This window comes from Fistularia commersonii, chromosome 21, assembly GCF_037954325.1.
Source record: "Fistularia commersonii isolate RoL2024-O1a breed Wild chromosome 21, RoL_Fcom_v1.0, whole genome shotgun sequence".
NCBI classification, from domain to species: domain Eukaryota; kingdom Metazoa; phylum Chordata; class Actinopteri; order Syngnathiformes; family Fistulariidae; genus Fistularia; species Fistularia commersonii.
In genome coordinates this window covers 6491987-6602316 of record NC_141304.1, presented here as the reverse complement: position 1 = coordinate 6602316, position 110330 = coordinate 6491987, and the positions used below count along the sequence as shown (strand labels likewise).

The window sequence follows — 110330 nt, the reverse complement described above, 5'->3', positions numbered from 1 at the left end:
GGTGCTATGACAGTGATCCTCGAATTATTTGATACGGGTTCGCAAAGAATATCTTTTTTGGTGCAAATGAGTTTTCATATGAAAAACGACTGTTTCCGCCTTCTCCTCCGCCTTATTGTAATTGCCCAATACAGTATTCAGATTAAATACTGTCATTATTGTTTGAGCCCCCTGCACCTCTACCCGGTCCTCAGAAACATTTTCATGCACAAAACTATCATGCATAAAACTAGTTCCTGGTACAAAAATAGGTTGAAGATGCTTCCGCTTTTCCAATAAGTTTCACCAAAATACTGTGTACTTTGCCCAATTGTAAGCAAGCAACAAACTACACACAATTTAAAGCACTCTGGATCAATAGTAGGACAAAGCCAATGCAGTCAAAGCAAAGAAATTAAACAGCAGTGCAAAATGACCTCCCGGACAAAGTTGGCTTAGGTAGCGAGTGTTTCTGTAAATACATGAAAGTATGGTGGTGTAAAAATTCTCCATTACCAGTTTTAAAAGTTAACAATTCATTCAGAGAGTGTTTTCAATACACCTTCTTATAATTGCAAAAGACAACTTTTCTTCTGGCAGCATGCTGCTGCTTTACATACCAGGCGTAGCTTGGCTTTGTGGGTTACCTTTTGATAGAGTAGTGCAGTGATAAAACAAGATTAATAAAAAGAATCAATAAATGAAAAGCAGCTACTGAGTTGTGTAGCAATGCATGAATTGCTGGTAACAATTTACAATTTTTTTTTTTCATGGTTTACTGAGCCCAATGTTCTGGAAGGGTGAGAGCATTAATGAAAAATAGATGAGGATGGACATCGCCAATGCAAATGGGTATTGTGAACACACTTCAAAACACAAAACAATCAACATTATCTTTCTTCTGCGAGAAGGGAAACTACGATGCTGATGCCAAATAAACAGGGTCGTCATCCATCACTGCGACAGCAAGCGGACTTTTCAAGTGAAATACCGAGTTGATTCACTGTTTCAATATACCAGGGAGAAATAACACAAAACTGGGATATTCCTCGGCACGATGAAGTGACACAGGGTGCGAGGGGGCATTAAATTAGAATTAGAGAAAGGACCAGATTCCAACTCCTTCACTCAATTAGTTGAGAACAAACTTTAAAAATTGTTAGCTTGTAAAGTGTCTCTGAGAACCATGAAAAGCGCTTTAAAAATCCTATGTATTATTATTATTATTATTATTATTATTAGATACTGAAAGTTCATGTGTGATTTCAAATAATATTAATAACAAAAAATAGTATATGAATAATAATAAATAAATAAAGTAATGGTGAATAATACATATAATAAAATAATAATAATAATACATTTTGTAGGTTCTTCCTTTAACTCTAATTAACTGTCACTATGGTCTAAAACAATACCAGCGCTGTTATTATCTGCAGTCAAGCCTGTGACCTTCTCATGCTTTATGTTTTTGAGGTATGTCTTCACACTTTAATTTAAAGGTCAGGACAGATAATGGGGCCACTCGAATCTTGTCGGCCGCTGCAGGGTTTTTCAAAGTTTGGTGTCAGGATTGCGGATGGGCGGACACAAGCTAAGATATCCAAAGATCAAATGAAATTTCTATTTGACTGAGTGGATACTGAGTGGGAGGTGAAAAAGAACGACAAATTTCTCCATTTAAAAAAAAAAAAAAGTCCAAAAGGATCCTCATTGGTGTTCTCCCTCTTTGTTTTCCATCAGTTGAATGTAAAATGGCCACAACTCTTAAAATGCCAAAGACACGTGAATGTCTCTAAGTACGCATTTGACCCTTGGATGGTCATGTTAGCTTCTAAGGCCCCCGTTGATTGTGTTTTGTTTATGGCCCGGCAGAGTCATAACTCTCGGCGGTTCATCCTCCCACAGCTCGTCCCACTCAGCACAACCATTCTCACAGTGGTGTTTCCTGGGTCGGATCACATGGAACTCCGCGGCTCCCCTTTGCGCTGATTTATTAGTTGACAGCTAATTACAGCTAATCCATTATACACATTCCAAATCATAGGCTTTGGGCCGGCGGTATGGCAATAGCGAGACAAGGAAGAAGATTAAGAGGGAGTCAGAGGGTGATCTATACCACCCAAGGATTTATTTTACCAATGTCTGGTCTCTCTGTGAAGGTTTGACAATGTTGGGCTCAAATTGTTTGCCGAGGGGACGGCGGGGAGTTGACCGCGTTTGTTGGGAGAAAGCGAAATGTTACACTGGACCTTTCACTTTTACCCGAGCAGCGTGTTTAACTAATGAATTGAATGCTTTTCACCTTCTATTTATGAGCGTCGTCCATTGTTTCAGGTATCATTATACGCATTACATTAATATGTTTAAAGAACAAACAGTAATTTCTCAAAATATATATTCACTTTCTTTTCAAAAGTTAAATACAAGTATTGACACCACTATCGACTAAGATAATTAGTCCTTTCAGCAATTTCTTGAATCCAATGTCAATCAACATGGTATATGATACCATGCAACTATTTGATATACATATATGAGGTAAACATATACGATATATATGTTTACATGGATTGTTGGATTTTTTTTTTCGTCTTCACAGAAAACCACTTCAGCTTTTTGTTTGTTCAGTCTTAAATAATCCCTTCTGGAATCAGACATAATGACATACTGATTTATCACTGTTTTTATATCTCATGGGTTCTACATTTACATCTAAACATTTAGAGATGAGATGAGATCATACAGTGTCTATCATAAGTATTCACCCCCTTGGATGTTTTACCCTTTTAGTGCTTTAATAAATCAATCATGGTCAATAAAATTTGGCTTTTTTAACACAAAAATTTATTGGAAAAAACTCTTTAATGTCGAAGTGAAAACAGATTTCTTCAAAGTAGAATTTTATAAATAAATGAAAAATTCAAAAAAAGTTTTTATTTTTCAATCAAGGCACCTTTACTGACTAACATCTACAAGGCGATTATCACCTAAACACATTCAACCCATTTCCCATTTGAACAGCGCTCCGTCGGCATTCCGTGCAAAAATGAAATGCAAACATGTTAACCATTAAATATGATTACATTTTCAATGGCTATGTTTTGATTATTGCTGATACCTTTATCCACTAGTAATTGGCAGGGATTCTAAATGTTATTTGACTCAAAAATACAGAAGGATAAATGCTAATTTTCAGCATATAAGTTATGGTAAAAATATCTGATCTAGAAGTTTAAATTAGGATAAATGGTATTGTAACTGTGTGTTGGTTTGTACGGTAGGGTTAAGAAAGTTGTAGTTTCACTATCTGCCCATTCTGATTTGCGGGAGATTGATGTATATCTGTATAAAGTCCCACATGGTGATGGAAATACAAATGCGTTAGTATGCATATTTGCTGGAGCTTTTATTGACCATTAGCATTTTAAATATCCCTTGAGAGTGTGAGGTAAAAGTGAATTTGACAGCCTCTGAAATACGACCTCCGCTCTGCCAGATCATTTGTAATGCACAGACGGTGGCAAATTAAAGGAAACATCTACATAAACCCACAAAAGTCTGCTAAGACAGATTCAATAAACCTTGAATTTTTTAGAAATCTCAAGAGCTCTGGAAAGAAAAATGTTGTTCTCTTTCTGATCGTCTTACATTGCTTTTAGGTAATTGTAATCTGGTGATAACCATGAAACCATAATATGTTATTGGTCATTCTTTACTCCTGTGCACATAACATTTATTGAAAAAAAAAAAACAATTTATTTAAAAGAAACAATTTATTTAAAAAACAATTTAAAAAATTGCTGCTTTTTTGAAAGACTCATTGAGTTGCTTTCCCATCCTGTCTGGTGATTCGGAGTTCTACATGGAGCTCCATATGTGGCGTTGCTATTTTTGCTATGAATTGACCGGTTTTTATGTATTTTTTTTTTATTTTTTATTTTTTTATCTGGTCTCCCACAGCAACACTTGCAAACAGCCCGTGGCATGTTCTCACAAGCCACATTTCAAGTTTATGTTGCTCCCACTGAAAGTTCAATCAATATGTTTTAAGTGGCCATCTTAAAGGATTAATTGACATTTGCTCGGTTTGGAGGGACTCTTAAAGGATAGACATTATTTGTGGGGAGCCGTCAATAAATTTTATGAGAAAAGTTCAGCCGAGCGATCTGTGATATACTTTTCTTCGACCACGTCCGATACGTTTGAACTCCAGGCGGGTTGTATCATTTGAACAGTCGGACAGAACTGATACTCCCGCGGGTCTCCGGTGTCGCCCAACAATCCATTATCATCATCAAGCATCCAAGCAACCCGGTTCCTCAGCTCCAGGATGCACATATACAATTGCACTCACCAGCAATATTACCACATACACTCTCAATTGGCGTAATTGCACCTTTATTAGTCTCACATTCACACTTTTTACAACCCAACGCAAAGAGCAGGGCACATCTCCGGTAATGGCCCCTAAAAGCATCAGCCTGGTATAAATAAGACCCTTCAGTGCCATTAGACTGAGTGGCTTGGGGGAGGTGGAGAGAGGGTGCAGCTGCAGCCACCATGCAGACATGTTGCGTTAAGTCAATTATTGTACTTTATTACAGAGTAGTAAAGTTACGGAAAGCCAAAATGAATACTGTTAATGTGTATAATGCCCTACTTTTAAATGAATATTATGTTTTGCATTTTTGATTTGGAAAAAAAATTTTGTCTTCATTTTTTTTGTATGCAGAAATAGACAGGATAGGCATCGCCGTGCGTTTCTCCAGCTTTTATTTTGAAAATAGTTTTTTCTTTCTAACATCAGTCCATAACTTCCTCATAATGAGGCAAGCCGGTCGTTCTTTAGCTGCCCTCGGAAATGAAGAGCATAAAGTTTCTCGAATCTCAGAAACAGCAGCTGAAAATTTTGACTGATCACATTTAAACTCCTACAGGTTTTAGGTTTTACATAATTCAAAGATATATCAGATCAACAGGTGTCTTCACGCTCCAGGAGCTAAATCCTGCTGCGAGCTGTCGAATTTTACTGACTCCTTCACCGCAGATTGAAATGACTAAAGACTTTTCAATTACATTTGTTTTTCCTACTTGATGAGCTGCAGGAAAGAGAAATAAAAATATATACATGTTGTTTGCTGAGTTGCTTTTCCCTATATTTTCTCTCATAAGCAGCTGAGAGTTAAAGTGCACGTATTCTTTAGCTGTGTCAGTAATTATAAAACAAAGATACAGGATAAAGTATAAAATACATTTTACATTTGGATTCATTTACTTGCTTTCAGACATGTTTCAACATACACAATCAAATTCTGGCAAGTTTTATAGAAAACTTACCAAAACAAGCATGCGGTTAATAGAGTAACTTATGAATATAATACAAAAGCAGTACACTATTCCAAATTAAAAAACAGTAAACACGAAAACATAATAATGATTAATTAAACATAGTAAGTGGTTCAAACAAATGAATCAGTTCTGAGAAGAAATCTCAATTGGTTTATTGGTTTATATCTCAAAATGGTTTATACAGTTTCTTTAAACAGTATGCCCGATGGTTTACACAGTGAGTTTAATTTCATATGAAATTATGACTAACTTTGTTTGATCTATGGCTGAATGCTAACACCAGCGGTTACACCAGACTCAAAACTCCCGTCACAGTTTAAATATATATATATTTAAACTATGACAGGAGTTTAAATAATTTAAATATATATATGTATATTTTTTTTTAAAGGTCTCTTTGGAAAATAAAGTTGTCATGGATGCACATGTGCTTATTGAATGAATGATTAAATAAACTAGTACATTTTAGATGTCAGCATAAGCCATTATTTTCCCTCTTAGTCTGCAGGCCAACATTTTATTATCCGCCACTTGACGTAACAGGTAACACGTCACATCTTAGAATTCCCCACTCTGGCATGTATGAGCTCGGCTGGAAGAGACACTGACACAAATAGACGTGGCGGCTCAAAGAGACTCCCGCTTCCACTCTCTCTCTCGCTCTCTCTTAAAATATCTCTTTCTCTCTTTATGATGCCATTCTGTCTGAGATGTGGAAATTCCAACAGTCGCCACCTGAGGCCAGAGCCCGCTGAGCGAGCCAACCCACACTGAGCTGTGTAAAATCCTCGGTGGATCCCGGACAGGGGGAAAATGAAATATCTACAGTGTTTTCTTCACTGGCCAAATTACACAGTATTTCTCACTGTTGCTGCTAAACTGGAGCGGCTGCTTAAGGAAGTGTGTCCTCAGTCCGCTTTAACAGTTTGTGAAATCAAGGGGAGGATAAATTTTTTTTTTTCTACTGTGCCTTTTATTTTGTTTTTTGAACCACTAACACTGAAGGGCGTCCCGGTTGCTGATGTTTTTTCTATTTTGTCAGGATGGCTCAGAATGTTTAACAACGCTGTTTGCCAAACATGACATTGACACCGACTCCCTACTTCATGCCGGAGCCGCTTGTGTTTTTTCCAACAAAGGTGCCAATGAACACAAGTGGGGTTTCCATCTGTGTGTTTTTATGTGAGTTTTCAATTAGCAGCCATACAAAAAAATGTGTGAATAAAAACAAAAAAAGGTTTAATGTTTAGAGCTACAAGAGGTCAATGTAGATAATTACAAAAAACAGTACCACTAATATCATATAGAACATCTGGGCTGCATGTGACTGGCAACTGATTCCAGATTTAATGCAAGACCGATTGCAACAGCGAGTAAATGCATTTTTCCTTTCGGCGATTTTCTAAGAAATTCGGTTAAAATCTGCAACACATTCGCGCAGAAACCGAGTCGTACATTTGTATTCATATTTTGTGTTCGGAACATGAAAAGAAGCCGGTTCTTGAAAGCGCCGCGCTTTTTTTTTTTTTTTTTCTTTCGGATAAAAGCTCCTTATCCTTGTGAGGAATGGGACAAGTGGGAGTTGATCTGATGTCTGCCGTTTCTGAGAAGGCGTGCTGAATGAGCTTCACGCTCTTCCAAGTACTTGCAGAAACCAACCTCCGACCGGCCATTGGACAAAAATGAGAAATATATGTAAGTCACCTCCTCTGCGCTCACAAGCAGGATGCTTTTAAGTCCTTTGCCGTAGACACAAAATTAGATAGACGAGGGTTCATCCAGCGGACAGCGTTGGTTGGAGCTGGAAGAGGTCGCGATGTCTGTCGGTGCTTTTTCAGGCCATTCAGAGGCGGGTGCATGTGTGTGTGTGTGTGTGCAGAAGCATGCTGAATCCTGCCAGGAGCGGGAGGACGCACTCTACATTCTGATGTCAGGGCAGACGAACGCGTTTGATCCGACTCAGAAACTAAACAGTACCCTCTATTGGATGACACAGATATTGCCCGAGTGAACACGCGGCGTGAACTTTCCATCTCCCAGTGCTCTCTGACTCCTCTTATAATGACTTTCCACCAGCCTGATACGTTTCACCGTTAATCCTGTCACCAAGTGTGTCTGGCACTCGAGTTCTTCTCTCCCTACTTCTCCCTCAAGACAATTAGACTGATAGGTTACAGACCTCTTTTTAAAGTTCTTCTCAAGAGTGAGGGTGAGCACGAATCCCAAAAGGGCAACAAGACGGGCCGCAAAAGGGGTCACCAGAATCAAATGAGAGCTTAATTTCATACTTATTTGACTAACTTGTTTGATGAGGCTCAAGTCTCCACACAGTTGCTATTTCCCCAGATTGGACATGGCTACCAACAGCAAGTCATGTTGTGGTGTTTTAAGGACATTCCATGGGTAAAAGGAAGAAAGTTAAAAAGATAGTTCATCCTAATGTGTATCACAGAATATTTTTGTGATCCAGACCGACTGGTTAAAAGAAGATTTCTCTGTGTGAAATGGCTCAGAAACTAAAATGGTTTATACAGTTTCTTTAAACAGTATGCCTGATGGTTTACACAGTGAGTTTAATTTCATATGAAATTATGACTAACTCTGTTTGATCTATGGCTGAATGCTAACACCAGCGGTTACACCAGACTCAAAACTCCTGTCATAGTTTAAATATATATATATTTAAACTATGACAGGAGTTTAAAAAATTTAAATATATATATGTATATTTTTTTAAACTATGACAGGATACATATATATATACATATATATATATATATATATATATATACACACACAGGAGTCATATACATATATGACTCCTGTCATAGTTTAAACACACATATATATATATATATATATATATATATATATATTTTTTTTTTTTTTTCCAAACTTGTGGTTTGTGTTAACATGAATTATATCTACCTCCTACTCTGGAGTGCTACCCAGCTGTTTAGAAATGAAAATAAATACATGTTTTTGTTTTTTTTTCAGTCTCCTGAAATGCTCAGGATAGATGACTCAAAGCGTTTTCCACTGGACTCGGTTGTGTGGTTCAACTTAAAGTTATTCCTCTTGAAATTGTCAACAGTGTCTCAGGACAACCTGCCTCTGTGAAACAGACCATGATTTCTGGAGCCAATGACAGTGTTCCACTGTAAGGAAATCGAGGAAAACAGTTTAAGGCTTAATTTCACAAGACTGGCAAACTCATACAAAAAATAAGTTGACGCAAAGTTCCTTGACTAATTGCTATTTATTTCCCCTTTCTTTTAACTGTGTTGAAAGTTGTGTGCTTTTAAGGCATATCCCCTCTCTTAGGGACCACAATCATAACCAGTATTTACTTTTGTAATATTTTTTATAACTCTCTGCCCCCGAGATTAATAAGCTAGTATTACACAGTACACTGACACCTTTGAGAAACCATTCAGTTCTCAGCACATCTCCTACCGCTCATCGAACCGGGGTTAGATTTAAAATCATTTGGTGTTAAGCTGCTTTAATATCCCTCCTACCCTTGCATTCAGTTCTCAGGGGACAAAACCCACCAGCAACCCAGACCCGCACGGATTAACTTCTACATTTTATTTCCTCAGGGAGCTTGAGCAAATTTCAGCAATTTTAAGGAGAGCTGAGGGAAGACCTTATGGGTGTTTCGGGCCAAGGAGAAATTAAACAAATCTTCATGCCTGACATAAAGGACACTGCGCATAGCTTCAAAACACCTCAGTTAAGAAACCCTTCAATAAATACAAAGTAGCAGGAGCCACAAGAGTTAAACATTTGATCCTAAAAGCAAGTTTTTTTAAAACAAATGTCAGCTTTAATTCTTGTATAATTTTTCTACTGGATCCAGCTGCCTAACACAATTCCCATTCTCAGGTAGCAATGACAGTAATATCTAGTTAAATAATTCTTTTATAATTGTATACATATCATGGGATTGTGAATTTTGCTCATTCTAGTGGGCTAAAAACAAAATTTAACCTGTTCACACAAAATATCACTTTATCAGTGGTGCTGGTCTGTGGGTTTTTGAGACATTGTTAAAAAAATGCTTAAAAATGGCCGCATACAGTTAGTTCACACTTGAGGGAATACAGAACAATGTCATTTAAATCACATGATTGTAAAAACATTACCGATGGATATTTTTGCTTTGCATGTCAATTGTGAAAGGGATTTTGTCCCATTTTTTTAATGAAAAACATGTTTTAACAGTTCCAGATCAGTTCCAAATGGCAGTGAGCAAACCTTAATGGTCAAAGGGTGAATATCAAAACCCCCATAATTACCCTGAAAACTTGATTATGGTGTGTAGGTAAGCAAGACTTCCACACATAAAAATGTTAACATTTATTGCTGCTTCTGAATACTGCACTGAGAGCAAAAGCATTCAGAGTATACACAGAAATTATACAATTATATGGTTTCACAAAGGCAGTGAACACATACTGTATTACAATCTACAAAAATCTACTTTACAGAAATTTAAAATTCTAAATATCAAAAAGTACAGCTGCAGAAACAGGTGTGAGCCGGGAACCAGATACTGCTCTTATGTCGGTCAGTGAAACATGGTGACATCACATTTCAAAGAAAGCAGTAGTCATCTTTGTACTTACAGCTGGTTTGGGAAACTACAACTGGTGGACAAAACAAACTTCGAAATAACTAATTGAAATGATCATATAAATTATGTTGGTTTTATGCATCCAATATAGTTTTACTGTGGATGTAAAACTTTTTTTTTATATATAGTTTTACAGTGGATGCCTCAACAAGGTAGCATGAGAAAATATCTTTCTATGGGATTGGTAGTGTATCAAGCAAAAATACAGTTAGAATAATATAAGGACACAATGGAAAATCAAGTCTCCCATCTCACACGGATGGAGAAGTAAATTTTAAAACAAAGCATGAACTCTTGAGCCTCATAGACCTAATGAGAGTGGTGATGATGTGGACGTTAGGCTCAGGTCACTGCTTGACCAGCAGGAGACAAACAAGGGTCTTGGTGCATATCAAATTTCACAAATAAAAAGAGTGGCTGGTTCAGTCACCGGAGCCTCCAAATGTGGCGCTTGTGACCACTGGGAATCAAGGGTACACAGTATGTACCTATTCTGTCTAAAAGGAATGAGTAGTATAAAGGAAAAAGACCACCGCCAAACCACCTCAACCAACACAGAAAAGGCAAACAATCCAGCCGTGAAACTTGGTGGTCAAAACTAACCCCCTCTTCCATTAACTTAAAAACAGGGGATAAGATCAATAAAATATTCCAGTTAAAAAAAAAAAAAAAACGAAAAAAGGGGGGAAAAAAATGGACGAGGTGTTCGTCTTGTATGAGGTGAAGGTATCCTCATTCCCTGTGACAGTCAAGCTGGAGTCAAGGACAAGCTGGTTTATGGTCTCACATAGCTGCATGAAGGCCTTCAGCCTAGTCCTGCTCCATGGGCTCCTCAGTGGTCCCAGTGTTCAAGATGGCACTTTCCATGGCGCCCTCTGTAGGGGGTTCAGTTGTACTGCTGGAGGGAGCTAGAGCTACATCTTCTCTGGCTACGTCTGCATTCTCCTCTATGCTACAGCTGCTACTGCTGCTGCTGACTGGGTCGCTGTTGCTATCGTCACCCTCTCTGCTCGTCTCGGGACTCTCTCCGATGCATGCGGGGGCCTGTTGCTCTGTCTGATCCATGTCACTGCCCTCCAACTGGGAGCCACATGGCACTTCCCTCTCCGCCGGCTCAGTTTCCTGCCCAGAGCCAGTACACGCTTCCGCCTGTGTGCTGCTTGTTGGCTCTATAGTAAACACATGAGAGATGATTGTTGTCAAATCTTATCTTGGACACATTTGAAGCTCATGCAACAATTTTTAGCAACTAAAACTACAAATGCCCCGATACTGTTACGTTGCTCTAACAAAGGAGTTCCCCCTATGGGGATCAATAAAGTTAATCTTATCTAATCTTAAAAAGAGAACAGTCTCGTTTGGCTTCGCACATGTAGTACTAACCTCCTGATTATTCAAAACATATACATACTAAAACAAAACATTTACTCACACAATTTACATAAAAGCTGGTAGGCAGCTGAAAAGAGAGGTTTTAAGCAAATATGCAGCAGGATATTCAAGTATTCTCCTTCTGTCTGAATTGCTTCCATACTTTGTAAGTTGAGGATATAATGGGGATGACTGATCAATTTGGATGTCTAAAAAAAGCAAACAGATCAGTATATATTCTTTAATTACTGTTCTTAAAATCAAACACTAATTTTGATGATTTTCATAGTACTTTGCCCCTGGACGATTCTGTATATATAAACTTGTCAAATAAAATGCAGACAAACAGTTCCAAATGATTACACTGGAATATCTTAAGTGGCATTTGGGGAGGGTGGGGGGTAAATAACACGCTATGTTAAAGAAAAAGTAACAGGGAAACAAATAGTGTTTTGCCAGTTTTGAAAAGTCAATGGGCCAGGAGAGAATATAAAAATCCTGCTATTGATTTTAGCAGTTGTAAATTGAAATCCTCTTACAAAGAATGTTTGATTCAGAATCAAAATCTGCTTGATTGATTTTTAACTCAATCTGAGCATGTTGCTCGATTAAAAAAAAAAAGGTAATCGAGTGACCGGATGGCTTGATGATTTTGAATCAAGATTTTGCTTGATGCAGTTTGTATGTAGAGGAAAAACAAGGCAGGCTACTTCTCTTGCAACAGTTTTTTTGAGTATCAATTGTAACCAAAACATAAATGTATTGCTGAGCGTAAGTCTACACAGACCAAACTGGCAATGAAATTTCAATCATGGAGAAATACACCATTGGACAAGCTAATCTCATCTTTGAAAATCTCATCACTCTAAGTACAATTGCATGAGCCACTGGTAATAATTGCAAATCATTAATTTTGCCCAGCTCTGTCAACATATTTGCAGATTTTCTTCAGTAGGGGCCAGTCATAGTTGATTCTGATTTTGACTGAAGTCATACCATCTTTACAATATGTTCAAACTTTTCAAGAAACTAAAATTTTACTTTCTGTATTTTTGTTATTTTATATAAATGTATTTTTTAACAAATGACAATGTAATATTGCCTTTTAGTTTTTTGATCCAAGGAGTCCTAGGAAATGTTTTTATGGTCACATATAATCACGATGTTAATACATCAAACAACACAATCTGAACGGTCTTAAATTTTGAAAACTGATGATTGAGTTTTTATGAAGTAACACTTTTTCAGATTCAAGTGCAAGTCAGTTCATTTTCCTGTGTGCCACAAAGTACTATAATGCAACTATCTATAAAGGAATGCAATCAGCGCAGACTTTGTGATCATAAAAATTAGCTTAACGTCCAAGTCATTTTACACAATGATCTCGAGTGAGATTTAAGAAAATGGTCATAAAAATAAACGGTCAATTTATGTCCCAACATCTAAGGTCACTTCATTTTAGTCAGACTGAGCTTAAAAGTCAGATGACATTTCAACTACAAACAAGGTGGGAACAATATGCTTTCAGACAAACTTAACTTGTCAGGGCTTTAATGAAAAACTTAACATTGCAAGACCATTTTTTTGTTATTCTGAAACTTGTCTTAATTAAACTTTGCAGACTTGCAACTGTTTACAACTTTAAAGGTTGACGTTGCCGTATGCTTTTCCTTTAAAAATCCAGAAATATTTTCTGAATATTTTCTACAGGTACTGACTTAATTTTCTTGGCTGAAAATTGAGTGAGAACACTAAATTTTGTCACTTACTATGTGGAATCATCTTTTAATGTCCAATCTGAGCAACATATATCACAATTTAAAAGCAAAACACACACAAACCTTGGTCTTCAACAGCAGTAGCGCTGCTGGTAGCTTCATCCTCTTTGCTGTAACTGACATTTCCCTCTTCTTCTTGCACCATGGCTTCTGCCTCTTTTGAGAGGCAGGTGGCATTTAAAGGCCTCAGTGTGTCCAGATCCTGCTCGTCCTCTTCATCCTCTTCGTCGTCCTCATCATCCTCATCGTCCTCATCCTTGCCAAACTTGAGTCTCTTTACTTCCTGCTGCTCAGCGTCCATGTCCTCTTCTGCGTCTGTGTGTTTGTTCTTGACTGAGTTCCCGAGGGAGCCTTCTGATGCAGAAACTTCGCTAATGAACACAAAAGATTACAGGTGACAGATGTAATTACTAAATGTATATTTTTGAGTGTGGAGTATACTTTTTTCTTATGGTTCGTAATCTGGCATACCTGGAATCTTTATCACTCTCCTGCTCTGTGCTGAGCTCTTTGTTTTCTGTGCTGTCTGGTAGGCCATTAGCAGGAAGCAAGTTAGCGAGAGACAATTTTGGCCTGTTAAGTGGCCGAGGAGTTCCAGGACCATTGACTTTTCTGCAAACAAGATGGGACTTTGTTATTGTTATTAAAGTTATAATGTTGCATGGAATAATTAAAAAGAAATTATCAATACCTCTCTGTAAAAGCAGATGTGTTCCCAGTAAGCATCACCCCATTCATTCTATTTATGGCACTGCATCCATTTTTCCTTGAACAGAAAAGAAAAGTTCTTGAGTCAAATCGAACACATATCAATGTTATTAATTCATTTTTGGGTCATTTTTCTGGTCTTACTCTGAGGTTGGATGAACACAGCTGACAACCATGACATTCTAGTTGGAAAAGAGAAATTTCACTTAAGGGACAGACTGATTGAAGAAAAACAAAACAAAAAACAAAACAAAACTACTAAGCACTTACCTTCTCCACCCCTCGAAGAAATTTATCTGTTCCTGTGTAGTTCCTCTTGGGTTCTGTGAGCAACTCACACAATCGCTGGATAGTAAATGGGATTCTAAAAGAAGCACCAGGGCAGGTAAAAATGAAGGAATGGCCATATTTTCACCAGTCCCATGGTTTTCATATGCCATTGGGTACCCTAACCCTTACTTATTGCAAGACATCTCCTGCTCTGAAAATTAACATTTTCCACTTTCCATGTTTTGTCCAAGATTTTAACAATTATATAAATACTGTTTGCTACATCACCTTTCCATCATGAGATGAGTGTTTAATGCAAAAAACAAGATGACAGTTAATTTAAAATTCTAATTATATAAACTATCTTGCTATTGTGTATCAAGTTGCTGTTCCCTTATTTATGAAGCATTGCTAACCTCTGTGCATACAAAATAACAGAGTACAGAAAGCTGTGAAGAAACACTTCACTGTTTCAGGTAGTCTAAGGCAGAAATAATTTCCATTTAAATCTTTGATCAATCATCTAAATACTGTTTCTGTGACCATGAAATTCAAATTATCAACATACATACAACTGCAGTGAAGATTTTTTGCCGTAAACTTTCAGTTAATCCCTCTTCCCAGCAAACACCCACAAATGTGCACCAACTGTATGCAACTTAAGGTTACTGTTTGTATTCATCTGTGTATGAGAGGGAGCACACAAATAAAACTCCAAAACTCCAAAGCTGAAAATTGACACAAGGTCAGCTTCTTCATAAATAAATCTTAGCATGGGAAACCCCAAGTCATTAAATGTAAATTAGACCATAAAGAGAACCTACTAAGAGTTACACGAGGTGATTGATATTGTCACATACAAAATTTATGATTATAACCATTTAACTGTAAATATAGCATAGGGATGGCAGCATTAACTATGTTAGGGCTTTTAAGCTGCCAAATAATGAGTGGTCACAACAATAAACTCACTGTGTGAGTCGCCATACAACAATCCGTTTCAGCAAGACCAAGTCTAAGGGTCTCCAACTGTGATTCCCCTTGATTTTCTTTGGTAGAAAATTAGCTAATTCTGTCATCCTTTCCATTGTCAAACTGTACTTCTTCTCTTCAGAGTATGTATGCCACAGGAGCCAGACATACCAGGTCTGCCCATCCATTCAACCAGCATTACATTACAATTTACAAATGTGCACCTTCAGCAGCTTGTACCTACCCATTATATCCCTTCACAATCTTGAGGATTCTCTCTTTCATATCTTCAAACGGAATTGACTCAACATTGGGATTAGCTGGGCCACGTTGCTCAGGTGCTGAGGCTCTGAAGTCATCCATCACCTTCTCCAATTTGAACAGAAAGTAGTTCCGAAATTGAGACCAATGAACTCTAAGGAATAGACAAAAAACATGGATAGCATCCAATATTACAAGAAGATCAAAATTGGACACTCATATGCGGTGTCTAGTATCTACATATCCCATTATACAACTTTGAAACATAAATTCCTTCACATGTAGGAAAGGCAATTATTATAGCTCCGACGTTCTCTTACATGGTCTCTCCGGTCTTGGCGACATGACACAGAAACTGCTCCAGTAATGGACATGATTCTTTCTTTGTTTTCTTATCGAAATCTGGTGGGGTAAAGCGAAAAATTGGGTTAATCGGTGGAACTTTAAAATACGAGCCATAGTAATGGGATATGAGAATATCTATGTGTAACCTGCCTACTATGAATTGATAACTCATCACTAACTTCTAGCATGAGTGCGATGAATGAAAAGCATACATCGCTTGCCACATTTTACCCGTTTAAGGGCAAATCTTTGGCAAGTATACGACAACAACAGTTTGGCTTTCGCGGGTTGGAAAACGTAAAAGATTAGAGTAAGCTAACAACCCCCTCTTGGTCGCAACGGTTAGCTTTAGATCAGCGCTTTTGCTAGCAGGCTCATTTAGCCGCAACAGTGTAGCCGGCAAACATTGCTGTGCGGCTAGTGACAGATATAAAACGTTGTCTTGCCCATACTTAATAGCGAACAACTTGACAATTACATATGGGATACACCTACAATGTTGAATGATAAAATTGGAGAGTATCGTGCTTAGCCATCCTGTTTGGCTAGCGTGATTAGCTGATAGCTAACAATTTCCGTGAAATAGCTTGAAACGGTAGCATAAGCTAATAATGAGTGCCAGCTAGCTAACGACACTAGCTTCTTCGTTAAAACGAGTTTATTTTTTTTACCGGGACGAAGACAAGATCACATATAGGGAGCAAAAACTAAACAAAAACAAACACCATCGAAATGAACTGAATTGACCTCGGAGTGCCTCTTGAAGCGAGTCAATTTCCATTACGCCGTTGCCCTCTTGTCAGTCCAGTGGATGTGAAAGGCAGGCTGGTTGTTAGCTGCTGCAGCGAGGCTAAGCTCTCTGAGGTAAGAAGAGGAAGCATTTGAATATGGCGTCGCGAGGTCACTGCCTGTTTGGCGGAACAGTCGTTGAGAATTTTATCGAAATTGATTTTTTTTTTTTTTAAATAACACAATTTGCCTTTGGTTTTGTAAAAGCACGTAATGCAATCGACTACAAGCACAATGGAACCAAATATTTTTTCTCTTTTTTTGATGCCCAAGTTAGACTTTAACCCCCAGACGTGGGTTCTAAGAGAAAACTAAGTTTATCTCTGTGTCTCTGGTACTGACCAAGACATCGTGCGTTATTTCCACTTCTAAAGCCGTGGCAATATTTTAATCCAATAAAGAAATAACTGATCTAAATTATTGATGCTTAAGAATCAGAGCTGAGCTTGGAAAAAAGTGCATTTCTTCAATAGACTATTTTTAAATTAGATTTTTGATCTAACAATTTGCATTAATGTAATGAATATTAGGTAAGGGAAAATAATAAAGATATATGTCATGATATGAAACATGTACATTTTATAAAAACGCTCGTCCCTTTACTGCTTTTAACCCTCTCGGGCTCAAATTAAGTTGTAGTTGCAGGAAAAATCTGATATTTGGCTGTCGCAAATCTGCAACATCTGCCTGGAGAAGGTTAACATCGGGTTACACATCTGTATTACGGGGCATTTTCTCTTGAATTTTACTTTTTTGTCATTTCTGTTGTTTATGGTGAATTCTGTTCATATTTCCATGACAACAGATTAAAAATTAGCCATCCCAAAGGTTAGTCTACTCCCTTTTCTTCAAATAAATCAAATACTATTACACATACTACAGTGATGCAGGTCAATTTAAGTCTTTATATGTATATGTGTGGGTGTTTGTTATCACGTGTCACAGCATCAGACCCGTTACCTAAAAGGTGTTTGACACCTATTCTAAAATATATGAATATATATTTGTTTCATACAGTATTTTCCATACTGTTAAAATGCATACAAATATGGAATAACATGCACAGATTTGAATGTTTTATTTAGAAACACATATTAACTGAACACTTCAGTTTCCAGTTTGAATGATCTCTTATGTCGAGATTGTGACACCACATTGTCCATCACGTCTTGGCAACATACAAAACATCACAAACCGACATATTCGTCTGAACTACATGATTCATTTTCCTAAAATAGTAAACATGGCAGACATTTATATTCATATGGCACATACTCAGCTGTGGTACTTTTTGAATGCTAGCACTTTTGGTTTTGATTCACTTGGACAGTGTAGCATCTAATATGGGTATGCTGTGTTCAAACAATTACCCCAGTCCTCTGCTGAAATAGAATTCTGAAAGTGCATTATAATATTTTATTTGTAACATAAAAATCAATATTTCTTCTTGTGCTGTATTTAATACTATCAGTGGCAACATGAGCAAACACTTGAAATTTTGTCGCTCCCAAAGCTTCAAATTTCAAGTTACATACTGGCAAAACATTCACATTGATTTTTAGTGGAGTGGTCTATGGATCTACTGGTACAAGCTGTAAAACTTTCCAAGGTCCAGAATTCACCTTGTTGAAGCTCCATAAAGTTGGCAATGTCAATTCAATTGGGTGTTTTGAAAACAAACAAACAAATAAAAAACACTCTTTTTACGTCCTTGAAAAAAAAAAATGCCAGAAAATAATGCCTTTGCAACTGAAATGTAGAGTTCGTACTTTTGGCATTTTTGACAAAACTGTCACCATAGACTCATGTAATTTACAATTCATACACTTGTGTTATTGGCAGTGTCATGTAAAGTAGCATTAAGGCAAATCGTATTCTACAGCATCACTGACCAGCACTGTATGCTTTTCTATATACATAACCTCATTCTCATAGCCATCAACACAAACAGGTCATAATTTCTTTATAAACATTTCTGGGAGGGTCTTGTGTTACCGCCAAACCTATCTTGGAATCTGATGCGGTCCTTGTCAGATATAACAGCCAGTCAATTTCTCAGTTTTTGTGCGGCTTGGCATGGCGAACCACCTTCTCCTCAAACATCTTCCTCATGGTCTTTTCGATCTGCTTGAGGAAGACTTGAGGAATCCGACCACACAGAGTGTTGACTGTGTCCAGGAACTTGGTCTGGATGGGGTAGAACAGCGACTGGAACATGTTGTCCTCAAAGGGAAACTGCAGAGTCAGAGACATGTTTGACTTGACAGTTTTGATCGTACGGCTATTTTGGTTTAATTAAACAGAAAAAAAAAGAAAGAAACATCACAGCTTAAACAGTATTTACAAATTTCATCAACAGGGATGAGGGCTCTGTATTAATCATAAATTATGACCCTGCCAGTCATTAAGAGGCTTATCTCAGCAATGCAGGGAGAGCTAACTCTCCCGCAGTACAGAACAATTTCTAAATTTAAAGAGTGACCCAGATTGTCTAACGTGAGAGTTGAGAATTTGCCACAGAGTAAATACTTCCAGTTGCTCTTTTGCTGCACTGATATCCTGAGTGAACAAAAAGAAAAAGTTCTTTGATTCTTAGAGGTATGTTTCTCTCTTTTGACAGGAATGGCTTTTTGGTTTCCCTGGATTGCAGCCATCGTGGCTAAAATAAACATGTGTGAATGTATTTCATACTCATATGGAGCTTCATAGCTGACTCTAGGAAAAATAAAGAGTAAACAAGTATAACCACAGGAATGTTCTGATGACACAGTTAATCTGTCCTTTTATACCAGAGGTGATCAAACTAAACATGGATCCCAATGGGATCAATGCACTTTAAACACAACATAGTGTGATTCACTAAGTGGCAATATTCTTTATTAGACTAAAAAGGACATCTACATCAGGTCTTTTAGGAAAAATCTCTTTTTGGGCTGCATTTTAAATGGAAAAACTATGACTAGCTTATGTGAATTGGATGAAAGTTCTCTTTTTAAATTTAGACTGGAAATGAAGAAGTCACCGGAGATGTTCTTAAAGAAGTGTATGAAAATTGATTAATAATAACTATAAATTTAAAATTTATGCATGTTTCTTTTTAGTTAAGCTTTGGTAGTTTGCTTTACACAAGAAACTAAATGGTTAGTCTTGTATTATGCATTTTCATTTTCTTAATAGAATAAGTGACAAGACATTTCTTGGATCAAATTCTAAATTTATGAAGACTTGTTCTTCAACAGATATTTCCAAGAATGATGGTATTGACACTAAAAGGTGCTTATATTATTGCACCTTTATTTTAAATCTGTACTCTGTACTTGGATCACGGAGGTCTTGCTTATATAGTTCTAGATTTGTCTCCTTTTTTTAAAAGTGCAGGATGGATTTTTTTATATTCTTATGAATTTGTCAAGACATTACACAGACTTCTGTGAAAAAACAACAACTTATTTTGCAATGAAGTTGGCTATTCCCTTTGACAAAGTACCCATCTAAGTGTTATGTCTGTGATACCTCAAAGTATAACAGCTGCGGTTATGAATCAAGCCAGCAAAATTCTCTGACACATACTTTCCAGTCCATTCCTTGCCAATTTGTATTGTTTGATGTCATTTTGGAACAATGAGAAACTTGGAAAAGTAGCACAACTGGGGTGTCAATACTGACTCACACCCTTTTTTTTAAAATCACATATTCTTTCTCAACGCTTAGTACACTGAGTCACCATAATCAGCATTGTATTTGCAGCAAGAATGAATGAAAAAAAAAATCTGTAATGTAGTTTAATGTGATTGGATAAAACAGAGCAGCTCCCAGTTGGAAGAGAGGATCACTGAATCGTTGAATTGCAGTGATGATGCAAGGACAGGTTGTGATCACAGGGTAAATAATCCTGGATCATTGATATTTAGGAGAGGCAGTCCTTCAGAGGGATTTTGCTTTTAATCAACATGTATATGCAATGTATGAATTACTGGAAAATAAAATGATTACTGTTATGTTTTATCATATTGTTTGTCTCTATTCCAGATTGACCAGACAAGACAAACAGTAGTGCACACTGACATGCTACTTTAATACAGACCAGCCATTTGTACCATGTCTATTTACTCGTACGTGCCCCTTTATTGAGCAAAAAGGGAAAAAGCTGCCGTCCAGTTGCCGGGCACTCAGACCCACCATCCTTTCTTTTCTTTTTTATGGGTTTTATTTTTATTTTTATTTTTCATGATTCAACATAGAGGCAATATACAACTGTAAATTGAGCATTTTTTTCATGAAGCATCTCATTGATGGCCACTCACAACAAACAATTTGCCCTGATCACATCCCTGCATCTCTGCAAGTTAAGTAACATCTGTGACAGGTTTGGTCCCAACAGAAAGAGTGGTTTACCAGAAGTTGTAGCAGCTGTTACCCTCCTGGTGCAGTCAATTACAAGACAGTGTGTAGCCAAGGAGATTTCGTGCTCCTCAAACATGGAAAACCTGTGATTTACTGTATAATCTGTTTTTTTATGATTTACTTCATTGATGTCACGGTGAAATACTTTGCTCCTTTCTCACCAAGTTATAAAATGAATGGATTTGGGAATGGGTCAAGTTTGAAGCCCAAAATTCCCCTTTTCGCTCCTCTGTCTTCAGTGTAATTTAGGATTGTAACAGATATTGTAACATCAAACATTTTGACTGTTTTTGTCAAATTGTAAATTGTAATTGTAAAGACATTCATTTTTTAGTATTCTCATTGGAATTAGCAAATAAAACAAATTATTTTGAAATTTTCTATGGGAAGGCAATCCAAGGCTTAAACCACTTGCCATGCAATGTCAACTTATTATGATCTTTCTTGGTTGCCCACGTCAGCTGAGTTCAGATAACATAGACAACTGCATTGAATTACCAACTCCTATTGAGCACCATTTCTTATATAATGCAGACGATTGTGGGGAAATAAAACAAACATTACTTTTTATTTGAAGATCATTCTCTCATCGACACGATGCAGCTCACAATGCCTCCAATTTTATAGCTCATTATGAAAGATGAAAGGGAAAAGAGAGTCAATAAGCAGAAGAAAACAAGGCTTTGGGGAACATTTTTTTCCCGGGTCAGGAGCACATGAGCTAGTGATAGGTGAAGAGAGGGCTTAATTGACTTAAAACTAATTCTAAAATACTCAAGGAGCCACTGTCTTCCAATTAATCATATTAATATGCACTTTCTTGATTGTGTTTTAAGTTCCAAATAAGATAAATGGCATTATAAACTTAACTTCACATAAAATAAAAGGCATGACTGGCCTTTGCATAAATACAGGGATACTTTTGAAACACTTAAGAGGCACAGCAAAGCTATTTTGTTTATTTTTCTTATGTGGTACTTGAAAAGTAACATCTGTAGCCTGTGAGAAATGGATTTGTTTTTTTCATTTTGCTTTGAGGACAAAAAGTATTTCTGTCTAATCCGGATCCAACTTGAAAAAAAAAAGACTGCCTGTCTAGAAGTCTTGAAATCAATCCATAAAGTTTGTAGGGTATCTGCACGAAGACAATGTGTAATCATCAATTCAGTATCTTTGGTTCAATGTTCATTACAAACCAGAAAAACTAGGCTATTGATGTAATTACCTGTTAAAAACAGATAAATGCAGGGCCCTATTTGAGCATTTGTGAAATGCTTCATGTACAACACTGTTTTGGCTTGAGTACAAAAATGATTCAAAAAGCATGTTAAGTCAAACAGGCTGTATAAGTTAAGAGTGAATTCCAGGGCAAACGAAAAAGAAAAAAAATCAGCAAAGAAAATAGAAATATCTGTTTCTTAAATAGTACTATATAAGTATCTACATATGAGACATTTGTAGGCAGCCTCAGTTCTGCTTCACCTGAGCTCCTCTCTGCCATATTAGCTGCAAGTCCCTCAAGATATGATATTTAATTTGTTCCAGAGGTGGTTTCGTATGTTGATTTTTTTGTATCTTGAATGAATTTTCACTATTGAAAATAACACAAAACAAATTGATTTGTTCAAATCCCCCCCAACTCACAAAATGAGGATATTAATATAGAAAAACCCTGTAAAGAAGGATATTAGTAATATAAGGGGCATCAAATATAAAGTTTACAGTTATTATAAATTCAAAGTGTTCTAATATGAATCCTTCCCTCAGACACAAATGACTGCAGATGGCGGCAAGTGGTTACAAGGGTGTGAGAGAGGCTATAAACATAAGACGCTGAGCGCAAAAGGTACACTTACAATGAACTTTACATTACAATAAACTTACGATGATTAATAAACTAAAGTTAATTTAAATTTTACTTGAGAATTTTAGTTTTCTTCGCTAGTTTTTTTTTATTTTTGACTAATTTTCCTCTGAATCACTGTCGCTAGATATCACTCTTTTCTTAAAAGAATTGATATGATGAAGTTTGCCTTTGCCTATTTTTTAAAATGTTACCGACTTTCCGAGGGACAAAATCTCATCCGTGACAGGTGGTTTGATTCCTTCGAAGTCTCGTTCAGACACACATTCAGCCCACAATTTCTGCACCGTTCTGAATTAAGAGTCCTTTGCATCACTCCCTGCCAAGCCTGGTCAATAATTTTCATAGGGCTCGCGATGTCGACTGAACATATGCTTCGTATACGTTTTTTTTGAAATTGGAAATTGACTGCTTGTCCACAGGTTGGAGCATGGGGGTTGTGTTGGGAGGAAGGTAGAGAACCTTGAATTTAAATTCATCTTCCAACGCCTCCTCTTAAGTTGGTGGGTTAGCGGGAGCATTGTCAAGGACAAGAACAAATTTCACTGGCAGCTTATTATTCTACAAAAAAGTCTTGACTGCATTCCCAAATGCGCAATTTACCCAGTCGGCGAAAAACTGCCATGTAACCCATGCCTTTGGGTTAGCCTTCCACATCACTTGCAATTTTTCTTTGGATACATGTTGTGCCTTAAAAGCATGAAGTATCCCTGTACGATACACCAGCAGAGGCTTGATTTTACAATCCCAAATAGCATTGCCACAAAAAACTAAGGTTAGGCGATCTTTCATTGGCTTCTGTCCGGGTTTCTTTTTTTCCCCCTCGGTCGTGATGGGCATTTTCTTCCAGAAGAGGCACGTACTCTTCGGCTTCAGTTACTTCGGCAAACTTCACGTCACGAATCGGCAGCACTCGTATCTGAACTCGCTGCCTCCCCACGCCTCACTACTGAATTTATTCCAGTACGTCTTTTAAAGTTTTCAAACCAACCATGGTTGGCTTTGAATTCGGCCACAGTTGGTTCGGCGGAACTTTCTCCCCTTTCTGCCGACTCACGTTTTTAAATCAAAATACACAGAGCACGCTTTCACTTTTGATTGTCTGCGTTGTGGTATCTCTTTGTCCTTCACTCAGATCAGACGCTATTTTTTCCTTTTTTGGTCTTGATTATATGTCTAATAGTCGTGCCCTTGGAAGGCTTCATAGCCTTTATAGATTCCCTATGATTTAGGATGGTACATATCGTGGATGCATTGCAATTATATTTGTGTATATTGGTCACACGTACACTACATTTGTGCCGCACTATTATTTCATGCTTAATTTCCATAGAAAGCATCTCCTTTCTGGGTTCACCACTTGCTTTCTTAGGGCCCATGATGATTATTAAAAAAAAAAAAAAAACATTAAATAAGCATGAAGATATTAAATTATGCCACACAAGAGATAGGAACATGACACCAGATATGTGTATTGTACGAAGTACCTGGATGAAGTGGCTGAGTGATACTGGAAGCTGTGAGGTGCTCTTTAAAGTGAGAGAAGAGATCATTTTGAATTTTGATTTTCTCACTCTCCTATTTGTATCCTGAAATTTTTTCTCGAATCACGTTTTGCATCTTAAAAAATTTGTATGTAAAGTGATTTGTATCTTGAGGGGCCACTGTAACCTATAACTGAAATACCATTGGTCCAGTTGCATTTTTGGTAAAGTGCCAGAGGGAAATCAATGTGTGGATAAAGACAGGCACGGAAGTATACGGAATAAAAACGCGAATTTAAAATACAATCAGACAGAGCAAACTATGAGCATTGTGGCATACTCACATCACGTATTGCATCGTAAACTACTTTGAAGGCGGGCTGCTTATCGTCGTGATACACTCCCCGATTGCCATGGAGGATGGAAACGCCTTCCTCTTCAGCTCCTTTGCAGTTGCTTCCATACATACAGTGATCAGGTCTGTAGTTCCACTCGCAAGGAAAGATGAAAAGACATTCTGAAAGAACAAACAAACAAGATTGCACTATTGGTAATATACTGTGAGGTTAATTGATAGATCCTTGAAAATTTCATGCCAAATGCAGTGAAACCTGTTGGCTGATAGATATGATAGCGAGGGATGAATGCGATTTCCTTGGACATCTAAAACCAGCTCACACCATAAACATAAGTATCTCTCGTCTCATTTCAAAGTATTTCTGTGTAGTTTAGGGCTCAGGATGCAACCATGTCCCCAAATTTAATACTATTTTGCATTTCTTTAAGTTAATTTGCTTACATCACTAATAATCACAAATATGAACAGGTTTTAGTCTAATACATAGATAACAGCATATCACACACACACAAACACACACACATATGCATATAAACATGGTCACAGATCCAAGCGGCTGAAATGAGCTTTCTCCCAAGATTGTCTGGGCTCTCCCTTCGAGATAGGGTGGGGAGCTTGGCTGTTCGAGAGGGGCTCGGAGTAGAGTTGCTACTCCTCCACGGGTTAGATGAGGTGGCTTGGGCATCTGGTTCGGATGCCTCCTGGACGCCTCCCAGGTGAGGTGATCCAAGTATGTTCAACTGGTCTCTAGGCTGGCCTGAGAAGACCTTAGATCCCCCTGGAGGATCTGGACTTATTGATCGGGAATAGGGAGGTCTGCGCCTCTCTGCTGCTGCTAGATATTATTATCTTTATTATTTTAGCAGCAACAATAATAATAATCATTTTGCTCACTGTCAATTTCTTGATTTAAGTATTCAGCCCTGGTTTAGTATGCATTTTTCCTACAGCCACTGGGAGTTTTTGCATGGCTCAGAATCACTGCCCTATTTATTTACTGATGCAGGCCTGGCAAATATGGGAGGACTGGATGAGAATAGCTGAAAATTACAGATTAAAGATTTCTTTTCCTACATTTTATCTGGGAGCCCGTCACGTGTCCTTGCATGTGACTGTACCTGGGTTGAAGTGGAAGATAATGTTGAGGAGGTCCTGATCCCCCCAGGTGATGTGGTTCTTATACTTCTGGTATAGTGGATGTAACAGGTCCTCCCACGACAAGCCACTAGGAATCATACTGTTCTGAAATAACAACAGCCTTGACTGGCACACAGTTCAAGAGCAGCTTAAAAACACATAATCAAAACACATTCCAGCTTTGAGGTGCAATTTTAAGAGCTATGGAGCTAAATTGAGTTCCGATGGCAAAAGTCTATGATGCTAGAATGGCGGGTAGAGAGCTTCAATCAGACTTAGTCACAAACAGCACTCAGCTTGTGACTGGAGCTCACTAGAAGAAAAAAAAAAACCCTTCAATCATCAAATGCTCATTTATGTCTTCTAATGACCATTGAGAAGAAAAAGTGCATGCTTGTTCTTACTTTGAACATTCTGCTCCGTATTCTTGTGAGATTCATCAGCATGACCCCAGAGTTGACCCCTGTGACCCCGTAGAAAGGGTGACGTGCAAAGCGGCTGTACCAGCCAATTTTGGGGATCTCGTGCTCTGGTGCCATTGCTGCCAACTGGGTGCTGTTAAAGGACTTCAGGAGACTCCAGATGTCATCCATAGGACGAAGGAATAGCACATCAGTGTCCACATACAGCAATGAGTCGATGTCCTTCAGAATCACCTGAGAAGATTGATCTCGATCACAACTCTTTCACCTCAACAACTCAAGTGGACCAAACAACCATTATTAATTCATCTGACAACGATTGAAATCAGTCCTCTTAAAGAAAAATGATAAACCAGTAAGTCAACACTGCAAACCGAAGAGCTACAGTGCTGCGCAGACTTGTAATCTTGTAATAAAACAATGTAATTAAAACTCTGAGTAAATCCTGGGGGGGAGATAAAATATGTTCATGTAGAGACGGGAAAGAGATTATTATCATAAAGATGGGATCAAACTATTAGGCAATAGAAGGAAATTGAAATAGCAGGAAATATTGAAGTCAGGAGCAACTGCAGTGAATAAGCTGGTACAAAGAATAGTATGTGGATTTAAAGAGCAGATAAGCACTTCCTGCATCCATTGAGGCATTATGCTGTCAAGGATTGTGGAAATATTGTCCCAGAAAAGATTTAGATTTTACTTCTCACTACATGAATTGTTTTTCAAACTGTTAAACTTAGAGAAGGCTTAAAGGAAAGTATTCACATATATATCTAGTCTTATAGAATTAAAAAATAAGATTTTTTTTTTTTTTTTGTCATTAACATTCTGCTTTGCAGCAATCCATTTCTTGGAAGAGTTGGGCCACTTAAAGAGAGAAAAAGCTATAATCATGTAAGCAATGATTTTACGAGATAAAATAATGAGAGATGAGAAAATAAAGTACTGTTGAAAGGACAAACCATAACATTATATGAATTATGTTATGAGACAAATATGGTAATTTGTTTGACACTACCTTGGGCTAATGTAGCAGATCATCTATGTAAAAATGCAAAAGATGGAGCCGCTTGTTATCAGTAACACAAAAAGGAAAATACTTTGTTTGCAGTGAATTTCATTGTTCATTGGCTGTCTGAAAAAGTTGTTTTTTTGACCCACGGCTGTACCAATAAATAATTTGCATCAAGCCAACGACAAGAAATTTTCACTTCCAACAATATGTCAAATGAGTACATGAACCAGAGCAGCTGTGCCTACAGAATAATGGGAGCTTTCTGATGTCTGGGGTATGTCTGTTTGTTAAGAAGAGAAAACCGTACTGTGGTCAGAATTCAGCATGGTTTAAAGGTGTTGAAAACAGTAACCGCCGACCCTACAATATAAACGCAGAGTAACTCCTAACCACTGAATACAGTGTAATAGGGGAACTGCATGTCTGCACAAATTTGTAGTGCCCATTGCCAAATATATGCCAATCTGAGGCAGTGTCTTTGACCAAACTTTGTTTTTGTTGAATACATTCGCTGGCAGCTATGTGTGTGTGTATCCACAGCCAAGAGCCACATGGGTCTGGAGTAAAAGGAAAAGAAAATTTTTTTTTTTTTTTTTTTCCCTGTCAGTATAAACTGTGGCAATACTTACCACAAAATAAACTGTGTTACCTTCTTCCTCTTAAGCAGCCATAATGACCTCGAATTACTAAAATACCGAGTTGTCTCTGTGAAACCCCAAAAATGAATAAGGTATAACAAAGCTCTGCATGGTGATCGCTGCCCCCTTTTGTGTGGGAGAGCAGGAATGCATAATAATAATGTTCAATAATGCAACATCAGGTTAGATATGAAAGTGAGTACAACCTTGATGTAGAAATGTGAGCAGCTGATGACAACATTGGACAAAATGAAGTGCATTAAATTGCAAAGATCTGTAACTATAACCGTCTCATAATGTTGAAAAACATACAGACGAGCATTTGACGAAAGCTAAACTAGTTGCAAGCAGAGGTGGATCAGTAATATCTCCCTGTAGCACCTCAGACGGTGTTTTTGAGCGGCAGGATCATCAGCTAAGTCGCTCTTCACACTGATGTTTTGCTACTTTAATCCTATAACATCTGGGAGTGGTGGAGCAGCACAGTTGAGGTTAGCAAACGTCTCAGTGACAGGAGGGACTACTTTGGATGGCTGTCCTGCTTTCTTCTTGACTGATGACTAGGATCCTCAGCGATGACACTTTCTCTGGTATTTCTGCTTATGCAAGACTTGTTTGTGCTAACATCAGTAACAGCTCTGTGTAAATGATGTGTTGCTCCTTGAAAGGACATCTTGCAAGCTTAGGTTTTTTTTTTTTTTTCTAGGAAGGACAAAGCTCACAGTTATCCCCCTGATCCAGATACCGCAGGGGACTGGGAAATGTGGGACTGGGAAATGTAGCACATAGTCATGAAATGATGAGAACACCTTGCACCGTTTGAGGTATCTTCCGATTGTCAGCCACGTGCGACAGTACCGATCACAACGGCCTTGAGGTTGTCGGATGTGAACAATTAACAGTTTAAACATCCTTCCGACTTTTTGATCACAGAATCATCCGATCCAATGGCTCCGAGGCTCAGATTGGGTGATCCAGTATCAAAGATTACTGCCTTGTAATCAGATTTTTTGCATTCTTTACACCCACAAGCATTTAAATACTGTAAGAGGTGAAACAACCCATTTTCCTAAAACTGAGCAATCACTGAAATGGATATTTGTTGTCAGAAAAGCAGAATGAAAACAACACTGTGATCAAACTGGCCGTGTAATACTACTTTCTGTTCCCTAAACGATTCGAAATCACTTCCTACTCCTAACAGTTCCTGATAAAGTAGGTGGTGAAATGTATATTGACTTCTTTGTTGCAACAGGAAAACACTGAAGAATCTGTCCAATGATAGGTTCATTACAAGATATGAGAGACGGCTGTCGATGAACTCGGGCATAAAAGGAAAATCAATAGACCGCTCAGCCTTTCCACGTGAGGAAATTACTTGATTGAATCTCTAGGGACTTTTATTTGTAAAGTAAATGTTGCAGAGACGGCGTGAAATCACCAATAAGCGCACGAGCAATTGATTAAAACCATGCACCCAGTGGAATAATATAAACGGTATGAAAACGCTTCCTAAATGGAAATGAAAGGGATTAATACGGCGTTAATGGTATTATACACTGTGAGGATATGAAACGAGATAAGCAGTGCGGCCTTACAGGGAGGAAGAGTCTCTGAGCAGCGCAGGGCTTGAAGAGCTTTTTCCATTCTTCTGCGTTGCCCACAGAGAAGGTGATGGGATAGATTCGGAACTGGAACTTGGCTGAGACAGACGGAGGCCACCGGTTCAGCTGGAAGCGAGACAACATGTTATTAGTTGCCGGTTAACCTTCTGTCAGAACAGTGTCTTAAAAGCTTTGACTTTTAATAAGGCAAGATCATGTGGAAGGTTATGAATTCATAGTCACTTATTTTTTTTATTTTATTTTTTTATTCGCCTTGCTATTACTGAGATGTTTTGGAAAATGCAATTGACGTTATTAAATAATTACCATATATAACCAGCAAACTTTGAATTGGATGAAAAGATGAAAATAACAGTGGTTACATTTTTGAATTTGTATAGGTCAACACATATGACTGTGCGACATTTGTAAGCTTTGAGAGTTGTGTGGAAAAGAGGTTCTCTGGCATCTTTTTTGGGGGGGATTTGAGCCTGAAAAGTTTTGAGAAAACTTGATATAACAGACAAAGCCACCCTTTAAAGTGGCTGTCAGGCATGGAATCCTTCTATAATCACCAGTTTAGCGGTTCGGCCCCGAGGGGAGAAAGAGAGCGGCGCAAGCTGTTGGCAGAGTTTGCGCTGATGAGCACATGATATCAGAATAAATTATGTCCAGCATTTCAACAATTTATCAACACATGAGCACACGTCACACCACTTGCAGTATATCTCCTGCCATATATTCTACATTATCTTCAGCTACGTTACTGCCGCTCCCTGTGTAAAAAAAATCAAATCAAATCAAAACAGAGGGTATGAGGATGAAGTTTGAAGTGGTTTTAGAAGCTTGATAATTGAGGCGCCATCGAGTCATGTGATGTTAATCGAATTTTAGTTACAGTATCGGTGGAATTAATCGGAATCACACCGGGCGTCTCTATAAAAGTGACACTGAAGGTATGCACAGCAGCAGAGCAAAGCAGGAAGTCTTTGTGATATGTTAAACCCCCGATTATGTGATAAAATGTTTACGTGCAGGAAGTGGATCGACTCTTCACCGCTGATCTCAGTGTCACAAAGGGTGATGTTTAACATATGCTTTCAACACAGAAGATTGGGGTACAGTCTAAACTGTGTGTGAAAAGCAGCCCAGATAAACATTTGAGAATCAGCCACGTGAAGGCATCTTACTTTTTCTTTGAATTGTGGGGCCAAAGGGTCCTCGGCAAAAATGTGAAACTTGATCTTCTTGAGGCTGAACAGGAGAGCCGATTTGACTAGTGTGAGGGTTTCTTCCAGACGATTCCCACAAGCCACCACAGCCAAGTGCATGACTTCTTCTGCCCGTAGGTGTTTGGTCACAGGTCGTCGCACATTACTCTGTTGTTTACTAAAAAACACACAGAGAGGAGGGCTGAGCTTTAACCCAGATACAAGCACGTTGCTGAAACATCTTTTCAATGCCAGAGATTAAAAAGGTTCTTTGACTAAGACACTGACCAACAGTGTTTTTTTTCCCCATCGGCCAAGGTCATGTGTGGAGTAAGTGAGGGGGGTTTTGATTTGCTGAGACTAATTTCCCAAACCTTACTTCCCTCACTCTACACTCATAAATGTGTTGTAAATAAAGTGCCCGTAAAAGGCAACTCTTTTTCTCTAACAAAGCAACTACAAAACTACAAGAGCCAAGACTGAGAACCTTTGAATTAAAAATAGATCAATTGAATGAAACCAATTCCCTTTATCCCTTTAAGTGCACTACCATCACATTTATTCAGAACAATTTTTACTCCTGAGGTCCAGTTTTAATTTTTTCAGGTTTGGACTGATCTGAAATCAGTGCTTCAAATAGTTCAATCAGTTCTAAAAACCCAAGGTTTTCATTTTATATTTCACTGTTTAACACCATAAAAGGCTCAGCAGACAGTTGCAGTTTCGAATTTGTACCCTTAAGAAATCATTGTATAATGTCCTTTAGACAAGGACTGTAAATATTTAACAAACTAAAACTGCCTTTAATTTATGCATTGAGAAAACCGCTTGTAATTAAACATTGATACATGTGGTTGTTGACCCTCCCGACTGTCAACCATGACCCTCCATCCTGGGATTGTTGGTGGCTTTAACCTGCTTGGAGAGCTCTTGGCTTGGACCTGGCTCAGATTTATTTTGGTATCTTGGCTGTGACCTGTTTTATTTTATATTCAATAGAGATGCCAAAAAAAAAAGTCATGTGGAATGAAAGACAGTGAAAAATAATCCTCACAATGCATCTAAGAACAATCATCTGACATTCCTTCTGAAGAATGACAACCAAAAGATCATGGTCCGGTTTGATCTTCTTGAACAACCAAACAGCACCCAACCTGACATTTGGTTGTACAGTCGAGATGAGCTATCCAGTTTAACACAGGATTACAACTTCATTAGACGATAACTTAATCCTATATATGTGCATTGACAATTACTGAAGGCGAATAAATGATGCCTGGTTGAAGAAGAGAACACTCAGGCATCAGAGAGAAAAGTGGACGGCAAATGTTTTTACTTCCAAAGACACTTCTTCCTCAGTTCTAAGAAGAAGCCTCTCATCATAAAAAATAGATTTTGACAAGAATTGTACAAATAAATCCAATAACGTCAGCTCATGAGAAGAATCAAATGGTCCCGAAGTGCAGTAGCTCTCGTCCTCATTGGTCGTCACGTCGCTTCTGGGACACATCGGCTGCACGAAAAATTCATTTTCTACCACGTATGAATCCAGACAGAGGAAAGAAGTGAAGCATTCAATGGAACAGCAGCCTGACACATCCATCTTCCTGTCACAGGGACGAGGAGCGGTCGGAGCCAAGGATTTCTGCTCAAGACATCTGCGCCTATGTGTATTGTTCAACACTCAAACACAACAACACACACATGCACAATCATGATACACGTACACGTCGACAGCCTGCATCCAGGCGCCCTGAGCAGGAAGCCTTTAAGGGGCCCAGCCATGAAGTGGAGACAAACAGCAACCATTAACTATATAGCAAAATATAAGCTTAAAACATCATATAAGCACCTCTTTTTTTGCCATAATTTTTCTCTCATGGCTAAAGGCAGAAATAAAAACCAAAACATTGGTTTGAAACAAAAATACAGAAAAATATCATCTCAAATCGCTCACCACAGACATATGATGGACACACACAGAACACACAACTCTTTAACTTTTGCGCAAACATGATGCCCTGAAGATTTTCAACAGAAATCTAGAAAAAAAAAAACATAATACTGCATAACTGGGAGAGAAGCCTGAAATGCAGCTCAGAGCTATATGTAGCCATGCAGACTGAGCTCAATAAAGTCGACCATCTCTGCCTCTGGATATTTTTCTACCCACTCATTCATCTGTTGTTTCCACATTAACTGCTTTTGTCTATTTTTAAAGGTATTTTTGCACATTTAATTATGCACACCAACACAGTAACTTTCAGGTTCCTAAGCCCGCTAACTCCTTGGCAGCTTATTTGCTGCCAGACAGAGCCACTGGCATCGCAGAAATGTATTTACTCGCACCATCTGTGACGGATTGAGAGCTGATGATAAAAGATCAAGAGTGAGCGCCTCACTTCTGGTGTTTGAGAAGTAACATTTAAAACTCGTGACACAAAAATATATACACCATTTAGTACAGGGCAAAGAAAACCTGACATGAGAAGTCGATTGTAGATTCACTTGATGACTCGAAAAATTATAATAAATATCTATATTAAAAAATCATGCAGTTGAGCCATGGAATTTCAACTTCATTTTGTTCTCACAATTGCTTAAAATATATAAAATATAAATATATCCTTTATATCATCTAAAATTTTGTCGTGTCTGCTGAGCAAGTCCTGTTGTTGCATTTATGTACTCTGCAGCATAACCTACCTCTCACTGTACAATAAGAATAAGAATAAGAATAAGAATAAGAATAAGAATAAGAATAAGAATAAGAATAAGAATAAGAATAAGAACAACTTTATTTATCCCAAATGAAATTGTTGTGCCAGAGTTTCAAGTAAAACATAACAATAATAAATATTTGTATGAAATTGTATAAACAGTATAAAAAAGGGGGGGGGGATAAGAAATACAAATAAAACTATAAAGTGTCTAAGTAACAAGCCAATGGAGGAGTGTGAAAGCCAGCATAATCTTCTTCTCCCTGTTTAAACACATTGCATGTGGCTGGATGCAATAACACATTCAACCATAATGTCGTCATAGCTTTAGGGAGAGAGAGGACTTGCAACGAAAGAAACAGGGAATTCTTTGTTTCTTGTGTTTTCAGAGAGAAAGGTGGAAGAAAAATGCTTTCACCTCTGAAAACAGCACGCTTCCAAAAGGCAAAGATTTCCTCTGAGTCCACAAAAGGGAAAGAGCCTGCTATAAAATGCATGATAAGAGAGCTTGGTGAAATTTGACATGTGGGCTGCAGGGCAGTCTCCAGGCGTGACGCTTTGTTTTCTGCACACCATGGGGACAATGATGAACCGAAGATTAGGATGTATACGAAGGTACTGCTCAGGAATCTGTCTGCCGTGCTTCAAAAGGTTGACGCTTAGTCACACTTGGAAAATACACATTCACATTTTCCTTGCTGAGAATGCAATCCATTTCTCCTAAACAAGTGTAATTATGCAAAAAGTCATGCACAAAAAAGAATTCGCAATTCAAGATTGGATGCCAAAACCAAATAAAATTTAAAATTCTTTCTTTGTTTCTTAAAGCACAGGCAATGATGTTATGTGTCATGGCTCTCTTCCTAACATCTGGAAGCAGTCAAAAGACCCAGAAGAGGCAGAAAAGTATTGAATTCATTACTGGCTGCAGAGCGAGCATAAAGGGATTGTTTTGCCAACAAAGCACTGCAGTCAATGCTATAAAACTTTGCGGGTTGACGGAAAAAAAAGGGAGCATTCAAAGATAGCATCAAAGTAAGAGAAAATGTAAATGTATAGAAACATAATTAATTTATCCATTTCAAATGTTTGCATTTGGAGTGGTTTGTGTCAAAGCAGCTACCACCATGCCTTTCTTTCCACTTTGTTAATTGAGGTTAATGGGGTTGATTTTCAGTCAGCCAAATTATGCCAGACCGTTTCACAATGAAGACTTCTAACTTTTTTGAAATCGAACAATTTCCTCACTCTTCTATTATACGCCCCGCTCACCCAGTATTTGTAAGCCCAAAGCGTGACACTAAACTACGCACTTTATTTCGATATCATTGGGATATGTGCGAAAACATTGTTGGCTCAGCGAGCAATAGTACTGAAATCAGACGAGAATTGACACGTTAGTTGAGAGCAACAGTGCTTTCGTATCTCAAACTTGTCAAAAGCCCATAATGTTGATTTCAATGAGGCCTTGGACTGGCGTTTAAACATCTCCGCTCTTCACAGGCGCATCAGTCAACTGATGTTATTACAGTCGATCAATTATTTACACCTTTTTATGACAGGTGGCGGACTGAGTCTATCTTGTGTTTTGATCACCTAACTAAAACTGTCCTCTGGTTCTGTTGTATAAAAGCCTTAAAAAAAATGAATTATTTGTTGTTCTTTTTTTAAATCGACGTACGTCAGTCAATGCACATTTATTATTAATTCTAGCACAAGACTTCACCATATACCCGCAATTTGTGTTGTTTTTTTACATTACATTACATTACATTGCATCTGGCAGACGCTTTTATCCAAAGCGACTCACAATAGAGGACATAGGGACTGCAAATAACACTTGCAAATACACGATGCACAGGAAATATACAGAACAGTTTTTTGTATTTCTAATTTTCTCTCTCTCTCACTCCCTAAAATCTCTCCTGGCATCAGTACCCGCTGTCTATTGTCACAGAGCACGCTGTGTTTTTTTTCCCATAAGAGCAGACAAGAGCATTGGTTTTCTTTATAAGCTCTTCGGTCTTTTATACAGATTTCAATTTAATGCAGTGACTACCTCTGAATGAGTTCTGCTGTTACTGCTCCATCAACATGTGTAGAGAAAGCTGCACAAGTACCTGACGCAGTGTAAAAGAGGTGTGTGTGTGTGTTTTTACTGATGTCACGTAAACCACTGATCATCATTCAGTTCAAGCAAATAAATACAATATTTATATGAACAAAATATGCGGGTTTATTGTTGTGGTAAAAATACTGACTAATGGACTGAGGTGTATGCAAGCACTTGGTAACAAGTTCAAAATAATCATTCATTAATTCTTGTACCGCTTATCCTGCCTCCAGGGTAGCAGGGAGAGGAGTCTATCCCAGCTGACCTTGGATGGGAGGAGGTTTACAACCGGAACTGGTTGCCAGTTGATGCAGGGCCGAATGGAGAGAAACGCCTGTACAACCATACATTCTCACATTCATAAGTCATATAGAGAGATAACACCATTCACTCTCTCATCCACACGTCAGGGTGATGTAGGGTCTCCAATAACCCTATAAACTCAAATAGGAGGGAACTAGAGAACCCAGAGGAAACCAATGATGACATGAGAACTCAATACATAAAGGCCCCCTGTCAGAATCAACCTGAGAACCACTGTGCCACCGCGCCATCTTTGAAGTAATCAGCTTAAAAGATTAAATAAAATACATTGAAAACAAACATTTTCATATGTATTTACACATCCGTCAGCCTCCCTTGAATGCACGGTAGAAAAAAGAAAATCCAGCCTTCATCAAATGTTCAGGTGTCAAGATTTGTCCTGCAGAATTCAATGGATGGGGAGGGGGGTACTTCTTTGTTATTCGGAGGATAAGATAATTGTGAAGCTATGTAATCTCCATTTCATGGTCTATAAGGGGAATGGGTTAAAAAAAAAAGATGGAGTATCGAGGAGGAAAAGCAAGGGATAAACACGTCCTGTTCATAGCATGCCTGCATGTGCAACAGGACATGCTGATATACATGATGCAATAGGCAAATCTGAAAAACAACCAAGGATTTTAAAAAGATTACCTTTTTTATGTCATTACAGATGATGCAAAAACAGATCTTGATTAATTGATTAGATTTGATTACATTAGGTTTATCTTTCTAAGTGGAATTCAAGCTGATGATCAAGTAAAACTCATGAATAGGACACCCTCATACAAAGTCCTGCATACAGTTGATGTGGAGATTTTCCTGTTAAATCCAGAAAACATATGACCTTTAAATAAATCAGACTAACACCAGCATGATTCAAGCTGTGCAGTAAAATAAAACTCAAAACGTAAAATAAAACTTTTACATTCAAAATAACTCGATAAATTCAAAATATACTTTAATGCTCATTATCTGCAGGCATTAGAAGTTAAATAACGCAATCATGTAGCCATTTTAAGCTACAAACATAACATGTAATTGGAGAAAAGTTAAGACTCTCGTTAAATTAACAAAATCAGATCTAGAACATTCAGCTTTTGCCTTTCACACTCCCCTCATCATTCACACATTTTCCGAACATTAAACAGATGCATCTGGAAGCAATGAGGCTGACACGCCTCATCTCCACCCATGTCAAGCAGGGAGGTTTTTAGACACTCCGATCATGGAAGATGACAGCTGTATAACCACGCATCATGCTGCTGATTGGATTTGTATGCATCAACGGATAACTAATCTTATTTCACCTCTATGATAGGATATTACGGTACTTGATATGAAATATGAAGGTATAAGTCTGTATTCACAATGCTTAAATCCTGTATATTGACAAAGCGGAAATTCTAAAATCCCTATGTTAATCACCTTTGGTTACAACAAATCCAGTCTCCAAAAGGAACCTGTCAATATCTATTTGTTTTGATCACTAAAATTCTGTGAAAGGACGACAATGCATTCTTCTCATAGTGAAAGGGCTAGAAAATAAATCACCTTGAACAATAAATAATAAGTTGATTATACATCTTATTAACACGACTGAGCTAAATGCCTGGTGCATAGAATGCCATGTAAGAAAACTAAATTTTATGTAACACAAATGTCTCCATGTGTTTGACAAACAGTGTTAAATCATTAAATATTCCAGCACACACAGTGATGCAGCAAAGCTCACGTCAGAGCAGCAGGAATGGCCAGATGTCTCCTTTTATGCTTGAAAAATAATGATAAATTGACTATTAACGTCGTCGTCGGCTTTTCTGCCGCTTCACCAGCTGAGTAACAGTTTAACTAATGACTGAAGATGATCGTAATCTATGAGGCTCACGTGTGGTGTATGTACAGAGCCGAAGGTCCCTTGCTATTTTCGTCCACGGGAAGCAGTGTGAATTGTCAAGAGGAAATAATACAACATGAAAAAACAGGGATGTTTTTCTGACACAGGAAAGAGGATGCTTGGATTAACGGATATATGACAAAATCCAACAAACTGAAGGTCATTATTTCACCATTCAGTTATATTTATTGAATATCAGTGCAAACTGTATGATCCTCATTCAGGAATTACATAGGCTGGAAGTTTTCCTATTAAAACAAGTAAACAAATCCACAAACTTTATATTCAACCTGACAAGAATGGGCAGTCTATCAGTGTTCATGGAAAATAGTGACGTTGTGTTAGTGGACTTTTGTGACATAATAGTTGTGATAATGAGTTTACCGCGTACTTCCAGATGCAGATCTGGTCTGGTTCTCGAAACATTTAAGTCTTTTAGTTTGCATGAGTGTGTAGTATATTGATTAGAGAACCATGGTTATAAATCTGGGTTATAGGCATATTGAATATCAAAGGAAAGGAAAATTAAAAACCAACCCAAACATTAACTTACATACACAGAAATGTACCTGATAACAGGTACAAAAAATGACAAGCAATTCAAAAATGTACAAAAAACATTCCTTGAGATATAATCTTTAAATTGGGAAAAAAAAATCAGTAAGGACTTTTTGAAAGAAAAAAAGGAAGGAGTAATAGAATATTTGGGGAAAACATAAATGTATTATCATTGTAATTATACACTGTAAAGGTGCAATCGGGGACACAATTATACAATGATTTGATGCTGAATAGGAGTTTTAACAAGAGCTGATTAGAAATTAAAATTAAATATGGAAAAAATGGAAATGAAAGTATATATTTGGTTTATATGCGTTGCGTATTCAACCCAATCAGACTTGCAAGCTTCTGATTATCGCCTAAACCGATCAACCATTAAATTAACTTTCAAGTCCATAGAGCAAACTTTGGTTTTGAGCTTGGGGTCACTTTGTCTTGAATAGCTGCCATTAACATTACATGTTTTTTTCAAAACCGCATCTTTACAGTCACCCTTGACACCTCCTCCTCACCACCGTCCTTATCAGTGCTGAACACACAGCGAGGCCTGCGGTTTCAAGGAGGACGCTAAGGTCTTTTCCCCAGTTACGCTTCGATAGCTTTTATCTTGCAAACCATGTCCCGCACTTCCAGCCTGCTTGGGGACTAGAATACATGAAACGTCTTCAAGCAAAGCAGTTGTTTCTAAGCAAAAGCTTCCCTGAAAGTAGACCAATGGACACAACAAATGGTCCCCAACTTGAGCTAAAATCCTATCTCTGGGGTTTCAAATTCCAGAAGATGCATTGAAACTATAAATTTTCTTTTCTTTTCTCTTCAAGCAATCATGCATGACGAGCTTCTCACACCCACATGTTGTGTTTTGGCAAGTGAACAGTCAACAGGGTGGGTTCTGCACTTTCCACTCCGCAGCCATCCACTCAAACTATCAAGCATTTTTGCATGCATTTGTTTTCTATTATCTATTTTTCAAGGTGACCTTTACCCTCGGAATAACGGCAGAGGTTTGAAATACAGACCTTAAACGCCAAGGGTCAACTGATGAAGGTTTAGAGGTCAGGTGATTTATGAGTCTGGAGAGTTCCTGCAAAGACGTGGCAGCCAGACAGACGCGCTCTGCAACGGTTTTATGTATAACATGCGGGATGAAATAAATGCAAATAAAAAAAAAATACACATTAAGCACGTTTGACAGAAGCTTCCTATTATGAAGGAAGCTTTTCGAGACACAATGCAGGCTTGCAGGATGGAGGGAAGCCCCATGAAACGCTGCGCTCTTTAACTTCAAAACGCCTGGATGGAAACGGAAGGAGCCACGTATTTTAACGATGCTTCAGCGTGTGTGTGTGTGTGTGTGTGTGTGTGTGTGTGTGTGCGTGTGTGTGTGTGTGTGTGTGTGTGCACAAACACAAGCAGACGCAGAAAGGAAAAGGGGGCCCATCACTGCTGCTAATCGACAGTGAGGAAGGGGCGAAAACTCCCACTCACCTCTTGGCGTTCACGTTGGCCACTTTACCGATCGCTTTCCCGTCTCTTCGCCCTCTGATCGGTTTTTCCGCCGGCGGTTTCCGCGCAAACTTCGCTGCAACATCGCCGCCGAGCCCCGAGGACGACGGCGAAGAGTTTCTGTCCTCCTCCTCCGCCGCCACAACTTCTTTCAGCGGCGGATCGTCCGCGGCGTTGCCCCCCAAAAAGTACAAAAGTAAGAAAACTCCTAAACATACGGCGATCGCAACTACTTTGCAGTGGATCCGCATGGTGAGAGCGACTTGTTGCGGGTGGATGGGGCCGGCGGGACTCGGCTCATGTCTGCGAGTGAGGGAGGGCGACCCGAGTTGACATTTTGTTACCGCTCCCCGATTGCATTTTGCTGCAGATGATGATGGAGAGCAACTCCCCACCGTCCATAGAGGATTACACGGAGGAGGCGTGGCTTCGGCAGCCAAGCCGTAATTACACTAGTATCGCCGCTCTATGATATTGCAATTAGGTCCGGAGTAACACACACACGCACACACGCACACATTTTTCCATGGAAAAAAAAATCAACTCTTGGAAATTAAATTTTAATAATATTTTATCTCAATTGTACTTGTAGTCTATTTTTTTTCCAGAAATAAAGACAGAAATATTTAGTTAAGTTATAATTATCCATGTGTTGCAGGCATGCCTACAAATCATTACAGTCATTACAAATCAAATCTTTGTACTTACAGTTAACAGTTAAGAAAAATTATATTTCATTATATTTCATTGTATTTCTTATTCTTCCTCCTTTCTATTATTATCCATTACTGTTATGTTTTTACTTGAAACTCTGGCACAACAATTTCCTTTGGGATAAATAAAGTTGTTCTCATCATCTCATGCAAAAAGGCCAAAATGCTGTGCATGTTTCTTTTCAAAACATTATTCCTTTTATTTGTATGGTACATAGAACAGTTTGGGCTAATTGATAACAAAATTAAATATGGATGGATGGATTAAATATTTAAAAATCTAAATGCAGAAATGTAGTTATGAATCCGTATTGTTTTGTTATTGATCCCTGGCTGTTATTGCAATTATTTGAACCGTTTCTAATAAATTTGGAAAGCAAATTGGACACATATTGAAAGGTTCTCAATGCTATTTTATTCCCTCATTTACCTTATCTGAAGATACTAGAACGTGGCCCTTTGTGTAAGTGGTTGGCTCTATGTATAGTATTTAACTGCAATAAAGGAAAGTGAATTAAGGCAAAAACAAATACAGAACCCACACCAATCTTTAAAAAAAAACATTTGTAGTGCTGTTTTCCACTTATCTGTAGGCAAAAAGGCCAAAATGCTGTGCATCTGCATCAAAACATTATTCCTTTTATTTGTATTGTACATAGAACAGTTTGGGCTCAGTGCATTGTGGTGTACAACTGCAGTCACAAATGAAAACACTGAAATTGAAATAATAACTATCCCCTGCCAGCTAATGCAGTATTTGTCAACTCAGGCAGAAGCCGCACTTGTAATACTTTGCTACTAATACTTTGCTGCTTTTTATAAATTAACGCAGCATGGACAAGGTATGGTACAAATTGCAGCGATTTACCGTATGATAATTCCTTAAAATTGGGAGGGATGAATGCTTGCTTTCAGCGCATCTTAATGGCTTTTTTCTTTTTTTTTCAACAAAAATGTTTGGCTGTTCCTTTGTATTTTCACAATACATGTTGAGGTTTTCATGCTTATATAAACTCTATGTTAAATGAACGTCTTTTTGGATGGGTGTTTGAGCAATTTGAACAATATATACAGAAACCTGTATGTTGTCTTATGCTTTTTTTTAATTATTTTTCAGTAAGTTGATTCAAAATGCCTGCTAAACAGAGATAGAAGCACTTTGGTCATATATAGATATGACCAGGTCCTAGGTTATGTTTTCCTTATATGATCAACAAAACAGCCTAAACACATAAATCATAAAAAAGGATTGCTCAAAATTTGTACAAATAGCAGGATAGGCATTAAGAGCCTTTTTAAGGAGGTTTGAGGCTACAAAACTTTTCTTGCATAGCATAAATAGAGATTTAGGCTACATATATATATATGTGTGTGTGTGTGCGTGTGTGTGTGTGTGTGTGCGTGTGTGAACTTGATTTTTTCCTTTAAAAAGTGATACAGTATTGCTTTCACAAAAGGGCTCTTCTCCAGATCCCGCTTATAAAAATGTTCTTCCCTCACTTGCTGAATATGTTGTGTCGAAGAAAAACCTGCAGTTGAGAAAACCTGAGTTTGTAGCTCTTTCATTAATTTCTTCCAGACCACTGATTCACTCAATTATGCATAAGTTTTGCATGTCATATGTAACTGAGTTGAATTTTCGAACACTAGCCCTGCAACTAAAATGAAAGGGTTGGCAAAGTATCCCTTCTGCCAACCTGTTGTCAAAAGGAAAATTTGAATTTTTTCCCTCTCTTCCCAGAGATAAAGTTGTTTGATTGCTATTCGTGCTATTGTTCCTCATTGTGCTACTTATGGAAACACAATAAATAAAGCTGTAAACATATATTCAGCTTTTTGTCTAACTATCTAATGGGCACAAACTGAAATACAGTGCCTTTCAGTGCCCGAAATAAATTTAAGCCATTGTAGTCAGTGAACATCATGTTATCTACAGATTCACTAATAGCAATCAGCAGGGTTTTACAAAATGTACTTTTATTCTTGATACTTTTCTTGGTACTCTATATTTTCTAGACAATACATTGTCTGGATGCATAGAGTTGTGTAATTTTGTACCGGCAATGATAGAAATCCTTAATCAACGTTGCTTAAGATAAACAAAGCAAAATAATAAGACAGGCTGTTGTAACTGCTTTTATACACGTTGACGGTCTGGTTATTCGTCCGCAACCGTACACGTCATGCAGGCGAAATTTGATTTTCACACACTTACTGCCCATTTACCCTTGACATTACGGTATAACATGGTCGCTACCACCAAGTGCTACTGGTAATGCTGGATGTTGGTACGTTTCTAATCAAACTTATGGTATTTTAAGTTTACTTTGGTCCACTGACAGTCTCCGAAATTGCGGAAAGAGTTACCTGCCACTTTGTAAAGTGAACTCACTACGGTGCCGGTTAGCAGCTTCTTAGCATGTAAGCTAGCTTTGCTATGTTGCTATTTTCAACCATGTGTCAGCCTGGGGTTGAGATGAGTAGCTAGCTAAGAAGCGTGACAAACATCTCTGGAAAAAAAATCGCGTTTGGTATTGTGCACGTCTTATTAGGGAAGTACTTTTATCTGGCGGATCTTTCGATGTGTTTTGATTTTGGACCTCTTGTGATAAATTTTGCGTGTACACACACTCATAAACAAACCAATGTCATTAGCAGTCCATCAGTAGAATCTTAAAACCACCAGTTGTTTACAGCAGTAAAAACGGCGACCAAGTTCGGCGACGATTTTATTTATTTACACGGCACGCTGACCTTTATGATGTAGAAACAAGTCGTGTCAGTGTAAACGCCAGACGATCCGAACGGAATTTCGCTGTTCGCCGTGAACGCGCAGTTATTTTTGCCAAGTCCCACTGAGTTTTCCCACCCCAGCGTCGTGGGGGAACTCGACATGTGATTGTGTAGTGGAGTCAACCACAAGGTGGCATGCTGCGGTCACGTCCGCACATGTTAGAGCGACGTTTAAGAATTCCACCTGTCATTGCACCCTGCAGATCTGCTTTTCTATCAGCATTCGCGATGCTAACCCCAGCGTTTGACCTGAGCCAAGATCCTGAGTTCCTCTTCCTCAGCATCCATGTCCCGTACACCAGAACCTCCGAGTTTGACCTTTACATAGACGGGACTGACTTCAAGTTCTATGCCAAGCCCTACTTTCTAAGGTGGGTCGATCCATCAGTGCTGTCATCATGCTCTCATTACAAACATGCGTAACAGCTGCAAATGTCCAAGTTTATTGTTTATTTTTAATGTGCATTTTATCCCTAGAACACTAACGTCGGGTGATTTTTCACCCACACAACACTTGTCATGTGATTTTCATTGTGTTGCTATTGTCTGAGTTTTATGGGTCCTTGGGTAGCTTCAGGCTGCGCACCGATGTTTTAAATTGTATGTTTGTTTCCCTCCTCCCATCGGCTCGTCTATAAATCGATGAAAACTGTAATTTATCCAGGATATTGTATTGTGTAAAATATACCCAACGTTAGTGATCGTGTTTCTTATTTTAACGTTACTGTTCTAGGGTTAAGGGGTTAAAACGTTTAGTCGGTAGAAGCATAGCACTTCTTACTGCACTTGCCCCTGTATTGCACAAATTCAACTTTCATATAAATAACTGTTGCATGGCTGTTTTTTTTTTTCAAAGTATATCAAATCTATTTTTCTATATTCACATTTTAGTCTTTTGTAATTGTGATACATTTCTCAACATCTTCATTCAGACAGGTGTCTCTCTTGTAAAAAAAATCACATTGTTTTTTTAATACTAACTTAATAATTTATTTTCTTTAGTCAATTTTATTAATTGTGTTCAACTACCATTACAATATGTAGCATGTAGAAAGATCTTTTTTTTTAATAAGTCAGGAAATGAATAAACAATCTGTAAGAAATTACCTAAAATATCACGACGTCTTGACATTTTGAAATGATCATTTTTAATATACATTAAAAAAAATCATTTAATAAAATAAATAATCCATTGGTTAAAAAAGTGGGATCAATTCTGTGTTTGAAAATTTAAAGCACACTTTATAATGCAGACACTTTCAGTTACTCATATATGTTGTCATCCTGCATATGCAAATTATTTTGCGAAAAATTGACTGGTCTCAATTTTTTTTTTTTAGATTAACCCTTCCAGGAAGGATATTGGAAAATGGAAGAGAGAAGGCCACGTTTAACATTGATAAAGGTAGGTGATAGCTCTTATAATGACAGTAATTCTCTATTGCTCGTCAGACTAGATAATGCATGACAATGTGCTTGCTGAGGTATTCCAGTAAATCATTGGTGCTTATTAAAGGGGGAACACTGTGGTTTCTGTGTTGCAATCTATTTTTAGTATTTACATTAACACCCTCTGCATTTTAATCAATCTTATCTTTGTGCCTTCTAAACCTTTTCCTCTGGTATTTTTCTCACCTTGGTATGGGTTGTGATGCATTGAGAGTCAGGATTTGTTTTGGTGGATTACATATTGCCCATCACCGTGTTTTCCTCTGTTTTGGTCAAAATAGTGACATTGAAACATGAGCGTTTATTCTCTGTTCCAAAAGAATCTTGTTTTTGTTTGTTACAAGTTTTTGAGGATCTGTTGACCTTTATTTCACAAGCAGAAAGAGACAGATGGCCTGGGCTTGTGTTTAATATTTCACAGTTCGCATCCTGTCTTTGCACAGCAGGTTTTCCTGAAAATACCAATATTAAATACAAATATCCTCCATCAACTTCTGTTGAGTTTTGGTTAATTAAAATAAGCAAGTGATTGTTGCTCTAAAAGGAAATACAGGTGGTCAAAGGTCCCTAATTGTACCTGAGAGAAAGTTGTGTGGTCTTCATTCTGACCACTTAACCTAAAGGGTCCCAATTTGCCAAAATATCACTGAATTTTCATAAAAACAGCAAATTTCCCATGCCTCTTCAAATGCTAATGAATATTAGACCTTGATAGTATAAAATTGACGTTTTTGACGGCTCTGGTGCCACAAGCATAATCTTAGCAGAATATAGTAAAAGCTAAAAAGAAACACTCTTAGAGACCTGTATTTGTTATGTTAATGTAATTTCATAATATGTACCCAAAAGACCAATCCTGGGCATTCCATGTCTATAATCACTTTATGGTTATTTGAGTGTAGTTTGAGCCTGGTAGAAAGTTGTCAAGCCACACTGTTCTAATAATACCCCATTAGGGCACAGGTGACTTTGTCTATTTGAAATCATTTTTTCATGTGAAATCACATCATTTTTTTTGTGAGAAGTTAAGGGAAGTAAAAAAGCAATTTACAGAGACAGAAAGAGACCACTGTGTTGTGACTGTTTATGGACATGTCAGGTGGGGTGCCACCAAGAATTGCTTAATCTTTTTGGGCATTTTCAATGTTGAAACTGGATCAATGATTTTAAAAGGCATTGAAATAAAAGTCTGAAGCAGACGCTTCAATGGAGGAATAAGAGTGGTGCTATTTTATCCTATTTTTACTCAAAACAGAAAAATACAATCATAAAGACACTGGGTTAACAAAGTTGATCCCAATTTGCTGCATCATACGATCAGCATCCCTTTCCTCATTATATTGAATCCAGACCAAAATCAAAACTTTTCCTACCATTATTTTGTGGTCACAAACAGTAAATCCCCTCTGATTAGATTCTCATGAGTTATTCTCCTGTACATTTACACAAAACTAACTGCCAGAATTTAATTGTTTTTTTTTCTAGAATATTCCTAAATACCTTAGTGTGGTTTTTAATGCTGATCAGTGAATAACGTACAAAAATGTGTTCGAAGGTCACATTGGGGAAATTCAAATAAAATGGGCTCTGTGGTTGAGTAATGTGTGTCTGAGTATTTTGGCACCTTGTGTTTTTAAAATATTATTCATACATGCAAACAGGACATTGCTCTTTAGACCAGCTCTGACCTGGTCTGAAATGCAAGCAGTTTATCCTAAAATGAGATCCTCCTAGAACTTGCTCAAAAGAAAAAGTAGCCCGCTTTCACCAACAAGCCACGTGACACATTTGAAAGTACATTGGTTGTCTGCTCTTATGCAGAAGTAGCAAACTGTGGAAAAAATGACACTAGTTCAAAGTCAGCAATGCCAACTGCACCTAAGTAGAATTTTACTCACAGAATTCAGCCGTCCATAGTGGTCCATGGACCAGTTCTTTAAAAAATGAAGGGGGCTGTCTGGAGTGGCTTCAGATTTGGACCACTGTCCAAACTTGACCCATTCACCGCTCACTAGTCTTGCAGACAGCCGCTGTCATCACCGCTGTCATTTTATCAAATCGGCCCCAAAATGTTATGGGTTCTTTATTTATGCATTCTCCACTCCATTACGAGTCTTGCACACTCATGGTAACTGTCAGACAGATGAACAAATGAAGAAATCAATGAAAGACCCCCTTGGTTAGCTTAAAAACAGAGAGTATATGATGAGATACTAAAAGTTTGTTTGTGTGACCATTGTTTTTGGGCTTTTTTAAAAAGAAAAACTCAGCATTTACAGCTATATTTATATGGGTTTTGAAGGGGAAAAAAATGGCCAAGACAGACAATTCATATTCAATTTAATCATCATTTATTCATATGTGTCAAATCAGTGAGAATATCTCATTCTAGCCACATGTGAGTTTTGGAATAGCTCAAGTTTTTTGGACAAGATTAGCAGAAGAAAAGGAAATACATCTCTGGTTGAGATTATTACTGATCCCTTGGGTGTCTCCAGTCACCGCTTTGCTCAATCAGGCGCAGTAAATTAACCCACTGATCATGCTATTTCATGCCATTTAAAGGGCCATTGGAACCATCTGTAACGTCATAACGAGTACAGCCTGAGGGCTGCCTGTCTTTCATGGTGACAGTGGCAGGCAGCTCATACGGGATTCCCTTAAGTAAATTAATGAGCAAATGAAACAAGATAATGATTATTGGTGCCATGTTCTCCATGTCTATACAATGCTGTCTGTCACTCTGATCTCTTTGACTCACATAATCACTTCTAATGAAGTTGTATATGTGTACGGCGTGTGCCTTATGGACTCTGACACCTCATTGCCCGTCTGTCAGTGTGGCCCCGGTTAACCCTCTGTGGCTAAATAAGCATGTAACATCTGCTTATAAAGACCCACTAATGAGTGTCCTTGTTTAGACTTATAATGAGCAATCATTAAGATTCGTCTTTCAGACCCTACAAGACTTGAACCTCATGCAATTAGCTTCTGTTGTAAAGCTCGTGATCCACTTGGGTGCACTGAAATTTTATGTGTACTTACTCACATATCAGGTTATCTTAATTTATTTGCACTTTTATTGCCTATTAGCTTTTATAGTAATTTGTAAACAACTTTCTGAATTTGTGTAACTCCTTCATTTGCTGCTGATCATTGAGCTTCAAGTCAATGATCACTAAATAACACTGATTGTGTAAGTGAATTTACTATTTTATATCACATTCTAAGCCTCTTGTGCAGCATTATTGTGAGATGATCTTCTGTAATCAGTGGTTTGCAATTATTACTATATGAAGTGACCAATATACTGCAGCAGTGTTCCCTTTTTAATGAGTTCAGCTTATGACTCTATCTGCTATAAAATGGCAAAACTAAATTTAAATTTGTGTTTGTAAATTACCAGAGGCTAAAACTGTCAAATTATTTTACCTGGCACAAAAATAATGTTTGTTTATACAATTTAGAACAGCCTCACCATGATCAACAAATGGATACGTTTTTATTGAAGCGGCAGTCAGATGCAAAAAAAGGCCCTGAAAGAAAAAAGAAATTGTGTCCACAAAATTTAATTTCATTCATACTATTCTAAAAAGCCAAGCAGTGATAACTTTTATCATTAATGTTCCCCCGCAATAATAACAGGGTTTCCACAGGTCAATTAAAAGCATTAAAAGTCATTAAATCAATTTTGCAAAAATTAAGCCTTAAGTAGCATTAAAAAGCGTCAAATTCAATGTCAATAGATATTAACAATTTAAAGAAACTTGATGGAGATTAAAAAAAATTGTCATTTGTAATTCAATTTGATGAAGCTATACAAACATTTGATAATTTTGATCTAAATAATGTGATGATCGGTGATGATTGGCATTCATTGGCTATCATTTACGGCCGCTCTTCTGATGTTACATAAATTTACATTGTGTTAGTAAAATGGGAAAGTGAAATTTTCAACAAAAGAGGATGGATGAAGGGCTGATCCAAGGCTGGTTAAAGCCCGTTGGCGGAATACCGGGTGAGGCCTTTTATAATGTGTACAAAGAACGTTTAAACATTGCACAATGAATGTCAGCGCAGTTAAATCACATCTGCAATCAGTTGGTCCTAAGTCGGTGAAAGGCAGGCCGCAGTTGACGGTGGTGGATCTTTTTGCCGGGACTAGCAAGGTTACTGTTCCCATCACCAACACATCAGCTGCTGCTGCTCAGACCACTGCTATACAGGCGGGAGGAACAGCCACCTGCTTTGAGATGCTATGGTATGTGTGCTGTGCAGCAGCTCGCCATCCATCAAATGATAGTGTTTCTGAGCTTTTTCAGGCAATATGCTGATATGCTAAATCCTTTACATTTGGAAAGACAAAACCAGCTATGTCATAACATTTGGACTTGCACCAATCTAGAAAGTCGCTGATAGTCACAGGGAACTGGGGACGCGCATCATAAGTGAACAAACTGTCGAGACCCAGACTAGTCCTTGACCAGGAGCTTGTGGAGGTATTCTCAAAGTGTTCCTCACAAAAGAACTGCTGGCTTCTCCAGTCTCATCCAGGACAAAACACAGGATTGTACTTTGATGAAGAGAGGGGGAAAAGAGAAGTTGCAATGCATGGATGAAAACCTCAAGGACCCTGCTAAGGGCATAGAGCTGGTCAACTGTTCCACGGCCAGGACGAAAACCGCACTGCTCCTCCTGAATCCAAGGTTCAACGAACCTTTTTTAAAAAGGGGGATCATCACCCTGGTCTGCCAGTCCAGCGGCACTGTCCCCAACATCCATTAGTGCTGCAGAGGCGTGTTAGGAAGGACAGCCATGCAACATCCAGAGCCTTGAGGAACCCAGGGTGGACCTCATCTACCCCCGGGCCCCCTGCCACTGAAGAGCTTTTTGACAACCTCAGCAACTTCAGCTTCGGAAATAGGTATGTCCGCTCCATAGTCCCCTGGCTCTACTCCGTCATTGGAAGGCATTCAACAGGATTGAGGAGGTCTCGGAAGTATTCCTTCCACCGATCTACAATGTCAGCGCCCCACTCCCACTGTACACAGTGTTGATGGAGCACTGCTTCAACCTCCTGAGCCGCCAGATGGTACCTGTCAGCTGCCTCCGGAGGCTCACAGGCCAGAAAGGCCTGATAGGATTCTTCCTTCAGTTTGACGGCATCCTTCACCGCTGGAGTTGCTGTCCCGACGGCACCAACCACAGCTCTGTCTGCCACTTTGACAATAGAAGCACAGAAGATGGCCCATTTGTCCCCCGCCTCCCTCGGGACTTGGTTGTAGCTCTGCCGGAAGTGGGAATTGAAACTCCTTCTGTCAGTGGCCTCTCCCAGACGTTCCCAGCAGACCCTCACGTTACATTTTGGTCTGCCAGGTCTGACCGGCATCCACCCCCACCATCGGAGCCAGCTCACCACCAGGTGGTGATTGGTTGACAGCTCCGCCTCTCTCTTCACCTGAGTGTCCAGGACATGCGGCCACAAGTCCGATGACCACATGTTCGATCAAAGAACTGCAGCATAAGGTGTGTTTGTGCCAAGTGCACATATGAACACCTTTATGCCTGAACATGGTGTTTGCAATGGAAAATTTGTTATGAGCAAAGAAGTCCAGTCACAAAACACCGCTCGGGTTCAGATCAGGGGGTCGTTCCTCCCAATCACGCCCTTAAAGTTGCACTGTCATTGCAAACGTGAGTGTTGAAGTATCCCAGTAAAACAGTGGAGTCCCCAGTAGGAGTGCTCTCTAGCAGCCCTTCTATGGACCCCAAGAAGGGCGGGTAAAATGAACTGCTGTTGGGGGCATAGCCACAAGCAACAGTCAGAACCTGTCCCCCCACCTGAAGGCAGAGGGAGGCTAACCTCTTGTCTGTTGGGTTGAACCCCAATGTGCAGGCGCTGAGTCAGTATGCCAATCAGTATGCCTACACCCGCCTGGCGCCTCTTACTGGGGGCAACTCTAGAGGCCTGGCTCCAGATCCCATGCTGTGTGTCGAGGTGAGTCGAACTATATCGGAGTCGTTCAGCCTCACACATGAGCTTGGGCTCCTTCCCCGCCAGACATGTGATATTCCATGTCCTTAGAGCCACCCTCTGCAGCTGAGGGTCGGAGTGCCAAAGCCCTGCACTCCGGCCACTGCCCAGCTAACACGGCACCCCATCCCCTTGGCCCCTCCCATGGACGGTGAGCCCAGGGGTAGAGGGACTCATGTCATCTCTTCGGGCTACACCCAGCAGGCCCCATTGGTGCAGGCCCAGCCACCGGGCATTCGCCATCAAACCTACCTCTGGGCCTTGCTCCAGGGTGACCCATGTCTTAGCAGGGGAAACCTGGGCCCAATTATGCTGTTCTTCTTGAGGGTCTTTTGAGCCGCGCTTTGTCAGGTCCCTCACCCAGGACCTGTTTGCCTTGGGTGACCCTACCGACAACATAGCTCCGAGGATCACCGGGACGCACAAACCCCTCCACCACAATGAGGTGGCAGCTCAAGGAGGAGTAAGCTATAAACCAGTGTTTCACAACCTTTTTTGAGCCATGGCACATATTTTACATTAGAAAAATCACACGGCACACCACCAAATAAATATGTCAAAAACATGTTTTAACGAGTTAGAATGAAACCGTAGTCTCAATTTACTTAGTGTGAAATCTAATATATCTAATATCTGTAGATTCGTCAAGTTGCATTGCAAATTTCTCACTGATGTACAACTTTCCCAGAACACTTTTTTGCAATGTCCGAAGACATGTCATCAATATGTCTGAAAATGGTATTATTTGAGAGAACTCGGGCTATTTCTTTATCAACGCCAGAGCTGAGCATTTCTTCTACAATGATTTTGCCGGCAGGTAGTATTAATGTTTTGCTACGGTGTGTGGCAGTTTGGATTGAGAGATGAGTTCAGCAACTTTGTAGCAAGCTTTCACTGCTTTCTCACTTGTCTTGGTAGTTTTCAACAATGCTGCCTGTTTGTTTACGCAGATACAAGTACCGTAATTTCCGGACGATAAGCCGCGACTTTTTTCAGGTAAACAACGATGCGGCTAATATATGAACTTTGGGTGGGGGACGCTAACGAGCATCACGCCGCTGAAACGTTTATCCTCGTCAAGTTGGACCGATGAAATGACCGGGAAATTCTGAGTCTGTTCAACTCTGACACCGAAGAAGACAACTTTGACGGTTTTAGTGGGCAGGAGGAAGCCCGAGATAGCAATCGGCTAGCCGATGCGGCTTATATTGAGGTGCGCTTAATAGTCCGGAAATTACGGTACTTTGTATTTTAAAAATGTATCACGCAAAGCGTCTCGAATCACTTTGATACACAGATGCGCAGGCTAATTCACTACCCATTGCCATCGAATGGGCACACTGCCCACATAGACATAGGAAGACACATTATTTGCATTGGATAAATAATTTTCGGACCAATCGGGTGAAAGCGGGCATTTTTCCACGGCACACTTGATGATCTCTCACGGCACACTAATGTGCCAACAAAGTGGCCATAAATGAATATTCCCTCTACTGTCCTCACCAAAAATGAATTGTGTTTATAGGAGAGGCCATCAGTAAATGTCCTATACTGCTTTAGGTCTCTTCACGGTGCAGGTCCCTAAGGAGACCGCTGGAGAACACTTTGAAGGACTCCAAATGCTGACACGTCTCCTTGCTCCGAAAGGCTCTCGCTCAGCGAAACCATTGGTTGAGGACATTAGCACAGGTACATCAGATCTGATTTTAACTTGCGTGCTGCAGCTCAGTCACTTTTCTTCAAATAGCGGATAAAATTACTTTGAAATGTCATCTTGGAGATAACCATATGGTGCTTTTACCATCCAAAGGCTGCAGTGAAAGCGTGGGAGAGGATGAAGCTGAGGATGAAGAAGACTTTGATTGGCAGGTGGAGCAGGAGGTATACACTCAGAGTTCTGTGGAAGAAATGAAAGCCTTGCAGAAGTATGGCTTTGGCAATCAGCGGACTGGTGTGTTTGCCAGATTACAGGTAAGACTTATGAAGAAAGGTTCTTCCAACATCTAACAGTTCTGTGTCTGAACTTCTTAAAACCTACAGGTTATGATCAGGTTACATTACATGGTTATACATGCTGTGAATATCTTAACAGGAAGAGCTCAGTGATGTGATTGATCTAAGGAACCCAGAAGGAACAACAGTAGCAGAGAGGAGGCGGGCACGGCTGGACGCTGAGGCAGCTGCCTTCTCTGGTGATCATTACCTGTGAGTTCAACACATTGAAGATGTAAAAGTCTATTTGAAGTGGTTTTCTTCTTTTCAGTGCTATTTATGTCATTTCAGGGCAGATTTATTTGAAGATGATGAGATAAAGAGGCTCCTGAAGTTTAGACCATGGTGGGGAAACCTGCACCCCTCAATCGTGCCAGAACCAGAAACTGGTGAGTTTTATTCATACTATATTTACTTTTGAGAGTTCTTCAGTTACACAGTATCATTTTGATGTTGCAAGTCTGGATTCCAACCTTTTTCTAAAATACAATTTACATGATTAATACACCAGAGATCCACTTTTTAAATCGATATCCTGCACAGTTAGCTGATGGTCATTAACAGATTATTAACAGACAAGCTTAAAATGCACTTTTTAACATTTGAAAATAATAATAATCTTGAGGCACAGAAATAAAAAACAATAATCAAATTGGAATCAAACTGTTAATTGTCAGGATGTCTCCTGTCAAAGTTCGTCTTGCAACTTAGTGAAACAAATAGCAAGTACTCTCCTGGTTGTGTAATGAATATTAACACCTTAACTAAAGCACACCTCTGCTTAACCGATAATAATGAAAAATATGCTGATGGGACTGAAAGTTGTCATCTGACCCCCCGCCCCCTCCCCCACCGACCTCCCTCAGTTTTCAGCAAAGTTGACAGTTTTCTGCTTCTTACATGCACTGGTGCAAGATGTTGACTTCAAGAGCCGCAGAAGGGAATACCTGCTCAGGTTATCATGTCCCAGGAATGAGGAGAAAAGGCAGCTTAGGGAAACAATAGAGTAGTGATTAATTTGCATATCAGTATTGTTTTAATTAGATATTGTTCATTTAATTTACTATTATTGATTTAACAAATATGTAGATAATGGCAATGTAAAATGAAAAAAAGAAAAATTAGGAAGATGCCACAGACAATTATTTTGTGATGTGCAAATCATTGCCATAGAAATGGGATTTGAAATTTCACGATCTCAATTAGATGCGTTGTCTCTTCAAATGACCAATGAAAAGAACTGTAATCTGACCACCCTTTTACAATGATGTGTGAAACATGATTTAAAATGTGAATCAATTCTGTTTCTGCGCTTTCAAGATGACAAAGTAGTGACTAAAGGCTACCAGAAGGTGGCATGAAGTTGCAAATAATTTAGTCATGAAGTTTGTGTTCATTTCCTTTTGACCACATTAACATCCTAACAAACAATTTTGCCATTCCCCGGCGGTACAGCTCATAATTTTACACATGTATTTTTGCAAGTTGAAATACTTTAAATACAGAGTTCCTATCAGGAGTCTGTTGGCTGGAATTCAATTCAGCCAAGGCTTGAGATTGTTCTTCTGACATCATATTCTTTCCCAAGGGACATATTAGTCTCTGCACTGCCCTCCTCCAGTGGAAGGTCAGAGCTCAGCTCGTCAGCTTCAGTGCGACACTCCTTTGCTTCATTCTTTATATGCCTCAGGGCACTTACAAAGGCACAACATATGCGTTTATGAGTGATTGAACTTGGACCTGACTTAATCACTGAATCACTCTGCTGCCTGTTGGTGATGTTCAAGAAGCCTAATCTGAAGGTCTAGACCTAAGCTAAAATGTGGAAAATGTGAAAAGGACCCGCATTCGTACCTGCTCTACCCTTCTTAATACCGCATATCAAGTTGACTTTTGCTGTTACCGCTGATGCTTTTACAATCAGAGGTTCATTAACCAAGACATGCTGTGCAGCATGTTGGCTGGAGTATGCTTAATTTCTCTTTTCAGTCTCTTGTGTTGGAATGATTGCTTGGAAAGGTCAGTGTGGCAAAAGTGCTATCAAGCTCCTTTAGTGGCCTGCTAATTCTTGCCCTTCCACGCTTTTAGCAGGCACGTGGCTTACAGCCACAGCTTATGTGTAGGGCAGGGTTGTTGTATGCTTGAAAGAGGATTTAGATTAAACCGATAGCATTATCACAGGAGGGAGCACTGCTCGCCGTGTCAGAAGGGCCTTGATCACTGATGAGCAGTTATCAGTCAGCAATACAGAGGCCATTAGCTGCAGTCTGAGTTTAGCCTCCAAAGAGCATTACAGCCCCCTGTAGTTTCCTCGCCTCATTCTACATTCTACGATTGACTGGCTCATTCACGAGACCAGGCATAGATAAACTGGCTAAATTAAACTTAATAGCTTGATTGACAGCTGGGCTCGCATTAACCACAGCTGAGGGTGCACACGGCATTGGTCCGAAGACCTAAACAGCTTGCCGTCAGTTCTTAGAAGTAGACTCTTGATTTTAAGTGTTTGTCGTCTGTATTTAAACCAGTCTGCAATTCCCCTCATGTTATTTCTTTAAACACCCCCTCTTTGTTTCTGCTAAGTCTGATTTATATGTCACCTGACAGATGGATACAGCCTCAAGTGCTAATGAAGTAGAAACCAGCCCTTTTGTGCTTTTGAGTGTCAGGGCCAGCACATTGGCGGGCCACAGCTGTCCACCGGTGGCCTGCATTCACACACAGCTCTGCACTAAAAGGACTTGACAGCTCAGACTCCTACTACCTGCTGCAGAATGTACTGTATAAATTTTGATGCCACATTCCACATTTTGGAATACTGTCAAAGAAACGTTCATTTGGTTTTATCATTTACACAATCACAGTGGGCGCCTACTGATTTTCATCCATATCTGGCATGCAAGGTCAAGATCTTTTTTACTCTGAGTCTCGAATTCAGCAATATTTTGACAAGGCAAATTTTCTCCCTGTCATTGGGTCATCTGAACCTGTAAAAGTAATAAAGAGCTGCACTACCTGTATAACTGAATAAGGTCAGAAATGAATTTCCTGTCAGCAGAAGCCCCCATTTGCTGTGTGCTGATACCCACTAGGATTAACTTACTAGGAAGAGAAGATCAGGAGGAATCTCCCAAGTTCCCTCAATGAGAGATGCATCATAAAAATTGCCAGTGTCATGAGGCCTAGTGTGTCCCAAAATGGTTAAAGTGTTATGTCATCACTGGACTTCATATTCATTTAATCTCTCCATACAAGTTATTAAGGTATCCTCTTGTGTTGTTAAAATCAATCGTCTTTTGTTAGAGCATGGTCACAGAAACCTGTGCTATGATTTCAGAATAATGTTGCTTGAAACATTTACAGAACATTGTACAGTGTCAGCCTTTGTCAATCACGTACATATTTCCATTCCTAAGTCTCCTGTGTCCATAATCCTTCAAATGACGGTGTGGACATTAGTTTACTTATCATTACCGTTACCCCATATTTACCTTTTCACGCATTCACTTTGTGTGGTTGATATGACATGTGCATGAAAACAAGTGCAAGGATGTGGAGGCACGAGCGCGTGGGTCTTTGTGTCTGTGTGTGTTCTGCTCATCTGTGCTCTCCTGCTGCAGCTGCACTTACAAGGGAGTAGCGTAGCATCTGCAGGGAGCTGAAACCTGACGTAATGCAGCAAGAATCTCCTTCCCAGCAGAGCCAAGTTCCCACTTCAGCCAGAGAGATGATTTTGAAGCACTGCGTCCGTGCGTGTGTGTGTGTGTGTGTGTGTGTCTTTTTCAGTGCAAAGTGTGTATTGACTACAGCCAATACACATCATTGCTCCATGCGCATCAGGGGCTCGTTGCAGGGACTCTGTTCTCCTCATGCAGAGATCAGAATTGCTTTCAGCTGTTTTTAAGCTGTAAAGAGAGAGGGGGGGTTTCAGCATGTTCCTTAAGACATTCAGCATACTTTTCAATAATAATGATGCAGGCAGTTTAAATGGGACTGAGGTCGTTTTGTGTTGCCCCTCTAGACTTGCAGCAGATCTCTATTAGGCAGATGAAGCTTTCAAAAGGGAACAGTTGGTGAATTTGCAGAGGTGGATTTGAGAGCAGGGAAATCAGAGCTGTGCCAAAACAATGGCGGATTATTTCCTCGTATAGCTGTTAAACTGTAAAACATATCAGAATGCGCTCAGTTCAGCTGAATCAATTTAGTTACATGGACCTGTTTGGTTGCATTGTATAGCTTTGCTTTAGCGGTTGTCATAATGAACTAAAATAAGGCATTACTTCACTATGGCAGGTCGCTTGCCAATAATAAAGTTGCTTTTTTGCTGAGCAACAATAGGAAATCAATCTTTAAAACTTTGTCAAACTGAGGGGGAGAGACCATAAAAAACAACCTTGATTTTATATACACACTGTAGTAGATATGTTAAAAAAATAAAACAAAGGACATTCTTAAAACACAGTTCCAGTCAAAATTTTCATATAGAGCTTTGTCCAATTGGATAAGATGTGCTTTATTGATCCCATGGCAGGGAAATTCAATTGTCACAATGGATAGAATGAATAAAGACTATGTGCAACCTAGACATTAGAATACAAAATGAAAAAATAGAAGAAATACAAGACATGAGAAATGAAAAAAATGCCTTGTGCAGGATTATTGAATGTTTTTAGATTAGCGGGTGAACAGTGAACATGATGTAGTTTGTAAAAACAAAAAAAAAGGTAATGGGTAAAGTGTCCTGGAGATCATATAAATAACCAAATAAATCTTCTACTTTTCCATTGGTCTGGAAACCAAACTACTTTAAAAACATATCAGATAATGAATTGTACATATAAAGCTTTGTTTTTAGGCTCAGCTAATTAAACACATTTGTTTGGCTCTACACTGACAGTGTACTCCCCCTATTATAGGGAGAATTTTTTGGAGGTGGGGGGGACTCAAGATATTTCTCATCCAACTCAAGCATTGTTTTTATCCAAGCAAACAACTAAATCAGTTGATTCCTAATAATATACACGCACTCATAAATTTTGTCTGTTTAAATTCTACGTCTTAAAGCATTTAGAAAGTTTAGACAACATATTTCTTTGGCAATTAGGTTACAAGCTCACAGTTGACACAAGAACATTTAGGATAGGATATGGTGTCTTTTTGTAGATGGTTAGTACAATGTGAACAGTTTGAATGACATGGACCTTAAATACACCTAATTAAGCTATTAATCCATGCAGTGCTATCACTAAATTACTATGCCTGCCTTATCACTTTGGCACTCACCTGTCCTTATTTGGAACATTAAGTTTAAATTGGTGATAAATTTACTTTTAACCCTCATTCCCGAGACTTTGCTGTCTTAGTTATATGGGTAAAATCACATAGTAGGCTGGGTGCTCGCCAGTAAAGTCCACAGACTTTTACTGATTAATTAAAAGTGTTTTAAATGATCCAAACCTTATCTCCAAAGCAAAAGATCCCCAGCTGCAATGCATAGATATTTGTACAAATAGTTCCTGGGATTTTCCCGCCCCGCCATAGTGCACCTCATCGTAAACTGCCTAATTTATCTCCAACTCCCATCTATTTGTTGTGTATTCTTAAGCAGATACATGATATCACCAACTCTCTCCTGCATTGTCTCAGATTGGTGGCTTGTGAGCTACATGATGGTTCATGTGTCTATTTGATGAAAAAAGTGGCTGCTGTATTTTACATTACGTAAAATTACTACATTACTTCTATATAATGAGGCTTTGTATGTCAAGTCACCCCCTAATTGTCCAGCAGAAATAACATTATTTGCCTTAACCTCAGTGTTTAAATAGGGAAACAGCACAATTTATTGCTTGTTGTCAGTGGTTTGAACATGATGTATCACAAGTGCATCTAATAACTTGAATAATTTTGTTTGCCTGGAACATACCAACAAAAAGGCCAGTCCGTATGCTTTGGTTATTCTTCTTTTTCTCTATTTTATACCAACAAACTAAACATTTCTGCCTCCACCAAACTAAAACCAATGTAATTGGTGTTTGCACCATACAGATTCATGTTTATTTACAGGAAAAGTGGAAGAGGTGTGATGAGATAAGAAGAATTCGCTCTGTATTCCCTCTAATGTTTGATATGAATTGATGAAAGATTATCAAAGGCTTTTTATAAAAAGTTCAGCAAAAGTTCTGATTTGAAATGTTCTCATGCAGGTATATCATTCACGGAAGATGAGAAGGAGCAGCTGCGAAAATTCACCAACCGATCCTACTTGCTGGACAAGACGTCCCGTCATCAAGTGTGGCTCAGCCTGGTGGACATCCTACTGGCGTATACCTATGAAACGCGCTCAACGGAGGGAGAACACAGTGTGAGTTTTTATGTTTTATGTGTGAAGAGGCAAGTCCTCCCGAGTAGCACTTAGCCTTGGATGAAAAGCTCTCTATCCTCAAATCCTTTAGACCTCCTTCCATTTCATTCAGGGCCTTAAGAGATTACCAGCAGATCCAGTTGCTCAGTCCAGGCCTCTTTGTGTCATTCCTTTAAGGTGAATGCAGACAGGCAAGGTGAGCAAGGCTGATTTCATTGGACAAGACACTTATCGGGGTGTGAGAATAAATCCCAATAAGTACTCAAAAGTCTGCAGCAGAATGTTGAATTAAATTCCAGCTTTGAGAACACAAGCTATTCCTCTTGTATTTTCCAATTTCTTTCTGAAACTCCATTATATTGATAGATTCCAGGTCAAGACCAGTAATTGGTTTCACAATAAAATCTGAACTTAATCATAAATAGCACTCTGAATAGTTCCTCTCACTTTGTATAGAGGGGGTAGTAATATCCATTTTTTGCCTCTTACCTGCAGGTGGAGTCTCCATGGACTATTAGAAAACTCAGCGGGACATTGTGCTGGCTGGAGGTGAGACCCCTTTTTGCCCTAAAGGAAACAAGCATTCAGTGACAATCATATTATTGTCGAGACAATTCACAAATGCTGTCTGTAGCCAAAAAGACATTACCTAGGAACATCCTTGAGTTGCAATGATTTGCTGTCTCCCCTTAAACTGACAAAAGAAGCAGTGCCAGACAGAAAGCAAATGCAGCTTTGTTGTAGTGGGTATTCCTTACCATTTAAACTTCAACCCCGTACAAGTCTTTGTTTGCATCTTAAACATTACCGTTCTTTTATTGTGATGGTGATCCATTTGTAATGTAAAATAAATGTTTTACTGTTTATCTAACAGGCATAATTAGCTGCTATGATAGGGAAAAACTAACCAACTTTTAAGTCAATTTTTCACTTGCTATGAAATGCTGCCTTTAAACCCACTGAAACCCTGTTCCTGGGAAAATGATAGAGAACAAATTCAGAAATTAATCCAAAATCTGTTTTTAGACGTACAATTCACCTTGCTGAGATTTCACTTGTAAACTGCAACTACTGGATCACACCTGTTTTTTGTCCCCCATTTGTTATCGTAATGGTTTTAAATACAATCCACTGAGACTTAATAACTGCACAGAACTTTTTTTTCCCTGATCTGTCATTCAAAACCTTCCCATGATGACATTTCTGTATCAGTATTGTGCCGCAATTTTTATATTTGCTGTCAAGACATTTCCCACTTTCACAGAATAAAAATACTATTTATATTTTTTTCATCCTGAGGTAAAAATGTGTATCCTGTGAATATTACTATTTTCATTTGTCTTATTTTTTCCGTCAGTGGTTTGTTTAGTGGTATTTCATCATATAATTGCTTGTGAAGTTGGCAAAGTGTGCATGCCAGAAATAGATGGTAATTAACATTATGATCTTTGTGATATGGGCATTTTACAATAGCTTTGAAATGACAAATTACCCATCAACATCTTTCGCTCTTTAGCTACAGTATTTTATTGGCTCTGTATATCACACCCGAAGCTGCAGTATAACAGCAGGATTGTACCAACATTATTTTAAAATCGTTAAAATTGCTTTTTTTTCCCCTCGGTTTGCTGTATCAATATAACTGTTATAGTACCACACTTTGCGCATCTTGGCTTTACTGACAGCTTACTGATGTATGAAGTGGCTGCTGTTCATCCAAATTCAGTAGTTGCCAGTGATCTTGATTTTGATGTGGATTGAGCTGATTTTGAAGTGAGGAAACCCTCCCCCGAAGTGAATACCAGTCTGTGAATATACTTTCACACTTTGCTCTGCTCTTTGTAAATATGTTGGCAGTTGCATCAGTGTATTGAAGGCACATTAGAGATTTTATCTCCATCACTGAAAATGCATTGGAATTAATTGTCCAGGCTGAGTCTGCGACCCTGATGAGGGTCTCTAATTTGAACTGACACCATTTGGCAGTCTGTGTACTTGGCACCCAACCAGGGTGCTGTTCAACAGCACCAACAGGTGTTTCTAATTCAAACAGTGAATATGCAGCGTGTGTGTGGTCTGTCTGCTCACACACTGCCACCAGAACAATTTCTATATGGTTGTGAAATGCATTAGCATTTTGTCTCTGTCCAGGAGTGGTGTTTACTCTGTTTTGGTACACCAGAGGAAGGCCTAGAGTCTATAAGAATACTTTCCACCTTGAAATGCAAAACAACAGGAAATGGATTAATCACTCCTAGGGCTGATGATGGTCAAGTGGTTGAAAGGCTTCACTATTTTGACAGACAAATGGCAGTTGCTTTGTTTAGCCTTAGCTAATTTCACCTCTCTTTGGTAATTTCCCATTGTCAATTATCACCTAACCTTCGTGTTTGTTTGTGGTCAAGCATTCATCTGATGTGTTGTTGGTGTTTTTCATCCTTGCTTCTGACAACTTCATAAGTAATTGTTGATATGATAAAAGATCAGAAACACAACATTTTAACAATGTCCAATGGTAGTAGAATGATTTGCCTTATGTATTGGGTCACTTCTGGGTTAATATGCTGACAGCCAGCAGTGTCATTTCTTGCCATCTCCTGGGTTTTCCATTATTATAAAGGCTTTGAAATATAAACAAGTCATTGAAAAAGATTGCTAAGTCTTTTCATTTCCATGGGCGTCTTTAAGGCTTCTCTGAGACTAGATTCTCAAAGTACCAGGATTTTTTATTGGGACAGCCACTAAAAAAACCTGAACTGAAAATTGACTCTTTACTGTCAGACCTTTCGGATTTGAAGAGCAACCAAAATCAGTTCTAAGAACAGACGGATGATCACTTTTATGCCATCTGCTTTAAATTGGCATTAAAGGGAGATGTGATCATAGAGATTGGGTGATTGAAACAGCATCAAACACATCTTTTGATAGTTTACATTTAAGACATATGTTGCAGTTTTTGAATGTGATGTAGTTTTCCAGTCAGCTGTAGAGGTCAAAATCCAACTGAGGACACAAGGCCTTTTAAAGTTGTCTACAGAGACAGTGATTATGACATCCAAGCCAAAAATGTGAATAAATATATATACTTTCAGCTTGAAGCCTGATAATCATGGCTGATGCTTAAGAAGATTGGGCCTAAAAGGAATTTTGAACACTGACATTCACAGCTCCTCCATGCAGATTGACCATTTTTGCAGGAAAAATCGAAGCCATGATTCTTGAATCACCTCGTCCTCTAATCTTTCTAGTCCGCAACCAAGTGCGACAGTATAAATGTGCCAGTGATGAACAGGAAAATGTCTTTCACGCTTTTAATGAAGACCAAGTCTCCAGTCTCCCTACAAGAGAAGCTGCTCCAATCAACTTTAATGATATGTATTACTTCTCATCAACCATAGGAGAACCATATTAGACCTATAGATCATAATTTTCATTTGAAATTTCAACAACATTTGTACGTGAGACAATGTCAATAGTGAAAACATCCAATTTGTGTGTCGATTGTTTCGTATATCTATGTCCGTGTTGTAGCCTTTCATTTGTGTCAGTTTTCCTCAGCAAGTCCACCGTGTATACTTAAAACAGGGTTTTAAAACCCATCATTTCTCTCAATTTCAGATTTGGTAAAATATATCACTTTAATGTGATTCATGTAACTTTTCTTTAATTTTGGTTTTATGACCTTGCTTTAAAATTATAGCTGGTATACCATCAGAACGGTTTAAACTGCCTTGAAAATAGCTTGGCTAAAGCTTTGAAATGAATGGTGATTTTATTGAAGCTTTATCCTATCATCAGATGTGCTACAAAAAATGGTTCTTATGCAATACAGTAGCCTAATTGACAAATAAAATAATACTAAACATTTCATGCTGTGTCTGATGTTGAAAAACCAAATTAAACATGAATTTGAATTATTCAAACACACTATCACTTAAATATTTTCGCTTACTGCAGTACTCTCATTGGCATATAACCACAGCTCCCTTAGTTGTAAGCCTCTCAATACATAATGTATGCCTTACAAATTGATCAGCTTGATCAGCCACTTTGACTCAGTGAAAACATTTTTGTGAACAAATTTGAGGATTTGATGGTGCCTCTGCAAATGCTTTAAAATTAAGTATATATAGTATGTCAAACGCATTGGGATTTATTCATTTCCTTTGCCACATTATGCCTATGAAAATGGTATGTCTTGCTACACATATAAATGTTCCCACATGTGATTGCATCAGCATTGAGTGTGAACTGGCCACACTGCCTCATCAAGTCTCCCACAATGCACCTCAGTTTAAATTCTGTCGCACCTCGGAAGAGTCTGGTGTCTTTGACTTTGACCACAGTTTGAGAAGTAGTAGCTTTCCTGCTGTGGTGACAGGAGAGTAAAGAACGCTCTCCACTTGCCTGGATGATCTTTCACTGCTCGTCAGTCACTCAGCAGACCTGTCAGCTCTTATTGACAGGCCACCTTATTCAGTCCCTTGCTGTCTGTTTCGCTCCTCCTCTTCCATCCTGCATGCTGGAATACATTCCTATCTGTCGTTGACTGCCTGTCACGGTCTGTGTCAAAGCTGATACCAGCTTTGCTTCCTCACTCCACTCTCCTGCTGTGCAATCTCTTCATATGCACCCTCTGACTCTCCCTCGCCTTACTTACCACTTCCATTCTTCCTCCCCTGCCACCTCGTCGACCCCCATCCCCCTTCTCCCTCCATCTGCTGCATGTTTACATGTGTTGTCAACTGTGCTGGTGTGACTAAGTTCCCCCCACAGCAGCAGCAGACCTTATTTAAACTCCTACTAAACAAGCCTAGGGGAGTGTATGATCCCAGATGACACACACGTGCAGGCTTGCAACGAATCCTTAACAAGAAAAGCGTCAAGGCAAAAAAAAAAAAAAAAAAAAAAGGAATAAACTCTCCAGGCTCTATGTCCGCTAGTGCAGAGAAAATCTGGTAAGGGAGGCAGTGATTAAAGACAAGCAGCAATTAACAGGCCAGCACTGCAGAGGTGTTTAAGAGTTTCAAGCACCCATTTTGGCAGCTCTATAAATGAGTTGTTAGGAGTAATTAGTGCACCAGTGACTGCCGCGCACACCAATGGGAGCCAGTCAAGTTGAGGAAAATAAATGCTTTAGAGTTTTGTGGCCAAAATATCTGGCTGGCTTTTTCTGCTCTGTCAGACAGATCTTGACATTCCCCTCCATTGCTTTCTGAGTTTCGTGTCTCTGTCCTGCAGATGTACAACTCTTTGCAAGAGGTCCTGGTGTCATTTGGAAGGAGAGTTTTGTGCTACCCGCTCTACAGACACTTCTCCATGGTCTCTGCCGCTATTTGTGACACTGTCGTCATTCTACAATCAGGTGAGACAAGCCGTAAACACACCCACTCGTACGTTACCATATTGACCTTTCGCCTCACCAGAGGACACAGAGCATTTGCCAAGTTGACAGGACAGTGGTCTCTCTTGTACGTTTGTGTACGTGTGACAACTTTCTTGTCTTTTAAAGTAACCGAAGTATCGATTAACATCTTTTTTTCTGAGCCAATAATGATTGACAACTCGTATTAATCAATGAGCAATGTTTGAACTACCTCTTGTTGATCAGATTTCAAGAAAGTGCGATCCAATTCCCTCACTGTCTGCCTGTACGCATTGGAATACAGCTCAATACTGAGTGGATGCTGTTGAAAAGAACCACAAAGCCACAGTTGGAAGAACGAGGTTCACGAGTATACCACTGCGTGTTTGAAAGTCATATTCTGCCAGCAAGGCAGGAGAGCGGCTCAACTTGCACACCTCGGGGTAGGGGGAAGTGAAAGAAAGAAAATGTGGATTAGTTAACCAAAGTCTGTTGACTTTGAAATCTCAAAGCTTGATGTAATCTTAAAATCAAAAGCTCCTGTGGTCAGAGGAAACTCTGCTGTGTAAACACACTCAGGATGTGTGGGGGTTTAAGATTATTTAGTTTGTTACGATTTTAATGCTCGTAAGTGACGAGGTGTTAAAGGCTTTTTAAGCTCAAGATTACAATTTCCACACCTCATTTGGTTGAAGAAGCAATTTGCGCTTGAGAGGTAGCGAAACAGCAGTATGAAACACTGCAGCCTTCCCCCTTTCAATGCATTACTTACCCTGGCAAAGTTCCTTATTATCCCCGAAGTCTGGTAATTGCTGCACCATCTGACATCTTATTCATTATACCTTGGCTCAACTTTAGCCAAAGACAAAAGACCAATAATGAAATGTTGATGAGCGCCAGTGGTTGCCCCCCCTCTTTAATGGTTAAAATTATGCTATTATTTATACAGTATTGACTCAGACCTCATAGCCATTGTTAGTTTGAAGTGTCAAAGAAATAGTCATAATTGGGCCATTTTTTTAATGAACTGTAAAGCTACAGTGAATTGCCTTGGTGTGTTTCCGCTCAGCTTTACATTACACTCTAATTAATTTGTCAGGGAAAGATAAATGAAAATGCTTGCTCCATTTTTGAAGTACATCCTTTAAGTAGCTGCAAAAGCAAACAGTCGTCGGTATTAGGAAAACAGACCGATTAATGGCAGCCCACAGGTTTAGGACCTCAGAGGAATCCATGAGTAAATATTTGAACAACTCTGGCAATATGGTGAGTTTGCTCCAGGAGCGCCTACTCTTGCTTTGCAAGTGGGTTTAATTTAAGTTACTGAGCAGGTATATCCAAGCAGACTTGTCTGATTAACCTACAGGAAGGTGTTAAAAAAAAAAAAAAATCAATGTGATTATCTTATAAAATACATCATCTTTATATGTTTTCATTTGAAAAAACTATTGGTACAAATAGAAAAAAAGATAGTTTCAAATGCTACTACAAGAGTGAACTCATTTTCCGTATCACATTTGACACACTTGACTAATTAGCAATGTTTGAATTGATGTCTCTGAGTTTTTGGAACTTCAGGTGTTAAGATATACATTTTACAATGGACAGTTAGTCAATACTGAGGTCCGGCTTTGCACTCAGTGTCACCATATTCAACCACAACTATACCCTCTGAAATTGTATTGCCTCTGCTGTTGTTCTTGCCTTCCATTTTTTATACCCAAGGTAAATAAGTCAATGTTATTGGTCCATGGCTTTTGTACCTCCTGTGTAAACTATTATATTTATTAGCTTTTAAAGGAACTGCAATTTTATACTTTATAGATATAATCCATGTAGTCTCAGCTGACCTGGTTTCAGAGATTTCACTATATAAGAAACTGAATTCCACTATTTTCAATGGCAACTTTGTTGTTAAATCAACTGAATATGTTTTTTTTTATCCACTCCCGATTACGATTGTCGGTCTGCCTCAAGCAGGCCAAATCTTTGCTTTCACAAGACACATCACTAAGCACTAAACACTAAACATAAAAAGACACATGTAAAATAGATACATTTTAAGCATTAAAATTATCTTTAAATAAACACCAAATTTACTCCTCACAGTTCTTAAAGCCCTCTTTTACATTCATCATGCTCAAACAATATACAAGTAGTACTCAAGTATCATATCTTGTTCACCTTTCTGTTATACTTTTCTACATGGACAATTAAAGTAAGTTATGATTAAGAATGTAATGCACTTGGCAGAAAGAGTAATTGTGTCTTCTTTCCATTTAATCTAAGTGAAACAACTAATGTTCAAAAGTTGAATGTGTCATAATTTAAAAGCTACAGACCTTTGTTTTCATAGTTTCAGAATCAAATCAGAAAAAAAACAACTTGTTTTTAATTAGAGGGCACTACGAGTAGTAAAAATTGCATAAAAGTAAAATAAAATAAAAATAAGATTTAGAAAAATGGAAAAAGAATTGAATTGACTCTGACATTTGTAAATAAACTGTGCGTCTGTGTAAATGGCTGTACATTTGCACAAGTGCCTCTACATCTATAAATAACTGTACATCTGTGCAAAAGGCAGAAAAAAAAGGAACATTTTTGCAATGCTCTCTTCATTTATACAAAAAACATAACTCAAGCGGAACTACACTCAGGGGAAGGTAGGGGCGGCAAGCAGAGTTGAGAAGTTGTACAGCTTTGGGGATAAAAGGTTGCCCTCCTCCTGTGGGTTTTGGAACCTGGGCAGTGAGTCTGCGACCTTAGGGGAGACACTCAAATTAGGGTATAGGATGTGGGATGGATTCTGGAGGATTCTATTGGCTGGCCTTATGGTTTGTTGGTTGTGGAGGCAAACGAGAAATCTGAGTTAGCCGATGATTTTCGAGCAGTTGGCTATGTTTTTTTTTTTGTCTTTCATTTAAAAACAGTGGCTAGACCTACCATCACTACTTTGCCTCCTATCAAGTGTCCCCCTTCCATCACGGACTTCTGTACTATAGGAAAATGTTTCATAATTTTTGTTTCAGAAGTATATTAGCAGAGAGTAACCTTTCCTCCAAATATCTATAAACGACTGATGCCCTTTTCCTGTGAAAAGAAGTGGAACTTGGAAGCAAGTGTATTTCTGCCTTACATGATCCAAGTTCTGAAGCTGAAGGCACAGTTCCCTGCATGCAATCTCATGCTTAAATAAGAACCAAATGTTTGTTTTAAGGTTTTCTTCAGTGCGAGTTCAGAGTTTATTTTGATTGGCTTGGAATGTCTTGGACAATGCCAACCCACTTCTCTGAGGTGGAAAGGAGCATTCTCTCTTGCCCTCAGCAGATTGTTGGCAACATTATAAGGCTATTTATATGCATGATTGGAAGATGAAGTGCTGTGGGTTTGTCTTGTGTACATCAGGGAACAGAAAGTTGTCAGAATCACAAATGTAACTTCTGTGTGTGATGTATTTGTTGTGATGACATTTGTGGGTTGTCAAAGGGCAGGTGTCAGCCATCCACCATGTCATACAGTGACCTTTGTTGCAATGAACCTTCCCCATTGTGGATAGATATATAATGTATGTTAGTACAGGTCTTTATTTTATATATATATGAAATGAAAAAATACTGATGCTCTTACAATACCGAGAAACAATCAGTTCAACACAAACAGTGTGCGATGGTCACAGCTGCGATCCAAACACAAAGTGACTTAAATTCTGCACAAAAATGTGACACATGCTTTTGCATTGGCTTGCCAATTGGGTTTAAATTTTTAACCATGCACCAAGCCTCTGTTTAAAAGTGAGTATGTTTGCGTGCGTGCGTGTGCGCGTGGTTTAGAAAGGTTGTGGTTTTTTTTGGTCTCATGGGTTTAAAGTGCGAAGTGTGCATAGTACCTTTGTGTACTCCCAAAGAGATGGGATTCAAACATATTAGTTCTTTGTGTTAGTGCTTTATGTGTGCTGAGTTGGCCAGGCTTAAAAGAGGACCTCCTTAATCTTGGGGCCTCTTGAGTGAAAGGTGAAGAGTGCTGATTCGACTTGGTTCAGTCACATTTGCCTTGCAGAAGTCAACTTTGTTATGCTACACACCACACTTCAGGGCCACTTGTGCTGCAGGCCCTAACATCTGTCTTGGAATGATAGAGTGTAAAGGGCCTTTCTGAGCTCATTTTTCTAGGAAACAGAACAAATCACATTTGATACCAGGCTAAAGTCAAAGTGGACCTCAGTCTGCAAACCCTTAAAAAAATGTAAACTAAATAATGTAAAATGTCTGGATTGAAACATCAGCCAGGCTTTGTGCCACCCTCTATAGTCCTCTAGTGTCAGATAGAATAAAATTTCTATAAAACAATGTGTTTTTCACCTATTAATACACCAGTCTTTGTTTTGACATTCTGCTCAAACGCGTGTCCTGGGTTAGACATTGTGATCTGTAGTGACAGCAGGGAAAAGGTGTAGGAAAATATAGAGAGTGGGAGGAATACCTTGGAAAGGAGAGGAATGGGGATTAGCTGCAGTAGGCCAGAATATGTATGTGTGAATGAGAGAGGACCCAAGTGAAATGGTGAAGCTACAGGGAGAAGAGATAAAGAAAGTCGATTTAAGGTACCTGGGCCAAACAGTCCAGTGCAATGAAGTGTATGGAAAAGAAGTGAAGAAGTGTGTACAAGCAGTTTGGAACGGTCCGTGAAACATGTCAGATGTGACGTGTGATTTAAAAAAAAAAAGGATCAGCCAGAAAGAAAGGAAAGGCGTACAAAATGGTAGTAATGATGTTGTATGGTTTAGAGACCGTGGCATTGAGGTAAAGAAAATGTGAAAATGTTGGGTTTCTCTTTGGGAAAGACAGGATGGATATGATTGGGAATAAGTCCATTAGTGGGACAGCACAGGTTAGATGTTTTGGAGATAAATTCACACTTAGATAATTTGGACATATACAAAGTAGTGAATATCTGGGTAGAAGAATGCTAAGTTTGGACCTGAAGGGTGCAACCAAAAGGAGCGGCAGACAGTTCCTGGGTTTAGACACATTCAGTCTACATGTAATTCAGCATTTGTTTAACCCTAAATCTATTCAAGAAGCTAAGTAAACAGTTATTTTCAAATTCTTTGTTCTTTGTGATGCATTTACATGTCAGATTTTCAGGAATCGATCTAAAATAACTATTCGATTGCTCTGTGTCTTAGATAAAAGAACCCCAACAGAAATTCTGGTTCCTTATGACAGAATGACAAATCCATACTAGTGAACTGCTATTGGTGAGACTGCAGCTGAGTTAACTGAGTTGCTGTTATTTGCCAGTTACCCCGACATTTTTCTTGACGGAGGTAAAGGAAACGCAGAAGTAGTTAGACCTGATGCTTCTGACTGTGGCAGTCACACAGTGTTCAAGTGAGAGCTCAGCAAGAGTTGTGAGAAAGTGTACATTAAAACCAGACAATTTTGAAATGGATTTTAAAGTGCTAAGCAAAAGAGACAGCTGTGATCTGTGACCTCTGTTGGCTTTCACGTATGAAGGCCAGCACTGCTGGAAAGTCAATGTGGTTCATGAATATGCTGTAATCAATTATTGTGTGCAAAAATTTTAGAACCAGGCCTTGAGTTTGTCAAAAAGCCAGTAAAATGCCTTTACATGAGGTTTATTGTGATTCTCCATGACAACTGAATAGGTGGACTTGAATAGATGTCAAATGGAAAATCCTCAAAAACATTCTCTGCTATTTTTGATTGAGCAAGCTGAACACATGCAAGAAAGTCTCTGTGGAGCCGCCATCAAAGTGACAGATTGAATGCCAAAAATGGAATTGTCTTTTTTGGCCTCTATTTCTTTCATATGAACCAATTCTTAACCAGGAACTATTTTTCAACTGAATGGATTAAATTACTCTGCAGCTCACTGGGAATTTCTTCTGATCCTGTACCTTGGCTTTTATGTATGGAACAATAACTGCAAGCCTTTAAATGCATAATGTGTCTGCCAGCAGCTGGAGTGCATTGTCATCCTTAATACTGACTACGAATAACACTGTGTTTTCGTTTTCCTACCTCTGTGTGTTCCTGTGCCCAGGGAAAGCCTGTGTCCTCAAATGCCTGCTTGATATTCACAAAGTCTTCAGACAGAACGACCCAGCCTACATATTGAATGATCTGTACATCACAGACTACTGCATCTGGGTCCAAAGGGTCAAGTAAGTTCGCAGACTCACCAACTATCTAAAAACATCCACACAAACCTCTTAACTGAAAGAATTTCCTTCAGAGGTAAGGGGAGTGCCAGTTATGCCACGCATACATCTAAAGATTTTGAAAATGTTTCAGTCTTAGTTGAAAGATTTGTTTGAAAGACTCGTGGAAACCTGCAACTAGATTCTTTCAGCATTTTTTTCCCCACCATGCAATGTTTTCACTGGGTATTTACAGAGCCTCTGCTATTTCAGCACATCACTTTTCCTACTCCTCTCGGTCGTGTTACATTTGAGAGTTGACAGTGTACAAGCAGTGTACACACCGCAAAGAAATGCCATCTATGTCCCCAATACCGCTGGGGCGATTGTTTATGTACCAGGTTCCCTTTTTCCGGTTTTGTTGGAGCCCAACTATTCGTTGTCAATAAATACTGAAAGACTTGCGATAATATCAAACATGTTTGATATTGTCGTAAGCCCCAAGACTAGAAGAAGACTCATCTACGAGTGCTCTAAGACTGTAAGATAACCTCCAGCAAGACTCTAAAGATTTGCCTCTGACTTTCAGTTTTAAGTCTGTGACATAGAAATCGTAAGGTCCGAGCCCAGCATCAGCTGCTGTGAGTGGCCAGTTTTAGACAAGTTACTTGTTATAGCAGAGCCAGTTGAAGTCCAGCAGAAAGATGCAATTTCTGATGTCCCCGTTCTGTGTCCAAAGTACCCTCAGTGACTCTTAATGAGAGCTAACTGCACTCAGATGATATTCAGTTTGAAACTTGACATGCGTGCATTTCCTGAGGGCTCTAATGTCTTTGGATGGTGTAACCTTCCGCCAGCAATGCAAACCAAAAAATGCTAGATTGGGATTTGATATAGATCTTTTTTTCGTCTTCTAATACATATTTCACAATTGCGTACATATTTCAAATGTGAGCCTGCGAGCACATTACTCAGTAATGAGCTCTGTTTTACTCTTGGCCATGGTTCAGCCAAGTGGTGTGCTCGTCTGGAAAAAGCCCAGTTGAAAAATATGTGCATGATGTTGTAGGCTCAGAGCCCAGATGCAGACACGATAAAAAGTCTGCAGGGATTCCGAGCTTTTTTTTCCCCCCTGTTCCTCCATCCTTCCTCAATTTCTACATTTTCTAAGCGCAATTGTTGAATTCTGCTTTTTAAAACATATGGATCTTAATGAATGGTAGAAGTAAAGCTCAGTTCAAGTTCTTGGGATGTCTTCTTGTCAAGAAGGGAAGGCCAGGGATCTGACATTACAGAACTTTTAAAGGGAGCAGTGTCTTAATCTGTCTGTTCTGAGCTGAGAGGTACTGGAGCTGTACTTCACCTCCTCTGCTCCTCCTGTGCTCTGCACCTCCACTGGAAGGTGGTACAAAAAATCACCTTGCCTGATCTTACTACACACAGCACTGATCATTGACTAGATTAGATTAGTGCACGCTCTCTCAGCTCTGACCCATGATTCAATTATCATTTTATGCCTTCCGCCCATCCCAGCCCCCACCTAGTATGTACAGCATGTATAGAGATAAGACTTTTGTTTTTATTTAATTAAATTTTATTTTCTAAATGTCTGTCAATTTGTAGAAATAACCGAAGGATATTATTTTCATATATATTAGGATTGAATTGAATATCAAAATTTGCTCATTTACCTACAGTAGCCTTTAAATCACTGCTGGGGAGTAGGGATACTGTGTATGCGAGTGAAACAGGGCGCTGGCTCTTTGACTTTAAATACAGTGCTTGCTTTATGAAATGACAATCTGTGCAAAAGCAATCTGTAATGGACTCAGATCAACCCTTACACATGTGTGCCATCACCTTTGAACCCTTTTTTTATACACATCATTAAAACAGCCTCCTGTGACAAAGCTAAGAGAATCAGGCCAGTTCTTTTAGCGTCTGAGCTGCTTGCACAGGCAAACCTCCATTATGTATGCAGTTTGTTGTTGCAGTGCTTTTGTGCTGTCTGACAGGTTTGATGATCGATTGTATAGGCATTGTTTTCATCAGCATGTGAGATATTCCCCTGTGCGGGATTTGTCATCCTCCACTAAGTAAGTAGTCTGTGCAAGCCAAGTGGTAAAATGAGACATAATCTATACCGCGGGTGCGATCCCTGTGTTGTGTCGGTCCTTGGAGCTGATGAGGGTGACATGATCAGTTGATGATGATGGACAGAGCCGTTAATAGATATTTGCTCACTCGGGGTTGATTTATTTAATTGCTCCTTTATCCCATGTGCATTTCTACCGCTAAAGTTCCTCTGACTGCTGAGACATTGGTCTCAAATTTACAGCCTTGTAAAGACTTCACAATGATTTAAGCCAAAGGGCAGCCGCTCCCCTTTACACTCACACACTTATAGGTTCTGAGCAAACCGTCAACCATCTGCTATGAAGTCATGAAGTCCACCGCATCCACCTACAATTGCAGAATTTAGCAAAACCTTCCCGAGTGGAAACTTAGCCCTTATACACCCTTCTAATTCTTGCCATCTACAAATTGTCAGCACTGGGTGCTCTTCCAAATGGAGCAGCAGGGCCTCCAATCTATTAATTTCAGTGTACGCTTTTGTAGGTCCTCAGTTGCCAAAGCCCCTGCAGAGCTTCTGGACGGCAAAGAACCAAGTTGTTTTTCGTGTTTTTTTTCTCCCTTTGTCTTTTCCTCCCCTTAATCAAAATTTTTGGAAGGAGGCCAATATAGATTTACAACAGTCAGCACAGACATAGCCTATAAGCCTACTTTGTGTTACAGTCCCTAAGTTAAATCAGAAGGTCTGCGACTTCCTTTACAATATTTATTCAGTCACATCCACCCCCCCCCCATCCCCCACCCCCCCAAACTTATGAATTCGGTTATTAGTTTAGAGCACAAAAAAATGCATGCTGGTGCACAAGTGACATACACCAGGGTTCATCTGAGATGCTGGAAATGAGATTGATGTTTCCAGATCAAGTCATTTTTCGATACAGTCTGTCTTTCTCATTGTTTTGTGGAGTAAATATCTGACTCTTTAGCAAGATGTCAAGGGAAAAATGTCTTGCTGTTAAGGGTTAAATTTTTGCAAAGAATGGCGTAAACTGGAGAACTGATGATGCCTTACAACATGCCTCCTGAATGATGAGCCTGAAATAATTGTGAATTGCATGCATGATAGAAACATCCGAACAGAACAACGTATGTTTTGTTTTCATTTAAATGAGAAACTGCAGAAAAAAATTAATGTGTATGGCTCTGGAGCAGCGTCTGGAGCCGATAGCTGTACAAAAGGAATCTGCCCAAAACTAAAATTCAAATCTTTTTTTATTTTTTGCTCACTTTATTTTTCCTCACTCCTATTCTTATTCACAATTTTTGCATTACAATTACCAGTGGAGAGAATAGTCAGGAGCTAATGCAGCAGCTCCCATGCAGGGAAAAGCATCTGGAGCTCTAACTAACGTTGTTTGGCAGCAGGGTCAAACAGTCGGTCAGCATGTCATTTTCAATGTATTTGTGTATTGTTTCAGGATCAGCCTATAATCATTCATCATCATCATCATCATGATCATGAACTATACTTGATGTAGGTCAAATATGTACTCGAGACTGGGAAGGGAACTGACTGAAAGACATTCATGACTGTGAGTAGGAGAGGATTGGTACGGGACTAATATCCTGATGGTGATACATATTGAGATAAGAGCATTTCAATTAATCTTGAACCAAATGGTCATCTTCAAATTTATGTTTTTTACTGTTTGAATTTTATGTCAAATAATTCAAGTTGCTTCTTTAATCACCATAATTTGTAATTTTTCACTTGTTTTTATAACCATCGACTCCTGGACGTGGAGGCTGGTCATAACACTGCATTACTGTCTAGGTATCTAGCTGAAGTTAATGGTTGTTGCACTGTGGACTTGGCGCGGTGACACAAACTGGGTGAAGGATAATTTATCCTATATGGACATCAAGACGGAGTGCAGATGTTTAATGCAGTTTTATGTCTTACCCATGTTTTTATGTTTTCTCCTTCTCCCCTCTGTTCTTCTAACCTAAGCTGCTCATTGTGCCTGGATTTTGGGGTTTGTTAGAAGCACTCCTGTACACCGATTGTCAAAGTCATGGCTCCCTTCTCTGACATTTTCCTGCTTAGCTGGTTGAAAAGGGGTTGTGGGGATTTAGAGAACTCTTTTTTTTTTCCAAAATTGGTTTTCCCATGACACACCTGCAAAATTTGAAAATATTGATATTCCATCCAAGTTCTGCTCATGCTGATTTGTGACCTTCTGCCAAATGTATTAATCATTTTACAGCTGATGCTGTTTGTTCAACATGATTAACCCATGTATTTCACATATACATTTTTATGTTCAACATGAACTTTAAGCATGTGGTGAAACGTGCTGAACTCTACTGCAGTTTTTTTTTTCCACAAGCAATGTCTCATGTTGCCTGGATATCTTTGGTTGAGATTTTCACGGATAGATCCAGATATTAAGCCTGATGAAGATCTGGAATGCATCAGAGAAGCATCATCTTTCAATAGTTCCCACATTTGTTTCTTTAGCTACATTCTGCTTTTTGGTGTAACCTTGTTACTTGTAACACACATTACGAGACTGAATCTAAATGTTTGCCAAACCAAACCCGGAAGGTGGTTCCGCAGGTGAGGAACCTAATGAAGAAAGCTCTAAAACAGGGACATATGACATTGAATCTATATTATCTCAAGCATTTGCTCCTACATTTGCATTTTGTTTTTGTTTAATGGAATAATTTCTGAATTTATCTAACACTTTTTCCTTGGAAAAAAAATGACTTGGTGTTTGACATCTTTTCTTCCACCAAGCTGCTTTGATTTGAGAAAGTAGACAAAGATAAGTTGTACAGGAGGGAAGGATAAGATTGAATGCTGTTAATTGACATGAGCAAGATTTCGCCTGTTAGAGGCACCAGATGTTGGTTTCTATTCATTTTAATAAACTGCTCAGTGCTGAGCTTTTCCCTGATGTCTACTTTCGGTGACTCTGGGGATCACCAGTAAGTCAAAACCCTGGGAGCACAGCATGGGGTATTAGGGTCGTATGAGCGTCTTCTGATGTAGTACTTCTTCAACATCGAGATGTAGAGTAATGGTCAAGACACTTCTAATCAACATTGTCCAATGGGCAGCCCTGTTTCCTTTTTATCATTTCTCAGGTGCTTTTACTAGAAAGTTGACCGCATTCTTATATGTTTTTCTGCTAGATTGACACTTCCAGTCTAATAGAACATTAGGGATTCTGTCACAGTCAAGCCTGTCACCTTCTTCCTGCCCCTCCTCAGACACCCAGCTGACATGACACCCATATGTCTATTTGGAAGGATGAATTTGAAAGGGCCTAGAAGCGCTAGGGAGCTTCAAATAAACTGTCAAATGCCTGTCCAAAGCGCTTTGATACATGTAATGGGGTTACTTTATCTCGTGTTTACCGCAGCACTATAGGAGATTCTCGCAGCCCAGCTGGGAAGAACAAAGATACAGGGTCTCCCCGCTTACAAGGATAAGTAGTACAGATTTCCTCTCTGCATGAGACCACTCCAGCTTTTGTCTTGTGTACACAGGCTCATCTTGAACACAGACTTACCGTAATTTCCGAACGATAAGCCGCAACTTTTTTCACTCAAACAACGATGCGGCTAATATATGGATTTTTTTTTTTTTTTGGGGGGGGGTAATGAGCTTCACACCACTAAAACATTTATCCTCGTCACATCGGACCGATGAAATGACCGGGAAATTCCGAGTCCGTTCAACTCCAACACAGAAGCAGACGACTTTGACGGTTTTAGTGCGCAGGAGGAAGCCCAAGATAGCGATCATCTCGCCAGTGCGGCTTATATTGAGGTGCGCTAAATGGTCGGGAAATAACGGTACATGGTTGCATACTTTCCCTGTTCCCCTTACAGTCAATATATTCATCAAACTGTCCGATTATGCAGTATATGTTTTCAATAGAGGTGAATGGAGGCTTACGAAATTTCAACTTTAAAAAATGTATTTTTTTAAGAGATTACTTATGGTATTATTGATCGGATGCAATATTGAATGGTTGCCATGTTAGGGAAACTTATCCCATACAATGGTCGTGACGTGCTCATGAATAATTTTTGGGCCTGTAGTTCACCCTGTATATGCATATAGGACTAATAGACTTGTCTCAAATGATCTCACCCACATCATAAAAATAGCCCTCTCCTTTAACCATAAGAGTTTATATCAACTAATAGCAGAAGTTATCGATATGAAGTCGCTTTTTTTTTGTTTGTTTGTGTTTTCATTCATTGTGCACCGCTTATCCTGCACGTAGGGTCGCAGGGATGGTTGAGCTGCCATTCAGTTAGACGCCAGTCTATCGTAGGGACACATTTCAAGGAAAAACAGCCAATCACTCTCTCCTACACAGCTCTGGGCAATTCTTCCAATTCACGTTGTGCATGATTTTGGACTGTGGGAGGAAACCTGCGCGGACACTGGGAGAACATGCAAACTCCACGGCCTCCAAAAAGGGGGGCCTTTTCTAGAAGAGCCCCCCTGTGGGAATCGAATCGGGTTTCTTCTTGCTGTGAGGCGGGAGTGCCAACTACTGTGCCACATAACTCCGAAATACTGGCCAAATTTATTAATCACTTAGGGCTTGATTGACACTCCCCAAAACCCACAAAAGCAGATACAAACATGTTTTCTATCTCTGGTTCAGCACCAGTTCGGACTTATTGATACTAGTTTAGTTAAAGTTTTGTTAAAACCTCAATATTCCCCCATTGATAAATTTATTTTGGTGATCTCTAAATGTTTCATCTCGTTGCAATAGCAAGTTTATGCTTTCACTTCACATTGAAATATGTCAATCTGTAGCAGAAGGGCTGGAAATAAATGTTTGTAACTCTCATGGTGCTTGAATGAGAATAATTCCACCTCTGTGCAAATCCGTGGGGCATCTGAAAAAATAACGTTTTGTCATTTTACATCACATTTTTGTCATTAAGACAATCAGTGGTTACAGACTCCTTAAATGACTACCAGCCTTGCATTTCAGTACAATCAGGGGATTGTAGAATATTTTGAACTTACAAAAAGCCAGATGGCCAAGGATAGACAAATCGGCATATAAATCCGTATTAAATAATCTTTTGATAAGACGTCCACAGAAAGGTCTATACGCACACACTCTGTGTCAAATGTTTTAAAACTTAATATGTACCCACAGCTTTCTAGAAAATGTGCCGCAAGATCAGGTGAGTCTTTCGTCAATGGCTACATTGTTAAAAATTATATACATATTTGTCCTGACCACATCCTCAACCCTTTTTAGAGTGCTTGGAGTGCAAGCCGTTCTCTCAGCAGCTAGATTTTCCAGCATGTTTTCTACATAATTGCTGTTAGTTCGTTCGGTTTGACCTACATTCCGTTATACTCAGTAAAGGTGTGGTGTCATGCAAATGCAGTTCATTTGTTGTAATCCAAATGGGACGTTGTGTTTTCGTAGTGAAATTTGTGTTTGTAAGATTGATTTTGCTTTGCTTTAGAGTTTAATTATTCATTCTGTGGAAGAAGGGGTCCCAGTCTTGGAATGTTTTGAAGGATCCACAGTATTGGAACAGTCCTTCATTGCGGCTGGATGATGAAGCTTCTTTGAATTGCTGTTGACTGACAACCCTGCATTGGCAACTAGAAACTATGGGGGTTCCCTCAGCAGTGATTAGCAAAACAATGTGGGCAATGTGTGCAATATTCCAAATGTAGAGCTCTGTGTACGTGTGACTAGGTGATATATTTTGTGTACCCCTTTTTGCACGTGTTAGCTCTTTTCTTACATGGCTCTGTTAGATCATGAAACCGGGCTTGCTGAATAAATACATCTGTTTTTCTCATTTCTGCGATTGAAGTGGCATCCAGTGCTCTAGACTGTTCCAGCGTTCAGTCACACTGACAGATCACATCTCCCAGCGTTGCCCCCCCCCTCCCCCCCAGCAAGTAAATGATGCATTTGTGAGTTATACAGAGGAAATCTGGTGTTCATATTACAAAGATTTATACATTTAAAGACTAGCTTTAGCGGAGATGTTTTGAAGAGGACAGGCGTACTGAAGAGGTTCCTCTTTCAATGAACACAAGCCTGATGAAAGAAAAATGTAAAATTGTAACTTAACTCAGCCCCTTCACAGACACAGACGCCACACTTACACCCACACACTCTCTCTCTTCCCATTTTCATTTAAGGACTTTGGCAGATGGAGGCATCTTTGTCTTGGCAAAACTTTTCCAACATAGGGAAAAAAAAAACACCCCTACACAGTTTAATGAAGGCAAGCCACAACAGCATTGTAGTAATGACTGGATTCTGTACAATGTGATTCCTCCCCCTCCTGGACAGAGCCTTTGTATTCACCACTGGGCGAGCTTCTTCCACCATGGCGCAAGGGAGGGGAGAGAAAACAAGCACGCCTCCCCAATGCTAACTTAATAATGACTTCCCACGGGGGGGAAGAGAATACAGGGTCGTTTGAAGTGGCTGTGCTGCAGGAGCCTCTTCTGCCCCGGCCTCACTACAGGAAACACTAAACAGGCTCCATGCAGCCTGCACACACTCGCCATCAGTCAAGGATACGTCAATGCCCAGATATCATTCGAGTCATTGTTTTAAAAGCGGGCACTTTGTCATCGCTAGAGAGCTGTGAAAGACTTGAGGATCAACAATTAACTGGAATAAATTATCTAAACGTAGCTGTTCACACAAGTCACCATTTCACCTCTCTGTATTGATCTGACTCAGAATGAAGCCAGAGCTTTGCTTATATGAAACTAGGCGTGTTTGTTTTGTTTTTCGCTGAATGTTTTTCCGCTATTTTCTCTCTCTTTCGCTCTCGATAGATAGATTGATGGATGTGGGAAGCCTGCTTGTGTAACAGCATGATTAAGAAAACTTTTACTTTTAATCTTGACAACAGTACATCGCCTAGTATTTGGCACGTCCAACCCAGTTGATGTAAATGGCTGCCTTTGTCGATCTGCGATAGATTTACAACCATGGAATTTGAGCCTTGCCAACTATCGGTTGGATTTCTGAAACTTTTACTCCAGTGACAGATAATTAGATATACATTTGATGCAATGCTTTTAAATCTAAATTTCAAATCATCTAATACCATGCTCCCACCAGCCCACCCTAGAATGTGGTGTTGTTCTCCTCTCTGGACAGCTTTATGTCCTTCGGGGAAACTTTCTGAAACAATCATTCTTTTCATTGCAAATGTTCAAATATGGTGGATTTTCTTATAGTTTTTATGATTCTACCATAGGCAAATGAATTGTGGTTATCTGTGTTTCATCTTTGTTATGCCCCCTCCCTATGTATTTTGAACCATCCAACACTGCCTCCATCAGAAATACATAAACAGGTCACATACTGAGTTAAAACATGAGCCACTTCTGAAACATGTTGTGATGCTGCTGGTGCAATACCAAAACCATCTGGAGCAGCTTCTATCAGCTCCAGCTGCCGCTCCGGAGCCATGTGACTCTGGGTCCTCCTTCACTTTGCAGTGACCTTGAGAGTGGATTCATGTGTTGCTTGAGCTTGATTATCTTATCAATGACACTAGAGGAGGTGTGGTGTTGAGGCCAAGGATTCCTCATACCTTTGCTGCCAAAGCTTACCGTGCGCCTTGATTTTTTTTTTTTCCCCATCCTTAGATTTTGGCAGAACTGATATGGTTGAAATTAAGAGCCTTCATATTTTTTTTTTTTTGTAGCTCTGCTGTCATTCCACATTACATGCTACTGCCCACAAGCTAGTTTTCAACAAAAATGAGGGCTTATCTACAACCTCAGCTGAGTCATGGTGCTGTCCTTTCATTAGGGCACGTCTTGGTTTGCTTTGTTTATTGTGGTTGCCAGTCACCCCGGGTGGGGATGCGTTTCAGGTATCTGGCAACGGACCATTTCCTGGTTTGCCACCTGCTTACTGTTTTTATTTGCTTCAAGCCTGGCACTCCATTGAAGAGGTGTTACCCTAAACAGTTTTAACAATTTACAGTTGCATTGTAAGTTTAAAGCAGGGAGTAACAGAGGTGACTAGGTTTATGTGAAACAATGTATAGGCATATTGCTGAAGTTTTAATTGGTATAATGACTTTTGGTTATTGATTAAGGTTCTATGAGTTTGAGCTGTGCATTTAGAACTGGCTGGTGGTGGGTTTACGCATAAAAACACATGCATTTGGATTGCAAACGAATTCTGTCACCTTGTCATCAGACACTGATTAGCAGACGATGGCCCGCTGATAAGCTTGCAATACACGTGCTTTATACATGAGAGCAAAAACGTATTCAAGTAATGATCTGCAATTATTTTTGGATTATGTAATCACTTTTTTTCACAATATTTTACATTAGCATAAATAATTCCCTGTTGGATACAGGAGGTTTAAAGAAGTGTAACAGGAGTCAGAACTGGAGTTGTCGCTCAAGCAACTGTTGCCGCAAGAGCAGGTTAGTTAAGCTTGTAATGATTCAGGTTTAGTGCTGTGTTTATTAAACAAATGAGCATGTTACCAAGTGAGAAGGTGACTATGGACTTTTCCTTTTTGAGGGACATTTTGACCCTTAAGAAAGTCATTAAGATGACTTAAATTGATGGGTTGTTTTATTATGATATGCATGAATTCCATATATATTTCTATTAGCGTAGGAACAGCATCACCCTCAGACTGCTTTCTGCTGGCAAGCATCCAGAGGGTCCCACGCTAAAATCAACTTTGACTGCAGCTGCCTCACTCGCCAGGTTTTCCGCAAAAGGGTACCAGCTCAGCTCCTCTTTCAATCTTTGTTTCACCCATCGGGTAAAAGTGTTGGAGCGTAACCAGATTTTATATATTTTTTTTTTGTATCATCTCAGTCAGGTTTTTCCCCAGGAGCTGTGGAATCGGCAGGGATGAAAGAATGATCACACGGTTTGTCAGTACAACTTTGACACGCATCCCAATGCGTCTGTAACAGGAGGCTGGATCGGAACAATGACATTACACCGGTTCTGTGGCACATTTCTGTGACAACCAGCGATGGGGAATTTTGAGGACCTGGTACCTTGTGGAAAAATAATACACTTTCCAAAGGTCCATGTGAAAGGAGAGTCTCTCCAGCGACCCCCACCTTTTTCCTTTTTTGTCCTGTATTCCAAGTGTGTGTCCACATTATCCAACACATCCATAAGATCTCTTTACACAGTCCTTCCTGTGGTGTAAATGAATATTCAGCCCCTGCGTGTTCCTTCTGCAAACACTTTTCTCCCCAGAAAAAAGACTTCATTAGGACTGCGCAGTAATGAGGAGCCATCTCAGGGCTCAGCAGTGGGTTAATTGGGCCAGAGGGGGCAACAAGAACAGAGTGTGAAAATGTGAACAACAGCGGAGGACAAACCCCCAGTGCACACACACACACACACCGACACGGCACACACACTTTATCCCGCCCTGAATGGACAGAGTCTGAATTGCAGTGACCCAGGGAGGTCAGCTCGTAATCACCATGGCAATGGGGGCGGCACACATGCCCCTACTGCAGCAGTGGGGGGGGGGGGGGTTCTTCCAGCATGGTAGGCATTCCCAGCATGAATATGTGCAGGCGGGGGCCTCCGAACAATCTGATGGCGTTACACAAATGGGGCCTTGTAGTAGAACATTCATCGGCAATAATAACCTTCACTCTCCCCGATGTTTGTTGTGTCTGTGTGTGACATCACAATAACAACCGCAGCTCCATGGCAAAATATTAAAATTACCAGAGCTTTCTCGTAATGTTAATATTTAAAATAGCCAATACGTTTTGCTGTCAGGCTGCAGAACACAACTTTAATCGAACACATTTATAAGACGTTTTGTACAACCACGGCTTTTCTGGATGGCCAGGGACGATCTGTCTCATTCAGTGGTATTCACTCCACTCCTCCCCACTTCCACCTCACAGCTGAGAAGTCTTTAAAATTCAGACTGCAAGGATATCGATCATTGCTCCTTGTAAAGGAGTATTTGAAATAAAAGAAACCTTTATTGAATCGGTTGTAGTCGATCTAAGAGCACAAACGTGCTTTAAAATATTATAACACCATCCATAGTAAAAAGTATGCATGCTCTGCAGCGCTGCGGCTCTGTTGATTTAGGTTTGTGTGTGTGTGTGTGCACGCATGCATGCGTGCGTGTTTCATGTGCTAAGTAGGGGAGGAGGGGCGAAGGTCTATCTGTAATCCCTTTCAAGCTCTTATCACTTCTCACACGGAGAGCAGCAGTTGGGGAGGAGAAGAGCCGAGCTACGTGTATCAGCACCACTCATCTTGCTGCATTATTAAACATTCATATTTCCATATTTCATTGAGCCCCCCGCCCCGCTGGCAAATCGTGGTCTACTTAACATGCAGCTGAGAATGGGATTTTGTTAATGGGCATTAAATTTGTAGATGGTTATCCAGTGGATGGCTCTTTTGTAAGCAGAGGTAGTCGCTTGCCGTTTGCTCTCTTGGGATCCACTGATGCCTGTTTTTTTTTTTTTTTTTTATTTCTCCTCTGCTGATTCATGCTCCAGTTTTTTCTTGCAAAGTCAGCGAACCTGTCCCCTCTGGCTTCTCTCCCACATTATGATACCTCTCCTTTCAATCTCACAGATCCAAGAAAATGACAGCGCTGGCCACCATCCTAGAGAAAGCCTCCCTGTGGAAAAAGGATTTAGACCTGGAGCTCGATGGGCTGGAGGAGGCGGCGACGTTGGTTGCTGAGGAGGAAGAGGAGCGGGGAGATTCCAGCAGTCGAGCACCTTGCAGTGACAGCAGCGGCAGCACGTCTGCGGAAGAGGACGAGGATTCTGAAGCTGAAGGGCAAGGCTTTGCTGAATCCACTAAAGGAGGAGGGTATACTTACAAGGACAGCCCTCTGCAGCCGTGGCCCACCTCCGCCGTGTCTCCCATCCCCCCTGAGCCGGCAGCCACACATCTGTCAGCAGAGAGGAAAGTGGACGTCCTCCCCTCAACCTCGGCGGGCAGCGGACGACTGATTCGGGAGCTGGGGGAGCGGGTGGCCGTGGAGATGAGGATTTTTCAAGAGTCACATTCCAGCCCCGAAGCCGTGGGGGAGAGTTCGCACCACAGAGGCGAGGACTAAAGTAACATCAGACAGGAGCGACGGCGGGACTTTCTTAGAGCCAAGTCCTCGCAGAAACCCACCGCTCATCATCCAAAACTCCCCGAAGATCCGGATAAGACAGACTTCACCTGTTGATTTTTACAACATAATGCCGCCTGCTACATTTTGTTCTGTAAACCTCATGTAAGTGACACAAGAAGGGAAGTGACTGCCTTCTCTTTATATCCTTACCACTTGCACGGATTTAGTTATCAAGATTCTAATGCTTTCACCCTTCCCAAAAGGACTTTATTTCTCCTGATCAAATGTTCTCTATCAGATTCAAAATGAAATCATTGCAATTGCTTAATAAGCTTTCGCTTTTTAAAATTTCATTCAAAACAAGAGGAGCATTTTAAGGAGTCATTTTCCCTGTAGCGACTTCCATGTTATCCAACTTGGTTGCTTTTACCGTTTGATGATTCAATCGGCTATTTGTTGGACAAATAAAGTGGATTCTCAGAAGTTGGTTATCTGGATCGCTGCTTGACTGTTTGCCTACGAATGCATTCGCAGTAGTGTTTAAATATTTACTTAGTACATGTGAAAATCAGTCGTATCGAACACTTTTGTTTCTACAACCCTGATTCAAAAGAAAAAAAAAAAAAAATTGAACAACAAATTCCAATTTAAAAAAGATGATGTAAATAAGTATTATTGATATATAAATAAAACCACAGCAGGAGAAGTGTTTAGCAATGAATAGGGAGAAAACACATTGTTGGCTTTTTGTGTTTTTTTTTTTAAAGAAAGAAAAAGCAAAGTTGTTAAATGTTGTAACTGATAGCTGATCCGCTTTCGAAGGCAATCTTCAGATAAGTGCAGACATCTGCTGCAGGGAGCACTTAAACCCAACATTCGCTTCGGGCCCGTCGCCAAGTTATTTATGGAAATCACAGCTGACATCAATTCATTCAGATATTCCTGACACCAATATGATCAGCTGGGGCGATCTGTTTATATTCTCCCCGAGTGTTGTTTGATTTCGCATGTATTATTTCTGCTTCTGTTGAATTATTTAAAGCAACCCGACTGTGTTTGTGAACTGGATTCAGTACACTGATCTCTGCTAATACTGGAACACTTCTTTTTAAGCCATACATGCATAATTCGAAACCCACGACTCAAGTTTAAAAAGGGAAAAACATGAGTTCAGTCCAAATAAGTCTGGAATGTGACAAACATTTCACATTGTGTGCAGCTGTGTCTCAGTCATTCAAGTCCCCGGAGGAGCCGGGATGCTTTTTGTCGTGTATTAAAAGGGAAAAGAACCGTCCTCGCTCTAAAGCCCCGGCATTGATTGAAGTAGAAAAGGTTCTGTCGGCACTAAAGATGGCCACGGAGTTTGCCGGAGTGATTGATTCATCTGACATAAATGGAGGAGCGCCGTCAACACAGCTCAATATCATCGGCCGCGTCTACCAGCCGAGAGAAAACAAACAAGGAAGCGCATGTCAGGCAGATAGATGAGCGCCGCGGCACAGGAGCTGTTTGTTTGAGAGATAAGCGCACCCGGAGGCAACCACGAGATACCAGGGCCGAGAGCCAGCGCAGACAAACTGACACCGTCCGGCTCGGCGGGATGGATTACCCGCTCTTTGCGGAGAGAAACAGAGAAGACCAAGATGAGGCACCGTTGTGGAGTTTGTCCTGTTTTGTCGCATCGTAACGTGCCGAAGGAGCGTTTGGGTTAAACGCTGCCGTGTTTTACCGCCGTTTGTTTGTTTGTTTGTTTTTTTGCAAGAAATTTTCTCCAGTTCGAACACATCAGGACATCTCTTCCCCGCCCGCCTCCGCTGCCGGTGAGGATGACATCAAAACAAAGCGGCTGTGTATGGCATTGTACTACCAAGATGGATGGTGGTGGTACAACCTCACAAGAAGAGGCTTCCACTCTGCATCACGCCCTTGGGAGCCTTCGTCGCCGTGACTGAGACAAGTTGCTTCGTGGAATACAGGCAATTTAAAACCCTCCTTATTCCGGGGACACATGTACGGGGACTGTTACCCCTTGAGTCTCCGTCTCCCCCACCGGGGTTGTACGTTGATAAAGTGACATTGGGGTTCGTTGCCATTTTTCATCCTAAAGTGGCCTATAACCACGGGATCTGAGGCTAGGATTTGCATTTTAGTTTCTTCTGCGATTGGTTGTCTACGGAGACGTTCTTGACTCACCGTAGGCCAAGGTTTCGAGAGTTCGCTCGATAAATTACGGTAATTTATGCGATATCTTTGCTCTAGTTTGACTTAGATTTGATTAATTAGCTATACATGCATGTAATGACTTTGCACTTTGATCCGAAAGGGGTCCAAGAATCATAATATGCCCAGACCCGTAGCACAAGCTGAGGCTAAAACATTTTAAAACACGTGACGATTTTCGGTGATTTATATATAAATAAGCATTTGATTGAGTTGAGACAGAATTTGTAACAATTCAGAAAAAAGATCAAGGCTTTGGAAATAGAATATGGTAAAAAAAAATGACACAGAAAGACTCAAACCACTAGTTAGAAGCGTAGAAATTAACTTTGTCTTTGCTAACAAATATACATTGACAGATATTTTTGCCAGATTTTTGTGATTATGAGATATTTGTTAATGTTTTGCATATCAAGTGCAGAAGAAATTCACCACCTGGCGAATTGGCGTTTTGAAAGTCGCTTTTGACCCATCGACCCTTCTCTTAATTGAAAACTGAAAATTCACATGACTAACGTGATAGAGTCTTCCTTAATTTTTTGTTGCGGTGCCAAGGTGAGAGCGGCTGTGCCGTCACGGCCCCACCGGCCGCCTCTGACACACGGCCTCAGGTTGATTGTAATAGAAAACTCAATCTCCTCAGCCGTTCCTGAGAGGCAAAGTGATTCTGGTGCTTGAAAAGATTAATAGCCCTCAAGAAGAAATGAATCAGGTGCTCTCCAGGGCCTGACTCCTCCAAAGGGTGTGCAAATAGAAATGCCTTTGTACGCCCTCCTTTCTCACAGACCTCTGTCTTTTTTGGCGTCCCTCGCCTCTCCCTTTTGTGGCTTTCGTCCTGTGTCATGTTGCTCCAAGCCTGGCCCCGTGAAGCGACAAGGATCTCCGGCGCTCACGCTAAAAAAGAAGCCCCACCACCATCACCACCTCCCCCCTTCAACTCATCCCCCTGGGCTTTGTATAATGTCCTCTTGAAATGATTGGCATATGGTAATGAGGGAATGACTGCACAGGATGTCAGTGTCTCCAAGGCTGACATTGCCAACAAGGAGGCATTATCTAAATGGGCTATTTTCATGCTCCTATCACAAAAGACGCAGAGAAACTCCCGCTTTCCGCTGCATCTGGGGAGTGAATGTGTGTAGCTAATGTGTTGACAGCGTCGGCGTCCGCTTCTTTTCGCCAGTAACTTTGCCCGGCTGACTCAATCTAATTGATGTGAGTCTGTTAAATAACTCCCCGGCTCTCGGCAGACACCCTGTTACGTAGTTTAACGCTTCGAATTACCTCCACCGCGCTCGAGCCGTACACGTGAGCGCTAATGGCGCGCCTTTTTTCAGCCTGGCGGTTTTAGTTAAAGAGAAGGAGAATCATCTCTTTTTTTTTTTAAGTCTCTGACCTCCTTAACATCCGAATGCGCGTAGGAACGATGCGATCGTCCACTTAGCGCATTATGAATAATTTGCCCGCGGAGACGGCGGCCGAGGCGGAGCGGATCTTGTTATCATTTCACTCTGATGGGCGACACCTCGTGTCTAATGAAGCGGAGTCCTCGTTTTGCTCCGTTTCGCCCACGACGATTCGCTCGGGTTGCTTATTCTTCCTTTCCCAAGCATTCCATGTTTCTGCTCTTGACAGGGAGAAAAAAAAAAAAAAAAAAAAACCCATGGTCTTGTGTTTGTTTTCATTGCCAAAACAGCTGTCAAACACAATTAATATTTCAACGCAAGACTGCTGGAGGGAACCTCTCACTGTTCGGGGAGTTGGAAACAACAAACCAACACTGTTGCTTTTGAGCCTCCTCCCTCTTCAACTGCTGCTTATAGAATGTTCACCGCTCTCGCTCTCCAGCTTTTCCAAGCTGCTCTTTTATGACTCTAATGAAGCGGCGCGAGTCGGAAAGTAAAATAATCCGCGTGAATCTGTGCTTTTTCGATGTATTAGTTTTAATAGAGGCTGCGTATCCGGCAAAGTTCGGAGACGAGCACCAGCAGAGGAGCAAGAAAGCGGGGTATGTTTGTTTAACGCTTGGTCTTTGTCTGGACGAAGCGTCAACCTCGGCCCGTTTTGTGAAGTCCACTTTCTGCTCCTGGAGGCTCAAAGCAGATCTCGGTCTAATGATGCCTCACGGACGTTAGCGCGTCGAAAACCAGACGGCGAACAAAGGTTTTCTCATGTTTATATTCTCTCGCGTTCAGCAGACAAGCTCCCCTGACATTACCGGCGTGGGATTTTGACACGGATACACGTCTCGGTTTTCCCGTAAACACAGAAACTCAGTCCTCCGAGTTCACTCGGCGGCGGCGGCGGCGGCGGCGGTTCCGGAGCTTCGGTTGACAAGCAAACAAACAAGACTTTTCGCCGTGAGAGCAGCTGCCGCCGGAGCAGAGCACGACTTAATCGCACCGCATTTCATCTGTAGTTCCTCGCAGTTAGTGGTGCCTTTTACCTGCTTTTTTTATTTTATGTGCTGTCTCACACACACACACTAACACACACACCACTTCCCCTCACACTTGTGGCCTTCTTTTTTTTTTTTTTTTTATCTCCAATTCTTTCCATATCTCACACACAAACACTTCTCCTTTTCACCTCGTCGTACATCACAAGTGTTGGTTACATCCTGACCCCCCCCTTACACACACACACACACACACACACACACACACTCCACCCCGCCACTTCCCTTGAGAAGTGTTCCATGAAAGCAGATACCGATTAGAGATTGGAAACTCGATTCTTTTCACTGACTCAAATTTTTGAGTCACCCGCCAAACAATTGTGATTTTGAGTCATTTGAGTCACCAAGTCAGTCACCCGTTTACCGAGTAGGTCGGCAACTCTGAGCCGCTGAGTGAGTCGTTCATTTTACGAGTGAGGAGGGCTGCTATGGCCGGCTGAGCGAGTCATTCTTTAAGTTACTGAGTGAAATGTTTGTTTTGCGAGTAGGGAGGGCTACACGGAGCTACTGAGCGATTAGTTTTTAGAGATACTGTCATCCGTTTCGTGATTGGGGAGACCTTCTTCGAGCTACTGAGCCATTCCTTTATAGAAGGAGTCGTTCATTTCATACTGAGTCGTTCATTTTGTGAGTGATGTGTTCATACAAATGCTGATTGTCCAGAAAAGAGACATGTCACCCGGTCTCTTATTTGCTGTTACTAGCCAGCAGTGGTAAGGTTAGTCAACGATTCACCGAGAGGAGGACTCAGGAGTCAGTAAAATGACTCTTTAATTTTGAACGATTCATTCACGACTGGCACTTCATTAAAACCAGTATGTGTCCCAATGCGCATTCTGTCGGGGAGTCTCATATTATTCACAATTCAGTCGCCGTTTTCCGGCTAAGAGAGATGTAGATCATGACTGCCATGCCTTCCAACTAACAGAAAGAAAAAAAAAAAAAAAAACACGTGGGGTAAAAGGAGAGATGAGAGTGAGGTAACAGAAATGGCAGAGGAGGTAAAATTCTCTTTGAGCGTGGCGTGCTCGTGCACACTTTCTCGTTCCTCGGTGTGACTTCTGCGGCTCCTCATCAAAGACCTCCACTTGAAGCCACTAAAACATTCCAGCTGGTGTGTTAACACGGAGAAAAGAGCATAAAACGACTCGAGTGTCATCGGCTCGAGCCGAGCTTAGAGTCAGGCCCCCCGATGTTCGCCGTAATGTGACTGGCAGCTCGCTGGATTTTCTTGACATCAGAGCAAAAGAATATGTCGTACAAATATGATATGTGTCAGGCTGTGGGAACCGCGTCCGGTCACATGGGAAACGAGGACATGGAGTGAAGCCGTCTGCAGGCTTGTGGCAAGCTGCGTGACTGCACAGTTAAAGGGAAAAAGGAAGTGTTGATAAGGCCGGGGATTCCATATTGTTTGCGCAGGTGGGGGTTGAACTCTGAACTGTTGCAGGTTCACTGGTAAAACCGACCGCGCATAGTTGGAATAACGGGAGATGATTGCGGGAGCGCTTGTGTGGACTCTGCCTTCCCCGATTAATGTGTTTTGCAAAAGATTTTCTTTGATGCAAAGGTGTCAAACTATGGCCCGCGGGCCAAATTTGGCCCGCACTGTAATTAGATTTGGCCCGCAAAGCCGTACCAAATGACTATTAGCGCTGGCACGCTGGGATTGTCTACAGGATTGTACCGCTAATTCTACAAATCCCAGAATTTTCTGTTGGTGTTTTGGCACAAAAATCAAAACAGGACCCACAAACACCCTCTCCTCTGTGTACAGTAGTCATAGCAACCTTATGCTAATACTAGCACCCTGCTACTTAGGCAGACAACAGGATTTTGCATGTGTGCAATAGTAAGTTATATATTAAAATAACAATAATAATAATAATAATAATAACAATAATAATGTATAGCATCTTTGAGAACCATGAAAAGCGCTATACAAATCCTATGTATTATTATTAAGTTATATATTGTATAGTATAAAGCTATACTTGTTCCATGTTTAGTATTTAAGCAAAACTTGTTTGGGTCCATATGAAAAGGTTCATTGTTATATCTGGAGGCAGATTTTTTTCGATAAATACCAATGTTTTGTCCCAGTTTTGAATTTTGGCCCACTGTATATTTGAGTTTGACACCCCTGCTTTAAGGGTTCCTGCAAAGTCAAAAAAAGTAACAGTCCTTCTTCAATCCTTTCTTTATATTTGAGTAACAGCCAAGGCTGCTGTCAATGTTGAGAGGATTTCTGTGCTTCAAACAAAAGCTGCACCTCCAAACGGTGCCAAGTGTCTGCCAATCATTCTGGCGGTAACTGTTTAATAAAAAGACAGATGCCAGAAAACATGTCAACATCTGCCATGTTGTGTCATTCATCTCATTAAAACAACTGATATTATAGGATCCTCTGCGGTTTTCCCCTCATATTAAATGAGGTATGTTGGGAGTCATGTTTGTATGTCGGCGGCGGAACATTTGTTCAAATAAGCGTCGAGAAAATCAATAGACCGCACAGATAGAAAGCGAACTGAAACTCAAAACTTCAGATGCTTGAAATGAAATTCTACGTTCCAACTTTTCATCTTTTTTTTTCCCCCCTCTGCCGTTCCACAGCCAAATGAAACTCCGGGTCCACAGAAATCTCTGTCACTTGTTCGCACGGTACAAATAGCTGTTTAGGAAAGAGACATCAAATTTCCATGACGATTTTGTTCGGTCTGGTGGGATGACTAAATTCGCTTACTTAAAAAAAAGTAACATTTGTACGAGATAAAGGAAAATCTCCCTCCGTGTCACACAGTCTTAGACGTCATGAGATCTAACACTGGAAAGTGACACACAACTGTTGTCTGTCAACAATCGTCTCTCTGGGATTTGTCTATGTAGCTTTTTTTGTATTGCTTGCACACATATGCCAAATAAAAGACATTTGCATGGACATGCATGTTTCTTATTATTTATAATTTTTATTTTTTTTAAGTTTATCTTTCACATTGTCTGCATTTAATATGAATGCATGGCCATCATTTTTAAAGTAATTTAGCGCTACAGTTTATACATGTGGTTTCAAATAAAACCCAACAGAAGTTTTTTTTTTGTTTTTTGTTTTTTTTTTCAAGAAACCTCACTGCCAGCTCTCATAGCTGTTAGAAAAAAAAAATGAAATACAGATATGAAAAATGAGAAGTCAAAGCTCCAAAGTCTAGGGAGTGACCTTTGGGCAGAGTGTGTTCTTACATAAACTGCTACCAAAGCTCTAGAATGCACTTGTGCTCACATAAATGTTTTGATTCCCAGATTTTCACATTAACATAAACCTCACTCTTTGATCAAAAAAAAAAAAAACAAAAAAACCTGAGACGAAAGGTTTTCTGTAAGCAGCCTGTCCTCCAGAGGGAATGTAGCGGGAAAAAAAGCGAGGGTTGCGCTCTGGCTGAAAGTTCCTCTTTAATGTGTCCCAGCCCTTGGTGTGTAACGTGCACTAATCTCTCCAACAGGAAAATCAATGAGGTGCCCACCCACGCAGCGTTCATCTCTCCAGCTGCGTCAGGAGCCGGTGCCTATCTGTGGGTTGTTTGCCTTGCGCTTGTATTTACAAGAGTGTCAACAACACTCAAGGAACACAGGAATTCCTCGAGGACCTTTCTAGAGTCGCGCGAATATCTACAAGTCAGACTCCTTTCATTGATTTCAAGGTGTAGCGATGTGGAATAATAATGTCTGCTGAAATTCACAATTAAACAAAAAAAACGGCGCGTTGCATTTTGAATGAGGAAGCGGCGTCTTGACGGGCGGATAATTCCATATCAAAATGCACGTTCCGGCTTGTTGCGTAGGACCGGAGCACTGTGAGAAATTCGAGTGTGTTGCAGACGGAATCGATGAGCGGATCGATACCCCTGTGATGTTTCACGCTCAAATTTAAAGCTAGATTTCAGGCCCGGAAAAACAAACGGCTCCGGCACGGGACTCCGGCTAAAAGCGCTACTTGTCATTCATGCGGTCGCATTTGTTGAATTAACTCACCGTTATACAGGACGGTAAAAGGTGAGCATTAGAAAGGCAGCCGAGCACATTTTCTCCGGCTTCACGATGCCTCGTGTTGAGCATGAGAGTGTTATTGATCTTCTCATCTAACTCTCTGCAAGAGAGAAAAAAAAAAAAAAAAAAAGCCCTCTGGCTATTGAACAACTATTTCTTTTTTAAAATTTTTTTTGGCTTCCAGAGAATCCTTTTTTTCACATTAATATATCAGTTTTTTGACGAGAAAAAATTATATCCCACGGAAAAAAAAAAAAAAGGTCTTTCCGAGTATGTTTGTCGAGAACCAACGTCAACAGTAGAATTTCTGTAATAATAAAGGACTTGTCACTGATATATACATATATATACATATACATATACATATATATGTATATGTACATATATATGTGTACATATATATACATATATGTGTGTATATACACACACACACACACACACACACACATATATATGTATATGTATAAATCAGAGACAAGTCCTTTACTTTGCTACATATACATATATGTACATATGTATATATATATATACACATATATTTGTGTATATATATGTACATATATATATATACACATATATATATGTGCACTAACAATATATATATATATTAACAATGTGTTTGGCTTTCAAATTAGAAAAAAATAAACTTGTTGTGCGCTCCGTTTTACTGGTTTGTGAGAACCTGACCACTGACTGAACCAACACATAAAGGAGCGTCCGGTATTCAGTCTCCCACGGGGATACAGAGACTGGAGGGAATGCTGTAACGCGGCCAGTGGCAGATTCTCGGTATTCATCGACAGAAATCGAGACCAACATATAGCACGGGGTTCACTGCCAAGTGCCTCACTCTGGGAGACCTACAGCTTGGCAGCCTCGCAGCCGTCCAGCCTGCCGGAGGGTTGAAGAATGCGAGACAGACGGCATCACAACAAGCTCTAATGGAGAACAGACCTTGATGCTGGACACCGACTCGGAGGGAAAATGAGCATCTTGTTGTCGTCCAAACTGTGAGAGGACGGCTGTTAAGAATCGGAGAAGCTGCTCAGAATGATTGGTTTGATCCTTTTCAATTTTTTTTTTTTTTCACATATCGGCTTTGTGTTTGTTTGAATTTTATGACATGTCAAAGCAGATGTCTTGGTTTTTTTTTTTTTTCTGCATTGATATTGTAATCGTAATCAGAGTTTTACTGCAAAAACAACTAGGTTTGTCAAAGAATGATTTGTTGTGAACTTTGCTACGCAAATGTCATTATGGCAAGTCCCAGCTTGAGTCCAGGGCGGAGGTCGGCCACCTACGGCTCCGGAGCAGCATGTGGCTCCTCAGCCTCCTTGTAGAGCAGGGGTCCCCAAACGTTTTCCTGCGAGGGCTAAATAACTTTCTCCTTCTCTGACGGGGAGCCGGGCCAGTATGTAACAAAAAGTGTGACGATCGCAGGGGTGTCTAAACGTAAATATTTATCGTTTTCCAGAAAGCCACACATAAGCAAAAATGAACCCTTTCTGTTATCTTGACAGGAAAAAAAAAATCAGGCAATAAATAATAACACTATTTATGAAATAAATAATAACCAAATAACCCTTTTCAAGTTTTTAACAGATAAAAAGACCAAGGAACATTAACTTTCTTGTAGACACAAGTGTTTGCAGCTCTCTCATATCAGATTTACTGTGTAAACCAGAAAGTCAGCAGGCTATGAAACCCAACTGATATCAACACCTACCAGGTTAAATACTCTGCATTCTGAATCTATTTTTCTCTTACCTAATCTTTTCGCCATTATTCCGTGTTATTTGACAGCGGTATGTCCAGGATTTTTTTTTTTTGAGGTAGGGCTTTCAGATAAGGCACAGACTGCAGAATGGTGGATTAGAATGTTACGTTCTATGCATGTACATTTCACAATTACATACCCAGAATTTAAAAAAAAAAAAAAAAAATCATAATGCATCTCTGGTATTTTTCAGGGGCCAAATAAAATGTGGAGGCGGGCCGTATCCAGCCCCCGGGCCGTAGTTTGGGGACCACTTTTGTAAAGGCTCCATTTGGCGAAACAAAAAAAAAAACACAAACATAAATAAAAGGTATTTCTTAATTCCTTTTTATTCATATATTATCATTATTAGTTCATTTTGTTGCAGATTTATCTTGGAGTTTGAGTTGAAGCCATCTGAAATTTGAAAAAAATTAAAAAAAAGCTATTTTTAATTTCATCATTATTTACTTTTTTTTCTTTATTATTTATTTTTAATGTTAACGAAAACATACATCACATCAACGTCAACAGCCTTCGCCTTTACCTGCTGGTGGCTTTTGGAGCGTGCGAACCCTGCAATAGCCTAACCATGAAAAAAATCCCAAAAAAGAAAAGTTTCAGAGGGAAATAAAGAGTTTAATTCGGCTTGGACATATTCATATGCCTTCACTGCCAACAACGCCGGCTTACCTGCGTGCTTGATATGTGGTGAGAAAATAAAGAACAACAAAAAAATGTAACATCGAAAGACATTTTCAAAACAAGCACTTAGCATTCGCTGAAAAATAAGAGAAGTGGATTAGCTCTCCATGGTCAACTGCTTTTGTGGCACCTCTGGAGATCATAAAGATGGGGAAGCCGTTAACAGACAGAGAAAGAAAGAAAGAATAATTCATAAAAATACCAGAGCATCTATTCTCCGACTTCAAAAACAAACGGGAAATTGTTCGGAAAATTAGAAAAATGCCTCTCTCCGCAAAGACCGCTAGGGACAGGACCATTAAAATGGCAGAAAACATCAGGGGTAAGCAAATCGATGAAATGGATTCAGCTCAAGCATTTTCAATGGTCTATGATGAGTCCAGTGATGTTATGCAGATAAATAAACTCCGATGTGCCGCAGGAAGAACTGATTGAACTCATACAGGGTCCGAAAACAGGGGCGGGACATTTGTGAGGATGTCGTCTAGAAGAGAAAGGAATAAACACCACTCGCCTGGTGTCTGTGTCTGCTTTGTGAATTTACTTCAAAAGTCACTGGATCGAGAGCCGACGACTTTTCACTGCATCCTCCACCAAGAAGCGCTGTGAGCACTAACATTTTCCCCTGAATGTGTGGAAGTGATGAACCACGCCATCAAGATAATGAACAAAATAATTGCGAACGGGTTAAGCCACCGATTGTTAGAAGATGTCGATATTTGGATCTCCTGTTTCACAACAGTGTCCGTTGGCTGTCCAGGAGTGAGGAATTGAAATGTTTCACTCCCTGTCTGGAGCATGTGGAAACCTTCTTGGGAAGCAAAGGCCTCAGAAATCCTGAAATGGGAAAGTTTTACTTCGTGGTGGATATGACAAGTCGCTTGAACACGCTGAATAAAAATCTCCAAAGAGTGGGAAGCACGGCCGTGCAGATGCTGGAGGATGTTTTGGCGTTTGTGTTCGCAAGAGATGCAGAAAAAGGTCTTTCGCTTCCCCTTCCTAAGAGAGTTCAAAGAAGCGAACAATCAAATAAAATTGGGATTATTTCCACTCTGCCATCATTGCAATGCAAGCTGCATTTGGAGAAAGATTCAGTGATTTCAGAAAGGAGGAAAAATACTCTCTTTCCCTGTCACACCGCTGGACATTGACCCATCCCTGCTGGGCAGGGATCGTAAAACTGATCTAGAAATTGACCCAGATCGACATAACGGTTAAAGATTTGTGGGTAACAAAGTTCACAAACGGAGAGATATGGAAAAACTCCCACACCCCGATAAGCTTGTTATTGAAACGTCGAGTGCCATTCCTGACACGTATATTAACATGAAAAACTTCGCATTTGGAGTCCTATCCATCTTTGGGTCAACATACTCATGCGAGCAAGTTTTCTCAAACATGAACTTCATAAAATCCAAACACTTTTCCCGCCTCACGACGAACGTGAGCCTGCGGTCCTGTGAGAAGATAATCGGATCTCACAGCCCGGACATGGGGAAGATCTGCAGCAAACTTCAGACACAGAAAATAAATAGGTAAGAACAATAGCATTTAATAAGCTATTATTTTTCCGCCCCCCCCCAAAAAAAACATTTATTTCAGACTCTGAGCTGATTTTTGTATGTTCTGGTGCTTCAGTTGATTGCAGTCTGAGCAAAAAACCCGAAGAGAAGAGAAGAGAACACCGACATGGACTTGTCAAAGACGCTCGTAATTTTATAAATCTTTTTAAAGCTGCCAGGCTGCAGCGAAATGTTTTATTTATATATATTTATACACAAATATAGGAAGGACTTTAATAGGCCTACAGTTTACAATTTATTTCAAAGGAGACCTACAAATACACACTGCACTTCTGTTGTAGATTCAAGATTAGAAGATTCAAAGCGTTCATTGTCACGCATTCAGTGAAATTCCTACTTGACTGTCTGCAGTGCATTTGAATAAACATTATTATAAATATGATTATATATATGAATACGAACAGTGCAATAGAACAGTGACAGTGCAATAAAAGGTTTGTGTGCAACTCACAAACTGCAGGTGCAAGGATGAAATGCATTTTAAGTGGGCAGTAGACTTTCCATGTGCAAGAAGAATGAATTTTTAAGAGTCTGTTGGCAGTCGGGTAGAACGAGTTCTTTAATCGTGTTGGTCTACATTTCACACTCCTGTACCTCCAGCTGTAAGGTTGGCGTGTGAACAGTCCATGTTGGGGGTGGGCGTGGTCCTTGGCCATGGAAGCAGCTCTCCTGTGGTAGATGCTCTGCAGAGAAGGCGGCAGGGTTCTGGTGATCCACTCAGTCTTTACCGCTCCTTGCAGGCGTCTGCGGTCCAGAGCTGTGGTGCGACGACATGCCAAACCTCCTCAGCCTCCTCAGAAAGTAAAGCTGGTATTGAGGTGAGGTCCTCGCTTCTGTGGACACCCACGTATTTGTAGCTGCTCACCCTCTCAATCTCAAAACCTCGAAGGAACAGCGGCTGATGAGCTCTCCTCTCCTTCCTCATGTCCACATGTCCGCTTTTCATTGTTGTCCTCACACCGCTTTTGATGCGTCCTATCATGGCAGTGTTGAACTTCGGGATGTCGTTGTCCTCATGGGAGGTGATACAGTTGTGGGTGCACAGGGTGTAGAGGATGTGGCAGTGGGCACGTCCCTGGGGTGTGCACGTGTTCATGGTGATGCTGGGTGAGATCCTGTTACCCATCCTTACAGACTGGGGTCTGCCAGTATAGGAGCCAGAAACAGTGAGACGTATTCAGTGGTTATGACAGGTAAAATTAAAAAAAATATGAAAACTTAAAAGCTTACAAGGTCTGTTTTTTTTTTTCCTGCGGCTCCCGACTATTTTTTTTTTTTTGGCAGAAGAGGGGGCAAAATGGCTCTTTTGATAATCCAGGTTGCAGACCCCTGATCTAGGGCTTTAAAACCAATGAATAATGCACATATTCCATTGGCTGATCACCGGTTGTTCTTTGAGTGCTCTTTGTATCAATCACATATTAGAAACGCTCTCACAAAGTGTAAGCTTCAACAAGTTCATGTAATATATCGGTGTCATATAAGCACACCTATGCAGACATATCATCCACCACTGTTTCAAATATTTATGTATATTCTACGGCATAAACAGTGATCACATTATTGAGATGAAGATGAGCGGCGATACTCCAGCTCATCTCTCAAAGCCGTGTTTGTCAACACAGTGTGTTTAGCGAGTAACTCCAGCTCAAATAGGCAGATTAACAGAAATAACAGTCAGTTACATTAGTCTGACTTGACTGGAAGGCCTTGGCAGGAGGCAGGTGTTATCATGATGCTGCCAATTTTTAATTTCTAGGGAATTTAGACATGGGAAAAGAATTAAAGCCTTTTCATGCAGGACTCATTGACCAATGACCCAAAGTCCATAACTGCAACCAACTGAGATTTGTTTTTTAAAAGACACGCGGCTCTGCAGAAGAGCAGAATACATCAAGCATTTAGCAAGCGAAACATTGAAAAAGACCTTCCCTTTAGTTTTCAGAAAGAACATGCTGGCCTCTGGAAAAGTCTGTGAGGCAGTTGGACGTTTTCCCCGTTACTTGAAAAGACGTTACACACAAGGGTCTTTTTCTTGGATGGTCTTCGAGTAGCCACTTTATCGTCGCTGGAGGGGTTTGAGTGTCCTGTTGATTCTAGGAGCTCAGTTGTCAGGATCTTTGTCCTCTTGGTTGGGTCACCCAAGGCAAACAGATCCAAAGGAGAGATCCAGACAAAGCACAGGTCAAAAGGCCCCAATTCAAGAAAAACGCCAATAGACTCCCCCCCCTCTGGAGCCTGGGGGGAGGCTCGATGGCAAGTGCCCGGTGGCCGAGTTAGAAGGAGAGAAACCTTTATTAATACACCACAACATCGGCGAAATCCGACCGCTGCATTTCACCCATCACGGGTGCACCATGAGCAGAAGGCAGCGCCAGGGGAGCAGTTACAGGGTTCGGTGTCTTGCTCAAAAACACTTCAGCAAGCCTGGAATGTCCAGTTACAAGTACGACAACTCTAATCCCCAGGGGCCAAAAGGCAAAGCTCTCAATTTATCGGTCGATCTTCGTTCCCAACCTCACCTACGGTCACAAGCGACGGGCTACAAGAGTTTCCTTCAGGATTCTGGTTCCGTCATCTCCGTCATCGGAGTAAAGCTGCTGCTCCACTGCATCGAGAGGATCAAGATGAGTCGGCTCGGGCATCTGATCATCTGCCTCCGGGAAGCCTCGCCGGTGAGGTGTGTCATGGAAGACCCGGGACACGTTTGAGGAACCATGTCTCTTGGCTGGCCTGGAAATGCCCCAGGATTATCCCGGAGGAGCTGGACCATGTAGCTGGGGAGAGAGAAGTCTGGGTCTCCCTCCTTGGCTGCTGCTCTCGCAAACCCGACTCCGGATAAGCTGCTGAAAATGGTCAAAAATGGAAAAGAAAATGCACTGCGTTCAATTGCAACTTTGAATGTAGTCCGGCTTGGACTGGACATTTTCCTTCCGATGACATTTTGAAAGAACCTTAAAAATGTTTTAAATGTCAAAATAATTAAAAAAAAGTATAGTCACGTTTGTCACAGTTTCATCCGTTAACATTTAAAAGTCTAGAAAAGCCACATGTTATCCACTCAGGGTGTCCGAGGGCTGAAAAAACATTTCATTTACAGACCACAAAATATAAAAGATAACCGTGCACAATTTTGATGTTTCTTTTGTTTCAAACTCCACCAAACACCTTTCACAACGACAAATAAAGAAATCACGCTTAATGTCGTATCCAGCTTTCTTAATGACAGAGAGTTGCGTTAAACTGGCTATTAACCAATTCAATATAAGACAAAAATTAAAAACCTACGGAAGCCTTTGTGTTACATCAAATTTGTGAGGGTGCTTCATCGATCCATCTCTTCATTCTATGTAAACATTCTCCTAAATTTGTTTCTTTGTCCTTGGCAGAGATTAGGTCTGTTTCCAAGGAGGATGAATTCTATGACTAAACAATGGCATTTATAAATCTGTCCGTTCGTCTGTTTTCGATTTATTATTGGATCTTTTCATTTGATACGGTCCGTCACATGGATTTCATGTTTTGTCGTGCTTTATATAGATTTTTTCCCTTAGTTGAATGCGGAGAATAAAGATAATCAGGTATAAAGAGTTTTTTTTTTGTTTTTTTTTTAAAGAAATGCTATTATCGGTTCTCTTTTGATTTCCAGGCTAGCTGAGAGCCATATATACTGTAGAGGAATGCTAAAGAGGCAGTGAAAGGCAACTTGAACACATAATTAGCAGGAAGCAATCTTGCTTACAAGCCCATTAATTTTTTTTTTTGTACTGCGGCAAACATGTTTTCCCAGCAAGTCCAGGTAATTTTCACATTACCAAAAAAAGAGAATAATAGTTTTTAATTGGAATCATTTAGAAACCTAATTTTTCTATCTTTCACTGGCATGACATATGCGTCTCTCTTCCTCGACTTGTCTGGAATGGATCGATTTTCAACACAACCGTTCCCCCTCAAGAAACCTGAGCAGATCTTAAAGCCTTAATCCTTCCTCGTGAACTCGAAGCGGACCCCGACTTCTCCATGAGCCTAGTCGCTAGACAATATTTGAGATTTTTTTTTCGATCACCCCCCAAAAAAATAATCCCACACATTTTTCTCTTGCATCTTAAATGAACTCTGATCCCCTCGTGGAAAAACCCACAAGCTGCAAAGCGTGTCGGTTTTCAGGGGCTCAAATCAAGTTTTGTCGCGGATGTGCTTTTCTGGTTCTGCCATCATTACATCTGAGCCGCATGAACCTCCCGATGTAATTCTTGCTCACAAGGCAGAAAACCGGAGAGACGGCGTAGTATTTTATGATGTTACACTTACATGGATGAGTGCGGCACACATTACGTGCCCTGGGCCAGTTTCTGTTGTGCAAACACTCGCTCCAGTGGGCAAGGACAAGCGGCAACCTTCCCTGACATGACAAAGCAGTGGGGTGTGTAAAGGTCTGATCAGACACAGCTGTTTGACTCCTAATGGCTTGTTTCTTCTCACATGACGGACCCTCTCATGATGTAATGACCGCAAATTATTCATGCCATTAAAGAGACGCATATAGGATTTTCTAAAAAAGCCACTTTCTTGCTTTGACCTCTCTTCTGGAAGGTCGCGCATGTACGTTAATCCCCGTAATCTGGGATGAAATGTGTGAAGCGTCGAGGTCTCGCATGCGAGCGTAGCTTCATTAGATCATTTCGGATCGGATGCAAGTCTTGGTTGTTCTGATTCAAGGGAAATGGAAGTGAAGTGAATGCGGAGCGGCAGCCTGGCTTTTCATTTTAAACCAGTAAAATTAAAAAGACGCTTCGCCACAATCAGCCGGTACATTCGGGCACAAACTGACAATTAGGATCCAGAAGTAAAGGAGAGAAGTTATTAACAAAAGAAAGGGGTATGTAATTTGCAGTACAGTAAAGCTAAATAGAGCTGCAACAGTAAATAAAAACTAAATTGAGAAAAATTTAAATCATGAATCACTACCCATTTAAAGAAAATCAATCGTAATTTTCATCCAAAAAGTTTGTGTTTACTCATTTCATCTCTCCCATGAAAGTGAGAGGAGTCTGTGAACATTTGAGGATGTTGGTTTTAACACTGTGGGAAACATCCAAATTTAGTTTAAGATGCCATGAGGAAAAACGACATTGAAGTCCTCTCATATACACCTGGAATAATTAAAACTGTAAAAAAATAAAATAAAAAAAATAAAAGTTTGGTCTCAGTGTAAACGCAGGCTTTGGGAAAGAAAGAAGCGTAATCACAGCAGGAACCGAACCTCATATAAATCTGTTACAGTAAACAAATCACCTGTTTATCGCTGAATGAGCAAGATTTGCGTTTGGAAGTCCGGTTAAGCTGATTTTCACCCTCAGCTGCTTTGTTTTGGTCTCCAGGATGCCCTCAGGGAACTATCTGGCTCCAGAGCTCCTAAACACCGTATTATGTTGCCGTTACCCACGTCTTATATTTGCTGTAGAGCAGGTTAAAAAAGTCTTACTGAGCTTTCCTCGCTGAGCATAAGTAAGAGAGTGAATCAGTGGCATTAAAAATAAGTTGTGGCAGTGAATCAATATTGGTTTTGTTACAGAGAGCAAATACACTCATCTTTCAGGCTTTGGCAAAATGTAAAAATGGAACAAAAAAAAAAAGAGTATGATCATCCATTTTTTATATGTATTGAGGGAAACAAAACAATGATTTCAACTCTAACAAGAATGCAACTATAATAAATACGTGCTTAACAGTTCCTTAACTTTTCTCTCCGAATGGAATAAACCTCATTTTACCGTGTTTTATTTATGCATTTCCTGAAGTCATTGCAAATGTGACACAAACTGTGCCTTGTAGCCAAAAGTGAAACTTTTGTTTATTTGATAAAAAGAGATCATTTAATATTCCCTCAGCAGGTGTTTTTAAACAATACTGTAATAGATACTGTGTCCGTGACACATTTTTACACGTTTCACCTTCATAAAAGACATTACAATCACAAAAAATTGAATCGGCCTTTTGACTGCATCCTGTTCTTCTACATATTAACATTAACATATTTCAAACTAAATAAAACCATCTTCCTCATCAAAGAAAATCTGCAGTGTGTGATCAATATGTAAATCTTTCTTACTTGCCCATCAGACTCATTCTTAGTGTTCTTAGTATTCAAGATCACAATTTGGCAACAACAGTACAGTATTTCTGATGTAAAAAATCCTGCTTGCAGGCTTGAAAAAATGCGCTGAGATATTTCCAATACCCTCACCAACTCTGCATATCAACATCAGACTCAACCACTCGACTGGAGGACCAGGGAGGAAAACATTTACGCGAGTAGAGCGGGACAGAAGGAAAAAACAAAAGATCCGAGATATATTCGGCTTTCTTTACAGTCGAATGTAAATGTGCACTTCCGGGGAAAAACAGTCGTTTATTTCTAATGAGGATTTAGGCTTTTTAATCAACGGCGCACTCCAAATAATGATTTGTTTTTGCTGATTGCTTTCATAACTATGTTTTTATTTAGATGCTTGTTTTGCTCAAGTGTAAAATATCATCAACAGCCTCTTCATTAAATCAAATGCCTTATGCACTCTTGTCAAACTCTCCTCCTGGCAGGCAGCAAAGGGCACACTGTCACCACGGGCAAGGAAATCAGGTGTATTAACAAGTAAATAGGAAATTCATATGTGTATAATTTCAATATCAGCACATGTGACCTCTGTTAATGATGCCACTCAAACCTGCAGGTGGTGTTTCTCAAATGAACTCCCGGGGGGGGGAGACGGTTTGCATGCAGACGCTGCGGCGATTGTTGAAACCAGAGGCAGGAGAGGATTGAAGAGCATGTGCGGGACCAGCCAGAAGTCATGGCAGAAAAACAAATAGCCAATAATAAAAGTAATGATTACAAACTCCTTTGCGGGGGAGGGGGCAGGAAGTCACCTGCTGGCTGAGGTTGACAGCCTGTCAGAGTGACAACACTTGATCCATCCACCCCTCGCCCTCGCCCCCATTTTGCATATAACAAGTTGCAAAGGCTTGTTTAAATGTTCTCACCAAAAGTCATAACGCACTAAAATTTAATCCAACAAGTTGAAAAGTTGCGTCACTGATAGCTAAAACTGGTGAGCACCCTGCAGCTGTATTACATTACATTACATTACATTGCATTTGGCAGACGCTTTTATCCAAAGCAACTTACAATATAGGACATAGGGACTGCAAATACACTTGCAAATACACGATGCACAGGAAATATACAGAACAGTAAGCTTGGGTTAGTGAGTTGTTTTTTTTGTTTTTTTGACAAAGACATACGCAAACATACACACACACACACCGCATAGCCTAACTTGCTGCCTAACCTGATCTGGGGCATCAGCGCAGTAAAAAGTCCTGAAAGAGAACAGTTTTTACCTGTTTCTTGAAGGTTGAGATAGATGATAGTCTTGTTGCTTCTGGAAGTTTGTTCCACCACTGAGGTAGTAGAACTGAGATATTAATATTATTGTCATTTCTGACTTTTACGATGATAAGCTCAAATTTCAAATATAGAATGATCATTTTTCTCTTGCAACTATTTTCTCAGGATATGGCACCCTCTTTGGAAGCTCTGAGGGCTTCTTGGAAAAGTTTACAAATATTTCAAAGGTGCAAATGTTGTTTTATTCAATATACTAGTCCTGGTTTCCCTGGGTATTCAACAGAAGCTATATTTATGTGGAATCCAGCAACAAACTCACTCCCTCGGCTTCATTTCTTTCAGCAAGAGTACGGAAAGAGACAGAGAGCACGAGGGAGCGCCGAGCTTTTACATACATACTTAAATTCACTGATGGGCTGCCGTGGTGATGGATGATTCTCCAGATCTTTTTCCACCATCTGAAAATTACCCTCACACTGTCGTTACTGTACCTGGAGTACCGTCGGTTTTCAGGTAGAGGCGGGACAGAGTGGGGGGAAGGAGGGGGAAGGTTTTTTTTGAAAAGTAATTTATCTGCTTCCGTCTGCAGCCATCCTCGACACGCTCACCCCCCTGCTGTTCCAAAACCGTCTCCTCTTCTCATCACGCCCGTATCGCATGTACTCCATCTTAATTTTCTCTCACTTTTATCACCTGCTGACTCACACTCTCAAGCTCGCTGCCCCTTCCATGTATTACTCCCTTTGTCTGCGCCGCATCACATACTTATCACATCTAGCATTGTGCGAATCAAACGCGATGGCCGGCCGCACTCCAGCTGCTCAAATCTCCCAATAATGAAACCCAAGGGTATCTGAAATTGAGTGTGAAGACTGTATCAAGGTCATTTACTCACCCCACAGGATAGTGATGGATGCCTTGTCTGATTGCACGGTTTGGTTGACCCACTTGAGGGAAGGGGGAATATACCGTCGCTCCTTTGCGCAGATGGCCGGAAAGAAGTTTCCGGCGGGAGAGAGAAAAAGAGAGCAGAGTTATAATAGCAACCGGAGCCCGGGCTGAGGGGTGCGCGGCGTCCGCATTCTTACGTAAACATTGGACGGGATTAAAATAAAACATATTGATTGCAGGATGGATGGCGCACCATCTGTCAATACGCTAATCTGCCAAAGTAACTGCGCCTCTTAGAGTATTGTGCGGCTTCAAACAGCTGGATTCAGTCATACAAAACCATAAACACCAGGCTTAGTCAGCTGAAACCTTTCCCAAGTGCCTATGATTTATAATCCCCCTGGATTGTGTGTTTGTGTGTGTGCTTGTGGGAAATGCCGTATGCAGTGAGGTTTGCTCCACGCAGTTGTTTTGTCAGGGTAAAAAGCGCCCATGCGCTAAGAATAGTGGTCTAAATTGTGTGTCTTTGCCATTTCTCTCGGTCCATCCGCACTCTTACAAGCGGCCTTACAAGGTGGAAATCGGTGACCCGTGACGACCTTTTAATCCAATCTCATTAGCCACGTCTATTTATGCATGACGATTATGAAGATTAAGTTCATGATTCCGTTTCTTCCACATTAATAAAATGTCTAATCAACCCCTAATGAAATAAATGGCACCAGAAACACAGTCTTCCCGCATTCGACCGTTTCGGAAGTCTCGCGCGCATCGTACGGCCTGAGGCGTAGAGTTGCCGTGGGGATTTTAATCAACAGGCAGGTAATTGTAGAGTAAGGCGGGATTGCCTTAGTCTTTATTCATGTTATGTGTGAGAGTTAACAAAGCGTGAGATTGGGCCGTGCCTCTACGCTGCACATTCTCAGCTTGCGGGGGCTTTTGTTCCGCAGCCCTTTGTGGCGACAGCCCCAAGATTCATTGAAACTCTCCGCTGCTGAGTGAGCTGAAGGAGCTGCTGTTTGGTCCCATACACACTCCTCTCGCACACACACACACATGCACAAAGGCTGAATCTCTGCCAGCATTTCGTGGGATAATCTACCTTCTCTGAGGTTTGCTCCTGTACCCCTCCCCTCCCCGCAAAACCCCACAGCTCTCGCCACCCTCCCTCTTATCGGCCCAGTGTGAGCAGCGTGTGGTTTCCTGCCAGTTTCTCTGAGCTGCGAGTTGCCTCTCCAAACAGGAACATGCATGAAGGCATTCCATCGCTGAAGGAAACAGTGTCCTCAACTGCCCTCCACCTCCTTTTCTGTTCCCCGGGGCTCGTCCACGCGTCTAGTGGTCAACTCTCTGCCCAGTAGGACCATAACCACTGGCCCGTCTGCACACACACACACACACACACATAAGAGTGGGCACAGATTGTCAAGTGTGTATAACAGCTATGGAAATGGACATGAACATAAAGACCGCTATAGGGCTGGGAAAATATGTGTGTGTTTCAGGTACTGCTCATTTTTACAGTCACTGAGGATTTGCCTTCCTTGTCTGTGTGATGTGATTTATTTATTTCAGGGTGACGACTGAAGGTTAAAGGGACACTTTATTGAAAAATTAAAATTCACTCGTCATCTATTTCCCCTTGTGCTGGGAGAATGTCTGATAATGACACACCTGGAGTTTAACAAAAAAAAAGTCAATTTTAAATTGTCTCTCAGAATATTTTTTAACATTTATTGAAAACGATCCAAAAAAAGAAAAAGGAAAAAGAACATCCTCTGTGTCCTCCAAGCATGGAAACAGCCCTGATGTGAAGTTAAGCTGCCTTAAACTTAAGTTAAGACATCCCTCCGTGTTTGTTTCAGCTAAAATGTTCACTACAATTTCATGACTGACTGAATCACAGAGTCAGATCTGGTCACCGCTACTGAACTGGATGCAAAAAGCAACTTGAGTGTTAATAGTACAATACTGGTAAAAACTGAGTCTAGGATATTATGCATTTTTGGTTTTTCACATAGGTTTGGTTCGTTTGACTGAATCAGTGTGATGCATGAGCAAACACATTGCAGTGTTATAATATTCCCCTAAACACCTCATCAATCAAGGGATGCACTTTAAATGTTTTGACTGGTTTTGCAATATTCTGTCTAGTTTAGAACCTGTGTGTCCTGTTTGATGAGTCATCACGTTTTAGGGATGCAGACCAATAGATTTTAATGGTTTCATAATCTGTCCACACCCTCTTAGATCCTTTACAGAATTATGGGAAAAGTTCACTAAAATCCTTTCAACAGGAAATATTAACAGTGGTGATGAGTGATTTTAACAAGTTTCACAAGTGGTGGTTGGTGTCAAAAACATGTTTTGGGCTGACCTTAAAATGGAACTGTGGGCTGGTTTAGAGAGTTTGATGGGGCTGGTTTACAATCTTTGGGCTCAATTCAGTTTCCAGAAGTAGATTTGAATTAAAGATTGTGAACAAACCTTTCTTGTGTCATGGGACTATACGTTTCACTTTACAGATTTCTACAATGTGTGAAATCGGTTAACACGCTAAAATAAAAGTGAACTTTTTGAAGGCAACACTTTTTATTATGAAAATATTGCTCACCAGAGCAATATCTTAAATGGTCATAATAGAATAAGAATAAGAATAAGAATAAGAATAAGAATAAGAATAAGAATAAGAATAAGAATAAGAATAAGAATAAGAATAAGAATAAGAATAAGAATAAGAATAAGAATAAGAATAAGAATAAGAATAAGAATAAGAATAAGAACAACTTTGTTTATCCCGAGTACAAGAAAAATATAACAATAATAAATAATAGTAGAAAAATTGTATAAACAGTAAAAAATAAGAGAAAAAGGGATAATAAGAAATAAAAATAAACTATAAAGTGTCTTAGGTAACAAGAGAAGACTATAAAGTGTCTTAAGTAACAAATGAAAAGGAGTGCACAAGCGTATGAAAAAATATTGTACATGTGGCTGTTATGAATTATTGCACAGTTGTGAACATATATACAGATAAATTATTACAGTTTAAATTTTACAATTTACAGTAAGTGGGTGATTTTTTTTTTTTTTAAGATTTTAAGATTCCCTGCGGCTGAAGGGAGAGGAAGGTAGAGGCAGACTCAGTGAGGGAACCCTACACAATATTTGAAACTGCTGGAATACAAAGTTGGAGAAAGGTTTATTTAAACTGAAGAATATCCATAAGTAAGGTTTATACCTAATTACCTAATGTGTGCGTGTGTGTGTGTGTGTGCGTGTGTGTGTGTGTGTGTGTGTGTGTGTGTGTGTGTGTGTGTGTGTGTGTGTGTGTGTGACAGGAGGAAAGACAAAAAGAACTAAAGGCAAAAGGAAAGTAGATAAATTAACAAGGCACGTCCATGTTTATGCATGAGACTAAAAGGGCGTTTAACTGAGTCTTCTGAGGGATTTGAAAGATTATTTTTGCAAAAGAAATCTATCAAGTGTTTACCCCACATCATTTATCAGTAAGATGCCTCAGTTCCTGATAATGCCTTTGAATTCAGTGCAGGAGAGTGATGCGGTGATGAAAAATCCCTCTTGAGCGCGTTTTGGTTTTTTAACCACACTTGTCCATACGTTTTTCGAGAGTCTATGAGAGTCTAGAAATCAAACAGCTTGAAAAGTGTAAAGAGGAGAGGAGATGGAGGGCTTTTATGATCCCATTAATAGATCCCATTCATTTGTTTAACATAGAAGGAAAGCTCTTTTTAGCCGGAGTGCAGGTCACGATTCGAGCGAACTTCAACAAATCTGGTGAAACAACTTGAAAGGAGGATTCAAACAGAAATAATTTAGCAGGGAAAGGTCAAGTATTTCTAAATTTTTCATTTTGCTCAGATGCAGCAGCGGCCTCTGTGTGGTCATGACAAAGCTGAAACGTAATTTGAGGACAGCTTGTGATAGCTTCATGGGAGAGCGACCACAGAGAGGGATTCTAAACAGTGAAACAAACACTTGGACTGTTATGGAAAATGGAAAAGCAAAAGTGGCCCCGAAACAATTAAAAATCATATTTGCTTGTGGCAAAAAAAAAAAAAATCGATCTGGGAATGCTCTCGAGAAATTCTGAGTGGTGATTAATCACGCGTGTGGTTTCACGCCAGGGAGAGATGATGTGTCTTCGTCTGTCGCCCAACTGTTCAGCCGCCAATTCTCCCACTTCTGTCCCACTTTCACCATCTTATCTTCTCCCTGTTGTTTACAGTATGAGCGCTTTTGAGGAAAAAGTAAACAGAAAGAAATGGACAGAGATCATAAAGGGCTGATTTCTTTCCTCACTCCCTGAGATGGCTGTGCTCAGCCTGCACACTACCTGGGATAGCATATTTTTTGTTTGTTGTTTGCCCACATAAATGATTCAGTGATGTATTGAAACTACACAGTGGGCTCAGCTAGTGAAATCGCAGAGGTATGATGAGGATTTTTTTTTTTTTAGATCTTTCTATGATGCGCAATTCAAAATGAAGCATTTTGAGGAGGAGGACTTGCGTTAGGCGGTTTAACAGATTTTATCTTTCGTAAAGTTTAATTGTGGGCGGCACAGTGAAGCGGTGGTTCCGGCGCCTGTGGAGTTTACATGTCCTCTACTTTTCTGCGTGGGTTTCCCCCAGGTTTTCCTCCCACCGTTCAAAACACGCAGTAGGTTCGCTGGCGACCCTAAATTGCCCAGATGTGTAATGACAGACTGAATGGTTGTATGTCTCCACATGATGAACCTCGCCTCCCGCCCATTGACAGCGGGGATAGGTTCCTACACCGAGTGCAGGATACGCAGTATCGAGAATGAATGAATAAATGACAGTTTAATAGCCACATGCCTGAGCTTAGTCCGTCTCTGTCAAATAATTAGTCACAGAAATGATTAAACGGGAACAAAAATACAGCGGGTTCAATGTCTCGGCGAGATGGCTTGGCAAGTAAGTCCACGGAAGAATTACTGACTTAAGAGTATGAATTTCAGACAGGTGCTCATTGAAAAATACATGACATCATGTAAAATGTTGCATCAAGAGAGACTGAGATCACAACCTCATTTAAAAAAGAAGGAAAAAAGTACCTTATAGCCAATTTTACACTGAAATTCCATGATACTGCTTTAAAATTGCAGAGCCATTAAAACTGCATGTTTATTCCAAAGCTTACTGGCATTGCGTTGCTCCAGTATGAGAATTTATAGCATTATGTGAAGATGAAACAACTGCATGATGTGCACAGGCAACTGCATTTTTAAGTGACCATTTCCCATTTTTAAGTCAATTTTTCTGACTGCACACTCTTCAGACTGCTAATCCTTAAATAGGCTGATTATTTATATTCCCAGTAGCACATCGAATTCCTCTCCATTTCTTTTTTTTCTACACACAACTTCATCATTGTCCACAGAACTATTTTCCAGGCAACCGCCTATATTTACTTTTGTATATTA

The 110330-nt window shown here is 40.0% G+C and overlaps 3 protein-coding genes across 4 annotated transcripts; 1 reads left to right on the top strand and 2 right to left on the bottom strand.

Annotated features, from left to right (window-relative positions):
• Nucleotides 1-9680: 9680 nt before the first annotated feature.
• On the bottom strand, nucleotides 9681-16525 carry ppp4r2b (protein phosphatase 4, regulatory subunit 2b). The gene is made up of 9 exons (XM_086168940.1): nucleotides 16423-16525; nucleotides 15651-15732; nucleotides 15314-15484; nucleotides 14098-14191; nucleotides 13972-14009; nucleotides 13811-13885; nucleotides 13591-13731; nucleotides 13183-13490; nucleotides 9681-11139 (listed from the first exon to the last, which is right to left on the bottom strand). Exons 1-9 carry the CDS (start codon nucleotides 16454-16456, stop codon nucleotides 10781-10783), a joined length of 1302 nt encoding a protein of 433 aa, XP_086025066.1. The 5' UTR covers nucleotides 16457-16525; the 3' UTR covers nucleotides 9681-10780.
• A 1002-nt stretch (nucleotides 16526-17527) lies between these two features.
• On the bottom strand, nucleotides 17528-40083 carry gxylt2 (glucoside xylosyltransferase 2). 2 transcript variants are annotated; one of them, XM_086168402.1, is made up of 7 exons: nucleotides 39684-40083; nucleotides 30581-30779; nucleotides 29385-29516; nucleotides 26116-26367; nucleotides 25693-25837; nucleotides 24561-24733; nucleotides 17528-18699 (listed from the first exon to the last, which is right to left on the bottom strand). In XM_086168402.1, the coding sequence occupies exons 1-7, from the start codon at nucleotides 39950-39952 to the stop codon at nucleotides 18520-18522; spliced, it is 1350 nt and encodes a 449-aa protein (XP_086024528.1). In that variant the 5' UTR covers nucleotides 39953-40083; the 3' UTR covers nucleotides 17528-18519. The 2 variants fall into 2 exon arrangements, with proteins under 2 accessions (XP_086024528.1, XP_086024529.1); XM_086168403.1 differs by having other exon boundaries at nucleotides 25693-25816; nucleotides 39684-40082.
• A 2549-nt stretch (nucleotides 40084-42632) lies between these two features.
• shq1 (SHQ1, H/ACA ribonucleoprotein assembly factor) lies at nucleotides 42633-84275 on the top strand. Its single transcript, XM_086168401.1, has 12 exons — nucleotides 42633-42702; nucleotides 43411-43578; nucleotides 44548-44612; nucleotides 52254-52382; nucleotides 52504-52664; nucleotides 52786-52898; nucleotides 52977-53074; nucleotides 58892-59049; nucleotides 59545-59598; nucleotides 64291-64414; nucleotides 70481-70601; nucleotides 83303-84275. Exons 2-12 carry the CDS (start codon nucleotides 43436-43438, stop codon nucleotides 83793-83795), a joined length of 1659 nt encoding a protein of 552 aa, XP_086024527.1. The 5' UTR covers nucleotides 42633-42702; nucleotides 43411-43435; the 3' UTR covers nucleotides 83796-84275.
• The last annotated feature ends 26055 nt before the right edge of the window (nucleotides 84276-110330 follow it).

Coding starts and splice junctions, on each gene's coding strand:
- ppp4r2b (XM_086168940.1), bottom strand. CDS start 16,456: ATGGAAATTGACTCGCTTCAAGAGGCACTCCGAG. Junction 15,733..16,422: donor GCTTCAAGAGGCACTCCGAG/GTCAATTCAGTT, acceptor TTACCCCACCAG/ATTTCGATAAGAAAACAAAG. Junction 15,485..15,650: donor GCCAAGACCGGAGAGACCAT/GTAAGAGAACGT, acceptor TCTATTCCTTAG/AGTTCATTGGTCTCAATTTC.
- gxylt2 (XM_086168402.1), bottom strand. CDS start 39,952: ATGCGGATCCACTGCAAAGTAGTTGCGATCGCCGTATGTTTAGGAGTT. Junction 29,517..30,580: donor CCCCACAATTCAAAGAAAAA/GTAAGATGCCTT, acceptor TCTCGCTTCCAG/CTGAACCGGTGGCCTCCGTC. Junction 25,838..26,115: donor TACGGAGCAGAATGTTCAAA/GTAAGAACAAGC, acceptor ACTGTGTGCCAG/TCAAGGCTGTTGTTATTTCA.
- shq1 (XM_086168401.1), top strand. CDS start 43,436: ATGCTAACCCCAGCGTTTGACCTGAGCCAAGATCCTGAGTTCCTCTTC. Junction 52,383..52,503: donor GGTTGAGGACATTAGCACAG/GTACATCAGATC, acceptor TACCATCCAAAG/GCTGCAGTGAAAGCGTGGGA. Junction 70,602..83,302: donor ATCTGGGTCCAAAGGGTCAA/GTAAGTTCGCAG, acceptor TCAATCTCACAG/ATCCAAGAAAATGACAGCGC.